Source organism: Oncorhynchus clarkii, chromosome 2 (genome assembly GCF_045791955.1).
Source record: "Oncorhynchus clarkii lewisi isolate Uvic-CL-2024 chromosome 2, UVic_Ocla_1.0, whole genome shotgun sequence".
NCBI classification, from domain to species: Eukaryota; Metazoa; Chordata; class Actinopteri; order Salmoniformes; family Salmonidae; genus Oncorhynchus; species Oncorhynchus clarkii.
In genome coordinates this window covers 21,754,265-21,898,443 of record NC_092148.1, presented here as the reverse complement: position 1 = coordinate 21,898,443, position 144,179 = coordinate 21,754,265, and the positions used below count along the sequence as shown (strand labels likewise).

The 144,179-nt window shown below is 43.7% G+C and overlaps 3 protein-coding genes across 8 annotated transcripts in view; 1 reads left to right on the top strand and 2 right to left on the bottom strand.

The window, feature by feature from the left end:
* LOC139424372 (triple functional domain protein-like) overlaps nt 1-48,928 on the bottom strand; it is a 143,003-nt gene extending 94,075 nt beyond the window's left edge. Inside the window, exons 1-2 of one of the 3 annotated variants that reach the window (XM_071176162.1) lie at nt 48,741-48,928; nt 30,574-30,630 (exon numbers count right to left, since the gene is read on the bottom strand). In XM_071176162.1, the coding sequence (XP_071032263.1) occupies nt 30,574-30,630; nt 48,741-48,810 (127 nt within the window). In that variant the 5' untranslated portion in view covers nt 48,811-48,928. Of the gene's footprint in view, nt 1-5,100; nt 5,369-30,573; nt 30,631-48,740 lie in introns of those variants that run through there. The other 2 variants (XM_071176128.1, XM_071176138.1) reach the window with 2 other exon arrangements.
* A 1,739-nt stretch (nt 48,929-50,667) lies between these two features.
* Nucleotides 50,668-114,446, top strand: LOC139380288 (dynein axonemal heavy chain 5-like). Its single transcript, XM_071122861.1, has 79 exons — nt 50,668-50,769; nt 55,849-55,983; nt 56,204-56,288; nt 56,480-56,637; nt 57,081-57,299; nt 57,748-57,885; nt 58,085-58,261; nt 58,521-58,634; nt 60,113-60,220; nt 60,509-60,631; nt 60,894-61,109; nt 61,669-61,695; nt 62,321-62,428; nt 62,536-62,621; nt 62,739-63,060; nt 63,949-64,155; nt 64,436-64,607; nt 64,903-65,048; nt 65,418-65,583; nt 65,791-66,045; nt 66,213-66,409; nt 66,810-67,046; nt 67,265-67,466; nt 68,015-68,250; nt 69,008-69,226; nt 74,360-74,422; nt 74,678-74,916; nt 75,049-75,289; nt 75,496-75,695; nt 76,232-76,385; nt 76,575-76,738; nt 80,779-80,935; nt 82,453-82,665; nt 83,105-83,329; nt 83,570-83,742; nt 83,947-84,125; nt 84,575-84,762; nt 85,032-85,226; nt 85,687-85,821; nt 86,146-86,253; nt 86,977-87,130; nt 87,250-87,396; nt 88,132-88,373; nt 89,711-89,887; nt 90,263-90,467; nt 92,899-93,041; nt 95,534-95,668; nt 95,925-96,047; nt 96,216-96,429; nt 96,775-96,998; nt 97,868-98,066; nt 98,486-98,658; nt 99,113-99,243; nt 99,607-99,760; nt 99,900-100,167; nt 100,306-100,537; nt 100,870-100,984; nt 102,312-102,488; nt 103,575-103,778; nt 104,014-104,193; nt 104,349-104,486; nt 104,562-104,697; nt 105,556-105,872; nt 106,075-106,230; nt 106,671-106,853; nt 107,516-107,759; nt 108,230-108,344; nt 108,621-108,811; nt 108,949-109,070; nt 109,310-109,459; nt 109,657-109,902; nt 110,331-110,550; nt 111,635-111,840; nt 111,976-112,179; nt 112,455-112,670; nt 113,037-113,249; nt 113,344-113,496; nt 113,667-113,898; nt 114,162-114,446. Exons 1-79 carry the CDS (start codon nt 50,668-50,670, stop codon nt 114,311-114,313), a joined length of 13,980 nt encoding a protein of 4,659 aa, XP_070978962.1. The 3' UTR covers nt 114,314-114,446.
* Nucleotides 114,447-120,619: 6,173 nt separating this feature from the next.
* Nucleotides 120,620-144,179, bottom strand: part of LOC139424350 (nectin-2-like) — a 64,233-nt gene continuing 40,673 nt past the window's right edge. For 2 of the 4 annotated variants that reach the window (XM_071176116.1, XM_071176106.1), the window contains 4 exons: nt 123,550-123,682; nt 123,398-123,467; nt 122,703-122,789; nt 120,620-121,970 (listed from right to left, as the gene is read on the bottom strand). In XM_071176116.1, coding sequence (XP_071032217.1) covers nt 121,746-121,970; nt 122,703-122,789; nt 123,398-123,467; nt 123,550-123,682 — 515 coding nt within the window. In that variant the 3' untranslated portion in view covers nt 120,620-121,745. Of the gene's footprint in view, nt 121,971-122,702; nt 122,790-123,397; nt 123,468-123,549; nt 123,683-139,484 lie in introns of those variants that run through there. The other 2 variants (XM_071176101.1, XM_071176093.1) reach the window with 1 other exon arrangement.

The following is a 144,179-nucleotide window of genomic DNA, read 5'->3' as shown; positions in this document are numbered from 1 at the left end:
AATCCAGAGGAAGTGTGGGTGTTTCTCTTCACCCTGCAGCTCCAGTCACAGAGGCCCCAGACACTCTAATCTCATTTGGATGGAGAGGGAAACTTTGCCTGTATGCTGTGTGCTTTGGCCTGGCTCTGCTCTGCGCAGCACCGACACCCTTTTTCTGGGGGTTTAAGTATAGCATTTCCTCTGAGTAAACGATGTGCCACTTTCTTTTGCCAGTTTTTGAGACCCTAAATAACCAGAAGGCAGAACAGAAACAGGACACAGTCCTGAGTGACCAGGTCTCTCAACGCTACAGAATGTGTCACTGCTGTTCTCTGATCCGGTTCTGCCGTCAGTACATAACAGACCTGGGTTGAACATTATATTTTATTTATTTTATATTATATTTTAGGTGTGTTTTATTGAGCTTACCAGACACGCTGGGTGGGCACTGGGCAGGGTTTGGATTTATGGTGAAATCTTAGGTACATAAACTCATACATTCTTAAATCCAGGTGTCTATGTTGTGCTTTTTGAATATTGTTGGACAAGTCAAAGATGATTAAGACCAATTACATGGTGCTGTTGATATGTTGTATTCCATCTCTCCAGTGTGACAACCTACACTATAATAACAACAGTCTCCTGTTCCATTAGTACCAGGGGGAGCGATGAGACCAAACAACTACAGAGCTGTACGACCTTCACAGTCAGTTGGAAGAGACCCAGCCTTTCCCAGTTCAACAGTTTCACAATCTCTTTCATTGTGCTGTTGCAGCTTCTTTAAAACAATGTTACTAAATGAAAAACACTAGGCTAGGCTTCTTCAATACTGTGTTGTACTACGTAGCTGTGTTCTTACCGTTTTTTATTAAAACACCACTCTGCCATATAAAACATCATTGTAATCAGTATGTTAATGTCTTTTCCATGCATCACCCCAAAAAGCCTATAAACTAGTGAAATGACCCTTTTCTCCCTTCCTGCTTTTAAAGGTAGCACTGTGGCCATTGTCGACTGATCCCTCTCTTACACAGACACTTCCAATACTGTCCTCGCCTCGTTTATTTTACGGCTCCCTCTCCTTCTATTGACCGTGGCATTGTTAACTCTACCATTGGCCTCTCCATGGGCAACCCTCTCTATGTTGTGTGTTCACCCTTTGATCCATCCCTCTATATCTCTTCTATGAGCCTGGTTCACAAATCACAAGTGCAATCCAAAGACAAAGTGTAATGGTGAACACTAAGCTATAGTCTACAGGTTAACACTTGGCCTGTACAGGACAGAGAACGTAGCATGTGTCCATTCTCCATTCTATACAGGGCAAGGCCACCTTACATTTGTTCTCCCATCTTCTCTAGTATCCCACCTCCACCTGACAACAAGCCCTCACAGAGGAGTGTTATGATGAGACAGAGACATGCCAAGGTGATATGGGACAGACAGGAGACCATTCCCTATATAGTGCACTACTTTTGACCAGGGATGTAGCCCATTGGGATGTAGCCCAGGGCTGTAATGAGAAGCCCCTGGAAAAAGAAGTGACAGGTTGAGATGGTGGAGATTTACAGTCGACCCTGATCTCATTCCGTAGCTCTCTCTCAGCCATCTTCATGACAAATGGCCTTCATTTTCTCCTTTCCCCTCGGAGGGTAGAGCCAGGAGCGCCACAGATTCTTCTGCATTTATTATCTCACCACTGGTCACAGGTGCATCCCAAATGGCACCTCCAATTCCAATACAGTTCACTATATAGGGCTCTGGTCAAAAGTAGTGCACTATGTAGGGAATAGGGTGCCATTTGGGATGCAGTTACAGTCTCCAGGCTGGACAATAAACCACAATGAGATTTTTCTGAGTAAACAAGCAATTCCCCCCATTTTTACTCACACCGGTCTGTGTCTTCTGTGATCAAAAAGAGAGTCAGTGCATGGGCTTGCTTAGCCAGAGTCCACATTGAAGTCTTGATGGCCATTGTTCAATTCACTGTTTTCAGATAGATATAGTGAGCCCCAAATGACACCCTATTCCCTATATAAGGAACTAGTTTTGATCAGAGCCCGGCGTGGTAGTAGTTCACTATATATGGAATAGGGTGCCATTTGGTACAGAGACATAGCCTATAGCTAATACATAAGGAAACTACAGCATAGGGGCTCTGGCAGATTAGGTGGCTGGAGCCACAGAGCTTCATAAGTCAAGGACACTCTACCCTCTTCTCCTGTTCTCTGAAAGCTGATAGCACCTAATGCTGCAGAGGGAATCTGAACAGCAAACCACACAACTAGAGACTAATGTCCCTTAGCAATACAGTAATGTACAGAAATAGACAAACACAAACCATTCACGCAAATTACATTGTATTTACCAAAACAGGAGAATCAACCTGCTTCCCTAATCATGCACCAAGACAGACACAGAGAGCAACAACAAGGCGAATACTAGTATCTGAGGTGACCACTGTAATGTTACCTGACAGTTGGATGAGGGTACTCCCTGCCATACTGCCAGCTGTGGTTATCCATCACCGCAATTATCACAGGTACCACGTGAACTCCTGATTTGACCTTTCTCTGCCTAACAAAGGAGCTAGTGAAATCCTAGGCCGTAGAGAAATCATAGGTGGCAGCCGACCATGCCTGTTGGTCTGGGTAGGCAGGCCCTGTATGTCAGGAAGAAAATCAGACAACCTGCCTCTCGGCCTCCCGGGAACCAAGTGTTACCTCGAAGGCAATGCCAGGTCTTTTACCAATTAGAGCTTTTCTTTCTTGTCCCCCGCTGCCCCCCAAATAAGATTTACTGACGAGGAGTGTTGCTTTGAATTAAGCAGTTCTGCCTCACTCTCGACTCCATGGAAAAAAGTTAAGCCGTACCAAACAGTTGTCGTACATGGATTTGCGGTGGAATAGGCTTTATTGATGATTGCTTTTAATCCCCTCTCTAATTCCTGGACCCCTACCCAGCAAAATGCAGCCATTTTAATCCCACTTACAACAAGGGCTGGGCGGTATACCTATTTTAACTATATACCGGTGTTGATACAGGAACCGGTATGGGTTTTACTTTACCTTCTATAATGATATTTCAACATTTGTTTTGTTAAATGTGATATGCAACTCCAACGCATGTAATGTCCTTTTTTATGGTTTACTCAGTTTGCTACATGAGTCATCTCTCGCTCCCGCTCCTCCTGCTGAATGCTGCTTCCCACACGCCCCGTCACTCATGGAGAGAACACTTTCTTGCCGTTCATTCTGCAGTATACATGGTCAGATGCAAACATATGTTGGTGACAACGATGCTGCTTTCTGCAAGCGTTCTATAATTACACTATTAGTTTGTGTATCATACTGTCTGCTAGTATTTATTTTATTATCAAGTTCTAGCTAAAATAAATTGTGTTGGCTGCTAATGCTAATCGCTGGCTACCTAGCTTGCTAAATGTACTAAGTCAGAGCAAACTTTGGTAGCTAATACAGCCTGGTACTAGTACTGATGTAGGCCTAGATAAACATGTTGTTTGTGCAACAGCATCTTCCAAAAAAGAGAGGAATAGGCTAAGCTAGCATGTAGCTAGCTAGCTAGCTACATGAGGTAAGAAAACATGTATTGTAACATCTAATTAGGGTACCCTGGAAACACTGACCAACACTTTGGTTCCTACCCTGTTGATAATTCCTCCCTGGCTTATTCCTGCGTTGTCATGTCAAAGAATGTATTCAAGGTGCTGCCCACTATATTCCAACTATAGAATTAGATTAATCGTTCTATTTCCATGATTCTAACAGTTCACCATTTAACTAGGCCGAGATGTTTTCCCATATTATGCAGCTCTGTGGGGCACAGTATGGAAATTATAACTAAAGTGCTGGAAATACAGAAATTGTTTGAAGTTGTATTGAACAGTACAAAACATTCAGAATGGAGAAAGACCCATTGAAATGACTTATAATTTGTGTTTCCACCCTAGGGTCATGAACTATACATAAAACACATTTAGAACTTTTATTATTAAAAAAACATAAAATACAGTCAATGCTGTCAAAAATGTGAAAAATATCATTGTATGATATTTTGGCCATATAGCCCAGCACTACTACTACAACCAATTTCCCTCTAATCTTTTGGGACACTGAGCACATTTTTGGTATTGTGAGCAGAAACTTGAACGTTGTGACACTTTTGTGTAACTTCCAGCGCGCATTTGTAGTGAACACTGAGGCTGTACCTTTACAGTTTTAGACAGTGGTCAACAGGCTATTGTGGCTATTTGAGCATAATGTAGGCCTACCAACAAAACCAATGGAGCAAATCCCATAACATTGTCACATGAAAATAACTTTAGATTTCTATGATATAGCCTACAGTAACCAATATGTGCTGTTCAATGCAGGCCTACATTGCATGAGACTTTTAAACACGTTTTTACATTATGAAGGGCTTGACATTAATTTATGATTTTTCACTTGATCTGTAACACCATGGGCCAAATAGGTGACTGTATATTGACATTGCATTGTATTGTATTGTGTTATATGATGTAATATGTAAAGTAATTATTATTACCATACAGAGAATTAGATAATGTAGGCTACCCCTCCGCCTATTGGCTTATTTGCATAGTCAAGCCTGTCTCAAAATACAACACTGCCCTTTTAATTAAGACATAATCTTTTTACCTGACTGGCTTTTCAAAGATATGACCAGAACCAAGAACTCATTGATACCCCTATTATAGCCAGTATCTTTAGTCAATCAGAGAGGGGCTGTCCAGCAGGGAGATTACCATGTAGCTAGGTTTAAAGCTTTCTGTTTCTCTTAATAGGGGCGAAAGCAGAAGTAACTTGGAGGTGGTTTATTTAGCCTTGGCTCACTAAGGCAAATGATCTGTAAAAGGACTTTACTTACAGCCAATAACACACAAAGACAGACCACCTGAATGACGTAACGTGGCACTAACACAGAAAGCATATAACATAGGTCAATCAAATTGAATCACATTTATTTAGAAAACCCTTCTTGCATCAGGAGTTGTCACAAGGTGCTTATACAGAAGCCCAGCCTACAACCCCAAAGAGCAAGCAATGCAGATGAAAGCGAAGGGTATTCATTTTGACATACCATTCTCTTCAGAAGTTTGACTTTGGTCCGTTAGCGCCAGTCTCCCCTGCGGTCTCCCCTGCTGTCTCCCCCTGTCCCTCAGAAAGCCCATGTAGAGGAAGCGAAATAGAACTGTGAGTCCTGCCATTACCAGATCAGATCTGAGATCTCTCTACCAACTGGAGATGACTAAAACCAGTAAAGTGAAGTTGGCTCCCAGTCTAGTAGCTGACTGCCTGGAAACTCCACTTAGGAACAACAAGGCTCTTCTCTGAGGCCTGTCCAGGGTGGTCGGTCGGTCTGTGGTCAGGCACGTATCTCACTAAGCCATCAGGAATAAATAACTGGGGAGGCAAAACAGTCCTCCAAAACAGGGGGAGTCAGCTGTCTGTCAGAGAGAGAGAGAGAGAGAGAGAGAGAGAGAGAGAAAGACAGACAGAGAGAGAGGGGGGGGGGAAGAGGGAGAGAGAGAGAAAGAAAGAGGAAGGGGGTAGGGGGCAAATACTGGCAGTAGTGGTGGGGAGTGAGGTGGCATGACAAAGATGGGTTGTGGTGGTGAGGTTGGTGCCCACAGCTGCAAAGACATGGCAGCAGCAGCTGTGCCCTCCCGTTCTTAACCCCACCCCACCCCAACCCCCCCACCCACCTTTAACCCACCGATCCATTTCACCAACCCCCACCCCCAAATGCCAACACACCTCTGCAGTATCCAGAGAGACGCTCCTAGTATCCTGAGTTAGTCAGGTGACCAGGGTGTAAACAGCCTCCATTGTTTAATTATAACCTCTATTATACCACCGTGGGATTTAGCCTGGCTGCCCTATTCCACTGAGGCGAATCAAACCAGATCATGCCCAGCTCCTCTCACTGCCCCCCTCTCCCCTCACAACAGAGAGCCGAACACAGAGCCAGGAGAGAGAGAGAGGGGGAGAGAGAAAGAGAGGAAAGGAGAGAAAGGGAGAGGGAAGAGAGAGGGAGAGAGTGAAGAGAAAGGGAGAGAAAGAACACACATCGATAGAGAGAGAGAGTGTATAAGGCCTTCACATTGTCACAGTGCTGCAAACTGGGCAGCACAGCACAGCAGCTGAGGCCAAACGATGGAGGTCAGACAATGGAACAAGTGCAGAACTCAGTGCGCTCTGAGAAGCCTATTCATTAGGACATTCTATGAAATGCAGCTTCGATTGTGAGGCGGTAACAAAAGCAACTCAATAAACCAATCGGAATTAAATAACACTCGACAACCAAGCACAGGGGAGAGAAAGGAGATTTCTTTGTGGACGGTTTCCAGACAAATGCAATGACTCTGTAAGAGACATGGTCCTCTGGCTCCAGTGGTCAATAGACAATGTGCCTTTTAAACGGTCAGCCGCTGGTGCTCTCCTGATGTATTACACTAACAAATACACAACAACAGACTATTTCAACAGCTTATTTCTAAGAGTCAATGTGCACCATGTAGTAGATACAAAAGGAGAGGATGCATGCTTTTAAAAACGGTTATGCAGTAAGCAATATTATATATACCTGTATACCCCGGTAATGTCACATCCTAACCTTAGCGCATCGTATAGTTAGCCTTGTTAGTGTGTATCTGAGTGGGGAACATGGGTTGTAGAAGTTTGCGTTGTGGCCCTGGTGGCCTATCTAATGTCTAATGATGTGTGAGCCGGTCTGTGCTGTTGTGACCATCCCTGTCAACTCAGCTGCTCTGAGGGAATGAGCAGTTGTCAGGCCAGAGACAGATGGGAGGAAAGATGGTAGACGTCACAACTGTACACATGCCCGCGCTATGTATGGACCCAGCCTAAATTCTTCACCACATTCTACAAGTAGGGGCATTAACAGCTAACTTCTGCAGCGGTCTCCAGCAGGAAGACCTGGGAGAGTTGATTGTTGGTACAGCATTGCACAGTGCCAGTTAGCTAATGAGCTACATTCATCTGCAGTCCCTTATGCAGGGCAGTGTATGCATCTTTTTTTTTACCTTTATTTAACTAGGCAAGTCAGTTAAGAACAAATTCTTATTTACAATGACAGCCTACACCGGCCAAACCCGAACGACGCTGGGCCAATTGTGCGCCGCCCTATGGGACTCCCAATCACGGCCGGTTGTGATACAGCCTGGATTCGAACCAGGGTGTCTGTAGTGACACCTCTAGCACTGAGATGCAGCGCCTTAGACCGCTGTGCCACTCAGGAGCCGAGCATCTGATCTGCTCCGTGTTCTTTTTATGCTTGCTGCACTACATGTTTTTGGTGTGAGCCAACCTATTGTCTTTTGAGGCACCAGCCTTTGAAAGGAACCAATAAAGTTTTGTGTGGTGTTCCCCGAGGTGAACTTAAGGAGGAGGAGAGGGAGGAGGAAGAAGAGAGGAGGAGGAGTAGGGAGCGGTAAGAGAGGAGGAGGGAGAGGGAGGAAAAGGAGGGGAAGGTGAAGTAAAAGTTATTTATTTTCCCTTTTGTACTTTATTAATTATTTGCACATCATTACAACACAGTATATAAACAACAAAATACATTTGGAATGTCTTTATTCTTTTAGAACTTTTGTAAATTTGTATTGCTCATTTCACTTTTGTTTATTATCTATTTCACTTGCTTTGACAACGTAAACATATGTTTGTCACATTCTGACCTTTATTTCCTTTGTTTTGTCATTATTTAGTATGGTCAGGGCATGAGTTGGGGTGGGCAGTCTATGTTTGTTTTTCTATGATTTTGGGATTTCTATGTTTCGGCCTAGTATGGTTCTCAATCAGAGGCAGGTGTCATTAGTTGTCTCTGATTGAGAATCATACTTAGGTAGCCTGGGTTTCACTGTTGTTTGGTGGGTGATTGTTTCCTGTGTTTCAGTGTTTGTGCCACATGGGACTGTTTCGGTTTGTTCACATTTATTGTTTTTGTATTTTGTGTTCATGTTGAGTTTTTCTTATTAAAACATGGACACTTACCACGCCGCATCTTGGTCCGATCCTTGCTACACCTCCTCAGAAGAGGAGGAGGAAAACCTTTACAATGTTTCCCATGCTAATAAAGCCCCTTGAATTGAATTTGACATTGAAGTAAGAGGAGTAATTTCCCACTGGACACAGATGTCCGTACACTACTAAATAGTATCTACTTTTGCCCAGGGTTCAATGATGAAAGTATTGAACCACAAAAAAACCCTTGGGATTCCCAGAACCCAACCCACATCAGCCATTGTGTAATAAAACACTGGCTATCAGGGCAGATAGATGAATGCATACACAGTTGTTGTGGACTGACTGGTCTTGGTGAGCTACTGTCTGTCTGTCTGTCTGCTGCTCCTCTGTTATATGAGTAGAATGTTAACAACACACACAGGTTGTTTTTCTGGATGAAAAAGGGGCATAGGTGTGGCAGGGGCGTGGCAATGGGCACAGCTGAATTTCCAACACCCTCCATCTTGGAAGTGTAGAGACATTTTATAATTTTTAAGGCAATTTGCTGCAATTCAAACATTTCTCCATGGAGCTGAGGGAATTTGTTGCAGTTTTAAAGCAAATTTGCTGCAATTCTATGCATTTTTCAATGGAGCTGAGCGAAAATTGTTGCAGTTTTAATTAAAGGGTATTTCCTGCAATTCTAAGCACTTTACAATGGCTAATGCCGTGTGTGTTCTTATGCTCAAACATAACAAAATCAAAAATGTTAAATTCATTCTATTATATTTTCTACATACTTTATATCTGATTTTACTCTTAAGTTTTTCCATCCAAACTGTTTATTACATTTCTTACACTGTTTGGACTTGTTGCCCAATTTAACACTTAGGTTGCCCACCCAAGGATTACAATGGCAGAAAAATCCCTACACACACACACACACCCCCCTTGGGGTTCAGTCAGCCAATCGGAGCGGTGATAGCCCTTGTTGCCGTCTCAGGAGTGAAGGCTTCATCTGACCTGGGTTAAACTGCTGGCTGCAGGATTGTTATCCAACATGTAGGCTACGATCTCTAGCACCCTCCAATCATTGGTGACGATAGGAGGGGTGGTAGGTGGGAGCTTAAGGAGGTAACATTACTCAGCCAAGAAGACAGCACAGATGAGCTCATTTAAACATGGAGGTTGCTAGTTTGACCAGGGCTCTGGTCAAAGCTGTGCACTATATAGGGAATAGGGTGCCATTTGGGACCCAGTACTAGTCTCTGATGGGATTATTGGCAGCAGCTTTGTTACATTGAAACTAAAGCCTGGCTCACATCCTCTCACATTACCTTTTCATTTCACTATGTTTTTAAAATGTATTTTATTTTATTTCACCTTTATTTAACCAGGTTTTTGCAGATGCCGACTGGTGTTTTTATAAAGGTTTGGAAGGTTTCTCTGTTAGGCAGGTAGTATTTTAGCCAAGTATCTCTACTGCTGTCAATGTTGTAATCCTCTTCAGTCACGACATTGGGATATCTTCTGGTCTGTGTTCACATCAAGGATACATCCCAAACGGCACTCTATTCCTTATATAGTGCAATACTATTGAAAAGGGTCATTTGGGCTATGTAGGGAATAGGGTGCCATTGGGATGCAGTCAAGGTCTATTCTAATTCAGGATCAAAGACCGGTCCCACCACTCCACTGCTCATCACTATGAAACACCCACAGACACGACTTCACATACAGTGCCTTGCGAAAGTATTCGGCCCCCTTGAACTCTGCGACCTTTTGCCACATTTCAGGCTTCAAACATAAAGATATAAAACTGTATTTTTTTGTGAAGAATCAACAACAAGTGGGACACAATCATAAAGTGGAACGACATTTATTGGATATTTCAAACTTTTTTAACAAATCAAAAACTGAAAAATTGGGCGTGCAAAATTATTCAGCCCCCTTAAGTTAATACTTTGTAGCGCCACCTTTTGCTGCGATTACAGCTGTAAGTCGCTTGGGGTATGTCTCTATCAGTTTTGCACATCGAGAGACTGAAATTGTTTCCCATTCCTCCTCGCAAAACAGCTTGAGCTCAGTGAGGTTGGATGGAGAGCATTTGTGAACAGCAGTTTTCAGTTCTTTCCACAGATTCTCGATTGGATTCAGGTCTGGACTTTGACTTGGCCATTCTTATTTTTGAACCATTCCATTGTAGATTTTGCTTTATGTTTTGGATCATTGTCTTGTTGGAAGACAAATCTCCGTCCCAGTCTCAGGTCTTTTGCAGACTCCATCAGGTTTTCTTCCAGAATGGTCCTGTATTTGGCTCCATCCATCTTCCCATCAATTTGAACCATCTTCCCTGTCCCTGCTGAAGAAAAGCAGGCCCAAACCATGATGCTGCCACCACCATATTTGACAGTGGGGATGGTGTGTTCAGGGTGATGAGCTGTGTTGCTTTTACGCCAAACATAACGTCTTGCATTGTTGCCAAAAAGTTCAACTTTGGTTTCATCTGACCAGAGCACCTTCTTCCACATGTTTGGTGTGTCTCCCAGGTGGCTTGTGGCAAACTTTAAACAACACTTTTTATGGATATCTTTAAGAAATGGCTTTCTTCTTGCCACTCTTCCATAAAGGCCAGATTTGTGCAATATACGACTGATTGTTGTCCTATGGACAGAGTCTCCCACCTCAGCTGTAGATCTCTGCAGTTCATCCAGAGTGATCATGGGCCTCTTGGCTGCATCTCTGATCAGTCTTCTCCTTGTATGAGCTGAAAGTTTAGAGGGACGGCCAGGACTTGGTAGATTTGCAGTGGTCTGATACTCCTTCCATTTCAATATTATCGCTTGCACAGTGTTCCTTGGGATGTTTAAAGCTTGGGAAATCTTTTGTATCCAAATCCGGCTTTAAACTTCTTCAAAACAGTATCTCGGACCTGCCTGGTGTGTTCCTTGTTCTTCATGATGCTCTCTGCGCTTTTAACGGACCTCTGAGACTATCACAGTGCAGGTGCATTTATACAGAGACTTGATTACACACAGGTGGATTGTATTTATCATCATTAGTCATTTAGGTCAACATTGGATCATTCAGAGATCCTCACTGAACTTCTGGAGAGAGTTTCCTGCACTGAAAGTAAAGGGGCTGAATAATTTTGCACGCCCAATTTTTCAGTTTTTGATTTGTTAAAAAAGTTTGAAATATCCAATAAATGTCGTTCCACTTCATGATTGTGTCCCACTTGTTGTTGATTCTTCACAAAAAAATATGGTTTTATATCTTTATGTTTGAAGCCTGAAATGTGGCAAAAGGTCGCAAAGTTCAAGGGGGCCGAATACTTTCGCAAGGCACTGTATTCATGCCTAAATTTAATTATATGACATTGGGCCAGTTACCTCTCACCCACCTTATTACAAGATCCTGCACATTATAAATATGGTACTGGAACTGACTTTAAAAATATATTTCCTGTATATGGTATGCTTAATTACTTACTTTATTGTGTATTTCATATTTCCTATTGTGTTTTTTTCAAGTAATACATTGTTATTGATTATTGCATTGTTGGGTTTTGAGTTTGCAAGAAAGGCATTTCATTGTACTTGTGCATGTGACATTAAAACATGACACTTGAAACTTGAGACCAACTGGGTTCAAATAGTACCCCAAATAGTTTTATCGGTCTCTTTCTGTCAATATAATCATTTGACTAGACAATCCATGTCAGATAAAGTGCATGAGTCTAAACAGGGTCAACTTCCGTGCTAGTTCCTGCCCGAACAATGGAAATAAACTGCTCAACACGGGTCACATCCCAAATGGTCCCCTTTTCCATATACAGTGCACTAGTTTTGACCAGAGCCATATGGGGTATTGGGTCACGTCCCAAATGGTCCCCTTTTCCATATATATTGCATTAGTTTTGACCAGAGCCCTATGGGGTATTGCACTATATAAGGAATAGAGTGCCGTTTGGGATGTATCCTTGATGTGAACACAGACCAGGAGATATCCCAATGTCATGACTGAGGAGGATTACAACATTGACAGCAGTAGAGATGCTTGGCTAAAACACTATCTGCCTAACAGAGAAACCTTCCAAACCTCACAATAAAAACGGCAGTCTGCATCTGCAAAATACTGACACCAGCTAAACATAGTGAAATAAAAAGATAATGTGAGCCAGGCATTTAGTATCTCTGTAACAAAGCTGCTGCCAATACTCCCATCAGAGACTAGTACTGGGTCTCAAATGGCACCCTATTCCCAGAGCCCTGGTCAACAGTAGTGCACTATGTAGGGAATAGGGTGCCATTTGGGATGCAACCAATGTCAATTCTAATGCAGAATCAATGACCGGTCCCAGCACCCCACTGCTCATCACTATGAAACACCCACAGACACATCTTCCATATTCATGTCTTCATTGAATTACATGACATGGAGTCACCCCTCACCCACCTTATTACCAGACCAGCTGGGTTCAAATAGTATCTGTTTTCTTTCAAATTCCTCTTTGAGTGACTGCCTGGGGTGCCAGATGGGCGTGGTTTGCCCTTTTGGGACTATTTAATTTATTCCGTTGAGCCAGAATAGCTTAATAAAGTGTAGCTTAAGTATTTGAAAGAAAACATCTTTAATTATTTGTAACTTTTTTTCTTATTCAAATTTTTTATTTTATTTTTTTAACTGCCTTGTGGGTTAGGGTTTGTAAGTAAGCATTTCACTGTAATACCTGTTGTATTCGGCGCATGTGACAATTACAATTCAATTTGAAATCATACTTGGACCAAACTACCCGAGGGGAATGAATGAGAAAGCTCTGCAGGTGTTACTACATAGGGACAGTTGATATATGACAGACCATTGAGACATACAGCAGGTAATAGACCCCTAAAGGTAACCCTATCCCAGACAATGTTTACAGCAGGGTGAGGACTCTCCCTTGGGCAAACTTATTTCAGGCTCGGTAGAACACTAGGCTAAAGAGCAGGCCTGAGTCGACCTAACAAGGCCTGTCAAGCCATTCATACACCACCACACATACAATAAAAAGATCCCAGATGCATCCTAAATAGGAGCGTTTTCCCTTTATAGTGCACTACTTTTGACCAGAGCCCTATGGGGAATAGGGCACCATTTGGGATGCATCCTGTCTCTCTTATCAGCTGCAAACCAAGCAAATGACCTGGGATAGCAGCTAGCTAGCATACCAGAGGAACAGCTTGAATTCCTGTATTCTAGAAGTAAACAAGACAGTTTTACAATGTCAATGGAATGATGAATTCTCAAAAACAACAGATAACAGTTTTGTCAGCCTCTTTATGTCAATATAATCATTTGACTAGACAATCCATGTCAGATAAAGTGCATGGGTCTAAACAGGATCAACTTCCATGCTAGTTCCTGCCCGAACAATGGAAATAAAGCGCTCAACATGAGTTGTGTCCCAAATGGTGCCCTTTTCCCTATACAGTGCACTAGTTTTGACCAGGGCCCATGTAGTGCATTAGTTTTGATCAGAGCCCATGGGCCCAGGTCAAAAGTAGTGCACTATATAGGTAATAGGTAATAGGGTGCCATTTGGGATGTAACCATGAAGAAGAGGAAAGACATCTAGCTAGAAGGAGAGTGTGTGTTCAATCCAAACACCTGCAGGGCTGTGAGTCTGTTAAAATCGTGCTGGTTCCTGTTTACAAGCTGTGGAGTCACAGCTTGCTCCCACAGGAACAACCATGGAGGCCTTTCAATGGTCTACTAGTCTACACACACACACACACACACACACACACACACACACACACACACACACACACACACACATACATGAGAGATGGACAAATAGGCGGTAATAGCTGGCTTTTGGACAGTATTGTTTTTTAAAGCCATATAAATAAAACTGCTGCAGGCCAATTGAAAAAAAATCTCATTGTAAAATAATGCTTTTTAGCCTATTCACTGACGGAAATACCAGTCTATGTATATACATTTGACCGGTCATGCTTATCGGTCTATAGGTTCATTTGCATAATCTAGAAATAGCCACAAGATGGTTTTTGAATACCGTCAATACCGTTGAAACTATTTCATTGATGTTTGTTTTTATAAATGGGAATATTTGTATCTACATTTAAGTAAATACCTGCAGTCAACTTGGGCAATGAGTTAGGAAATAAAGAAGATTGCGTTCTTCATTTCGCCTGTCACATAATGTTTCATTATGAAGTAGAGGTTGACCGATTAATCGGCATGGCCGATTAATTAGGGCCAATTTCAAGTTTTCATAACAATCGGTAATCAGCCTTTTTGGACGCTGATTACATTGCAATCTACGAGGAAACTGCGTGACAGGCTGACCACCTGTTACGCGAGTGCAGCATCAAACGGACCATGTGGCTGCAAGGAGCCAAGGTAAGTCGCTAGCTAGCATTAAACATATCTTATAAAAAACAATCAGTCTTCACATAGTCACTAATTAACTACACATGGTAGATGATATTACTAGGTTAACTAGCTTGTCCTGCGTTGCATATAATCAAAGTGGTGCCTGTTAATTTACCATCGAATCACAGCCTACTTCAACTTCGCCAAACGAATGATGATTTAACAAAAGCGCATTCGTGAAAAAAGCACAATCGTTGCACGAGTGTACCTAACCATAAACATCAATGCCTTCCTTTAAATCAATACACAGAAGTATATATTTTTTAAACCTGCTTATTTAGTTAAAAGAAATGCATGTTAGCAGGCAATATTTACTAGGGAAATTGTGTCACTTCTCTTGCGTTCAGTGCAAGCAGAGTCAGGGTATATGCAACAGTTTGGACTGCCTGGCTCATTGTGAACTGTGTGAAGACCATTTCTTCCAAACAAAGACCGTAATTCATTTGCCATAATTTTACATAATTATGACATAACATTGAAGGTTGTGCAATGTAACAGGAATATTTAGACTTAGGGATGCCACCCGTTAGATAAAATACAGAACGTTTCCGTATTTCACTGAAAGAATAAACGTTTTGTTTTCGAAATGATAGTTTCCAGAATTGACCATATTAATGACCAAAGGCTTGTATTTCTGTGTGTTTATTATAATTAAGTCTATGATTTGATATTTGATAGAGCAGTCTGACTGAGAGGTGGTAGGCAGCAGCAGGCTCGTAAGCATTCATAAAAAGAGCACTTTACTGCGTTTGCCAGCAGCTCTTAGCAATGCTTGAGGCACAGTGCTGTTTATGACTTCAAGCCTATGAACTCCCAAGATTAGGCTGGCAATACTAACGTGCCTATAAGAACATCCAATAGTCAAAGGTATATGATGTTTTTGCATTATTTCAACCAAATTGAACATGTTTCAGTATTATTTGAGACTAAATTGATTTTATTCATGTATTATAATAAGTTAAAATAAAAGTGTTCATTGTTCATTCAGTATTGTTGTAATTGTCATTATTACAAATATATATAAAAATCGACGATTAATCCCAATCGGATTTTTTTGGTCCTCCAATAATCGGTATCAGCGTTGAAAAATCATAATCGGTCGATCTCTATTATGAAGCTTACCAGTACTAGTCCCCAGTCATGTGGTGTTTGTTTACAAGCACACAACAAGAGACCAGAGCCTTGTGAGTCACTCACTGTTGGCCAGCCATGTGATCTAGTTATAGTATGGAATTCACAACTAAAATATATGTTCTAACTATTAAGTTAACTGTTTAAACATTTGTGAAATGTTCTGCAGTTGTGCATTTGGTGTTTTAATTAAGTAGCTAGTTAGCCATCTAGCTAAGTGGTTAGCTTCTTCCAAAATCATGTTTTGCTTGGTAACACAGAGAATCCCTGAATCCTGAATCCTGAATAAAAAATAATATTTATTTTGTGCATGCAGCAAACTGTGAGTAGCATTTTTTAGCTACTTGTATAACTTTATTTGCTGGGATGTCTGTCCTGCAAATACTTTAGGCCAGAGACTATAAAATGTTCACAATGCACTTGTTAGCATCTAGTTAGCATTCTCTATGGGATTGTAAATGTACTTTTTATTTAATATCACCCCTTGTGTTCAGTGCCGGTATTACCAAATATCCCGGTTTGCACAAGGTCAGTATGAAGGTATAACAATCTGGATACCGCCCAAGCCTAAGGGTGTCTATTTTCGTTACTCGTTATGTTTATCACACACACACACACACACACACACACACACACACACACACACACACACACACACACAGCATGCAGATACAAAGCCTATGAGCAGAAATCTGTCAGACAGCGTGAGAGCTGCTGCTACAGCTTCTTATACGCTTATTAGTTGCTGCTGGAGTGAAGCATGTGCTTTTATAAGCCCAGTCATTTCGGAACAATCCTAAATGAGATTGCGTGTTAAAAAACAATTTTGATGGCCACGAAAAAAAAAGCTATTATTTTTATTTCTCAACTGGTAATTGAAGCACACTTCCCATTCGCCATTCAAGTGCATAATGGCAACGGTAGGCAGGCTTCAGCGCATCACACACCCCTTTGCAATGAGCTGGAGGCAGTAACATGTGCATTTTCAAAACATATACGTCAATGTTTGAAACCTGAACGTTTTACCTCATATTATGAGGCATGTCTTACATTGCTTCAAAGTAAGATCCGACCATAGAAACGTGGAGGCAATTATTTTATAAAGACTTATGCCGTGAAATCAGTAGCCTATTTCTCTCATGTTTGATTGGTTTTCAAATCAACTTTCTTTCATTGTCTAGCAGTTAAATTAAAATGTCAAATGTCCAGCACCACATTTTCCTAACGAAAACCCTGACACACACACATACAGAAACAAACACAAACACGCAGCTTCTAGCATAAAACAACAACGCCTGTTACTGCCAAATCTTGTTATTTACCAGTACATGTTATAGAGGCATTTTCTTTCACAGATGCAATCAGTGCTGTTGTTGATCCTTGTCCAGTCAGCACAGTGAGATAGTGATGGATATGGGATCTTGTGTTACAGTGTGTGTGTTCTGTATGTCCCTGCGTGTGTGTGTTGTGCACCCAGTGGTGCATACACCAGCCTTAGTGTTTATGAGCTCATGATATCCCCAGGCAGTGCAAAGACAGCCCCTGCCCTCTCCAGCTCTATCACTGAACAGGCTTTCACTACACTTCTCCCTGTCAAAAACAAAACTGCCAGTCCTCTGAACACACAGACTGGACACCAGAGTACATCTCATATGTTTTCCTCTGGATGGAGGGTCACATCATGTGTCCCAACACCGTTGTTGTAGAGCTGGAAAGTCAAACACTCCTTTTGTAAACAGTAGCCTTCCAACAACAGCCTCTATCTGGTGGTATATCAGATAGGAAAACAGCAAATACGGAACACAGCCAGCTAGAGCCACACTATTAGCCATCTGTATGTACTAGTGAGCCTCCTCTTGACTGAGAGTGTGGACATATTTAAAGCACCACAAAATTAGCAAAAGATTGCACAGCTATTCAGATCATTGCCAATTAGATTTTCTTTCTGGGTTCTGCTGCAGATCCTATCCCAAGGATTAATCTGCCAGCTGTTTATTTTGGTTGAGCTGAGAGCGCGCCACTATCTTAAACATTGAAAAACAGGCCATGCAGTGGGAAAGAAGCTGCAGTTCCTAATTGTGGATGTTCTGCTGCTCTTATTTGGCTAATTGTAGGTCTTTCGGAGTTAGGTTTCCATTCAAAAACAGCGCATAACCACATCTGAATGTGTACTCTGACTCCACCCCATCTTTGAATGGAAATAAGACTACAGTACCATAGGGTGGAAAAAGCCTCTCCTTCTCAGTCACAGTGCTAGACAGCCAAGCATGTAAACATTGAACTAAGAAGCTAAATGCAGTATAAGATCGTGCCTCATTCTTTCCCCAGCGTTTACTAACATATTCAAACTGTCCTCTTCAATATGGCTGCCTGTCACCAACATCCGTGTAACCAGGGCAAAGAGATCTCAAAAATGCACATCATGTGAATAATGTGTTTATGTGAGACAGAAAGAATCACTGTCCACATTACCATTTTATAACCGTGTTAAAACCGGGTCAAAAGTAGTGCACTATATAGTGAATAGGGTGCCATTTCAGATGCAGCCCAGCGCCTGGTTCCTGCAGTCTGTGATCCCTCCCTCCCAGTCCAGCAGGTGTCAGTACACACTGCCCAGTCAGTCACAGTGAGGGCACAGGCACACCAGGGAGGGAGGGATCCAGCCCCAAATCCTCCATCCGGTCTCCACTGCCCCCAGGGGGGAGAAAGGAAAATAGGGCACAGCTTAGATGAGAGGTCACCTTCCGTTGATTCTTAATGTTATTATAGCTAGTGAACTAATGTTACAACATACTCAGTGGTATGGTAAAGGACTGCAATTCCAATTCATATTCATTATACTGGTGTTTTCTCTTCCTTACTTACTTGGCTTAAACCTCCAGCATGGCTCTCCACGTGGCTTGAATAAAGAGGGTTTATTCATTAGACCTACACCTAACCTTCCACACACTGTCATTTCTTTATAATAGAGATTAGATGCTACTTGATGCTACACCTGCCAGTCTGTCTGTTTAGAGACTAGCGAAGAGCTGAACCAATCCAAGGCTTTCCGTAGAGGAGCAAGGTATTCATAGGGCAACATTTTTATTTCAATGGGGATTCTACATTGAGCATGCTTTTTAGTCAAGGAAAGCACATAGAACCTAGCCGAAAACACCCCCAAGTAGAAAATTCATTTATATATATATATATATATATATATATATATATATATATATATATATAAAAAATATTTAACCTTTATTTAACTAGGCAAGTCAGTTAAGAATGAAAACGTATTTACAAGGATGGCCTACCAAAAGGCAAAAGGCCTCCTGCGGGGACGGGGCCTGGGATTAAAAATACAAATATAGGACAAAACACACATCACGACAAGAGAGACACCACAACACTACATAAAGAGAGACCTAAGACAATAACATAACATGGCAGCAACACATGACAACACAGCATGGTAGCAAAGCCACACGACAACAACATGGTAACAACACAACATGGTAGCAGCACAAAATATGGTACAAACATTATTGGGCACAGACAACAGCACAAAAGGCAAGAAGGTAGAGACAACAATACATCACGCGAAGCAGCCACAACTGTCAGTAAGAGTGTCCGTGGCTGAGTCTTTGAATGAAGAAATTTAAATAAAACAGTCCAGTTTGAGTGTTTGTTGCAGCTCGTTTCACTCGCTAGCTGCAGTGACCTGAAAAGACGAGCGACCCAGGGATGTGTGTGCTTTGGGTACCTTTAACAGAATGTGACTGTCAGAACGGGTGTTGTATGTGGAGGATGAGGGCTGCAGTAGGCATCTCAGATAGGGGGGAGTGAGGCCTAAGAGGGTTTTATAAATAAGCATCAACCAGCGGGTCTTATGATGGGTATTCAGAGATTACCAGTTACAGAGGAGTATAGAGTGCAGTGATGTGTCCTATAAGGAGCATTGGAGTCAAATCTGATGGCCGAATAGTAAAGAACATCTTGCCGCTCGAGAGCACCCTTACCGATCTATAAATTACGTCTCCGTGATCTATCATGGGTAGGATGGTCATCTCAATCAGGGTTAGTTTGGCATCTGGGGTGAAAGAGGAGCACTTACGATAGAGGAAACCAAGTCTAGATTTAACTTTAGCCTGCAGCTTTGATATGTGCTGAGAGAAGGACAGTTTACCGTCTAGCCATACTCCCAAGTACTTTTATGAGGTGACTATCTCAAGCTCTAAACCCTCAGAGGTAGTAATCACACCGGTGGGGAGAGGGGCATTCTTCTTACATGACCTTTGTTTTGGAGGTGTTCAGAACAAGGTTAAGGGCAGAGAAAGCTTGTTGGACAATAAGAAAGCTTTGTTTTAGAGCTTTAACACAAAATCCAGGGAGGGGCCAGCTGAGTTTAAGACCGTATCATCTGCATATAAATGGATGAGAGATCTTCCTACTGCCTGAGCTATGTTGTTGATGTAAATTGAGAAGAGTGTGGGGCCTAGGATCGAGCCTTGGGGTACTCCCTTGGTGACAGGCAGTGGCTGAGACAGCAGATGTTCTGACTTTATACACTGCACTCTGTGAGAGAGGTAATTAGCAAACCAGGCCAAAGACCCCTCAGAGACACCAATACTCCTTAGCCGGCTCACAAGAATGAAATGGTCTACCTTATCAAAAGCTTTGGCCGTCAATATAAATAGCAGCACAACATTCCTTTCAATCAAGGGCAATGGTGACATCATTTAGGACCTTTAAGGTTGCAGTGACACATCCATAACCTGAACGGAAACCAGGTTGCAATCCAGAGAGAATACTATAGACATCAAGAAAGCCAGTCAGTTGATTATTGTTTTTCCAACACTTTTGATAAACAGTGCAAAATAGAAATTGGCCTATAACAGTTAGGATCAGCTTGCATCCCCAGCATTCCTATGTTCTACCTACCAACCTTTTCTCTATAGTCATCACTGTGTTAGAGACACATACATACGACAGCCTCTTGAAATATTAAACGTTTTAATGCCAGTGCACTTTTTCTCAACACAAATGTCCATCCTACTTCATTCCTTTCCACTCAGGCCTGGCTACATTGCAGAGATCTGAAACAATCAATATTTTTTTTTAAATCTAATTGACAACATAATGGTGCAGGCCTGTGTGTATCTCCTGTTGGAATAGTCATTACAATTATATTAAAGATCCGTCAGTTACAAATTCAACCATGACTATAAATATTCTTACAATCTGTTGAGTCAGACACCCACTCCTTCGCCCTCAGATTGAGGCAGAAGGACGTTCACAGTCTGGGTATTTTATCTGGGCCAAACTCAAAACTCCTTCCAAGCCTCTTTATACAGACTAGTTCTGCATAATGGGCTGTGGTGTCCACACCAGATGAGAGCCTTGTGTCGTAGCTAGCTGCCAGGCTGCCTTTGGATTACCTTAGCCAAGATAATGGTAATAGTGATGGCATGGTACTGGAGCAGGTCCAAGTCGACAGTCAGAGATTATGAACTCCTCAGACGAGCTGAGCTCTTTCTGTTCAGTTACGCTGTCCTGCCCTTTGGACAGGCTCAGTCTACAGCTTTCGCTCCCCCAGAGGAACAAACAAGCCACATCACACCAAATCCCCACAGCACGGTGAGATAAATAAAGCATAACAACTCTTACCCCCCCACCCCCCCACCCTAAAAAAAGACATAGCCTAAGTAACACATCTACGACAATAAACAACAGCTTTGCCCTCATCATTTTTTTTTTGTTGAAAATAGTCCAAAATAGTTTCTTAGTCATTCAACACATGACCACCCGCTTTTCTCTCAGCTCGGTGACCTAATTTGCCACTAGAGGATGAAATGAAAGGACCAATTATCTACAGGGATCTCTGAAAGGAGAGGAGAGCAGTGGAGGACAAACAGTATCAAGTGTCAGGATGAAAGAAAGACTCCCAACACATGAAGGAGAACATGAAGACTGACCAGACAAAGCCATGTTACAAACTAAATGACATAGGTCATGTTCAGTAGTGCATACTGTCGCAAAACATTTTTAAATGGAAAACTAAAATAAGTGTTTCTTATTGGATAAGTTCAGGTAGTCGTTCCCCTGATTCCCTCTGTTTTAAAAATGTTCTCCATACTGGAAAGTGACACAATCATATTAGCCTCATGATAACTGAGATAATCCCATTCTGATGAGCACAGTCATAATCAGCCAATTGTAAAAATGACTGTTACAAGGGCAGCAAGCACAACTAAACAGATGAACCATAGAAAAATACATGCCAAAAATAAATGACAATTACAGAAATAAATAGCTTTTTGTTCTGTCCTGATTCAGCACTGACTGTCTCCATAAATAGGCCATTGTTTGGTGAAGAAAGAAGAGAGCCTCACTAGCCATGAAACCATCAGGGATGAGAATATCATTCCACAAGGTAGCTACTTACAGAGTCCTGTGGAGAGAATCTGCATGTCTCTTCCCTTCTCACACTATTCAGCTCATGAACAAGCCAGGAGGCAGCAGAGAGGAGCGGCTCTCACTAGAATAGCTTTAGCTCCATGAACCAGGGACCAGTGAGGACCAGGGACCAGTGAGGACCAGTGAGGACCAGGGACCAGTGAGGACCAGGGACCAGTGAAGACCAGGGAGGACCAGTGAGGACCAGTGAGGACCAGTGAGGACCAGGGAGGACCGAGGATCAGTGAGGACCAGTGAGGACCAGTGAGGACCAGGGACCAGTGAGGACCAGGGACCAGTGAGGACCAGGGACCAGTGAGGACCAGTGAGGACCAGGGACCAGTGAGGACCAGTGAGGACCAGGGACCAGTGAGGACCAGTGAGGACCAGTGAGGATCAGGGACCAGTGAGGACCAGTGAGGACCAGTGAGGACCAGTGAGGACCAGGGACCATTGAGGACCAGGGACCAGTGAGGACCAGTGAGGACCAGTGAGGACCAGGGACCAGTGAGGACCAGGGACCAGTGAGGACCAGTGAGAACCAGGGACCAGTGAGGACCAGTGAGGACCAGTGAGGACCAGGGACCAGTGAGGACCAGTGAGGACCAGTGAGGAAGGATGGTGCTTGCTATCTGCTATCTCTGTGTTCTCCCCAGTGCTCTGTATGAGCATGTCAACAGGCCCCTGTGCTAAGAGCTTTGGAATAGAACCAGCCAAACCCCATTCAGCTTCCTTTACATTACAGTCAGTGCAATACCACCACCTCTACCCAACCCAATCTCTGGACCATGAAAGCTATCTCTGCCTCCCTATTGGTTGGTGTGGGGGAGGAGGGCCCTTCCAGAGGCTGAAGATGGGAGTGTAGAGAGGACTAGAACCTCTCTCTCACATGCATCAGTGCTCTCTAGCAACAGAACCGGCAGTGCTCTCTCTGAGGTTGTGTCCCGTCTCTAGTCTGTCCTCCGAGGTGTGTGTGTGTGTGTGCATGAATGTGTGTGTGTGTGTGAGAGGGGCTGTGTCTCCCCCTGAGGGCACTGCCTGCTGTCAGGCTGTGTTTTGTCATTCTCTAGGCAGGCTGAGTGCTGCTGCCTGTGAACTGACTGACTCTGGGAGGGACATTCGGGCCATGGACACAGCAGCAGAGGTCTGGACAGGTGGCTTAAACACCAGAAATGACCGCCAGACACTCTGTGTCCCAAATGGCATGCTATTCCTTTTATAGTGCATTACTACACTCACTCTCTCTCGACTACAAAGTACTGTGAAAGGTGTGTTATGTTGTAACTTGTAACAACTGTAAACCAGTACAGTAAACCAGTACATTAACTTTAGCTAGATCCAGCTTTCCTGAAACAATGTTCCTTTTGGCAGCGCACCACATTAACTCATCTACAGTAATTCATTCATGCTGACCACATTGCACTAAAGAGTCAAATCCACAGGTAACAAGCTTATCCAGAGGAAGTGGTAACCTAGTAACATGGATGTGTTTTGGGTAAATTAATAATACCCAGGTTGAGGTTGCTGTGGCTGGAACGAGGTGTGATGATGTGTTGCCTTTCCTAACACCCAGGGTTAGCCTGGTGAAACCAGGCTGAAACCGTGGATAATGCATTGTTCAGTCTGGTTGAACCAGGCTAACACAGAGAAAGTGAGAAAATGAGCAGAGGCTCAGCGGCAGGGTGTATTAATAGGCGACCTGGATCACTAGCATGCTGCCTCTCTGTCGCCCTGCTAGGACGCTGAGTCTCTGAGTCTGATCTGAGACCAGTCAGTGTTTGTCTTCATCAACTCATCAACATACCAGGACTACAGTCTCAATCTGCAATAATGGACGTTTGAACCACAGCAAGGCCTGTGTTGTCTCGGTCTAAAAAGGCTGTTGGTTTCTTGCAAGTCATTTGATTACTTATATTATTATATATATAAGGCTCAGTGCAGTCAAAGACTCAGTGCAATCAAAGACTTTTCCTGTCTTTTATATATATTTCCACACTATGAGGTTGGAATAATACTGTGATAGAAAAAATATATATAATAATGCCATTTTATTGTAATAGCTATTCGAAAAGACCGCCTGATATTTCAGGCAGGATGGAGTTATGGCATGCCTGGTGACATCACCGGGCGGTCAGTTAGTTAATAGACTGCTGCGTCGAGGATGCCTATTCCTTTATGACATTAGGTGACGCCTAATGCTGTCCGTAATATGGATGTGACCTTTCTAAATCCATTAGCTCGATGAGAAGGTAGTAAATGATTGTGCTTTCACTGTCAGTTTTGATTTGCAGTTTCGCTGCTGTAGCTAAATGCTGTAACAGGCTCCGCTAGCTGTCGCTGACTGGGTCTTTCTCAATATTTGCCACATGGGCTTTTATTCGCATTCTAATGCTGCAGATTATCCTTCGTGCTGTTCGAACCACACAGTGTGGTTGGTCCACCCGTTGGATCTCGCTGTCTGAATAATAAACATGGACATGGCCTGCAGACTGGCGCAGTGGTCTAAGGCAGTGCTAGCTGTGCCACTAGAGATTCTGGGTTCGAGTCCAGGTTCTGTCCGTATCGGACACGACCGGGAGACCCATGGGGCGGCGCACAATTGGCCCAGCGTCGTCCGGGTTAGGGGAGGGTTTGGCCTGTGGCGGGCCAGGCCAGGGCACGCTGACATGGTTGCCAGGTGCACGGTGTTTCCTCCGACACATTGGTGCGGCTGGCTTCCGGGTTAAGTGAGCATTGTGTCAAGAAGCAGTGTGGTTTGGTTGGGTTGTGTTTCGAAGGACGCATGGCTCTTGACCTTTGTCTCTCCTGAGACCGTACGGGAGTTGCAGCGATAAGACAAGACTGTAACTACCAATTGGAGAGATAAAAAACAAGGTAAAATAATAATGGACATGGCTGCTAGGGTTGGCTCAAACAGTCTGACAGATCCTGATTCCCGCCAGCCCCCCAAGCCTTGGTCTGTTTTAACCAGAGAAGGAAGTGGTTTCTGGAGCTCATTTGATATTCTGTTATACTCCGCTCCATAGAGAGAGGCCAGGGTAGGGAGGAACTAAGGGAGGGGAGCTGGGTTGAGGTGGTGACACTTCAGCTTTCATTACTGCTCATGAATTATTTCCATGTCCCTTGTGTATGAAGACGCACGGAGGCAATTAAGGAGTGGGAACGGAGAAACTCAAGCAAGCAACTGCTCACAGGAAGGGGCCCGGAAGCGGAAGAGGAGGCAAGGAGGAAGGAGGAGAGTAGAGGCATGTTAACTTAACAATTAGCATTAAGACTGGTTGTAATGGAGTAAAGAGCACTGTTACAGTAGGTGGGCTGTGGGATTGGGTTTGTTGTGTTGTGCTGAAGGCAGGAGAGACAGGGGGACAGGGGGGCAGGCAGACAGGGTGGGACAGGGGAGCAGGGTCGAGGCATCATACAGGTTGTCACCGCCTCCTACTGTTAGGGGCCAGGGGGTGTAGAGGCGTAGGGAATGGCAGCATGGGGTGTATGACATGGAGACAGCTGTGCAGGGTCATGTAGTCAGGGGAGTAAGGGAGAGTAAATGAGAGCAGTGAGCAGACTCTAACAGGATCATCATGAGGTGCTGGGCTTATAATGGTACAGCTTGGATCCTCACAGCAATGGTAGAGTTTCATCAACAGCATCATCTTCAGCTAAGGATGACAGCAGATGAGATTAAAACAGATGATAAAATACTAAAAAGAGGAGACAGAAAGATATATATATATATATAGAGAGAGAGAGGGAGATATATAAAGTCAGAAGTTTACATACACCTTAGCCAAATACATTTAAACTCAGTTTTTCACAAATCCTGACATTTAATCAGAGTAAAACTTCCCTGTCTTATGTCAGTTAGGATAACCACTTTATTTTAAGAATGTAAAATGTCAGAATAATAGTAGAGAGAATGATTTATTTCAGCTTTAACTTATTTCATGACATTCCCAGTGGGTCAGAAATTTACATACACTCAATTAGTATTTGGTAGCATTGCCTTTAAATTGTTTAACTTGGGTCAAACGTTTTGGGTAGCCTTCCACAAGATTCCCACAATAAATTGGGTGAATTTTGGCCCATTCCTCCTGACAGAGCTGATGCAACTGAGTCAGGTTTGTAGGCCTCCTTATCCGCACACTCTTTTTCAGTTCTGCTCACACATTTTCTATAGGATTGAGGTCTGGGCTTTGTGACGGCCACAACAATACCTTGACTTTGTTGTCCTTAAGCCATTTTGCCACAACTTTGGAAGCATGCTTGGGGTCATTGTCCATTTGGAAGACCCATTTGCGACCAAGCTTTAACTTCCTGACATGTCCTGAGATGTTGCGTATCCACATCATTTTTCTCCCTCATGATGCCATCTATTTTGTGAAGTGCACCAGTTCCTCCTGCAGCAAAGCACCCCCACAACATGATGCTGTCACCCCCATGCTTCACAGTTGGGATGGTGTTCTTCAGATTGCAAGCCTCCCCCTTTTTCCTCCAAACATAACGATGGTCATTGTGGCCAAACAGTTCTATTTTTGTTTCATCAGACAAGAGGACATTTCTCAAAAAGTACGATCTTTGTCCCCATGTGCAGTTGCAAACCATAGTCTGACTTTTTTATTTTGGAGCAGTGGCTTCTTCCTTGCTGAGGGGCCTTTCAGGTGACATCGATATAGGACTCGTTTTACTGTGGATATAGATACTTTTGTACCTGTTTCCTCCAGGGTCTTCACAAGGTCCTTTGCTGTTGTTCTGGGATTGATTTGCACATTTCGCACCAAAGTACGTTCATCTCTAGGACACAGAAGGCGTCACCTTCCTGAGAGGTATGACGGCTGCGTGGTCCCATGGTGTTTATACTTGCATACAATTGTTTGTACAGATGAACGTGGTACCTTCAGGCTTTTGGAAATAGTTCCCAAGGCTGAACCAGACTTGTGGAGGTCTACAATTTTTTTCTGAGGTCTTGGCTGATTTCTTCTGATTTTCCCAGGATGTTAAGCAAAGAGAGTTTGAAGGTAGACTGAGTTTGAACGTAGACCTTGAAATACATCCACAGGTACACCTCCAATTGACTCAGATCCTATATATATATATATATATATATATATATATATATATATATAGAGAGAGAGAGAGAGAGAGAGAGAGAGAGAGAGAGAGAGAGAGAGAGAGCGATATACAGGGTATATATATATATATATATATATAATCTTTGCACTAGTAATAGAAATGCTTTTCTGTTCAGAATAGATGTACTCTATAATTGAAAATGGTGTTGTGAGCTTACATGCTATGCAGCCCAGGCAGGACCTCAGCACTGTTCTCATAGACATATGGGGCACATGACCAACAGGCCTGCAGGCGGAGGGTGGGACTAAGTCAATTACTGGGTAACACTACTTCCCTCTTCCCTCCCCCACCACCACATCACTCTACCACTGTCTGTAGCATGCAGCCCTCCCTGGAGAACGAACACTGCTGACAGCTAGGGCCTTTCAGGGATATATGGAGAATTATATAGGGCAATATACAGTATAGTGTGATATATATCATTATTATACAGTGCAATATTGCACTGGTCATGTTAATGTCTTCACAACACTGGTGGCTCAAGAGGCAATACCAAGGTACCTATTGAGATGGGATGATAATCTGCTAAGGGTCTTCTATTGTGCTATTTATCAATAGGAGTCATCCCGAGTGGCGCAGCGGTCAAAGGCACTGCATTTCAGTGCAAGAGGTGTCGCTACAGTCCCTGGTTCGAATCCAGGCTGTGTCACATCCGGCTGTGATTGGGAGTCCCATAGGGCGGCGCACAATTGTGTAAGTAAAAGATCTTATGCGCCTTTTGCAGCATGTCTTGCCGAGTGTGGTGACACTGACAAACTGTCGTCCAGGACATTTATCTGGATGCAACAGAGAACCAAGCTGTACTGCTGCTGTATAAAATCACACATTTATGGAAATAGGGTTCTCCACCTGCTGTACATCGCTCCCTGCCGCGTAGCAGAGAACAGTGAAAACACCCTGGACTCATTCTGTGTGTAAACACGAGACTTAATGGTCCTCAAAGGGATTTCCTGGAATTGCTCTTAGAATAAAGATGTCAGCCAGAGACGTGTCTCTGTTCTTACATTAGGGAATCCTAAAGTCCTGCTAGGCCATCTGAGATGCATTTGGCTGTATATATGTTTAATGACAATAGACCATGGGCAAATGGTTCACAGAGTAAATGTCTATTGTTGCTACTCACTTCCTACTGTATGATCGTATTCATCTCATTAATACAGTCTGAGGGAGTGTGTGAGCGAGAGCCTCTCCTCTCCTCCTGCTTTCAACAGACATGAAAGGAGTGCTCTCATGTTTTAATGCATGGCCTATCCTAGCCCTCCTAGCGAAGTCCTCCTAGATGAGCCCTCCTAGCCCAACCCTCCTAGCACAGCTGTCCTAGCCCAGCCCTCCTAGTCCAGCGCTTCTAGCCCAGACCTCCTTGCCCAGCTCAGCCCTCCTAACCCAGCCCTCCTATCCCAGCCATCCTATCCTATGCCTCCTATCCTAGCCCTCCTAGCCCAGACCTCCTAGCCTATCCCAGTCCTCCCAGTCCTCCCAGCCCTCCCATCCCAACCCTGTCACCATAGCAAGTCTGATCTCTACTGACAGCACAGGCAGAGGTTTGGCAGCGGCCAAAGACAGGCCCTCCTCTGGAGAGCAGATATTTGTGTGTGTGTGTGCCTCTGTCTCTCCCACAGGAACACAGAACAGAACAGAGCAGAACTGCTCTTACTAATCCTGATCCACAGCGAGCCCCAATTAAGGGAGAGACAGTTCTGTGTTCTGCTGGGAGATTATAGTAAGGTGTAGCCTATACACTTCAATCACACACAATCTTACACTTTCTGTTCTGCTAAGATCTTCCACAAAAATTGCATTGCTATCAGTACGAAAGGCAGGCAAAGAATGATCATAATGCTTGCCTGAAAGATATACTGATATTCTGTATTAGACTGATACAAGTATATCAATATGGAAAGAGAATTGTAATTTGTTCACAAGAACATGACACCTAGCGCACATGGTTGATTTTTGGCCACCAGCAGAAGGTAAGCTAAAATAATCATGACATAACATAGCCTACTTCTCCTACCAACGTAGCATTCAAAATATCCAAAGGGAATTTTCAGCAGATAGAAGAATGTTTGGTCAACTTTATTGAATAATTCACACATAAACCATTTTCCCCTCTAGCCAACACAGACCATCTTTAGTAACAGCAGAGTCAGCATATATCTTCATCGAAACTCATTGTTATCCCTATATAATTAACTTGGCAGCTGAAACACCTGCAAATTAATGTGCAGCATCGAACAGGTTCATCATAGTAGATGCAAATGTGTTAAATATTTCACTTCACCAAACAGAATGTGGAAAACAGAATGTGCTACCGATCAGTAACCAGTCCGTCTAGGTGTGAAGTTTGGACGATGTGTGTTTTTAAACACAGGCCTTCTGAACAGAAAGAACTCAGAGACCGTGATGGCATTCAGTTAATAAGCAGGTGACAGTCTGGTTGACCACGTGCCAACTAGTCAAGTGCGGTGAAGTGTAGCCATGTCTGTGTGTGTGTGTCTGCGTGTGTCACCTTGTGTCACCTAGTTAGAGAAATAAGCAGGTCAGTGACCAGTTAGCCATGAAGAATGTCACGGGTGAAAACTCTATACTACATCAACCTTCAAGACTCCATATAGAGCCTAATAGGAAATGAGTACACACAAGAAAGCATCCATGATGAAAGAAATACACTGGTAGTGTCACGTCCTGACCTTAGTTCCTTTTTTTATGTCTCTATTTTAGGTTGGTCAGGGCGTGAGCTGGGGTGAGCATTCTATGTTTTGTTCTATGTTTGTATTTCTATTTGTTTGGCCTGGTATGGTTCCCAATCAGAGGCAGCTGTCAATCGTTGTTTCTGATTGAGAACCATACTTACGCAGCCTGGTTTCGCCCTTGAGTTGTGGGTAGTTGTTTTCTGTCTCTGTACCAGACAGGACTGTTTCGTTTGGGCCGTTTTTTTGTTATTTTAGTGTTCAGTGTAATTAAAGTGTTCAGTGTAATTAAAAGATCATGAACACGTACAACGCTGCACCTTGGTCCTCTCCTTCTTCCACCTACGACGATCGTTACAGGTAGGCTCTGATGGCAGTGATGAGGAAGTGATGAGGACCTTCAGTTAAACCAGACCCTCTGTACTTAACTTTCACTCTCAATCAGCTGGGGTGCACTAAGAGCAGGTCACTGGCAACAGCAGCCATGTAATATACTATATATAATAGCTGTGTATGTACAGTATACCCATGTACCCAAGCAGAGAAATAAGGGGAGCTCAAATGAGAGGTCATTCCATCTCTCTCTCTCTCATAACAAGATATGATAGGATCGGTTTCTGTTTCTTCCCCAAACCTGACCACAAACAGGCATAAACAGATATCTGAGAGGGTATCCCAAACCAAGATGCCAAGTCATACACGTAGCACAATTATACAATACATTCCACAGACAAAGCAAAAGAATGAAGTAAATAAATTACCTGCTTGTTGACTGGGTCCATCCAGTTTGGGCTCACATTTTGAAAGAGGGAGAGAATCTAGAAAAATGAAGATGTAAAAAGAATAGTCAGCGAATGAACGTAGTGGCCTGGCTTTGAGAAACTCTTTTGACCTTGAGCATGTGATTATTGCCTGCAGATGAGAGGACAAGGAAGAGCTGCTTTGATCCCAGTATCTGGCTAGTCAAAGACATGAAACAGCATGAAACATGGGCTGTGTCACAACTGGCACCGTATTCCCAATACAACAGTAGTGCATTATACAGGGAATAGGGTACCATTTGGGACGCAAACAGAATTGAACATGAAGCCACCAAATGACTTACAGCTGACAAACTGGTACAGGAATGAATCATGACATAGAATCCCTGAGCGGGAATCTGCAGATCTTTCTACCGCCACCCGCCTGAAAAAAATGATATCTTTGAATCCGGAATGCTGGATAATTCATCTGGAGTCATTAAAGTTAAACACAGTCTGTCATCGTCTGCTCTGATTTTTACAGTGGCACATTACAGTGGGTTAAGTGAGGCTTTCCCTTCATTCTGACAGACTGACTCACTTCTACGTCTATGGCAGTACTGTGGTGTTGTGGGCTGTTGGCAGTACAGCCCTGTTTTCTTTCTGGGTCATTCATCTATCAGTGGCACGGGATAGCTCCAGCTTAGCTCCACTTTGCCTGCTTCTCAAAAGACAAACCAGCATATGCTGCTGCTAGGGATTAAATGGGCGGCGAACTGCAGTGGCTGTTAGATGTTAACAGCATTGTGGATTTTATGTTAGGCTATACTAAGGTCACAATTAAAGTGTCTCTGAGACATGTGAAGGGGAATTCACATGATGATGATCCGACTGAAACCTCCCCCATCCACCCCCCAAAAAAGTTGCCTTTCTTGAACTAACACTTATTTATTAAATGTACTTACTATGACTGTGATTATGTGGTTGTCTCACTATCTTCAGGTGAATGCACTAACTGTAAGTCACTCTGGATAAGAGCGTCTGCTGAATGACTGAAATGTAAAAATTGTAATGTAAATATAGACTAGAGGGTCCCCTGCTGTAAGACGAAGCCTTAGGCTTTGTAACTGGCATCCTCATTGTATCTCTGGTATCCTACTCTTGCCTATTCACCTAGGGGTTTTCTAACATGGAAATGGCTTTGAGTTACAGTCAGTTACATGTCTAACTATCCAGGGTATGACATCTAAAAGTGGACCAAAACGATGTCTCTCATACAAACAAACACCAACTTGAACGGGGTGAATGAGATGTGGATTTTAGTTGAGTTTTTATACAAATCTGAGCAATGGCGCGTGATCTATTTAAACCAGGCGACCACTGGCAGAGTGCAGCACGAGGAGGATCTAAACATGTTAGTGTCTTCAAAGGGGAGAGGATGTTTCGCTCCGTGTGGAGTTCCTGTTTGACAAGCTGTGCACAGCTGTTCACTGGAGACAAGCACAGGGAGGGCACACAGCTGCAACCACACCACACCAAACATCCCCTAGCTCAATCCCACTATGGGCCATGCTGCTTTGATTCCCAAACTGAGCCCTGTCTATGTGTGTGTGTGTGTGTGTGTGTGTGTGTGTGTGTGTGTGTGTGTGTGTGTGTGTGTGTGTGTGTGTGTGTGTGCGTGTGTGTGTGTGCCGCAACCTCATTAAAAAGAGGAAAGGCATGTTCTCAAAACATAAAGGCTTTTAATAGTATATGATTTTTAATATGCCGTCCTACATGAACGACGGGAAGGATCAAATGCGCTTGTGTGTGTGTGTGTCTGAGTTTATTATTACCATCAGAGAGAAGAGGAGTGTTAATACATAAGCTAAGAAACACATAAAACCCTGCTGCTCTGTTTGATATAACAGCTAGTCTCTGAGAGGGGCACAGACAGGAAGGCAGGCCAGCAGACAGACACCTAGGAGGCCAGGGTTCTGAGATGAGATGAGACCCTGATTCCAGACGCCGCCTTACTGCTGGGAAGGAGGGGGCTGCTGGGTGTGTGTGTCTGGTAGGGTGTGGGTGGCTGAGGTTTTCTGATGGATAGGAAATCCTCTCTTATCAGATGAGGGATTTCAAGGAGACACACAGGCAGGCTCAGCCCACAACCACTCTTCTTCTTCATGGCCCACAATCCCTTTTCTTTCCTTCCTTCCTGGCCCCCAGGCAACGTGGGTGGCAGGCTGAGGCTGCTGTGATTGATACCTCTATATTCCTGACTGAATTAAGCCATCCCTTAGGCTAGTTATCGACTTCACAATGCATTCTCAATTCCTACTTATTGACATTGACGGTTATCTGTATGCAAATCGGGACTATTTAAATGGGAAATGAATGTTATTAAAGGGATAGTTCACCCAAATTACATATTGGTTTCCTTACCCTGTAAGCAATGAATTTAAGCTCTGCAAGCATTAGTGTTTTATTTTATTTGATTAGGATCTCTTTTAATCCTCACTTGGACTAATCTTCCATGAGTCCTTAAACATTAAAATACCATTTACAATGCAATCACATTTAACACACTGTAATAAACAACAGACATAATACACTGCCATATTGACCAGATAAATAATCTAACAGTCTTAAAAGATTGGTTCCATAGTCCTGCACAACCTTGCAATTTATTATGTTTAAGAGGTTCTAAGTATTGTATGAATTTATAAATTGAAAGGTGTCTGGTTTGCTAGATGAATTATTCAATTTCTTTATTACTCTGAATCGAAATGTTATTTTGCCTATTTCTCTTCTCTGCCGAGATAAGACATCGATGGGGGACAATCTATTTCTTGTAATGTGGTGTACTGTGTCAAATAAAATAAGCATGTGTTTTTCAATTATCTTGTTGATTGATGACCACCCAAGACCATTGTACATGACTACAAGAGAAGTATCATATCTCCACCATAAAACTATCCTTGTTGCTTTGTTCTGTGCAATCTGCATCCTCCTAATCTCACTTTCTGATGAATTTCCCCAGACCACAGAACAGTAGTTCACCTGACTCCCAATTCATGCTTGGGTTGTTTGCTTAAGAATCTTTCCCGGTAAATACTTCGCTATTCTTCTGATCATGCAGGCAGTTTTAATGATTTTCTTTAGATTTCTTCCACACAACTAGCATAGGCCTACAGATCATGATCTATACTACAGAATTGTGCACCGATTGCTGCTTTGAGTGAGATGTGGCCTTATCTAGTTCTGTGGGTCAGTAAAAAACCTAGTATCTCTAACTAATCTATACTATAAATGCCATGGAGCTCATAAGACACTCAGCAGGCTGCTTTATAAACAGCTCTACAATAAACAAATCCATAACAGTCAAGCAGCACTAAAACATCTGCTCTCCATTGTGAGCATACAGTGGACTCGCTGAAGAGAGGAGGAGGGAAACCAAACCACCGAAGTGAGTCTGGGCAAATCAGAACAGCTCCAGTCAAAAGCTCTTCTTTTTCCAATTATGAGGAGGATGGGATGATGGAGGCTGTGCTGAGGCTGTTTCATGGTGCAATGCCACTCTGGGCTGATTGCTTCTACTCCACTAGAAGCAACTGCCAATTACTTTGCGATAGAACGCAAGAGGATTCTTTCTGACTGTAGAATATGTATAAAAGCAAGCCATGATGGCCTACTCCACCCTGACTTTAGCCTTCACTACTCTATCATTTGCAGAGGTGGTTTTTCTGTCCTTCTTTTTGTTCGCTCTCTTTCTCTCTCTCGCTCCCTCTCTCTCTCTCCCCCTCTCTCCCCTTCTCCCTCTCTCATGATGTGAATTGATTCTGGAGCATCTGATCCCTACTACACTACACCATTATTGTGACACAGCTAAGAAGACTTTAGTTGGGTCAAGTCTGTTTCTCAGCAGCAGCCAGTAGACATTTTATTACATAACACTTAGGTTTCCACTTCGATAAGCATGATCACACTGGGTGATAACGCTGGATTACAGGCAGTAAAACAATTTGGCTCACATTACTGGCCATTACAGGCCCGTCTAATTAGGCCTAGTCATAATCTCATTTTTCATTCCTAAACGGACAAAGACATTTCGAATTTTCTTTGTCCAACAGTTGATGGTAAATAAATGATAACTGTGACCTTTCTATGGCATAATATCACCACTAGAAAGCAAGTCATGTTTAAATGGAATGGGGACATAAGACATTTTTTACTTTTATGTATTATTTATTTATTTGCATACGTATATACATATATACACATACACACTCTTTTTATTTTAATATACCTTTATTATTCCCCGCAAACCCTACCATCTCTCCCCCAATTGGAGAAAACCAATGAACAATAACACTTAGGCTTCTACCTTCAGTTTATACATACTATACACAATTTACGTATTTTACAATAGTTATATTTTGTTTGTTTTTAGTCCGCCCTCTATTTCTAATGTCCATCCAGTTTGATTTCTATTTGTAACTGCTATTTCAAAAAAATTCTGAACCTATATACAATTTACAGACCCCGTATGTTTTACATTAGTCCCACCCTTCAGCTCCATTCAACCCCTCCCATCTATCTCTTAACACCATCCATTTTGGATTTCTATTTGCCATATATTTTTCAACTGTGCTGTGATGCTTCACAAAAGTACTGAACCTTTCTATTCTTATAGCGTCTACAGATTGTAAATTAAAGAAACATTTTTGCTAAAATAATTATTATATTATTGATTGATTGACTATGACTTTTCAAATCACCCAGTGTTACTATCTACAGCTTTAGTTCTAGGTAAATGTTGCAATTCTTCAGCCATTCCTGGACCTGTGACCAAAAACGAGCTACATATTGACAGTACCAAAATAAATGATCTAATGGCTCTGCCTTCTCGCATCAGAATCTGCAGAGCTGGGAAGATTGTATCCCCCATATAAACAGTGGGGCAAAAAAGTATTTAGTCAGCCACCAATTGTGCAAGTTCTCCCACTTAAAAAGATGAGAGGCCTGTAATTTTCATCATAGGTACACTTCAACTATGACAGACAAAATGAGGAAAAAAAATCCAGAAAATCACATTGTAGGATTTTTAATGAATGTATTTCCAAATGATGGTGGAAAATAAGTATTTGGTCACCTACAAACAAGCAAGATTTCTGTCTCTCACAGACCTGTAACAACTTCTTTAAGAGGCTCCTCTGTCCTTACCTGTACTAATGGCACCTGTTTGAACTTGTTATCAGTATAAAAGACACCTGTCCACAACCTCAAACAGAGGTTTACAAATTATACCTTTGTCAAACATTTTATCAAAAAATATATATTTTTTAAAATAAATTTGTATATTTGAGTTTAACCACAATGTTTGTTGTATTATTTGTTCTGTTATTATTTGTATTCTTTGTTTCAGGTGGATTGAACTGAAATTGCAACCAACTTTCTAAGGCTTATTCAAAAAATACAGATATTTTGGAGATTATTTCATTTTCAAATAACCAAAAGTGAACAGTTGTAATCTGAATAAAGGGAAAAGGCAGGTAAATAGACAGGTATTTTCCTTTCCATGGTAGCAAGATATTATCTATTTTGCTAAATTTCTATAAAAATGCATTGGAGTGAGATCATTTCTTTCTTTCGGGATTTGTATACCGAGTATGTCCACATCTCCGTCAGACCATTGTATTGGTAAACTACACGGTAATGTAAAAGTTAAATTTTTTGGTGATCCAATACATAATATAGTAAGTACACTTATCTTAATTTGGTTTTAATCCAGGGAGGTTAGCAAAAGTATCTAGATCCTCTATGAGAATGTGGAGGGATTCTAATTGTAGTTTCAAAAGCAAACATGAAACATCAGTTTACAATGGCATCTTTGTTTTTAAGCCACGGATTTCTAAACACTTAATATTATTGTTAGATCTAATTTTAACAGCTAACATTTCGATGGCACTAATAGATATGTTGATAGTGGACAACCTTGTTTTACTCCTCTTGACAGTTTAAAACTTTCTGAGATGTAGCCATTATTTACTATTTTACACCTAGGGTTACTATACATAATTTTAACCCATTGTCACGCCCTGACCTTAGAGCTGTTTTATTGCTCTATTTGGTTAGGTCAGGGTGTGATGTGGGGTGGGCATTCTATATTTTGTTTTTCTATGATTTTGTATTTCTATGTTTTGGCCGGGTATGGTTCTCAATCAGGGACAGCTTTCTATCGTTGTCTCTGATTGGGAACCATACTTAGACAGCCCTTTTTCCCACCTGTTTTGTGGGAAGTAAACTTTGTTTGTGGCACATAGCCCTTAAGCTTCACGGTTGTTTTGTACTGTTTTTGTCGGCATCATCCTAAATAAAAGGAATATGTACGCTCACCACGCTGCGCTTTGGTCTAGTTCTTTCGACGGCCGTGACACCCAATTAATAAGAGATTCTCAAAAATTGAAATATTCTAGGCATTTATATATAAACTTCATTCGTACTTTATCAAAAGCCTTTTAAAAAATTGCTATGAAAACCAGGTCTGGTTTCCCCGATATTTCATAGTATTCTATTGTTTCCAGTGCTTGTCTTATATTATCTTCAATGTATCGTCCGTGTAGAAAATGTGTATGATTAGGCTGAATAATATCTGACAATAACTTTTTAATTCTATGTCCCAAGCATTTAGCTAGAATATTTGCCTCACAACACTGAAGTGTAAGATTATTATTATATACCACTTAGATCCTGTTTCAGTAATGAAATCAGACCTTCTTGTTGCGTGTCCGATAATCTACTGTTTACATAGGAGTGGTTAAAACATGCTAATAATGCTCCTCTGAGTATATCAAACAAGGTTTGGTATACTTCCGCTGGTATGCCATCCAGCCCTGGAGTTTGGTATACTTCCACTGGTATGCCATCCAGCCCTGGAGTTTGGTATACTTCCACTGGTATGCCATCCAGCCCTGGAGTTTGGTATACTTCCACTGGTATGCCATCCAGCCCTGGAGTTTTCCCAGCCTTAAAGGTTTTAATTGTATCAATAAATTCATCCTCTGTAATTTGGCTTTCACACGAGTCTTTCTGTACAAATGTTCATTTTACATTATTAATAGGAAAAAATCCATACAATTAGCTATAGTTAGTGGAGATGGAGGAGACTGAAACGAAAACATATTCTTAAAGTACTTTACTTCCTCTTTCAAAATATATTTCGGTGAATCATGCGTGACTCCACTTGTAACAAGTTTCAATAAAAAAATTTTGTACCACTTCAATGTTGAAGATTGAAAAATAATTTGGTGCATTTTTTCCCCATATTCCATCCAGTTTGCTTTAAAAAAAATTATATATTACATTGGATCTTTCTTGAATAAGTTCCTCCATTTCTTTTTGTTTTTCCTCTATCTTATTATGTGCATCTGTTACAGTTTTTATTGCTATCTAACTGTACTGTTAGTCCTTCAATTTCCTTTGTTAATATGGACTCTTTTGATCTAGATTGCTTTTGTTTTATAGATGAGTACTGAATTGCATGTTCTCTAAAGGCACATTTAAAAGTGCCCCATACAATAAGGGGATCTGCTGTACCAATGTTACATCGGAAAAAGTAAGTTATAAATTCTTCTGACCTAGTTACAGTGGCTTGCGACAGTATTCACCCAACCCTTGGCATTTTACCTATTTTGTTGCCTTACAACCTGGAATTAAAATGGATTTTGGGTTTTTTTTTGTATTATTTGATTTACACAACATGCACTTTGAAGATGAAAAATATTTTTTATTGTGAAACAAACAAAATAAGACCAAAAAATGAGAACTTGAGCATGCATAACTATTCACCCCCCCCCTCCCGCCCCAAAGTCAGTACTTTGTAGAGCCACCTTTTGCAGCAATTACAGCTGCAAGTCTCTTGGGGTATGTCTCTATAAGCTTGGCACATCAAGCCACTGGGATTTTTGCCCATTCTTCAAGTCAAAACTGCTCCTGCTCCTTCAAATTGGATGGGTTCCGCTGGTGTACAGCAATCTTTAAGTCATACCACAGATTCTCAATTGGATTGAAGTCTGGGCTTCGACTAGGCCATTCCAAGACATTTAAATGTTTCCTCTTAAACCACTCGAGTGTTGCTTTAGCAGTATGCTTAGGGTCATTGTCCTGCTGGAATGTGAACCTCCAACCCAGTCTCAAATCTCTGGAAGACTGAAACAGGTTTCCCTCAAGAACTTCCCTGTATATAGCACCATCCATCATTCCTTCAATTCTGACCAGTTTCCCAGTCCCTGCTGATGAAAAACATCCCCACAGCATGATGCTGCCACCACCATGCTTCACTGTGGGGATGTTATTCTCTGTGTGTTGAGAGGTGTTGGGTTTGCGCCAAACATAGCATTTTCCTTGATGGCCAAAAAGCTCAATTTTAGTCTCATCTGACCAGAGTACCTTCTTCCATTGGTTCGGGGAGTCTCCCACGTGCCTTTTGGCAAACACCAATTGTGTTTGCTTGTTTTTTTTCTTTAAGCAATTGCTTTTTTCTGACCACTCTTCTGTAAAGCCCAGCTCTGTGGAGTGTACGGCTTAAAGTGTTCCTATGGACAGATACTCCAATCTCCGCTGTGGAGCTTTGCAGCTCTTTCAGGGTTATCTTTGATGCCTCTCTGATTAATTCTCACCTTGCCTGGTCCGTGGGTTTTGGTGGGCGGCCCTCTCTTGGCAGGTTTGTTGTGGTGCCATATTCTTTCAATTTTTTAATAATGGATTTAATGGTGCTCTGTGGGATGTTCAAAGTTTCTGATATTTTTTTATAACACAACCCTAATCTGTATTTCTCCACAACTTTGTCCCTGTTCCTGACCTTGGTCTTCATAGTGCCGCTTGCTTGGTGGTGCCCCTTACTTAGTGGTGGTGCAGACTCTGGGGCCTTTCAGAACAGGTGTGTGTATATATACTGAGATCATGTGACACTTAGATTTACATAATTAGTTATTTAACTAATTATGTGACTTTTGAAGGTAGTTGGGTGCACCAGATCTTATTTAGGGGCTTCATAGCAAAGGGATGTGAATACATATGAACACACCACTTTTCACTTTTTTTCATTTCACTTCACCAATTTTGACTATTTTGTGTATGTCCATTACAAGAAATCCAAATAAAAATCCATTTAAATGACAGGTTGTAATGCAACAAAATAGGAAAAATCCCAAGGGGGGGTGAATACTTTTGCAAGGCACTGTATAAACAAGTTATCGTCCAGTAGGCTTTGATTAAATTTCCAATATCCTCGCCCACGTGGAAATTGTGTAAGAGTAATATATATAGCAATTATGTGATGATCCGACCGGATTCTGTCCCCTATCAACACCTTTTAAACTTTTGATGCCATAGAGGATGACATAAGAAAGTAATTAATTACGACTTGCTTGATTAAGTCTCCGCCATATATATCTCACTAGGTCAGGGTATTTAAGCCTCCATATATCCAGTAATTCCAATATATCCATGACATTCATGATTTTCTTAAGTGCCTGAGGGTGATAGTTTGTAGTGTGATTTCCTTTCCGGTCCATAGAGGTATTTAAGACCATATTAAAATCTCCCACCATAATAATAGAGTCTAGTGTTGCTTGTAGAGTTGATAAATTCTTATATATATTTTCAAATAAGCTTGGCTCATCATTACTTGGACCGTATAGGTTAATAAGCCATTTCTGTTTATTGTCCAATAACATATTTAAAATAATCCTTCTACCTTGATGATCTGTTAGGACAATTTGCACATTTGGATCAAAATTACTGTTAATTAATTTCATCACCCCTATTGAATTTCTTTGCCCATGGGAGAAATATATCCCCCCCCCCCCCCCCCCCAGTCCTTTTCCCACAAAACTTCATATAAAATTGTTGAATGGGTTTCCTGTAAACAATAGATATTATATTCATTCTCTTTTAGCCAGGTAAATACTGATCGTCTTTTCTTATTATCTGCAAAGCCATTACAATTATAACTGGCTATACTTATTTCCCCACATAATGAGACACAAGTTTCAATTCTATTTATCAAAATATATGTTTGTAAACGTACTATTAAAAAGAAACATGATGATTGAGTGTGATTGAGTCACCCACAGAAGAGAAGCAGATCAACCGCCAAATGCATTTCCATACCCCTCACCTCGATTTGTATTATATATAGCCATTATACAGTGGGGAGAACAAGTATTTGATACACTGCCGATTTTGCAGGTTTTCCTACTTAGAAAGCATGTAGAGGTCTGTAATTTTTATCATAGGTACACTTCATCTGTGAGAGACGGAATCTAAAACAATTAATTTGCATTTTATTGCATGACATAAGTATTTGATCACCTACCAACCAGTAAGAATTCCGGCTCTCACAGACCTGTTAGTTTTTCTTTAAGAAGCCCTCCTGTTCTCCACTCATTACCTGTATTAACTGCACCTGTTTGAACTCGTTACCTGTATAAAAGACACCTGTCCACACACTCAATCAAACAGACTCCAACCTCTCCACAATGACCAAGACCAGAGCACTGTGTAAAGTGAGCACTGTGTAAAAATTGTAGACCTGCACAAGGCTGGGATGGGCTACAGTACAATAGGCAAGCAGCTTGGTAAGAAGTCAACAACTGTTGGCGCAATTATTAGAAAATGGAAGTTCAAGATGACAGTCAATCACCCTCGGTCTGGGGCTCCATGCAAGATCTCACCTCGTGGGGCATCAATGATCATGAGGAATGTGAGGGATCAGCCCAGAACTACACGGCAGGACCTGGTCAATGACCTGAAGAGAGCTGGGACCACAGTTTCAAAGAAAACCATTAGTAACACACTACGCCGTCATGGATTAAAATCCTGCAGCGCACGCAAGGTCCCCTTGCTCAAGCCAGCGCATGTCCAGGCCCGTCTGAAGTTTGCCAATGACCATCTGGATGATCCAGAGGAGGAAAGGGAGAAGGTCATGTGGTCTGATGAGACAAAATAGAGATTTTTGGTCTAAACTCCACTCGCCGTGTTTGGAGGAAGAAGAAGGATGAGTACAACCCCAATAACACCATCCGAACCGTGAAGCATGGAGGTGGAAACATCATTCTTTGGGGATGCTTTTCTGCAAAGGGGACAGGATGACTGCACCGTATTGAGGGGAGGATGGATGGGGCCGTGTATCGCAAGATCTTGCCCAACAACCTTCTTCCCTCAGTAAGAGCATTGAAGATGGGTCGTGGCTGGGTCTTCCAGCATGACAACGACCCGAAACACACAGCCAGGGCAACTAAGGAGTGGCTCCGTAAGAAGCATCTCAAGGTCCTGGAGTGGCCTAGCCAGTCTCCAGACCTGAAACCAATAGAAAATCTTTGGAGGGAGCTGAAAGTCCGTATTACCCAGCGACAGCCCCGAAACCTGAAGGATCTGGAGAAGGTCTGTATGGAGGAGTGGCCCAAAATCCCTGCTGCAGTGTGTGCAAACCTGGTCAAGAACTACAGGAAACTTATGATCTCTGTAATTGCAAACAAAGGTTTCTGTACCAAATATTAAGTTCTGCTTTTCTGATGTATCAAATACTTATGTCCTGCAATAAAATGCAAATTAATTACTTAAAAATCATACAATGTGATTTTCTAGATTTTTTTTTAGATTCTCTCTCACAGTTGAAGTGTACCTATGATTAAAAAAATACAGACCTCTACATGCTTTGTAAGTAGGAAAACCTGCAAAATCGGCAGTGTATCAAATACTTGTTCTCCCCACTGTATATATATACTTTAAAAATCCTGTTTATCTTATTTTCCATAATTAGCTATTAATATTTGTAGTAATGTAGGCAATTTATGCAATGGATTTTACCTCTCGCCATTACAAAAATTACATTATGGCAAGCAATTATTATATTAGCAAACAATTATTGTGAATCATCCTATATTGTCCCTAACATCTTTTACTCCCTCGCAACAGTTGTGGGATACACACACACACACACTCAAACACACTCAACCCCTTTCCCCCACAACAACCATAGACTCAGATTCTCAACAGTTGCACCATCCCAGAGCCCAACTCAAGAAAGGTCTTGATTTATGAATGCATATACAGTTACAGCTGTGTGAGAAACCCTGTAAAACTGAGCAAAAACAATGGGCAGAAATGGAGAGATTTTATGAACTATTGTCACATCCTAGATGATGGAGGTCAGATATACCCCCTTCTCCTGACACACCCACAACATGGTCCCCTGTAGTGACCATATTCCCAAGCATCTCCGTGCAGTCAGACGTTTGATTTTGTGCCACCAGTAGACATTTTATTACATAACACTTAGGTTTCCACTTCGATAAGCATGATCACACTGGGTGATAACGCTGGATCACAGGCAGTACAACAATTTGGCTCACATTACTGGCCATTACAGGCCAGTCTAATTAGGCCTAGTCATAATCTCATTTTTCATTCCTAAACGGACAAAGAAATTTAGAATTTTCATGTCCAACAGTTGATGGTAAATAGATAACTGTAACCTTTCTATGGTATAATATCACCACTAGAAAGCAAGTCATGTTTAAATGGAATGGGGACATAAGAAATTAGTAAAGGGGCTGTCATGACGTTGGCCTGGGGAGAAGGTTTATGACAGTCATAAATACCTCTTCCCCCCTTTTCCTCTCTCTACCCTACTGAGGTTACATTTGCAAAACCCTTGGTTAACACCCTCTGGGAACATCAGTGGGTGGGGGGAAATGAACTATATTCTGGTAATCCGAACAATTGAACATCTGCGGTGGTACTTAATGAATATGATGTCAGTTCGTTGTCATCTGAGACATTCTCATCAATGATCAGATGACATAAACTCTAGAGTGGAAAGTCTACACATCAGAGTTATCGGATTCACATGGAATTGTTGTTCAATTTAAATGTTTGAATATTAAATTATTTGTGATGGGATGAAAGGTGATTTTAGCTTCTAAAATGTGAGATGTGGGTTTTCATAAGTTAGGGCTCTGCTCAATCAGTGGCCCGCCCTGTGAAGGGACATGGGCTATAAAACTTTTCAAACAAGTCCTCCTCTCCCTTCCTATATACACCCTTGACGACAATAGAACATCCTGTTCTGGGGATGTAGGACGACAGTCCTATGTCAGAATGGTTCAGATAATAATTACAGAACGAAGCCAACATCAGCGTGCGCTTTGGTTGCAAATGGTATGAAATTTGAACTCTTATTCACTACAGAAGTGATACCTCCTAGCCGTTGAGTTAGCAACCACAGCTGCAAACGCAGGTTAGGAAGGAACAGACAGAGTATCCCGACTACCACACAATGACGTTACTACAACGTATCCAAATTGGCAACACGGCCTTCCATCTACCACCAACCTACCGAAACGCAGCTCAGAGTAAATATTTGTTGCATTTTCCTTTTCCAAATGGGCGGTAATTTAGAATACATAAGATACTGTATTTACGATAGCACAGCTTCCCCCTGTGTCCCCCAGTCTTCCCGCTCCTTCACTAAACCTAGCCCCTTTTCTTTTGTGTAACAAGCTGTCATATCTGTTCCGCCCGCTAGGGACGTTTTTCTTTATGACGTAATTTGTAATCAAGTTATGATTAATTGTGTGTATGTGTAATTCTCTGTGATTAGTTAGGTATTTAGTAAATAAATAATTAAACCCAATTTTGTATTGCTGATTCAACTTGTTAGCCAGGGTTTGTGCAGATAAAATAATTTACAACTTTCAGTTGAGACTGAATTGAGGTGACGATTGATATTGACTGCTACTGATGTAAAATATTACTAGGTCTTTACGAGTTTATTTGGAAGATAACAGCTCTATAAATATTATTTGGTGGTGCCCGACTCTCTAGTTAATTACATTTACTTGATTAGCTCAATCAGGCGATATTAATTACAGAGAAATTATTTTATAGAATAGCATGTCATATCACTTAATCCGGCATAGCCAAAGACACGACAGGGCTTTTCTAAAGATCCAATCAAATGAAAGTAATTGGTAAACCTCAGCCTGCTCTGAGCTGGATAGTGGAACAATCATGTACACAGAAAATATCCTGATTTATACCGTTGCCAATGTGACGGCCGTCCTCTCACAAGAACAACCCCACTGTGTAATATGGTAAATGGTCAAAGCAAGGCAGCTATGTGGTGGAAAATGGCGCATGACTACGGTATTTGATACAGGACAAAAATAGAAGGTACTTTGACATAGTAAACACTATATCTTTGTTGGAACCATAGGTCTCATTATACCACTGGTGTTATGATGGATGACTAGTATATTATTACCTTGTAAATCAGAACTCAGTGGTGCCTGATTGAGCTACAGCGTACTCATTTGTAAGCATGGCATGATGCTGTGTCATAAAAGTTAGTCACACCTCATACATTTTTCGTCTTGTTCCTAAAAAGCAAGAAAAATAAGCATAATTCAATTACACAATTCATTCAGTCTGCAATCCTTAAAAAGCCACTGAAAATGACCTCCTGATTTGGGTCATTGAAAGCTAATGGGCAATGCCACTCTACACTATGAATAGCCAGCGAGCAGCTCTGCATTACAACAGCTTACTGTACAGTGAGGGACAGGATGATCCCTGTTAGAGTCAACTCACATCAAACAGGCCAAGACAACCTTATGCCTTCCCAAAGCTCTGTATACTACACTCAGTGCCAATGTAATAACTTGGTAAATAGTTAATACATAGTGTTAATATACACTGAGTGTATAAAACATTAGGAACACATTCCTAAAATTGAGTTGCACCCCTCCCCTTTGCCCTCAGAACAGACTAACTTTGTCGGGGCATGGACTCTACAAGGTGTTGAAAGCGTTCCCACATGGATGCTGGTCCATGTTGACTACAACTATTCCCACAGTTGTGTCAAATTGGCTGGACGTCCTTTGGGAGGTGGACCATTCTTGATACACACGGGAAACGGTTGAGCGTGAAAAACCCAGCAGCTTTGCAGTACTTGACCCTCAAAGCGGTGCGCCTGGCACCTACTACCATACACCGTTCAAAGGCACTTCAATCCTTTGTCTTTCCCATTCACCGTCTTAATGACACACATACCCAATCAATGTCTCAATTGTCTCAAGGCTTAAAAATCCATCTTCAACCTGTCTCCTCCCTTTTATCTACACTGATTGAAGTGGATATAACAAGTGACATCAATAAGGGATTATAGCCTCCACCTGGATTCATCTGGTCAGTCTATGTCAGTCTATGAGCAGGTGTTCCTAATATTTTGTACACTCAGTGTAGAGTGAATATAAGCATACAGTGCAATAGTTTTGAATTCCATGGGACATAGACTTAAAGCTTTATGTGGGCTGACATCATAGGCATGCATGCTACTGAGCTGCTGTAATGAGCCTCATCGTCAAGTGGACTAAAAGTTATGACAATCTCACTGATTAGCTCACAAGAGGATGACTCAGTATAAAATGTTTGTGGGAATGACATAATAACGTCCATCTGTCTAACTCATCACAAAATAAGGACAAGGAATAATAGACGACTATGACTAGCACAACATCTCCATGACTACCACAACAACTCCAAACAGAAATATGTCTCCATAAACTGAAAAGAATACTGTTTTGATAGTTGACTTCCCTAAATCATCGAGCTATGACTTATATGATGCATATCGTCTTCCAATACAGACTGTCTAGTATATCATCGCGTTAGATACTCTTCAAAGGGTGAAAACTAAAATTAGCCCAGTCTCTTCTTAAATGACATATAACAACTTCAGCCAGGCCGTTTAGAACAGCCATACGAGTCAAAAAAGACACGCTATTCATACCCTGGTCAAAACTAGTGCACTATATAGGGAATAGGGTGCCATTTGGGACACATCCAAAGTCCTACTCAAGACTAACTAGGGCATCATAGTGGGTGCACCCAGAGCTCCCCAAACCAAAGAAATCTGTTTCAGTTCAACAAGAAAGAGCAACTTTGTGCCAAGAGTTCAACGCTCTACAAGGCAGCAGCAATTAGGAAGCCTGCTGGAGAGGTTACAGAAAGTGGGGTGGCCTTTTCTGTCCGTTTCCCTGTGGCTTCAGGATGAATAGTGTTGTAGGATACTGACAGGCCAAACAACATATCCATGGTTGCATCCCAAATGGCACCCTATTATAGTGAACATATTCCCTATTCCCTAAATAGTACCTCAAATGCATAGGGCTCTGGTCAAAAGTAGTGGACTACATGGAATAGCTTTTGGGACTCAGCCAACATATTCCTTGCTCCTATCTATCGTATGCTTGGACACAGTTATTGGTCATGTTTGCTCTGTGTTTCACTGGCCTCTCTCTTACACCATCATAACTAGCTTTCACAGCTTTAGCACCTACACAATATGTGTGAAATGTGAAAGTCTAAATGCATCACCATGCAAAACACTTACTAGCTTCAACACTGCACAAAATACAACCTAATTACCCGATACAGCAAGCCAAGCTTAGTCCTTACAGAACAATAATAGTAAAAATGGGCTACACAAACCTCAAAGCATCTAGACAGAGACCATTTACAGGCAAATGTTGTTCATGCACATCATTCAGGTTCATGTTGCTATTGTTAACTCCCAGGACATGGTCTATAACAGCTACAGCAGAAAACACTGGCCACATACCAACAGTAGACTGCAACAATATAATACAATCCATTATAGCATTCCAAGCTGTCTTAAAGAGACACCGAGAGGAAATATTTGTGGTAACTATGGGAGAAAGGAACATAGGCAGATGTATATATTTCTACCTTGTTAGATATGACCATCAGCCTATAGTTCGAGGTCCCTTGACTCCATTAATGTTGGGACATTCCTTTGCCAAACCCAATTCCTAACATTGTCTTTAGACAGCTCTTTCTTAACTTCCTTTACCTCCATACTCCAGTGACCTAAAAGCTCAAGTCAATGCTATGCAACATGCATTCACTAAAGAATAGAATAGATTATATAAATCATTAGGCTATATCACTCGTCTTTCCAATAGACTCAGTCCCTTCTTCACTTCAGCTTGACCCTGTCTGTCCCTCTCAAACTTCTGTCTGTGTGTCATCCATGGGGATGGTGGGAAACAGATTTCTTGACCAAGATGCACCAGACTAGATGCTACAGAAACAGCTGAGCGCAAACGAACAGCTGCTCTGACTGTGGATCATCTGAGGTGGTCTCATCATGGTCCAAGGACGTTCCCAAGGCACCTATATGCACTTTTTTTTTACTTTCCAAAATGTTCATTCCTTTAGAATTACATTCTTACCCCAATTAATGTGGGGGGAAATGATGGCAGTGTGTGGTGTGGACCACTTCTGGGATTGAATAGGTTTGGCCTACTAGGCAAAAAAAAAAAAAATACATTGTTAGGTCATTAAATTGACTAGAGAGGAAAAAAATATTAGAATGTATACCAGCAATAAACTCAATGGTATTAGATATGTTAAAGTAAATAACCCTAATAACACAATAATCTGAATATTTTGTAAGGATACATTTTCTAGGGATTCGTTTATTGCCCTGATGGACTAATGGGTGTCTAAATAAACTAAACAGCAATAGAAAAACGTTATAGTCTATTCTTGGTTAGTCCATAACACATTGTATGAGAGTAAACAGGAAGATGTTTCCGTAGGCTACGTAGGCCTGGCCTAAAACTCAGTTATGTTCCAGATAGGTTGTGCAGCCTCTTCACCTGGGCGGCATCATAGACTACAGTTTGTTTACATGATAGGCTATCACAATCAATAGGATGTGGTTCTGACTAACAAGCAGCTCACTGCCAAAGGTTCATTGGCCACGACGCAGGGTACAGAAAAATTGAAATATGTTTTCTACACACATCTCGGGATAGGGAAACATTTATTACATTTCATTTCTAGATTATAAACCACCCAAGAAACATATGTTTTTTTTTACATTGAAGTGTGCGTAATTTACTATAATCTGAGGTTCACTCTGTTATCATATTGGAATAAAAGCAGAGAGGATGACAGGGAGCCTGTTTGGGAGGATAATAATCGTATCTCTCTAACGCATCCACCCACCAATGGCTGAATTTGTTGATCAGTTTAGCATCTATACGGGAACAATGTAGATGGCATTATCAATACAGTGGGCTACCGGAGGTTCTCGCCCCTCTTTCACTTACCGGACTTGAAAAACGCTGCTATGTCGGCCGCATCTTTAGCAGCCTCATCTATTCCATCTCCAGAGCTCATGGCTGGAATATCGATATGGAAAAATAATCTCCAAATAATTGACTTCCTCTAGATTTTCCGAGAAAATTGAAATGGAACACCATTGAAATTATATTCTACTGTAACACGCACGCAATCTTTTCTCTCTTCAATAGGCAAGAGACCTCCATCTTGGCGAGAATGAAAATTCTTATTACCGATCGGCGGCGCTCCAGAGCCTGAGCACAGAGGCAGAGGGGGAAGTCCGTTGATAAAGGGGAGGTCTTGTATGGGGTCTCTGGCCCTGCTGGAATATCCCTGAAATTGAGGCATTGTGCGCCACAAATGGGATGAAAGGGGATCCAAATCATAAAGGCTACTTGGTGTAGCATGGGTGCCAGTCTGTTTGTGCTCTCTTGCCAACTCCTTACGGATTTGTCATTGTCAAACATGTTTTGTTTGACAATGACAATGGAATTGGCAAAAGCACAAACAGATCTGGGACCAGGCTACACTTGGCCACCAGACATGATATAATATAGACATATACCTTTCATAGGCTATGGTAGCCAACAGGAAAACATAGCTATGAGATAGGCTAGGAATAACATGTTTTTATCACAAAAACACTTCCTACACTGGGAATAATCAAGACATTTCGACTGTTTAGCCTACCTGATGATGACTGGTGTTATTTTCCATTAAAGATTGTATAGAACTACCTACAATAATGATTGATAGACGTCTGCTATAAAATATCTAGATGGTTCATTCTGCGATCAAACACTGCCTCCCACTGGTTTAAAAAAGTATAAGGTACCTTTTATACATGCATTGTGTCCTCTTCATACTGTTGGCATACAGATTGGCTTATGTCGTGATGCACAAATTCTGCAGTTTAGAAAGCCGCTAGTAAAAATCAAGTAAAGAAGATTATTATAGTGTCCATTTTGAAATGCATTGTCTCCGCTCCTCTCATGGCCTACATTACATGGTGTCATCGAGCCATCTTGAAAATATCTATAACGTCTCAATTCATGGCCCCCTACTCATATTCCACACAATGTTGGCGTGCGGCTGGGAATAATCATGAATTACATAGACGCATGTTTGAAAGACAAATGCTTGTATATGTCTGTATGCTCTCCATACTTGTGCATCCCACCTGTGTGACCCATTCCCTCTAGTGTAACGTTAGAAATGAAAGCGAATATACAAATACAGAAAGACGACAAACTGTAGACTAGCAGCCTTCACAAGAACATGTGTTGGCCAAAAAAAGGCGTCCTACAAACGTACGATTTTTCTCAATGATCTAATGAGAAGTTTATTTGCGGCCCCATGAGTGGACCGTGACAAATCATGTGGATTTGTGGTGTTTCTACCCAAACTATTTATATGGTCAACACCCAGCTAGCACAGTTGATTTGGGCCGATTCCTCAATGCTAGCTGTGCATGGTGCAGCCTGCAGGGAAGTATTTGTAGCTGCCCCCATCAGAAAAAAAATGTCCGTGCTATCCGGAATCCTTGGGACGTCCATACCCCATTGAAGTAGACATTCAAAGGGGTTAAGGTACGGGTTAAGGTTGGGGTTAGCATTAGGTAATAATTATGGTTAATGTTAGGGTATGGGTTCAGGTTAGGGTTTAGGATATGGAAGTTCCAAGGATGCTGAATAGCAAATTCAGCAAAAATCATTTCCTTGATCCTACGTAACCAAGGAAACAGCTAACACCATTTAATTGGTGGGAAAGTGTTATCTGAGAACTGCAGCGTGAGCCCCTCGAGCCAGCCCGGGACACCAAGGACCAAAATATAGGAATTCCACGTGACATGGAAAACGTGCAACTGTTTCCAGAATTCTGATACTGTATTCACACTTCAAAGACATATTCGTGATGGTGTGGAAACAACATGTCTCTCAGCTCGCGTTCTGCGAAGTCCAACTAGAGAACAGGTCCCAACCCGCAGTCCCCGTGGAGTCAATAAAGGAAATGAAGGTTTGGTGATGGTATTATCAGCTATTTCGCTTGTGTAGATGTGATTGTAATGTATATGAGTTGGACTGTATATCTTTGTATTTGTCTGGTGGTGTTGGCAAGGTAGCCAATAGCTTGCATCGTGTTGTGGACCTGTTTCCGTATCCCTGCCAATAAAATGATGGCAATTTCTGGTAATGAAGAGCATGCATATGTAGACTCAAGAGCTCACAATAATTTAAGCATGGCTAATGGCTGTATCCAGGCATTCTGCTTTGAGTCGTGCATAAGAACAGCCCTTAGCCGTGGTATATTGGCTATATACCACAGCTCCTCTGGCCTTATTGCTATTATAAATTGGATACCAACGTAATTAGAACAGTACAAATAAAAATAGTGTCATACCTGTGGTATGTCTGTCAGCCAATCAGCATTCAGGACTCAAACTTTATAATTTGCATTATAAACTGGGTGGTTCGAGCCCTGAATGCTGATTGGCTGACAGCTGTGGTATGTGATACCATATACCACGGGTATGACAAAACATGTATTTTTACTGCTCTAATTACGTTGGTAACCAGTTTATAAGCAATAAGGCACCTTAGGGGTTTGTGATATATGGCCAATATACCACGACATAGGGCAGCGCACAATTGGCCAAGCGTCGTCCAGGGTGTGGCCAGGGTAGGCCGTCATTGTAAATAAGAATTTGTTCTTAACTGACTTGCCTAGTTAAATCAAGTTTAAATGTAGAAATATATATTTTAAAAAATGTTATGGGGACATTTTGTGGATATTATGGTGATGTTATGGGGATATTTTGTGATGTTATGGTAATGATATGGGGACATTTTGTGGATGTTATGGTAATGTTATGGGGACATGTTGTGCATGTTATGATGCTTCTCTTAGATCCCTCTCTGAGCTCTCACCAGATCATACATAATTCAGTGGGGACTACAAATGAGATGTCTCACTTTAGAAATCAGCCATGCCTTAGTGAAATACGAATTATCTAACTGCTTTTTAAATGCAAAGATGCACAAGTATCAAACGCTCTCTCACCCCATATGAGGGCAGCTTCGTCTGTGATCGTCCTCGGTCAATATTGTGTAATCTAATGGAATTTAATATTGAGGACCACTTTGGAAACAAGCGTTATAATGAATAGTTTCAAGTGATATCCTCTGGGTCCACACTGTACATTTTGTTGTATATGTCTGTTACCCAAAATAAATTCAATTCAATAGGCTGGTGTGTTTGTTTCTTGGTGTATGTTGTTCTCTTTGGACAGGCAGTAGCCAAATGCTGGTTGCCCTTTTGAATTTGAAGTTTGGGTGGATTGTTTTGTCATTCAACATTTCTCCACACTTGTTGGTCCCCTAATTTTTGAAGGATTGGCTATGTCATATTAATCATCAGCTCCTGGCACTTTCATCTCACTCCACTTTTCACCACTTTACATTAGTGTTATTCCTTTCTAGTTTCAGTACAACATGCGTACAACATGTATACTGGTGAATGGCTTTTATTAAGAAGTCATTGTGTTCCTTGGTTGGATTGAACTAGGCCTAACCCGAGTTCCACAACATAGGTCGAGGCCTAGTATTGTGTATTGGTCTTTAACACCATCCATTCTCTGTTGGTCAATCCCTTTCTCATGTAATTGGACCACAGGGCTCTTTTATACCTGTCCAGGTGAGACATGTCTGTCACTGTCTGTAAGAGTAGCATCTACTGTATAACAATGACCCATTCAGCCCCCAGCCCCATTGTTGACGTTGGTAAGGCGATAGCACTGCTTTTGATCATTACCTAGCCGGAAGGTGGTCACGCAATACTACACTATCTAGTTAGCAAGCTTCTGTCTGAAGAGAAAACAATATTATAATTTCAGACAGTAACCTTTGGGCTGGAAAATAAGTTGCTGGTCACTGGCAGTGCTTGTTCTGCAGTTCATGCACTGGAATTCTTGTCTGTGTTCTCATGAATAGTAATTCATGTCAATTAAGAGGGTGGATTCCTTGAATAGGTTGCTGTGTTGAGAGTGGCGATGCTTCACTTTAAACCTGACTATCAAAACAAGGTAAGCTACACAGTTCTGTTACATGACGTTACTTAGGCTACACCCTGGTCCCAATCTGTGACCAAATCATGCATTTCATCATGAATGCTTTCAATTGTATTTATCTTAAATACAATAACAGTCTTCTGGACTGTTTACCAGACCATTGTGTAGATAGAGGTTCAGCCTGTAGGCTATGTTGCCCAACTATAAATTATCAATCAGAGGTATGGATTTTACAGTACTGGGGATTCATAAGAATACAGAGGTGGGTAGTAACACACTACAAGTAACACGTTACAGTACTTGAGTAGTTTTCTATTAGGAATGTGTACTGTACTTTTACTTGAGTAAATCCTGAAGGGAAGAACATACTTTTAAAAAACGTTTTCAAATGTATCAAAACTGTGTGAATATCACTGTCTTATTGCTTTTGTTAGGTTTATATTGGCTGCAAAAGGCTCTATTTCTTGTTTGCCTATCTTTATATTTAGTTAGTTAATTGAAAACATGTCACAAGTATCATAATTCAATGTAAAACCGTATACATTTGTATTTAGGTTATTGCTTTTCGATCAATTTACTCAACAAAATAAGCTACTGTAAGAACATGGAATGATAGAATGAAAAATAGGCAGATGTGTAGGCTCCTTAACAGCTTCTACCCCCAAGCCTTATCTTCTCGACAGCACTCACTAATCTCTATCTGGAGCTACAGTTGAAGTCTGAAGTTTACATACACCTTAGCCAATGTACTTGGCTAAGGTGTATGTAAACTTCCGACTTCAACTGTTAATCTCAGTTTTTCACAATTCCTAACATTTAATCAGAGTAAAAAGTCCCTGTCTTAGGTCAGTTAGGATCACCACTTTATTTTGAGAATGTGAAATGTCAGAATAATAGTAGAGAGAATGGTTTACTCCAGCTTGTATTTCTTTCACCACATTCCCAGTGGGTCAGAAGTTTACATACACTCAATTAGTATTTGGTAGCATTGCCTTTAAATTGTTTAACTTGGGTCAAGCGTTTCGAGTAGCCTTCCACAAGCTTGCCACAATAAGTGGGAAGCTGTTAGTCCTTTTCTTTCTGAAGTATTTCTTGATTTGTTTGGTCAGGATATTTTCATTCAAGCCATTCAGTTCTTATCTGAGCTGAAAGCTTGCAGGCAGTTGAGGCTGCCATTGTGTACGCTTGGTGCTTGGTGCTTGGTGCTTTATGCTCGGTGTGCTGTAGCTCTTCTCTGTAGGCTGAAGCCTGAGGTGGCTGCTTGCTCATCATGAAAGTCTTGGACTGGAATCACTGCCAGCTCAGGGAGCAGGTGTGATGTGTGTGTCGCCCAGCAACCCTTGTCTTGGCTAGCTTATATAAGCATGTATTTCCTCCAGTGGTTCTGTTCAGGCAGTGTGGTGAATCAGTATTGTACTGGCTGGCCTGCGTTGCACATGCTTCGTCTATTGGCACCCTTTTCCCTACATCGTGCACTACTTTTGACCAGAGACCAAGAAGTGCACCATATAGGGAGTAGGGTTGCATTTAGGATGTAGTCTGGGGCTAGTGTTTGTCCAATAGGTCAATAGCTGTGTTTGGTCTTTCGTGTCCAGGCTTGTTGACTGCTGGGTGCTGCCTCTGATCTGATGCATGCTGTAAATCTTTATCCATCTTCTTCCGCTATCTTATTCCACAGCCTTCTCCTACTCCCACCAGATACCTGGATGAAACTCATGTGGAGCTATCTTTTAATTGGACTAATCCATTGGGGTTATAAAATAAGCCATAGTAAATGTGACTCAGACTTTGCCTTAACGTCTTTAAAGTGCAATAGAGATACACCAGTGAGCCGGCTTGGCATGAATAACTCAACAGTCTGAATGTGACCACACTTTATCCATGGCATCAAATGCATTCTTAGGGGAAAATGTATAGTGTTTTCCAAATAGTAACATGCCAGTGTAGATATAAAGAAATGCAGGAAAAGCTTAAGTGTGCTTAGTATTCTTGGTCTGCCGGTAAATGGTCTAGCCAGTAGCTATAAAATGCTTCATTGTTAAGTTGCAATGTGCTGAACCCAAAGGGCCTATATCTCAAATTAGACCCTTACAAGTACAAGGTAGCTTAACCTAGAGCGAAACACTTCTCCAGACAACACAGGCTAAATTCCAGACTGTCAATGGGGAAAATAAAACCAGAGTTTGAAAGCGTCTGCAACCGGCCCACAAAATACAACACAAAGTCGGCTTAATTTATTGGTTTGCCTTTTTCCTGCCGTTACCTAGCAGCACCACCAAGCAACTCATTGTAGTAGATTTTGCTATCTCTATTCTCTGTCTTCTTTAACATGAGGCCCCCAGCCACTGGGCTGTCCAGGGTAGTGTTATAGCCTAGCCAGAGTGGGATGTTAAGGTTCTATCTGTGCTGTTTGTGCTACTGTCTGGACGTTTCACTGTATATAACCTGTGGATAGCTAGTGGGTAGGAGTGGTATAGAAGACAGAGAAAGAGGCATAGCTAAAAAGTCTACAGTATATGGAAAATGTTTTTATCAGAGATCACAGTTCAAGAAATTTCCATGAAGGAATAGGCTATCACTTTCATTTTCACTTCTTTGTGTGGGGTTTTGCTGTTTTTTCATTTTTTTCATGGATTTTACTGTTAATAACAAAGCTACAGTATATATTGAAGATTTTTTTCTGATATTTCTTCAATGGAGTCTGCAAGTATCCTGAATTTTGCTGTCTTGGCTGACATGTGAAAGTGATTGTCATTCTGTGAACCTTTTGAACAATGGCTGACTCAAAGTCTAGAAGGAGCAAAAGGGAGCCTCAATCCTATCTCATATCTAACAGCGAGATTGTTGCATTCAAAGTATGTGTGAATGACTCTGTTGTATCCATTCATTATGATTTGAATTACTTGAATTGTTTCCGGGCTGAAATATTAATCAGAATTTGGTTCCGCCTCTTGTCGAAGCAATCCGTCCAGTTTGAGTCTGTACTGGGGTTGACTTGATGATGCCTCTCTCTGTCTCTCTGTTTGCAGCAAAAGCTGAAAGAGGAGCGTGAGGCTAAGAGAGCTCAGCTGGATGGCAGACATGACTACATCCTCAGCATCGTGGCTTCCTGCCTGGGCCTGGAGAAGGCTGACGTGGAGGATGCCATTCTGGAGGGAACTCAGGTAGGGCATAACACTTCATCACCGCTCCACCTCCGTCAATCCCCTGTACTGTGGTCCCTTGTGACAGACTGTTGAGTAGCTGGCCACTGCTTGCGGATGCAACATTTGTTTCTACATATCAAGAATACCTGTATTGTAATAACTTGTGCAAAAGCGATTGAATCAAGTAAATGTAAATTAATTGTGGGAACGGTGATTGTGATGAACCTGTCTCCCATAGATTGAGCGCATGGAGCAGTTCTTTGTGGCTGAGGGACTTCCTCATATCATGTTCTACTATCAGGATGTGGAGCCAGCTGAAGCAGGTGAGATGATTGGCCATGAAGGGAAATAATAGGGGAATATAATAATAGCAGAGTAATAACACAGTTAATAGTAGAGTTACAGCTCAAAGAGGTTGAATCTTGCGAACAGTTGCATTCATGTATCTTACCCTTCTTCCTGTCATAAAGATGATATAGTGGGTATTGGGTAACTGCTTTGTTTGTCTCCCTAGCAGCAGCATCAGCAGCAGCAGCTGTCTTGGCCCCCAACCGGAGTAAGAAGGCCAAGGTGTTTGTCACTGAGGGCAAAGATGTGGCTCTGACTGGTGTCTGTGTGTTCTTCACAAGAGCCAACCCCTCCAAGGCTATCACCTCTGAGAATGTGCACAGGGTGAGTCTCCACCTTACTATCTTACCAACACAAGGCTCTCCAACCCTGTTCCTGGCGAGCTACCGTCCTTTAGGTTTTCACTCCAACCCTAATCTAGCACACCTGAATCTAATAGTTAGCTGGTTGATGGCCTGAATTAGGTTAGTTACAACTGGGGATGGATTGAAAACCTACTGGAGGGTAGCTTTCCAGGAACTGGGTTGGAGAACCCTGATCCAACACATAGTTGGCATTATACGTTTTATCAATATTTAGATGTCTAAGGGCTTAAACAATGTTCGTATAACAATGCTCTTATCATTCATAACAATATTTACCCTTGCATTCAGGCAAACAATATTAGTAACAGTATGACACGTCAGCCTAATCTTTGCTTCTAAAATGGTGTCATCCCCTGGCCTACTGTGTGGTCATGTCTATCTAAAGTTCTCTGGCCCTGGTAGGAGGTGAATTTCAACATGCTGGACACCACAGAGGTAGGCCTGCTTAAAAGTGTGGAGCAGCTGCTGTCTGAGATCTTCATACCCAGCCTGAAGAAGATGGACCATGGCTGGGGAGAGCTGGCCAGCCCACAGGCCCAGTCAGTTAAACAGAACTTCATCAGCTCACTGGACAGCTTTGTGTCTGTGCTGGCCGGGGCGCAGGAGAGCCTGCAGGAGAAGGTAGGTGACGTGCAAGCTCAAACGACCTGGCTTCAAATACTATTTCAAATATCTTAATTACTTTCACATGCATTTCAAAGTACTTATTCAGATGTGTTTTATTTGAAAAGACAAGTAGTTGAATATTGGAATGTATTTGGAAAACTCAAATACACTGACTCAAATACACTCCCATGTATTTAACCCAGGTATTTGAAAATTGTATGTGAAATCAGTATTTTCAAATACTTTCAAAAAGTATGCTATTTATAGGGAAAAAAATGAAAATACTTTCAATATATGTAGTTTATTCAGGCCACATTATTTGAAAATACTCAAATATGCAGAAAATAAGTATTTAAATAACAAATAATCAAATACACACACATGCTTATCAAAACAAACAAATGTAATTTTGCAATTACAAATATATGGATATACAATTGATATCATTAATCGTTTCATTTAGGTGAATCTAAAAGTGTGTGACGAATTTGACCTGAAGACACTGAAAGGCCCGTCTGACTACATTGCTGTGGCTAACAGCGCAGAGGCAACAGAGAAGATAGAGGCCTGTATGAAAGTGTGGATCAAACAGATTGAACAGGTAAAATAGATTGAACCTCAATAGCACACCTTTGTCCTCCATGGACCTATTTAATTGTGGGTGGAGGTGTGTGTTCAATATAGTAAATACAATACAACTTTATTTATCCACTCAGGGGAAATTACATCAAGATCCACCACATCTAATACAATTGACAGATATTGCATTCCCCAATCAGCAGTGATTGTGTTGTATCCAGGTGCTGGCGGAGAGTGACCAGCTGAGGAAGGAGGCAGATGACCTGGGGCCGCGGGCCGAGCTGGACCACTGGAAGAAACGCATGTCCCGCTTCAACTACCTCCTGGACCAGCTGAAGAGCCCCGATGTCAAGGCGGTCCTGGGCGTTCTCATGATGGCCAAGTCAAAACTCATCAAGGTGAGCAAGCTGTTACACCCTGTCCTCCGTAACACAGGAGTAGATGTTAAAGGCCTGCTAATAAAATGTTAAAATCTCAATTTCGATTTTTGCTACGTGAGACTCGTTCGTGGGAGTCAGTCACATTAAAACATTAAAATAAAGCACTCCTATATGCTTAGTGTACATGGCTCTCATATCTGAATTCAGTTGGTGTTTCCTGTATAACTGTAGCAGAATAGGTACAGTGCATGTTTGATGACTGTATCTGTCCCACCAGTCCTGGCGAGAGCTGGACACCAGGATCACTGACTCCGCCAACGAGGCCAAGGACAATGTGAAGTACCTCTACACTCTGGAGAAGTTCTGTGACCCGCTCTACAACAGTGACCCTGTGAGAGACTAATATTGTATACAGTTTTCAATATCTTCCTCTAAGATTTACTAACTACAGATTTAAATAGTTTTCCAGTTTCCCGGACACAGATAATGCCTAATCCTGGACTAAGAAGCACTCTCAATTAAAAACCCTGTAGTCCAGGACTAGGTTTAATCTGCGAAACCGGTCTACTATGTACAGTTGAAGTCAGAAGTTTACATTCACTTAGGTTGGAGTTATTAAAACTCGTTTTCAACCACTCCACAAATTTCTTGTTAACAAACTATAGTTTTGGCAAGTCGGTTATGACATCTACTTTGTGCATGAAACAAGTAATTTTTCCAACAATTGTTTACAGACAGATTATTTCACTTATAATTCACTGAATCACAATTCCAGTGGGTCAGAAGTTTACATACACTAAGTTGACTGTGCCTTTAAACAGCTTGGAAAATTCCATAAAATGATGTCATGGCTTTAGAAGCTTCTGATTGGCTAATTTACATCATTTGAGTAAATTGGATGTGTACCTGTGGATGTATTTCAATGCCTACCTTCAAACTCAGTGTCTCTTTGCTTGACATCATGGGAAAATCCAAAGATATCAGCCAAGACATCAGAAAAATAATTGTAGCCCTCCACAAGTCTGATTCATTCTTGGGAGCAATTTCTTGGGAGCAAACGCCTGACGGTACCACGTTCATCTGTACAAACAATAGTACGCAAGTATAAACACCATGGGACCACGCCACTGTCATACCGCTCAGGAAGGAGACACGTTCTGTCTCCTAAAGATGAACGTACTTTGTTGTGAAAAGTGCAAATCAATCCCAGAACAACAGCAAAGGACCTTGTGAAGATGCTGGAGGAAACAGGTACAAAATAATCTATATCCACAGTAAAACGAGTCCTATATCGACATAACCTGAAAGGCCACTCAGCAAGGAAGAAGCCACTGCTCCAAAACCACGATAAAAAAGACAGACTATGGTTTGCAACTGCACATAGGGACAAAGATTGTACTTTTTGGAGAAATGTCCTCTGGTCTGATGAAACAAAAATAGAGCTGTTTGGCCACAATGACCATTGTTATGTTTGGAGGAAAAAGGGTGATGCTTGCAAGCCGAAGCTTGTGGAAGGCTACCCGAAACGTTTGTCCCAAGTTAAACAATTTAAAGGCAATGCTACCAAATACTAATTGAGTGTATGTAAACTTCTGACCCACTGGGAATGTGATGAAATAAATATAATCTGAAATAAATCATTGCCTCTACTATTATTCTGACATGTCACATTCTTAAAATAAAGTGGTGATCCTAACTGACCTAAGACAGGGAATTTTTACTCTGATTAAATGTCAGGAATTGTGAAAAACTGAGTTTAAATGTATTTGGCTAAGGTGTATGTAAACTTCCAACTTCAACTGTATATCGATCTTAATGGATTTGAAAACTCATCATTGTATGATTGTATTGTATGCTAAATGAACGCAGGTGTCGATGGTAGAGGCCATTCCAGGCCTGATCAACGTCATCCGGATGATCCACAGGATTTCTCGCTACTACAACACCTCAGAGAAGATCACCTCCCTGTTTGTCAAGGTCATTATTGCTATGATACTGTATTTAACCACCAAGAAGACTAGGTGACTGTAAATCTCCTAAAAGCTGGCAAATGTATTACATTTCCTCATTAGAAGGGTTTTGAAATGAATATGGCCAATTCTTCTTTGATGTTCATGGTGCATTTGGCCTCACCACCTGGTCTCATGTTAGCTGAAGTGCTGTCTACTTTCCTTCCAAGCCTGTTAACCAGTCATCCCATCGAGGTTGCTTATTAGAGAGGCACGCAAAATGTATCCTTTTTTATTCTGTATCTCCATGTCTTAGGTTACCAACCAGATGATTACAGCATGTAAGACTTACATCACCAACAACGGGTCTGCGTCCATATGGGACCAGCCTCAGGGTGTTGTAGCTGAGAAACTGAAAGCTGCTATCCACCTAAACCAGGTACTGCTTTCATATACCAAGTACTTGTTCAACACACTTTAACCAGATCATTTCAAATACTGTGTTAAATCAAGGTACAAAGAAATGTCAGTTTTGAAAGTACAGGCCCTTTAGAGCTTTAATCTATAAATAATGTATTATCTCTAGTGTAATACCGTCACATCCTTTACACACTTCTCACAAATGAACTATTTAACAGTATAACTTCCTTTCCATGCTCCTCCAATTACTTTTCATCTGGATCCCATCTATCTCATTATAGGAGTACCAGAAGTGCTTCCACAAGACCAAGAAGAAGCTGGAGCAGAGTCCCTCCGAGAGGCAGTTTGATTTCAGTGAGATGTACATCTTTGGGAAGTTTGAGACGTTCCAACGACGCCTCTACAAGATCCTCAACATGTTCAGCACCATCACTACCTACTCAGCCCTACAGGACTCCAAGATAGAAGGCCTGGAAACTATGGCAACCACGTTTCAGGTGCACAGTCTGGAGATTAGAGTACTTTGTAGACGTTACCCTTTTAGACATAACTTTTTAAATCATTTTTGTAAATCAATTACATTTTTAGACGTTACCTTTTAGACGTTACCTTTTAGACGTTACCTTTTAGATGTTACCTTTTTAGATGTTGCCTTTTTTACACGTTACCTTTTTACACGTTACTTTTTTACATGTTCACTTTTTACACGTTACCTTTTTACACATTGCCTTTTTACATGTTCACTTTTTACACGTTACCTTTTTAGATGTTCACTTTTTACACGCTACCTTTTTACACGTTACCTTTTTGCATCTTAACTTTTTACACGTTACCTTTTTAGATGTTACCCTTTTTACATGTTACCTTTTTAGATGTTACCCTTTTTACATGTTACCTTTTTACACGTTACCTTTTTACATCTGAACTTTTTACTCGTTACCTTTTTAGATGTTACCCTTTTTACATGTTACCTTTTTACACTTTACATTTTTAGATGTTTTTCCTTGCAACTGTAGTAATGTTAGTTCTGCTCTTTCTATTGCTTCCGCTGGACAGACTGCAGAAATGCAGGGGACATGGGAGGTAACTTTTGCCACATCGTTTTTTTTGTCCTTGTTTTTGTCCGTCAGTGCATGCCTTATCATCAACTCTATCAAGCATATAGCCAACTAAACTCCTGACTGTAATGATCAGGAGCCATTTCACAAAGTAAAAAGTCATATTTGTTACTCATCACAAAACGTGTCCTCAATTTATTGGATTGCGTTGAACAGCATTAGTTTTAATGAGCAGAAGCTGATCCATTAATTACTTAGTCCTGATGGCCTTTTGTGAAGATTGACAGTTTGTTCACAGGAGCCAGGATATACATATTTCATGGTAAGCTGCTCATTGGAGAAATTACTGCTATTTTATACACTGCTGTTCATCCCTGCCATTGTAGATGGAGGATCTTTAAATAGGGATGGTGTCCAGCCAGAAGCTGCATGTCAATCATCATTCTACATTTTATATTATGTGGCCTACTACTCTGATTAAAATTAAATTAAACCCAACAGTCTCACAACATTCAACGGAAACGTTGTTGACAGTCTTTTGGCTTTGGTTGGAATGAATACAGACACAATAAATGATCAAAAGCCTCTAGAGCTTTGGAAAGAATAAAAAATAATGAATGAAAAATAACCTATCTGCCTTTTATTTTCAGAGCATTGTATTGAGCATAAAGAAAAAGCAATACAGTTTCCTTGATCAGAGAAGAACAGACTTTGATCAGGACTATGATGAGTTTTGTAAAAATACCGCTGCCTTGCATGTAAGTCCACATTTAATAGCAAACTTACCGGTAAATCATAACAAAACACTTCTGATTAATCTCATAATTTACTTGCACAATTGTTTGTTGTGTTCATTTGCTTTCAGAATCAGCTGAAGACCTTCATGGATAACACATTCGATAACATTCAAAACACAGAGAGGGCTTTGAATGTACTGAAGAAATGTGAAAGGTACCGTTATTTCAATCCACCTCTATTTCAAACTAACCTTTAATTCATTTCAGTCCATTTAACAGCCATTTCATTCATTCTTCATTTGATATCAAAATCTCCCCTTACATCACTAAGACTGGGCATCCCAGACCTGGGCATCGATGAGAAGTACCAGCAGATCCTTCAGAACTATGGGAGAGACATAGAGATGGTGTCCCGTAACTACACCAAGCAGAAGATGGATCCCCCCATTGGCCGGGACCTGCCCCCGGTAGCCGGTAAGATCCTGTGGGCCCGCCAGCTGTACCGGAGGATCCAGGAACCCATGGATCTGTTTCAGGAATCCCCTGGGGTGCTGGCTACACCCGAGGCCAAACGCATCATCAGGAACTACAACAGGGTGGCCAGGGTGCTGCTAGAGTTTGAGATGCTCTACCACAGTGGATGGATGAAGCAGGTGAGACAGGGCCCCTCCTGGTTGTCTTATTTATTGTGATCTTAAAGGCTCCATAAATCAGCATTCCTACTCTGAGACTCTTGATACGGTCTCTGGTGTACTGGCAGGACCAATACTCCAGAAGCATAGCAGCGTTAACTGTTACTGTTATTAATGCTTATCTGTACCTTATCTGTAGCCTGGTCCCAGATCTGTGCTGTCGTAGTAGGCAAGACTGATATTACTTTTGATTGACTTGTTGATTTCCCACAGACATACTGTAGATGACTCATATGACTCATACGCTCTCTTGCTCTCTCTCTCCGTCTCTCTCTCTCGCGCGCTCTCTCGCTTGCTCTCTCCCTCTCTCTGGTCTCTCTCACTCTCTCTCACTCACTCTCTCACACTCATGCTGTCTCTCTCCATTTCTCTCTCTCTCTTTCCCTCTACATCTCTCTCTGTCACGACTTCAGTCCCTCTCCTTGTTCGGGCGGTGTTCGGCGGTCGGCGTCACCGACCTTCTAGCCATCACGGATCCATTTTTTCATTTTCCATTGGTTTTGTCTTGTCTTCCTTCACACCTGGTTCCAATCCCATCAATTACATGTTGTGTATTTAACCCTCTGTTTCCCCTCATGTCCTTGTCGGAGATTGTTTGATTGTATGTTTGTGTATTATGTGTTGGTGTGTTGGGTTTTGTACCCACTTTTTATTATTTTGTAATTTTGGTTTTTGAGTTTTGTGAAGCACTGATTAAACAACTCTGTTTATACCAAGTTCAATTCTCCTGCGCCTGACTTCCCTGCCACCAACACGCACCCATTACACTCTCTCTCTCTCTCTCTCTTTCTTTCTCTCTTTCTCTCTCTTTCTCTCTCTTTCTCTATCTCACTCTTTCCCACTCCCCAGATCGAGGAGGTCAGACTGGGCCTCCAGGCCTCTTTGCTGGTCAAATGTCCCGATATGGGGGACCTGTTTGTCAACTTTGACCCTCAGATCCTGACTCAGATTAGGGAGACAGACTGCATGACCAGGATGAGGCTGGAGATTCCTCCCTTTGCAGCCATCTTACAGCAGAAACAAGATGCCCTCAAGAAGAACTACAACAAGCTGCAGGTACTCTATGTTTTCCTTGATGCCTTTTGATCAACTGACACATATTGAGCATGATACTGTATCCTGTATCTTTAAAAAGCTTTACATACACTCAACGTCAGTAATACAAGGGCTGTCATTTCAATTCATTTTGAATTGAGTAGAAAGTCCTATGGGCTGGTATTTAGTCAGGAGAATCTTAATGCGATGATTAGAAGACATTATAAGGGTGAAGACATTATAACGGCAGGTATTAAGTAGTGTTATTACTAATTTCTCTGTTTCTGACGCCCATCCACAGCTGGTTCTGACAGAGAACGCCAGGGTCCGGGCTAAGATCCAGAGTGCCTTTGGGCAACTGGTGATGCCTCATATTGCTAAGGTAGACGAAGCTATTCTGCCAGGCCTGACCTCCCTCAACTGGACCTCACTGAACATCGAGAAATACCTCAGCCGCATCAACAGTGCTCTCAGTATGTAACCATGTCCAATCTAACCTTGTCAGCACTGTACTGTGCTCTGTCATAGCACCATACTATAAAACAGGAGAACAATCTCACCACAATAACCAGAACAGTAAGTACACCGAAACCTTGACGTCATTTGATCGCAGCTAATTGTGCCTGATCAACTCATGTCAAATATCCCATTGGAAAAAGTTATCTGCTGTCCCAGTGGGCAAAGCTGATTGTAACTGCTGTTTCCTTGTGACCCCCGGTGACACCGTGGTGCTGTGCATGACCTCTGACTTGTAACCTGTGTGTCCAGCGGACCTGGAGCTGCTAATGGACAGAGTGAATGACCTGGTGGCGTTCAGGATAGACGCTGTGCTGCAGGAGATGAGTGGAGCCACACTGTGGGTTCTGCCCCTGGAGGAACCTTTCAGCTGTGAAGAGTTCATTCAGACCACCAGGGTAAACAAAGATTCCCTCTGTATTACTCATGTGTTATACACATACATGCTTGTTAGGCATAATAATTGCATCATCAGCAGCCTGTAATGGTAACACAGTCACCCATCGTCAGTGATAACAACATTGACCAGACAAAACAGTATATTTAGTTCAGTACTAGTTCAGTAGAAACACAGTCTTTATGCATATAGGACCAGGGGTAAGCAACCCTGGTCCTGGAGTGTTGCAGGTACTTCATGTATTTGATTTAACCGACCTGGTTGGGGTGCCTAGTTGGAACAAAATCCTGCAGTACCTGCAGCACTCCAGGAACAGGGTTGTCTACCCCTGATATAGGCTAATGTACTTTCTTCTGTTATGTCATGGTAGGAGCTGTGTATAAAGGGAGCTCAGAGTCTCCATGCCAAGAGTTCCCTGGTGGAGGAGGCAACCAACGAACTCATCAACATGCTGCTGGAGTTTGAACTGAACAAGGAGGGGGAGGAGGAACTGCTAGAGGAGAGCAGGACTAATATGGACCTAGTGGAGAGTGAAGGTACTGTAACCTACAGTTTTAACTGTGATAATCATGATGCCGCAAAACGCAAACGGAGAGTGATAACAGGGTCAGCAAAATACAAGGGAAAGCAAAATGGTTGTTCAGGTGCACAAAGACTGACTGTTACAGACTGAAAATGAGAATGTGTGCGTGCGTGCCTGTGTACATGCAGGTGTATTCACGTCTGTTCATGCCTCTTCCCAGGGGAGGAGGGTAAGTCAGAGGGTCGCATCAACCTGCTGTCTCGTAACACCACGGCAGCGAGCACCACAGGCCCCCCGTCTCCCCTGGTGAAGAGGAGGAAGAAGAAAGACCTGCTGGAGGTGATGGAGGAGGAGGCTGAAGAGCTTCTGTCCCACTTCAACCACCGTAACGTGGACGCCCTGCTGAGGCTCACACGCAACACCCTGGAGACCCTCCGCAAACGCCTCCACGCCTCCTCACTACTGCACTTCCTGAGTAAGTTCCATCAATCTAATGTATTTATAAAGCCCCTTTTACATTAGCAGTTGTCACAAAGTGCCACCCTTTGAGCTCAACCCTATCGATGTTGGAGTAAGGTGGGGCCGTCATGAGGGTTTCCCATTCCATTTCTCACTACTTCAATATCGGCCCACCACCCACAGCAGAGAGTGATTCCCCCAGCCGTCTGAAGGGCAGTGGTCAGCAGCCTATCTTCAGGACCAGTGTGACCCTGTCCATACCCAACATCGCCATGGTCCCAGCCCTGGATGAGGTCCAGCAGGCTCTGAACCGGGCTGTGGAGAGTGTGGTCAGTGTCAGTAAAGGAGTCGGCCAGTGGAGCAAGGAAAGGATCTCCAAGGTGGGCTTGTCGTGGCTTAAAGCTTCAATATCAAATACTTTCCGGGTAACAATTAAGTACCTTACAGTGATTGTTTTCAATTAAAAGGGAAAAAATTGCTTCGTAGCAAAGAGCTATTTCTCAAGCAATAATTTGGTAGGACTGTCTGAGTGTGGTCTGAGTGGGGAGGGGAAAACTGAAACTAGCTGTTATCGTCAGGCCAAAACTTCATCCCACCAAAACTGGCTGAAATGTCAGGCAGTCTTTTCAAACAGCTCGTACAATTATCATTTTCATATTATTCCAACATCATAGTGTGGAATTATATATAAAACACTTTCAAATCAAATCATGAGATTAAGGTTTTAGTTTTTCTTAAAACAAAGACCAAACATGAATTATTCTGTTCATGCCAACACAGAGGAAGATGAGTGAGAGAGGCATGGCTGCTCTGAGACAGGACAAGAGTGACAGTGAGTCAGAGGATGGAGAGACCACCTACAGGAGCCTGGCTGATGGCAGTACCTCAGACATCTCCGCCTCTGTGATCCAAGCTATACCTTTCCAGGCCAGGAACTACTACAAGAGTGTGTCTGAGAACAAGGAGATCATCAAGCTGGTGTCTGTGCTCAGCACCTCCATCAACTCTACCAAGAAGGTACATACAGGTGTACACACAAAATAAAAATAAAAAGTCTGTTTCTCCTGTTTTCCTAACATTCTGACCTTAGTGTGTCAAATTCTAACTATTTTGTGTTTGATACTGACACCTATCCCCTAAGATGTTGATGTGAAAAGGAGATCTAAATCAAATCAGTTAAATTCAAACTTTATTGAAAGTGCATTTAAGCTGGCTGTTGTGTTGTTGTTAACCAGGAGGTGGTGAATGCTCTGGAACGCTTCAGTCGTTACCACCACATCTGGAGGAAGGAGCGAGAGGACACCATCCAGAAGTTCAGCCAGGGCAGCCCTCTGCTGTCTGAGTTTGAGTCTCAGATCCTCTACTACAAAGACCTGGAGCTGGAGATCAACGCTGAGCCTGAGTACATCACTGTGGGAGCTCTGGCCCTCTATACAGGTAGAGTACATCACTGTGGGAGCTCTGGCCCTCTATACAGGTAGAGTACATCACTGTGGGAGCTCTGGCCCTCTGTACAGGTAGAGTACATCACTGTGGGAGCTCTGGCCCTCTATACAGGTAGAGTACATCCCTGTGGGAGCTCTTGCCAACTACATAGGTAGAATACGTCACTGTAGGAGAACTGGCCCTCTATACAGGTAGAGTACATCACTGTGGGAGCTCTTGCTAACTACATAGGTAGAATATGTCACTGTAGGAGAACTGGCCCTCTATACAGGTACATAGCCGTGGGAATATATATATATATATATAGGTAACTGTAGACTGACCTGTATCTCTCTACAACTTTCTCCCCGTTATGTGAAATTTTGGGCTAATTCAAAGCAATTGGCTGATAATCCCCTGCATTAACCTCACAAGACAACTCTGCCAAATATAACTGCACATGTTCTTAGTAGAATTTCGCAATACTGTTATTTCATTTTTTCAACACTGCATGAATATCTGACTATTATCAGACTAATATCTGATTTGTTGTTGAACAGCTGACCTGAAGATGGCCCTGACTGCGGAGACTAAGAGCTGGATGGTGGACTATGGCCTGCACTGTAACAGGAAGTACCGGACAGATATGGAGAACATCTTCACGTTAGTGGCTGAGGCGGCAAAGAAACTGAACCGACCAATCAAAGACTTGGATGACATCCGCATCGCCATGGCATCGCTGAAGGAGATCAGAGAGCAGCAGATCTCCATTGACTTCCATGTGGGACCCATAGAGGTAGGGAACACAAATGCACACTTCTTTCAGAGAGACAGTGGTGGAAAGAGTACCCAATTGTCATATTTGAGTAAAAGTATAGCTACCTTAATAGAAAGTAACTTAAGTAAAATTGAAAGTGAGCCAGTAAAATAGTACCTGGGTAAAAGTCTAAAAGTATTTGGTTTTAAATATACTTAAGTATCAAAAGTAAATGTATAAATAATAAACATTTCTTATATTAAGCAAAGCAGACAGCACCATTTTCTTGTTTTTCCAATGTATGTATTGCCAGAGGCACACTCCAACACTCAGACATTATTTACAAAATGTACTTTTGGTTGTCAGGGAAAATGTATGGAGTAAAAAGTACTATATTTTCTTTAGGAATGTAGTGAAGCAAAAGTAAAAGTAGTCAAAAATATGAATAGTAAAGTACAGATACCCAGAAAAACTACTTAAGTAGTACTTTAAAGTATTTTACTTAAGTACTTTACACCACTGCAGAGAGATACTGTATGAATAATTCACTGAGACTATTTGCAATGTCCACTTTCATTCAGTAGGAGGCAAATCTTAATTCCCACCTATGTCAAATTTCTACTTAGTCTATGGGCATTGGTATCAATGGGTGATAATTCAACTTAGGTGGAAGTTAGGATTTGCCCATAGTTTGATTAAGTCCTTGAAGTCTGTATTTGGTTGTGTGAAGACACTGGAGATCTGTGTTGTACCATGTGTCTGTTCAGTGCTGTGCCTTCTCCTTTCCCTTTCCTAGGAGTCCTATGCCATGCTCCATAAGTACGGCCTGGTAGTGGCGAAGGAGGAGGCAGAGAAGGTGGACACGCTGCGCTACACCTGGGAGAAGCTGCTAGCCCGCAGCACAGAGGTCCAGAATGAGCTGGTGTCCCTGCAGCCCAACTTCAGAGGAGGGCTCATAGACAACGTGCAGACGTTTGTGGAGGACTGTGGACACTTCTATCAGGACTATGACAAGGTTCAGACACGTCTCACAGCTATACCTACACCTAACACCAAGACTGTCTAGGTCTTACTCACAGCTACACCTAACACCAAGGCTGTCTAAGTCCTACTCACAGCTATACCTAACACCAAGGCTGTCTAAGTCCTACTCACAGCTATACCTAACACCAAGGCTGTCTAAGTCCTACTCACAGCTATACCTAACACCAATACTGTCTAGGTCTTACTCACAGCTACACCTAACACCAATACTGTCTAGGTCTTAATCACAGCTACACCTAACACCAAGGCTGTCTAAGTCCTACTCACAGCTATACCTAACACCAAGGCTGTCTAAGTCCTACTCACAGCTATACCTAACACCAAGGCTGTCTAAGTCCTACTCACAGCTATACCTAACACCAAGGCTGTCTAGGTCTTACTCACAGCTACACCTAACACCAATACTGTCTAGGTCTTACTCACAGCTACACCTAACACCAATACTGTCTAGGTCTTACTCACAGCTACACCTAACATCTAGGCTGTCTAGGTCTTACTCACAGCTACACGTAACACCAAGGCTGTCTAGGTCTTACTCACAGCTACACCTAACACCAAGGCTGTCTAAGTCCTACTCACAGCTATACCTAACACCAAGGCTGTCTAAGTCCTACTCACAGCTATACCTAACACCAAGGCTGTCTAGGTCTTACTCACAGCTACACCTAACATCTAGGCTGTCTAGGTCTTACTCACAGCTACACCTAACACCAAGGCTGTCTAAGTCCTACTCACAGCTATACCTAACACCAAGGCTGTCTAAGTCCTACTCACAGCTATACCTAACACCAAGGCTGTCTAAGTCCTACTCACAGCTATACCTAACACCAAGGCTGTCTAAGTCCTACTCACAGCTATACCTAACACCAAGGCTGTCTAAGTCCTACTCACAGCTATACCTAACACCAAGGCTGTCTAAGTCCTACTCACAGCTATACCTAACACCAAGGCTGTCTAAGTCCTACTCACAGCTATACCTAACACCAAGGCTGTCTAGGTCTTACTCACAGCTACACCTAACACCAATACTGTCTAGGTCTTACTCACAGCTACACCTAACACCAAGGCTGTCTAGGTCTTACTCACAGCTACACCTAACACCTAGGCTGTCTAAGTCCTACTCACAGCTATACCTAACACCAAGGCTGTCCAAGTCCTACTCACAGCTATACCTAACACCAAGGCTGTCTAAGTCCTACTCACAGCTATACCTAACACCAAGGCTGTCTAGGTCTTACTCACAGCTACACCTAACACCAATACTGTCTAGGTCTTACTCACAGCTACACCTAACACCAATACTGTCTAGGTCTTACTCACAGCTACACCTAACACCTAGGCTGTCTAGGTCTTACTCACAGCTACACCTAACATCTAGGCTGTCTAGGTCTTACTCACAGCTACACGTAACACCAAGGCTGTCTAGGTCTTACTCACAGCTACACCTAACACCAATATTGTCTAGGTCTTACTCACAGCTACACCTAACACCAATACTGTCTAGGTCTTACTCACAGCTACACCTAACACCTAGGCTGTCTAGGTCTTACTCACAGCTACACCTAACACCAAGGCTGTCTAGGTCTTACTCACAGCTACACGTAACACCAAGGCTGTCTAGGCCTTACTCACAGCTACACCTAACACCAAAGCTGTCTAAGTCTTAATCACAGCTACACCTAACACCAAGGCTGTCTAAGTCCTACTCACAGCTATACCTAACACCAAGGCTGTCTAAGTCCTACTCACAGCTATACCTAACACCAAGGCTGTCTAAGTCCTACTCACAGCTATACCTAACACCAATACTGTCTAGGTCTTACTCACAGCTACACCTAACACCAATACTGTCTAGGTCTTAATCACAGCTACACCTAACACCAAGGCTGTCTAAGTCCTACTCACAGCTATACCTAACACCAAGGCTGTCTAAGTCCTACTCACAGCTATACCTAACACCAAGGCTGTCTAAGTCCTACTCACAGCTATACCTAACACCAAGGCTGTCTAGGTCTTACTCACAGCTACACCTAACACCAATACTGTCTAGGTCTTACTCACAGCTACACCTAACACCAATACTGTCTAGGTCTTACTCACAGCTACACCTAACATCTAGGCTGTCTAGGTCTTACTCACAGCTACACGTAACACCAAGGCTGTCTAGGTCTTACTCACAGCTATACCTAACACCAAGGCTGTCTAAGTCCTACTCACAGCTATACCTAACACCAAGGCTGTCTAAGTCCTACTCACAGCTATACCTAACACCAAGGCTGTCTAAGTCCTACTCACAGCTATACCTAACACCAAGGCTGTCTAGGTCTTACTCACAGCTACACCTAACACCAATACTGTCTAGGTCTTACTCACAGCTACACCTAACACCAAGGCTGTCTAGGTCTTACTCACAGCTACACCTAACACCTAGGCTGTCTAAGTCCTACTCACAGCTATACCTAACACCAAGGCTGTCCAAGTCCTACTCACAGCTATACCTAACACCAAGGCTGTCTAAGTCCTACTCACAGCTATACCTAACACCAAGGCTGTCTAGGTCTTACTCACAGCTACACCTAACACCAATACTGTCTAGGTCTTACTCACAGCTACACCTAACACCAATACTGTCTAGGTCTTACTCACAGCTACACCTAACACCTAGGCTGTCTAGGTCTTACTCACAGCTACACCTAACATCTAGGCTGTCTAGGTCTTACTCACAGCTACACGTAACACCAAGGCTGTCTAGGTCTTACTCACAGCTACACCTAACACCAATATTGTCTAGGTCTTACTCACAGCTACACCTAACACCAATACTGTCTAGGTCTTACTCACAGCTACACCTAACACCTAGGCTGTCTAGGTCTTACTCACAGCTACACCTAACACCAAGGCTGTCTAGGTCTTACTCACAGCTACACGTAACACCAAGGCTGTCTAGGCCTTACTCACAGCTACACCTAACACCAAAGCTGTCTAAGTCTTAATCACAGCTACACCTAACACCAAGGCTGTCTAAGTCCTACTCACAGCTATACCTAACACCAAGGCTGTCTAAGTCCTACTCACAGCTATACCTAACACCAAGGCTGTCTAAGTCCTACTCACAGCTATACCTAACACCAATACTGTCTAGGTCTTACTCACAGCTACACCTAACACCAATACTGTCTAGGTCTTAATCACAGCTACACCTAACACCAAGGCTGTCTAAGTCCTACTCACAGCTATACCTAACACCAAGGCTGTCTAAGTCCTACTCACAGCTATACCTAACACCAAGGCTGTCTAAGTCCTACTCACAGCTATACCTAACACCAAGGCTGTCTAGGTCTTACTCACAGCTACACCTAACACCAATACTGTCTAGGTCTTACTCACAGCTACACCTAACACCAATACTGTCTAGGTCTTACTCACAGCTACACCTAACATCTAGGCTGTCTAGGTCTTACTCACAGCTACACGTAACACCAAGGCTGTCTAGGTCTTACTCACAGCTACACCTAACACCAAGGCTGTCTAAGTCCTACTCACAGCTATACCTAACACCAAGGCTGTCTAAGTCCTACTCACAGCTATACCTAACACCAAGGCTGTCTAGGTCTTACTCACAGCTACACCTAACATCTAGGCTGTCTAGGTCTTACTCACAGCTACACCTAACACCAAGGCTAAGTCCTACTCACAGCTATACCTAACACCAAGGCTGTCTAAGTCCTACTCACAGCTATACCTAACACCAAGGCTGTCTAAGTCCTACTCACAGCTATACCTAACACCAAGGCTGTCTAAGTCCTACTCACAGCTATACCTAACACCAAGGCTGTCTAAGTCCTACTCACAGCTATACCTAACACCAAGGCTGTCTAGGTCTTACTCACAGCTACACCTAACACCTAGGCTGTCTAAGTCCTACTCACAGCTATACCTAACACCAAGGCTGTCCAAGTCCTACTCACAGCTATACCTAACACCAAGGCTGTCTAAGTCCTACTCACAGCTATACCTAACACCAAGGCTGTCTAGGTCTTACTCACAGCTACACCTAACACCAATACTGTCTAGGTCTTACTCACAGCTACACCTAACACCAATACTGTCTAGGTCTTACTCACAGCTACACCTAACACCAATACTGTCTAGGTCTTACTCACAGCTACACCTAACACCTAGGCTGTCTAAGTCCTACTCACAGCTATACCTAACACCAAGGCTGTCCAAGTCCTACTCACAGCTATACCTAACACCAAGGCTGTCTAAGTCCTACTCACAGCTATACCTAACACCAAGGCTGTCTAGGTCTTACTCACAGCTACACCTAACACCAATACTGTCTAGGTCTTACTCACAGCTACACCTAACACCAATACTGTCTAGGTCTTACTCACAGCTACACCTAACACCTAGGCTGTCTAGGTCTTACTCACAGCTACACCTAACATCTAGGCTGTCTAGGTCTTACTCACAGCTACACGTAACACCAAGGCTGTCTAGGCCTTACTCACAGCTACACCTAACACCAAAGCTGTCTAGGTCTTAATCACAGCTACACGTAACACCAAGGCTGTCTAGGTCTTAATCACAGCTACACCTAACACCAAGGCTGTCTAGGTCTTACTCACAGCTACACGTAACACCAAGGCTGTCTAGGCCTTACTCACAGCTACACCTAACACCAAAGCTGTCTAGGTCTTAATCACAGCTACACGTAACACCAAGGCTGTCTAGGTCTTAATCACAGCTACACCTAACACCAAGGCTGTTTAGGTCTTACTCACAGCTACACCTAACACCAAAGCTGTCTAGGTCTTAATCACAGCTACACGTAACACCAAGGCTGTCTAGGTCTTAATCACAGCTACACCTAACACCAAGGCTGTCTAGGTCTTACTCACAGCTACACCTAACACCAAGGCTGTCTAGGTCTTACTCACAGCTACACCTAACACCAAGGCTGTCTAGGTCTTAATCACAGCTACACGTAACACCAAGGCTGTCTGGGTCTTAGACATTTTTATTTCTATTACAGTTAACTTGGCACGCTCTAACTAAGACTGCTAGCTAATTGCTGACGCAGGCTGTCTTTCATTCCCAGGACGGTCCCATGGTTGTCGGACTGGCTCCCCAAGACGCTAGTGACAGTCTCATCATGTTTCAGGTGAGTACAGTGTGTATCTTCAAGAGAGGAATCTACAGTATATACCTCTCTGCAGCACTTCATTAAAGTTGATACATTCACAGAGGTTTTCATTCACATGTTCTATGTCTTATTTTTTTTATGTATTACTTATTTCTACCATATTTAACATGGCCAACAACATGCATGATTGTATTATTGTGTGTTGCATGGTTTTGGAAATGATATATGTGACCATTCATGCACTTTACTGTACTTTTCATTTGGTTTGGTCAGAATCGCTTTGACAACCTGTTCCGTAAGTACATCACCTACACTGGTGGAGAGGAGCTGTTTGGCCTGCCTGTGACCCAACACCCTCAGCTGCTGGAGATCAGGAGACAGCTCACCCTCCTCCAGAAGCTCTATGGACTCTACAACAGTGTCATCGACACCGTCAACGGCTACTATGACATCCTCTGGGCCGACATCCACATAGACAGGATCAATGACGAACTTCTTGACTTCCAGACGCGGTAAGGAAACCAAACTACAACCCAGACCATGAGAGACATTTACACAGAACTCACTGATGAATAATCTCATTGAAGATTTACATTTCCAAAAGGAAGTTAGATGTTCGTGTTTTTTCACCCTCCCATTTCCAGTTGTCGCAAGCTGCCCCGTGCACTGAAAGAGTGGAAGGCATTCCTTGACCTGAAGAAAAGTATAGATGAGTTCAACGAGTGTTGTCCCCTACTAGAACTGATGACCAATAAGGCCATGATGACGCGTCACTGGAAGAGAATCGCCGAGGTGACAGGACACAGCTTCGAGGTGGAGACGGACACTTTCAAGCTGCGCAACATCATGGAAGCTCCGCTCCTCAAATGCAAAGAGGAAATTGAGGTGATTATGGATTTTTGTTGTTGCTGAAACCCGGGAAGGAACCAGGTAATTGATTCTCTATAGCCGTACAACTACCGGTACTCCATAACTATTCTGTACTGTAAATTGAGGCCAGAAAAAAAGGTTGTTTGACCGCAATGGAACAAGTTGATTAATTAAACAAAGGTAAAATAAAGATAAATGTTGTTTGAACTCCCGCTGGGCAGGATATTTGCATCAGTGCGGTGAAGGAGAGGGACATTGAGCAGAAGCTGAAGCAGGTGATTGCTGAGTGGGACAACAAGACGTTCACCTTCGCCAACTTCAAGACGCGAGGGGAGCTGCTGCTGAGGGGCGACAGCACCGCTGAGATCATTACTAACATGGAGGACAGCCTCATGGTGCTGGGATCACTCATGAGCAACAGGTTAGACTAGAGACCTACTGGAGGCACAAATGACTTAGCCTGGAAATCTAGACTGATTTCTGCTTCATGCTTGTTAACAATAGTGAAATTTAGCCTAATTCAGTCTTGATTTTGAGGCAACAAATGACCTGGGGGTTCGGAGTGATATATGATTTCTTCTCAATTTTTTATCATATTTCAGTACAGGAGTTTGGTGGGACCTTAATTGGGGAGAACGGGCTCATGGTAATGACTGGAGCGGAATCTGTGGAATAGTATCAAACACATGGTTCACAGGTGTTTGATGCCATTCCATTTGCTCCGTTCCGGCAATTATTATGAGCCCCCTCAGCAGCCTTCACTGTATTTCAGCATCCAGTTGACTTGTCATCTAGAGTTCAGCAGTTGTGGTGTTTGTGTTTAGACAGTTGTGTTTAGACTGGGGGTGCTATGTATAAATCCCTGTAAGGTTTCAGCTGCATTATACAGACTTTTAGTGTTGTTTGTGTACTGTAGTAGTCAATGCTTGACTTAGATGATGACTTGGTGTTCCACAGGTACAACACGCCATTCAAGCCCCAGATCCAGAAATGGGTTCAGAACCTTTCCAATACCACTGACATCATAGAGAACTGGATGACTGTCCAGAACCTGTGGATCTACCTCGAGGCTGTGTTCGTGGGAGGGGACATAGCCAAACAACTACCCAAGGTAAGAACCAATACATTGACTTTTCATCTGAAAACACATCTTTAACCTTATGCTATTAGCGATGGGGTTCCACAATTTCTTGAACTTTTACAGTGCCCTGGTTTTTCAGAAATCACTTATTGGGGGAAAACCCAGGAACTTTTTGCAAACTTAGGAATGACAATCTAGTCTGAATCATCTGAATGACAGGAGGCGAAACGCTTCTCCAACATCGACAAGTCCTGGGTGAAGATCATGACGCGGGTCCATGAGATGCCCAACGTGGTGCAGTCATGTGTGGGGGACGAGACCATGGGACAGCTGTTGCCTCACCTGCTGGAACAACTGGAGATCTGTCAGAAGTCTCTCACTGGGTAAGTCTGTCTGGAGGTCTGCCAGAAGTCTCTGGGTAAGTCTGTCTGGAGGTCTGTCATAAGTCTCTGGGTAAGTCTGCCTGGAGATCTGTCATAAGTCTATGGGTAAGTCTGCCTGGAGATCTGTTAGACTTACCTAGTGAGAGACTTCTATCTGAATGTCTATCAGGCATTTCTCACTAGGTAAGTCTGTCTGGAGGTCTGCCAAAAGTCTCTGGGTAAGTCTACCTGGAGGTCTGTCAGAAGTCTCTGGGTAAGTCTGTCTGGAGGTCTGTCTGAAGTCTCTGGGTGAGTCTGTCTGGAGGTCTGTCAGAAGTCTCTGGGTAAGTCTGCCTGGAGGTCTGTCAGAAGTCTCTGGGTAAGTCTGTCTGGAGGTCTGTCATAAGTCTCTGGGTAAGTCTGCCTGGAGATCTGTCGTAAGTCTCTGGGTAAGTCTGTCTGGAGGTCTGTCATAAGTCTCTGGGTAAGTCTGCCTGGAGATCTGTCATAAGTCTATGGGTAAGTCTGCCTGGAGATCTGTTAGACTTACCTAGTGAGATACTTCTATCTGAATGTCTATCAGGCATTTCTCACTAGGTAAGTCTGTCTGGAGGTCTGCCAAAAGTCTCTGGGTAAGTCTACCTGGAGGTCTGTCAGAAGTCTCTGGGTCAGTCTGTCTGAAGTCTCTGGGTGAGTCTGTCTGGAGGTCTGTCAGAAGTCTCTTGGTAAGTCTGCCTGGAGGTCTGTCAGAAGTCTCTGGGTAAGTCTGCCTGGAGGTCTGTCAGAAGTCTCTGGGTAAGTCTGTCTGGAGGTCTGCCAGAAGTCTCTGGGTAAGTCTGTCTGGAGGTCTGTCAGAAGTCTCTGGGTAAGTCTGTCTGGAGGTCTGCCAGAAGTCTCTGGGTAAGTCTGTCTGGAGGTCTGTCATAAGTCTCTGGGTAAGTCTGCCTGGAGATCTGTCAGAAGTCTCTGGGTAAGTCTGTCTGGAGGTCTGTCAGAAGTCTCTGGGTAAGTCTGTCTGGAGGTCTGTCAGAAGTCTCTGGGTAAGTCTGTCTGGAGGTCTGTCAGAAGTCTCTGGGTAAGTCTGTCTGGAGGTCTGTCAGAGGTCTCTGGGTAAGTCTGTCTGGAGGTCTGTCAGAAGTCTCTGGGTAAGTCTGTCTGGAGGTCTGCCAGAAGTCTCTTGGTAAGTCTGCCTGGAGGTCTGTCAGAAGTCTCTGGGTAAGTCTGCCTGGAGGTCTGTCAGAAGTCTCTGGGTAAGTCTGTCTGGAGGTCTGTCAGAAGTCTCTGGGTAAGTCTGTCTGGAGGTCTGCCAGAAGTCTCTGGGTAAGTCTGTCTGGAGGTCTGTCATAAGTCTCTGGGTAAGTCTGCCTGGAGATCTGTCATAAGTCTATGGGTAAGTCTGCCTGGAGATCTGTTAGACTTACCTAGTGAGAGACTTCTATCTGAATGTCTATCAGGCATTTCTCACTAGGTAAGTCTGTCTGGAGGTCTGCCAAAAGTCTCTGGGTAAGTCTACCTGGAGGTCTGTCAGAAGTCTCTGGGTAAGTCTGTCTGGAGGTCTGTCTGAAGTCTCTGGGTGAGTCTGTCTGGAGGTCTGTCAGAAGTCTCTGGGTAAGTCTGCCTGGAGATCTGTCAGAAGTCTCTGGGTAAGTCTGTCTGGAGGTCTGTCAGAAGTCTCTGGGTAAGTCTGTCTGGAGGTCTGTCAGAGGTCTCTGGGTAAGTCTGCCTGGAGATCTGTTAGAAGTCTCTCACTGGGTAAGTCTATCTGGAGGTCTGCCAGAAGTCTCTTGGTAAGTCTGCCTGGAGGTCTGTCAGAAGTCTCTGGGTAAGTCTGCCTGGAGGTCTGTCAGAAGTCTCTGGGTAAGTCTGTCTGGAGGTCTGTCAGAAGTCTCTGGGTAAGTCTGTCTGGAGGTCTGCCAGAAGTCTCTGGGTAAGTCTGCCTGGAGATCTGTTAGAAGTCTCTCACTGGGTAAGTCTATCTGGAGGTCTGCCAGAAGTCTCTTGGTAAGTCTGCCTGGATGTATGTCAGAAGTCTCTGGGTAAGTCTGCCTGGAGGTCTGTTAGAAGTCTCTGGGTAAGTCTGCCTGGAGGTCTGTCAGAAGTCTCTGGGTAAGTCTGTCTGGAGGTCTGTCAGAAGTCTCTGGGTAAGTATGTCAGAAGTCCCTGGGTAAGTCTGCCTGGAGGTCTGTCAGAAGTCTCTGGGTAAGTCTGCCTGGAGGTCTGTCAGAAGTCTCTGGGTAAGTCTGTCTGGAGGTCTGTCAGAGGTCTCTGGGTAAGTCTGCCTGGAGATCTGTTAGAAGTCTCTCACTGGGTAAGTCTATCTGGAGGTCTGCCAGAAGTCTCTTGGTAAGTCTGCCTGGAGGTCTGTCAGAAGTCTCTGGGTAAGTCTGCCTGGAGGTCTGTCAGAAGTCTCTGGGTAAGTCTGTCTGGAGGTCTGTCAGAAGTCTCTGGGTAAGTCTGCCTGGAGGTCTGCCAGAAGTCTCTGGGTAAGTCTGCCTGGAGATCTGTTAGAAGTCTCTCACTGGGTAAGTCTATCTGGAGGTCTGCCAGAAGTCTCTTGGTAAGTCTGCCTGGATGTATGTCAGAAGTCTCTGGGTAAGTCTGCCTGGAGGTCTGTCAGAAGTCTCTGGGTAAGTCTGCCTAGAGGTCTGTCAGAAGTCTCTGGGTAAGTCTGTCTGGAGGTCTGTCAGAAGTCTCTGGGTAAGTATGTCAGAAGTCCCTGGGTAAGTCTGCCTGGAGGTCTGTCAGAAGTCTCTGGGTAAGTCTGCCTGGAGGTCTGTCAGAAGTCTCTGGGTAAGTCTGCCTGGACGTCTGTCAGAGGTCTCTGGGTAAGTCTGCCTGGAGGTATGTCAGAAGTATCTTGGTAAGTCTGCCTGGAGGTCTGTCAGAAGTCTCTGGGTAAGTCTGCCTGGAGGTCTGTCAGAAGTATCTGGGTAAGTCTGCCTGGAGGTCTGTCAGAAGTCTCTGGGTAAGTCTGTCTGGAGGTCTGTCAGAAGTCTCTTGGTAAGTCTGCCTGGAGGTCTGCCAGAAGTCTCTGGGTAAGTCTGCCTGGAGATCTGTTAGAAGTCTCTCACTGGATAAGTCTATCTGGAGGTCTGCCAGAAGTCTCTTGGTAAGTCTGCCTGGAGGTCTGTCAGAAGTCTCTGGGTAAGTCTGCCTGGAGGTCTGTAAGTCTGGGTAAGTCTGTCTGGAGGTCTGTCAGAAGTCTCTGGGTAAGTCTGTCTGGAAGTCTGCCAGAAGGTCTGGAGGTCTGTCAGAAGTCTCTGGGTAAGTCTGTCTGGAGGTCTGTCAGAAGTCTCTGGGTAAGTCTGTCTGGAAGTCTGCCAGAAGTCTCTGGGTAAGTCTGCCTGGAGATCTGTTAGAAGTCTCTCACTGGGTAAGTCTATCTGGAGGTCTGCCAGAAGTCTCTTGGTAAGTCTGCCTGGAGGTCTGTCAGAAGTCTCTGGGTAAGTCTGCCTGGAGGTCTGTCAGAAGTCTCTGGGTAAGTCTACCTGGAGGTCTGTCAGAAGTCTCTGGGTAAGTCTGTCTGGAGGTCTGTCAGAAGTCTCTGGGTAAGTATGTCAGAAGTCTCTGGGTAAGTCTGCCTGGAGGTCTGTCAGAAGTCTCTGGGTAAGTCTGCCTGGAGGTCTGTCAGAAGTCTCTGGGTAAGTCTGCCTGGAGGTCTGTCAGAGGTCTCTGGGTAAGTCTGCCTGGAGGTCTGTCAGAGGTCTCTGGGTAAGTCTGCCTGGAGGTCTGTCAGACGTCTCTGGATAAGTCTGCCTGGAGGTCTGTCAGAAGTCTCTTGGTAAGTCTGTCTGGAGGTCTATAAGAAGTCTCTCACTGGGTAGGCCTATACTTATACTTTGAATTTGTTTTAAATAGTTTAATTGAAAGTATTAATGTACCAGTATGACACCTTCCAAGTTTTCCTACGTTGTACATTGGTAACTTGATGATGTGTACTAAACTAGTAATATTTTCAAACCTTTTTTTTTTAGGGGTAGCTTTAATCTTGCAGATAGATTGTAGCCTCTGGCTATCCAGTTTTCAACCCTTGGTTGTGTGTGTGATTGTGTGACTGACAGGTACTTGGAGAAGAAGCGTCTGCTCTTCCCTCGGTTCTTCTTTGTGTCTGACCCGGCCCTGCTGGAGATACTGGGCCAAGCCTCGGACTCCCACACCATCCAGGCCCACCTGCTCAACGTCTTTGACAACATTAAATGTGTCCGCTTCCATGACAAGGTACAGTAACGCACAGACATGAGGGAAATAAGTATTTGACCCCTCTGCAAAACATGACTTAGTACTTGGTGGCAAAACCCTTGTTGGCAATCAGAGGTCAGACGTTTCTTGTAGTTGGCCACCAGGTTTGTACACATCTCAGGAGGGATTTTGTCCCACCCCTCTTTGCAGATCTTCTCCAAGTCATTAAGGTTTCGAGGCTGACGTTCGGCAACTCGAACCTTCAGCTCCCTCCACAGAATTTCTATGGGATTAAGGTCTGGAGACTGGCTAGGCCACTCCAGGACCTTAATGTGCTTCTTCTTGAGCCACTCCATTGTTGCCTTGGCCGTGTGTTTTGGGTCATTGTCATGCTGGAATGCCCATCCACGACCTGTTTTCAATGCCCTGGCTGAGGGAAGGAGGTTCTCACCCAAGATTTGACAGTACATGGCCCCGTCCATAGTCCCCTTGATGCGGTGAAGTTGTCCTGTCCCCTTAGCAGAAAAACACCCACAAAGCATAATGTTTCCACCTCCATGTTTGACGGTGGGGATGGTGTTCTTGGGGTGATAGGCAGCATTCCTCCTCCAAACACGGCGAGTTGAGTTGATGCCAAAGAGCTCCATTTTGGTCTCATCTGAGCACAACAATTTCACCCAGTTGGCAAACTTCAGACGGGCATGTATATGTGCTTTCTTGAGCAGGGGGACCTTGCGGGCGCTGCAGAATTTCAATCCTTCACGGCGTAGTGTGTTACCAATTGATCATTGACAAGATCCTCCCATGTAGTTCTGAGCTGATTCCTCAACGTTCTCACGATCATTGCAACTCCACGAGGTGAGATCTTGCATGGAGCCCCAGGCAGAGGGAGATTGATAGTTATTTTGTGTTTCTTCCATTTGCGAATAATCGCACCAACTGTTGTCACCTTCTCACCAAGCTGCTTGGCAATGGTCTTGTAGCCCATTACAGCCTCGTGTAGGTCTACAATCTTGTCCCTGACATCCTTGGAGAGCTCTTTGGTCTTGGCCATGGTGGAGGGTTCGGAATCTGATTGAATGATTGCTTCTGTGGACAGGTGTCTTTTATACAGGTAACAAACTGAGATTAGGAGAACCCTTTAAGAGTGTGCTCCTAATCTCAGCTCGTTACCTGTATAAAGACACCTGGGAGCCAGAAATCTTTTTGATTGAGAGGGGGTCAAATACTTATTTCCCTCATTAAAATGCAAATAAATGTATAACATTTTTGACATGCGTTTTTATGGATTTTTCTGTTGTTATTCTGTCTCTCACTGTTCAAATAAACCTACCATTAAAATTATAGACTGATCATTTCTTTGTCAGTGGGCAAACGGACAAAATCAGCAGAGGATCAAATACTTTTTTCCCTCACTGTAATTTCTTTCAACAACTATCCCCGTCAGGCCTCCTGATCAATTGACTTATTTGACTATTAGTAGTATCTGTTCTTCTGCAATAGTAACTAACCCGGATTCAGCAACATCAATAGTATCTGCTCTTCTGTCTCCACAGATGTACGACCGGATCCTGGCCATCTCGTCCAGGGAGGGGGAGACGGTAGAGCTGGATTGGCCGGTGACTGCTGAGGGGAACGTGGAGGTCTGGCTCAACGCCCTGCTGAAGGAATCCCAGAGGTCTCTTCACCTGGTCATCAGACAGGCTGTCCTGGCCATCCAGGACTCAGGCTTCCAACTCATTGAGTTCCTGGACACTTTCCCTGCTCAGGTGGGGAGACATGGGATACATCCTAAATGCCACCCTATTACATAGTCCACTACTTTTAACCCAGACCCTGTTCAAAAGTAGTGCACTATATAGGCTGCCATTTGTGACACAGTCCTGGTCTTGGAGTTATCATTCATTCTCTTTTATAATGTGATAGATGACCTTAACTTTGACCTTGGAGCAATGGCCTTGTAGTAAGACTTTCCCACATCGATGTTCCATTACTCAATACCTGATCAGGGATTCCTGTTCTTCTGACATTAGCCTCCATTATTGTATAACTGAAACTGATCTACACACTAGCCACATTCCATACATTCCTGATGTTATACATTGTCCTGATTACAGCCCTGATTGATAGGAAGCCAGGAAAGATGACTTTACATTCTCTCATTGATGTCCTATCATGATGTCCTCTCTTCCTGACTCCATCAACCAGGTTGGTCTGCTGGGAGTCCAGATGATCTGGACCAGAAACTCAGAGGAGGCCCTGACCAACGCCCGCTACGACCGTAAGATCATGCCCAAGACCAACCAGTTCTTCCTGGAGCTTCTCAACACCCTGATAGACATGACCACTAAAGACCTGGCCTCAATGGAGAGGGCCAAGTATGAGACACTCATAACCATCCATGTTCACCAGAGGGACATCTTTGATGACCTGGTGAGTGGCCTGGAATCACAAACTGAATCAGAGGCTAAAATAGTACTTCAACCCCAAAGGTACCTTTTGGCAAACTGTTCCACCAAATATTTTCTGATTAGGTCATGGTAGAGTCGGGGGAATATCAATTTGAGTTTCCCCTGGTATTCAAATCACATTTGACAATTGGGGTTTTATGAATTTCTGAGACTTTAGCAAATGCTTTGTTTCCAGAATGGTTTCCCCCTGCTCTCCCCTCAGTGTCGCCTGCATATCAAAAGCCCTACAGACTTTGAGTGGCTGAAGCAGTGTCGTTTCTACTTCAATGAGGACTCTGACAAGATGATCATCAACATGACTGACGTAGGCTTCATCTATCAGAATGAGTTCCTGGGCTGCACTGACAGACTGGTCATCACCCCTCTCACTGACAGGTAGGAACTAACTATTCATCACCCCTCTGACTGACAGGTAGTGACTAACTAATCTTCACATCTCTTACTGACAGGTAGTGACTAACTGCCAGTACCATGGTCCAGCCTAACTTTTTAGTGCCCACAAGTGTATGGTGTATCACATTGAATATCTTTGGGTGATTATCCTGGATGTACCTTTTCCTTGGTGTGTGTTTGTTCCAGGTGCTACATCACACTGGCCCAGGCTCTGGGGATGAGTATGGGAGGAGCCCCGGCCGGCCCTGCAGGGACGGGGAAGACTGAGACCACTAAAGACATGGGCCGCTGCCTGGGGAAGTACGTGGTGGTCTTCAACTGCTCCGACCAGATGGACTTCAGAGGACTGGGGAGGATCTTTAAAGGTAGGAGCTTCATCTCTTATTGCCTGGTCCCAAATACATTTGTGCTCTCTTGTCAACTCCTGTGCCATTTGCATGGCAATGACCATAGGAGTTGGATATCCAGTACAAACAAAATGTATATGATTTGTGGCGATTATAGGCTATATAAGATGTCACTCATATTACTGTGAAGAGAATGATGATCTCAACCTGAACCTAATGAACAGTGTAATGTTGTGTGTCTGATTTGCAGGTCAGGCTCTTGGGGTTGTTTTGAATGAGGAGTTTAATGTGAAGAGTGATGTGTTGTGTTGATTGACAGGTCAGGCTCTTGGGGTTGTTTTGAATGAGGAGTTTAATGTGAAGAGTGATGTGTAATGTTGTGTTGATTGATAGGTCAGGCTCTTGGGGTTGTTTTGAATGAGGAGTTTAATGTGAAGAGTGATGTGTAAAGTTGTGTTGATTGACAGGTCTAGCCCAGTCGGGCTCCTGGGGCTGTTTTGATGAGTTCAACCGTATTGACCTATCAGTGCTCTCCGTGGCGGCCCAGCAGATCGCCATCGTGCTTACCTGCAAGAAGGAGCGCCGCAAGAACTTCATCTTCACCGACGGAGACAACGTGGAAATGAATCCCGAATTCGGCATCTTCCTGACTATGGTTATTATTATTCTTAGCCGTCTATAAACTACTCCCTGTAGAAACCCCTTCACAAACGCTTTGCCAAGTAGAGCTTCATTTAAAGTGCCTCTGAAAGGAATAGTGAATTCTTGTCTTAAAGAAGATTAACTGAAACTAGTCCAAATCAGACAAGGTTTATTATTACTTAGAGGATGTTAGTCATAGACTTTGTTTAGCTTTTTATTCTTAACAGCCTCACCTGGTTAAATTTAGATTTGATTATTAAATGTTTTTGCCCCCCCCATCAGAACCCGGGCTACGCAGGTCGTCAGGAGCTTCCAGAGAACCTGAAGATCAACTTCCGCTCGGTGGCCATGATGGTCCCAGACCGTCAGATCATCATCCGGGTCAAGCTGGCCAGCTGTGGCTTCATAGACAACATAGAGCTAGCCAGGAAGTTCTTCACTCTCTACAAACTGTGTGAGGAGCAACTCTCCAAGCAGGTCAGCTGTGAAATGAAATGTAACTACTGTAGGTATTTCAATGAGAGCTGAACATGCAACGCTATACATTTTAGTAGTTCCATATGAGTAAACAATCAAGTTAAGTGAAAGGTTATTTAAAGGTGTATCATCAAAGTATCAAATCCCTTTACAGGGAATTGACATACCACATGTCAGGTGGATGGATTATCTTGCCACAGACAAATGGTCACTAACAGGGATGTAAACACATTTGTGCACAAATGTGAGAGAAATGCATGTTTTCTTTGGTCTATGAACAATTTCTGGGATCTTTTATTTCAGCTCAGGAAACATAGAACCAACACTTTACATGTTGCGTTCATATTTTTTGTTCAGTATAAAAACAACTTAACTGTCCATGTATGTGTTGATTATAATCTTTGTGTAGTTCATAGTTTGATTTCCATACAGTCCATGTTGGGTTCACTCTGTTTTTAAGGTGCATTATGACTTTGGACTGCGAAACATTTTGTCAGTTCTGCGAATACTGGGGGCGGTGAAACGAGCAAACCCCAATGACACAGAATCTACCATCGTCATGAGGGTTCTCAGAGATATGAACCTGTCCAAGCTGGTGAGTACAGTCAGTCAGATATACAGGACATTCTCCTCGAAATCAATTGCTGTTCTCCTCAAAATCAACTGCCATTTTAGAAAAGGCATTTTTTTTAAGCAGCATTAAGTGTTACAGATTGTTATTTTTTTCATATACTATTCTGTAATACATGAATAATGATTTCATCTTCAGTGAGGTGTAACATAACAGAAGTGGCATCGTGGTTAACGTCACTGACATAATACTATATGTGTATGACATAATACTGACTTCACTGACATAATACTATATGTGTGTGACATAATACTGACTTCACTGACATAATACTATATGTGTTGACAGATAGATGAAGACGAGCCGTTGTTCCTCAGCCTGATAGAGGACCTCTTCCCTGGGATCCAGCTGGATAAAGCAGGCTTCTCAGAGCTGGAGACAGCTATCGACAAACAGGTGAGAGAACATTTTATATAACATAATCCCTTTACATTAAGTTTGAAAATTCTCCCTGTTACTCTGAAGTCTATCAACTATAAAAAATAATTGACCCAATAAATTACTGGGAGTTTATATATGGAGTGTGCGACTCTCTTTTATTTTGATAGTTTAAGGTTTATTCGCCGTTAGTCAGCACCTCCACACTAAATAATTTTGCACACCCAGCTCATGTTTTTGACTCTGAAGCCTATCTACATGTAGTTTCTCATAACCCTCCTCCTTACACTGGTTCTCTCCTGTCCTCACCACCCATCTCTTCTCCGTTTCCCTACAGTACATTTGACATTTGAGTAATTTAGCAGACGCTCTCATCCAGAGCGACTTACATGAGCAATGCCTTGTTCAAGGGCACATCAACATGTTTTTTTACCTCGTCACCTCAGGGATTCGAACCAGCGAACTTTTGGTTACTGGCCCAACGCTCTTACGCGCAAGGCTACATGCCTCCCCCACAGTATAATACCGAGTTTAAGGGATGAATCTGTCTTGGTATTAGCCTTAATACCATAGTAGCATAAAATCTTTTTTCGATTTAAATGTGAGGTAAGGATTTATTTGTATTAACATGAAGAGTTCACCTCACTGTCTTCCATTGTTCTCTATACTGTAGGTGGAGGAGTCCGGTCTCATAACATGAAGAGTTCACCTCACTCTCTTCCATTGTTCTCTATACTGTAGGTGGCAGAGGCAGGTTTGATCAGCCACCCTCCATGGAAGCTGAAGGTGATTCAGCTGTTTGAGACCCAGAGGGTCCGCCATGGCATGATGGCCCTGGGGCCCAGCGGAGCAGGAAAAACCACCTGCATTCACACCCTGATGAGAGCCATGACAGGTGAGAAACATCCCCATCAAAACACTGGACTTATTTTACCTTATTTACTTCCCCATGGCAGTCATACTTAACTAAAAGTTGTGTTAAGTGAATGTGTGTGTGTGTGTTTGCACCCACAGACTGCGGCCAGCCACACAGAGAGATGCGTATGAACCCCAAAGCGATCACCGCCCCTCAGATGTTTGGCCGTCTAGATGTAGCTACCAATGACTGGACTGACGGCATCTTCTCTACCCTGTGGAGGAAGACCCTGAGAGCCAAGAAAGGTGGCATATTTTTATATATTGTGTGTTTTTGTTCTGCCTTGTTATTGTGAGTAATACATTGTTATTGATTATTATTGCATTGTTGGGTTTTGAGTTTGCGAGAAAGGCATTTCACTGTGCTTGTGCATGTGACATTAGAAGGACTTATACGGTCCTTGCTTTACTCATGTATTTTTTTATTTAACTAGGCAAGTCGGTTAAGAACAAATTCTTATTTACAATGACGGCCTACCAAAAGGCAAAGGGCCTCCTGCGGGACAGGGGCTGGGATGTAAAAAAAAAATATATATATAAATATATATGAGAAAACACACATCACGACAAGCGAGACACCACTACATAAAGAAACCTAAGACAACAACATAGCATGGTAGCAACACAACATCCCTGCAGCACAACATGGTAGCAGCACAAAACATGGTACAAACATTATTCGGCGTAGACAACAGCACAAAGGGCAAGAAGGTAGAGGCAACATGCAAGTTTACTCAAGCATTAGACATGTTAGAGCATGAACCCACATACAGTGCATACCGTATAGTCTCTATGAAATTCTTGTAGAACAAAGGGGCAGACCATTTCCATGTTTTTCAATATTCTCATATCTTTCTATTAATTTCCCTATCATTTCCCTATAGTTTTACTAAAAGTGATATTCTAATATGCTCTGACCTCCATAGTTGATTTTGATTAGTTAAATAAGCAGACTGGTTCTAATGTCTCTCTCCTCTGCAGGGGAGCACATCTGGATAGTACTAGATGGACCAGTAGATGCTATCTGGATAGAGAACCTCAACTCTGTACTGGATGACAACAGGACTCTGACCCTGGCCAATGGAGACAGGATCCCCATGGCCCCCAACTGCAAGATCGTGTTTGAGCCCCACAACATCGACAACGCCTCGCCTGCCACCGTGTCTCGTAACGGAATGGTGTTCATGAGCTCTTCTGTGCTCAACTGGAGCCCCATTCTGGAGGTGGGCACAGGAACCTTTTTTCTCACTCTTTATCAGTGGATACAAATGTGTGTGTGTGCGTACATCCATTAGCGAGGCTACGTACAGACACCTGTTAGTCAGGCTGATTGAGGTAGTATGTACATGTAGATATGGTTAAAGTGACTATGCATATATGATGAACAGAGAGTAGCAGTAGCGTAAAAGAGGGGATGGCGGGTTGTGGGTGGTGGGACACAATGCAGATATCCCGGTTAGCCAATGTGCGGGAGCACTGGTTGGTCGGCCCAATTGAGGTAGTATGTACATGAATGTATAGTTAAAGTGACTATGCCTATATGATGAACAGAGAGGAGCAGCAGCGTAAAAGAGGGGTTGGGGGGGGAACACAATGCAAATAGTCCGGGTAGCCATTTGATTACCTGTTCAGGAGTCTTATGGCTTGGGGGTAAAAACTGTTGAGAAGCCTTTTTGTCCTAGACTTGGCACTCCGGTACCGCTTGCCATGCGGTAGTAGAGAAAAACATTTTTTAGGGCCTTCCTCTGACACCGCCTGGTGTAGAGGTCCTGGATGGCAGGCAGCTTAGCTCCAGTGATGTACTGGGCCATACGCACTACCCTCTGTAGTGCCTTGCGGTCGGAGGCCGAGCAATTGCCATACCAGGCAGTGATGCTGGTATGTTGCAGCTGTAGAACCTTTTGAGGATCTCAGGACCCATGCCAAATCTTTTTAGTTTCCTGAGGGGGAATAGGCATTGTCGTGCCCTCTTCACGACCATCTTGGTGTGTTTGGACCATTTTAGTTTGTTGGTGATGTGGACACCAAGGAACTTGAAACTCTCAACCTGCTCCACTACAGCCCCGTCGATGAGAATGGGGGCGTGCTCGGTCCTCCTTTTCCTGTAGTCCACAATCATCTCCTTAGTCTTGGTTATGTTGAGGGATATCTTTGTCTGTGTGTGTATATTTGTGTATGTGTGTATCTTTGTCTGTGTATGTATCTTTGTCTATGTGTGTATGTGTGCATGTGTGCATCTTTGTCTGTGTGTGTATCTTTGTCTGTGTGTGAATATTTGTCTGTGTGTGTATATTTGTGTATCTTTGTCTGTGTGTGTATCTTTGTGTATATCTTTGTCTGTGTGTGTGTGTATGTGTGTATATTTGTGTATATCTTTGTGTGTGTATATTTGTGTATATTTGTGTATGTGTGTATCTTTGTCTGTGTATGTGTGCATATTTGTGTATATCTTTGTCTGTGTGTGTGTATATTTGTGTATATCTTTGTTTGTGTGTGTGTATATTTGTGTATGTGTGTATCTTTGTCTACATGTATACATGTGTGTTTTGTCCCCATGCAGGGCTGGCTGAAGAAGCGTTCCCGTCAGGAGGGAGAGGTGCTGAGAGAGCTGTTCTCCTCTTCCTTCCCAGAGCTCTACCGGTTCACTGTTCGCTGTCTGGAGTGCAAGATTGACATGCTGGAGGCCTTCGTCATCATGCAGAGCATCAACATGCTGCAGGGCCTCATCCCCGCCAAGGTAGACACCCGGAAACCTCCATATTCCAACCATATTAAAAACCCTGCAGAAAGGGGATAATATCCGTACATCACTGAGCTCTATGAATACTGTTGGAGTGAATTGCCCCACATTCCTCATAGAGACAAATTGGAATGTTCTAATGCCTAACTGATTTCATTAATCCTGTCATTGTGTTTCCTTAAGCACTCTTTTCAATTACTGTTGGACTGTAACTCTCTGGACTCTGCATCTATGTGAGGGTGGATTTCCATTTCCCTTTACTGTAGGTGACTGATTAATTTGAGTACCAAGTAGGAAATATAGTAGATCTAATGATGTAGAAGGGTTTTGGTACAGTATGTTGTGTTGATAGTGACTGTTGTTGTGGTCCAGGAGCAGTGTGGGGAGGTGTCCAGGCAGCATGTGGAGCGTCTCTATGTGTTTGCTCTCATGTGGAGCATCGGAGCTTTACTGGAGCTGGAAGACAGGAGGAAGATGGAGAGCTGGCTCCGTGGCAACGACAACATCCATCTGGACCTCCCAGACATACCATCAGACAGCGAGGACACCATGTTCGACTACCACGTCACTACAGGCGGTGAGGGGTTCATGTTCAGTAGACAGACTCCAAAAACTCAACACACACTCAGTCCTCTTTTTACTGTTATGGAAGACACAGTGAACAAAAAAATGAACACAACATGTAAAGTGTTTCATGAGCTGAAATAAAAGATCCCAAAATGTTCCATATGCACAAAAAGCTTAAGTTTACATGTCTGTTAGGGAGCATTTCTCCTTTGCCAAGATAATCCATCCACCTGACAGGTGTGGCATATCAAGAAGATGATTTAACAGCATGATCCTTACACAGGTGCACCTTGTGCTGTGGACAATAAAAGGCCACTCTAAAATGTACAGTTTTATCACACAACACAATGCCACCGATGTCTCAAGTTTTGAGGGAGCGTGGAATTGGCATGATGACTGCAGGAATTTCAGAGCTGTTGCCTGAGAATGTAATGTTCATACCATACTGTACCATAATGTCATTTTCGAGAATTTGGCAGTACGTCCAACCGGCCTCGCAACCGCATACCACGTGTAACCACGTCAGCCCAGGACCTCCTCATCCGGCTTCTTCACCTGCGGGATCGTCTGAGACCAGCCACTCGGACAGCTGATGAAGAATTTCTGCACAAACTGTCAGTAATTGTCTCAGGGAAGCTCATCTGTGTGCTCGCCGTCCTCACCAGGGTCTTGACATGACTGAAGTTCGGCGTCGTAACCGACTTCAAATGCTCTCCTTCGGTGGCCACTGGTATGCTGGAGAAGTGTGCTCTTCACTGATGAATCCCGGTTTCAACTGTACCGGGCAGATGGCGTCGTGTGGGCGAGCGGTTTGCTGATGTCAACGTTGTGAACAGAGTGCCCCATTGTGGCGGTGGGCTTATAGTATGGACAGGCATAAGCTACGGACAATGAACACAATTGCATTTTATCAATGACAATTTGAATCCACAGAGATACTGTGACGATATCCTGAGGCCCATTGTCATACCATTCATACGCTGCCATCACCTCATGTTTCCGCATGATAATGCACGGCCCCATGTCGCAAGGATCTGTACACAATTCCTTGAAAGGGAAAACGTCCCAGTTCTTCCATGGCCTGCGTACTCACAATGTCAACCATTGAGCACGTTTGGGATGCTCTGGATCAATGTGTACAACAGCGTGTTCCAGTTCCTGCCAATATCCAGCAACTTTGCACAGCAATTGAAAATGAGTGGGACAACATTCCACAGGCCACAATCGACAGCCTGATCGACTCTATGCGAATGAGATATGTCGCGCAGCATCTGCTCACACCAGATACGGACTGGTTTTCTGATCCACACCCCTCCTTTTTCTTTTAAGATATCTGTCACCAACATATGTATATCTGTATTCCCAGTCATGTGAAATCCATAGATTAGTTCATTAATCTATTTCAAATTACTGATTTCCTTATATGATCTGCAACTCAGGAAAATCTTTGAAATTGTTGCATCTTGTGTTTGTTTTTGTTCAGTGTAGATCATAAGATCATATTGGTCTTTCACAGTGCTCTTGCTCAATTATAAATATCACCTCATTGAGAGATGAGAGATCTCTCATTAAACCATCACTATGCGTTAAATTCACCTGCACAGCTGATGTTAGTGTTACCTTAGTCCTGCTTGCTACCAGTCTTTCATGATATGTTCACCCTCCGGTGGGTATTATCATCAGAAAAACGTTGTCCTTTTTGAACAGAATAAGGGTCATTTATCTATTTGACAGTCATTCTTTACAACTGAACTAAAGTATTTCCATCTGAAGACATCATGGATGGTGAAAATTCCATCTGAAGACATCGTGGATGGTGAAAATTCCATCTGAAGACATCGTGGATGGTGAAAATTCCATCTGAAGACATCGTGGATGGTGAAAATTCCATCTGAAGACATCGTGGATGGTGAAAATTCCATCTGAAGACATCGTGGATGGTGAAAATTCCATCTGAAGACATCGTGGATGGTGAAAATTCCATCTGAAGACATCGTGGATGGTGAAAATTCCATCTGAAGACATCGTGGATGGTGAAAATTCCATCTGAAGACATCGTGGATGGTGAAAATTCCATCTGAAGACATCGTGGATGGTGAAAATTCCATCTGAAGACATCGTGGATGGTGAAAATTCCATCTGAAGACATCGTGGATGGTGAAAATTCCATCTGAAGACATTATGGATGGTGAAAATTCCATCTGAAGACATCGTGGATGGTGAAAATTCCATCTGAAGACATTATGGATGGTGAAAATTCCATCTGAAGACATCGTGGATGGTGAAAATTCCATCTGAAGACATTATGGATGGTGAAAATTCCATCTGAAGACATCGTGGATGGTGAAAATTCCATCTGAAGACATTATGGATGGTGTTCATGATGCTCGTATTATTTGTTTTTCAATGACTTATTCTTGTATGTCCTCCTGTGTGTGCAGGTCAGTGGGTCCACTGGAACACACGGGTAGAGGAGTACATCTACCCGTCAGACCTCACCCCAGAGTACGGATCCATCCTGGTCCCCAACGTAGACAATGTCCGCACTGACTTCCTCATCCAGACCATCGCCAAACAGGGCAAGGTGGGTGTCCATATTCACAAAGGAGTAGTAGTGCTGATCTAGGATCAAGTCCCCTTTGTACACTATATATAAAAAAGTATGTGGACACCCCTTCAAATTTCAGCCACACCCATTGTTGACAGGTCTATAAAATTGAGCACACATCCATGAAATCTCCATAGACAAACATTGGTAGTAAAATGGCCTTACGGCTGAGCTCAGTGACACTTCAACGTGGCACCGCCATAGCATGCCACCTTTCCAACAAGTCAGTTCGTCAAATTTCTGCCCTGGTCAACTGTAAGTGCTGTTATTGTGAAGTGGAAACGTCATGGAGCAACAACGGCTCAGCCACGAAGTGGTAGGCCCCACAAGCTCACAGAACTGGACCTCCGCGTGTTGAAGCGTGTAGCTCGTAAAGATCGTCTGTCCTCTGTTGCAACACTCACTACCGAGTTCCAAACTGCCTCTGGAAGCAATGTCAGCACAATAACTGTTCGTCGGGAACTTCATGAAATGGTATTCCAAGGCCGAGCAGCCAAACACAAGACAAGCATCGGCTGGAGTGGTGTAAAGCTCGCCGCCAGTGGACGTACGCTAATCCGGGTTTGGCCGAATGCATAGTGCCAACTGTAAAGTTTGGTGGAGGAGGAATTATGGTCTGAGGCTGTTTTTCATGGTTCGGGCTCAGCCCCTTAGTTCCAGTGAAGGGAAAACGCTACAGCATACAATGACATTCTAGACAATTCTGTGCTTCCAACTTTGTGGCAAAAGTTTGGGGAAGGCTCTTTCCTGTTTCAGCATGACAATGCCCTCGTGCACAAAGCAACCATACAGAAATGGTTTGTTGAGATCGGTGTTGAACTTGACTGGGCTACATGGAGTCCTGACCTCAACCCCATCGATCACCTTCGGGATGAATTGGAATGCCAGGCCAAATCGCCCAACATCACTAATGCTCTTGTAGCTGAAGTCACTGCAGTAATGTTCCAACATCTAGTGGAAAGCCTTCCCAGAAGAGTGGAGGCTGTTATAGCAGCAAAGGGGGGACCAACTCCATATTAATGCCAATGGTTTTGGAATGAAATGTTCAATGAGCAGGTGTCCACATACTTTTGGTAATGTAGTGTATATACAGTGCATTCAGAAAGTATTCAGACCCCTTACCTTTTTCCACATTTTGTTACGTTACAGCCTTATTATAAAATGTATTACATTTATTGTTTTCCTCATCAATCTACACACAATACCCCATAATGACAAAGCGAAAAGAGGTTTTTAGATTTTTTTTACCAACGTATTAAAACAATAAAACAGAAATACCTTATTTACATAAGTATTCAGACCTTTTGCTATGAGACTCAAAATTGAGCTCAAGTGCATCTTGTTTCCATTTATCATCCTTGAGATTTTTCTACAAGTTGATTGGAGTCCACCTGTGGTAAATTCAATTGATTGGACATGATTTGGAAAGGCAAACATCTGTTTATATAAGGTCCCGCAAAAACCAAGCCATGAGGTCGAAGGAATTGTCCGTAGAGCTCAGAGACAGGATTGTGTCAAGGCACAGGTCTGGGGAAGGGTACCAAAAAATGCATTGAAGGTCCCCAAGAACACAGTGGCCTCCATCATTCTTAAATGGAAAAGAGCTTCCAAGAGCTGGCCACCCGGCCAAACTGAGGAATCAGGGGAGAAGGCCCTTGGTCAGGGAGGTGACCAAGAACCCGATGGTCACTGACAGAGCTCCAGAGTTCCTCTGTGGAGATGGGAGAATCTTCCAGAAGGACAACCATCTCTGCAGCACTCCACCAGTCAGGCCTTTATGGTAGAGTGGCCAGACGGAAGCCACTCTTCAGTAAAAGGCACATGACAGCCCGCTTGGAGTTTGCCAAAAGGCATCTAAAGGACTCTCAGAACACGAGAAAAAGATTTTCTGGTCTGATAAAACCAAGATTGACCTCTGGCACCATCTCTACGGTGATGCATGGTGCTTGCCGCATCATGCTGTTGGGATGTTTTTCACCGGCAGGGACTGGGAGACCAGTCAGGATCGAGCTTGAGAGGATCCACGGAGAAGAATGGGAGAAACTCCCCAAATACAGATGTGCCAAGCTTGTAGCGTCATACCCAAAAAGACTCAAGACTGTAATCGCTGCCAAAGGTACAAAGTACTGAGTAAAGAGTCTGAATACTTATGTAAATTTTATATTTCAGTTTTCATTTTTAATACATTTGCACACAAAAAAAACTGTTTTGCTTTGTTTTTATGGGGTATTGGGTCCATTTTAGAATAAGACTGTAACGTAACAAAATGTGGAACAAGTGAAGGGGTCTAAATACTTTCCGAATTTACTGTATATTCTTATTATAATCTAAAATGATCCTATATCAGCAATCCTGTTCTGAGTGGACACGTATTGTTCATTTGGCTTGTATGTGGAGGATAAATTACCCCCTAGCCATGTGATCTTGGTCAGATCCTCAAGAGTAATCCCTTCCTCGTTTTGTCGCAGGCTGTGTTGTTGATCGGAGAGCAAGGCACAGCCAAGACCGTCATCATCAAGGGATACATGTCAAAGTACGACCCCGAAACTCACATGGCCAAGAGTCTCAACTTCTCCTCCGCCACAACTCCACTCATGTTCCAGGTATTACACCTCCAAAACAACACCACACACTTCCTGCTCTTTCCTCTAACTTTTCAACTTTTAGATGGGTAGGACTTTCTAAGATCAGTTGTGAATGAATGAAAATGTTTTCCAGTCACTTGTCAGAAAGTTTATCTACTACTTCAGGTCTATGCAACATTTATTTACAGTAACATTACTTCAAATGTGTGTTTTGTTCCTTTAATTCACTGTCTGTAAAGATGAAACACTCAACCCAATCTTTCTTTCTTTCCAGCGGACTGTGGAAAGCTTTGTGGACAAGCGGGTGGGCACCACCTACGGCGCTCCTGCAGGGAAGAAGATGTCCGTCTTTGTGGACGACATCAACATGCCAGTCATCAACGAATGGGGAGATCAGGTCGGACTCATACTCAGCACTCGTTAAATCACCATAGCGAAAGCCCCAAAATTATAATTTTCCCATTTGTTAGCCTGGAAAACCTTACCATATGAAATTGCAATCCGAGAGTGTACAGCTTATTCTGCCTTTTTACCTAATTTCCTAATTTGACTCACCCCGTTTTAGGTCACCAATGAGATAGTCCGCCAGCTGATGGAACAGAACGGGTTCTTCAATCTGGAGAAGCCGGGGGAGTTCACCAATATAGTGGACATCCAGTTCCTGGCAGCGATGATCCACCCAGGGGGAGGCCGCAACGACATCCCACAGAGACTGAAGAGGCAGTTCTCCATCTTCAACTGCACCCTGCCCTCCAACACATCCATCGACAAGATATTTGGTGGGTTTGGCTCCTTTAAAAACTCTGGAATTGCATCTGTGTGGAGACTCTGTGGTTTATCTTCTTGATCAGTGTGAGTTTCCCTCTCCCCCTTTAGCATATTTAAAAAAGAAAATGTATGAATACCCTGTAATTTGAGTTACCAATACTACTTCTCATCCATTGACACTGGGCTTGTTTTCATTTTGACTCTATTAGATATCTATATATACATATATAATTACACCATTATATATATATATCTCAATAAAAACACTATTTTCTTTAACTTATTTACCTCAATGCTTCGCCCACCTTCATGTCGTCAACCCCTTTTCCCCTCACCTCATTTATTTCCCTGACCAGGAGTCATTGGGACAGGGCACTACTGTGCCTGGCGAGGCTTCACAGAAGAGGTGCGTGGAACTGTGGCCAAGCTGGTGCCGCTGACCCGTCGGCTGTGGCAAATGACCAAGGTCAAGATGCTGCCCACTCCGGCCAAGTTCCACTACATCTTCAACCTCAGAGACTTGTCCAGAGTCTGGCAGGGCATGCTCAACCCAACCGCTGAGTTGGTCAACTCTCTCACTGTGAGTCCATTAAAACTTCTAAAGAGAATTTGCGGTGACACTTTATTTGGATAGTCCATCTGTAGATGCGCTACAGACTATCAACTAACCCTAAACTTAACCCTTACCCTAACCCTTATTCTAAACTTAACCCTTACCCTAACCCTTATTCTAAACTTAACCCTTACCCTAACCCTTATTCTAAACTTAACCCTTACCCTAACCCTTATTCTAAACTTAACCCTTACCCTAACCCTTATTCTAAACCTAACCCTTACCCTAACCCTTATTCTAAACTTAACCCTTACCCTAACCCTTATTCTAAACTTAACCCTTACCCTAACCCTTATTCTAAACCTAACCCTTACCCTAACCCTTATTCTAAACCTAACCCTTATTCTAACCCTAAACTTAACCCTTACCCTAACCCTTATTCTAAACCTAACCCTTACCCTAACCCTAAACTTAACCCTTACCCTAACCCTTATTCTAAACTTAACCCTTACCCTAACCCTTATTCTAAACTTAACCCTTACCCTAACCCTTATTCTAAACCTAACCCTTACTGTAACCTTAGCAAGCAGCTGCTTATCAACAAATGGTTTGTTGATAGAATGACATGCTCTACAGATGGACTATCTGGACTATTCAAATAAAGTGTGACTGAATTTCCTCTTGAAATACATTAACATAAAAAAATCAATCAGTCAATCCAATACAACTAGAGGAATACATATCAAAAGGTTTCTCACTGGATCCAAAGGTCTGAATGAACTTCTGTCCTAAGTTACAGTAAGATTCTAGACATTTAATCAGCAGTCGTTCTGTGAATGTAGAGTTAACATTTCCATGAGATAACGTTTGTTTTATTTGGACCCTGTATGCTGTAGGTGTTGCTTCAGCTGTGGAAGCATGAGTGTAAGCGTGTGATCGCGGACCGGTTCACCATGGCAGAAGATGTAGCCTGGTTCGACAGGGCCCTGGCCAAGCTAGTAGAGGTGGAGCTAGGAGAGGAAGAGAGGGCTGTGGTCGACTTCGGAGTAGACGGCTACTTTGTTGACTTCCTAAGAGATGCTCCTGAAGCTACAGGTATAGCCAGAGCACCAGATACTGTATAGCCCCTTCACATACATACACTGTATCTATCCCATGTTCCTGCATTTACAGTTTCTGAACCCATATTGTCTATATTAAATATGTGCTGTATTTTTCTACCTTGTACTAAGGATTCAAACAGTACATTCTAAGATGGTGTGTTTAGCTGTATTATTATGTTGTAGACACTGCAGTTTAAAAAGGCAGGTTATGTGAATAAATACAGTAATTATATTATAATGATATTACATGAGTATATACAATAATACATAGAAAATAAATGTTTTATTTAAATTCAAAGTGCTTCAATATTGCCAAACCAAGAAAAACTAGCTGCGTGCTACATTAGCAGAGAGTTGGATCATTTGAATGAATAATCTGGCATAGACAATGACTCTCATTTTTTCCACCAGGTGAGGAGCCAGAGGATACAGACTTTGAGATGCCCAAGGTGTACGAGCCCATCGAGTCGCTTGAGAGCCTGATGGACAGGCTCAACATGTTCCTTGGCCAGTACAACGAGAGCATCAGAGGAGCTGGCATGGACATGGTGTTCTTCAGAGATGCTATGATGCACCTTGTCAAGGTAGAGGGAAACTGTCATTATGTTCACCTATAGGTGTTTATGAGCAATTATTACCACCTTTGTCTTGCATTATAGTGCATTGTGTATAGATCATAAGGTATTATAAACATGCTTATATCACATTACAAAGAGGGTCTTCATAAAAAGTATTACTAAACATTCACATTGGAAGCGTTTCAAAGGCTTAGCTATCTTAAAGTCAGTCACCACTGAGTGTACACATCAAATCTCTTGATATAAGAACAGAAAAGGAAGGTATCTCTCCCTCTATCTTTTTTTTTATTTAACTAGGCAAGTCAGTTAAGAACAAATTCTTATTTTCAATGACGGTCTAGGAACAGTGGGTTAACTGATTTGTACCTTGTCAGCTCGGGGATTTGAACTTGCAACTTTCCGGGTACTAGTCCAACGCTCTAACCACTAGGCTACCCTGGCGCCCCATGTCTTTCTGTAGATCTCCAGGATCATCCGCACCCCCAGAGGGAATGCCCTTCTGGTAGGAGTGGGGGGATCAGGCAAGCAGAGCCTGACTAAACTGGCTTCCTTCATCGCCGGATACAAGACCTTTCAGATCACACTAACACGGTACAGACACACCCTCCAATGTCTTTACTACATACTTCCTACTTCATACTAAGTAGTTTGCTAGGAAGGTTATTGGAACAGACACACGGTCTCATACAGTCCCTTTGTAACTGTAACAGGCGTTTATAATGTATTGAACGTGGTCATGCAGTTCTGTTGTCCTCCCGTAGATGGTAGCTTTGCTTGCATTACTGCAAGTGCACAGTAACTCTCTGCCAATTTGTCTTTCCTCGATTCCTCACGTCCCCTATCCTTGCCTCCTTCTCTAAACGCATTGGAGGAGTGGAGGAAATACTCATTGTGAAAAATATGTATTTTTACACCTTCACTATGACCTGTAACATCCCTGTGTTCTGTCCTCAGTTCGTACAACACTGCTAACCTGATGGAGGATCTGAAGGGTCTGTACAGGACAGCAGGCCAGCAGGGAAAAGGCATCAGCTTCATCTTCACTGATAACGAGATCAAGGACGAGTCTTTCCTGGAGTACATGAATAATGTGTTATCATCAGGGGAGGTCAGCACATTGATCACATGAACACACGTAAAACATTAGAGAATTTTCAAGAAGTTGTGTCAATCTGTGTTTGAGAAAAAAATATTGCACTCCATTAGAACTTGGATAGCTGTTGTTATATATTGTGCTGATTTCTCAGGTGTCAAACTTGTTTGCTCGAGACGAAATTGACGAGATCATCAGTGACCTCATACCAGTCATGAAAAGAGAGTTTCCTCGGCGACCACCGACCAATGACATTCTCCATGACTACTTTATGAGCAGGGTCAGACAGAACCTACACGTGGTTCTCTGCTTCTCTCCTGTTGGGGAAAAGTTCCGGAACAGAGCCCTGAAGTTCCCTGCCCTCATCTCCGGCTGCACCATGGACTGGTTCAGCCGCTGGCCCAAAGATGCTCTGATCGCAGGTGTGTATGTGTGTGTCCGCTGGTGTCCATTTGTGGGTAAGCATGTGTTTTCGTCTCTGTATCCGCACACACAGTATAAATGTATACTGCACACTTTGGAGATTGAAGCAAATCACTATTAATCTGTTTACTCTCCAGTGTCAGAGCACTTCCTGTCCACCTATGACATCGACTGTTCGACCGTGGTGAAGGGGGATGTGGTGCAGTGTATGGGCTCCTTCCAGGACGGCGTGGCAGAGAAGTGTGTGGATTACTTCCAGAGGTACCGCCGCGCCACGCACGTCACTCCCAAGTCCTACCTCTCCTTCATCCAGGGATACAAGACCATCTACAAGGAGAAGCACTCTGAGGTGCAGACGCTGGCACACAGGTAATTACAGTACTCTCTTAATGCTCTTCGTTCCTATGTGGAACATGCGGCTTCACAGTACACCATGGTCGAAAGAAATTGTAGATGTTTTTCACAGCATTTCACAGCATCGTAATGCTGTGGGTCTATCACATGATTTAATATAATACTAGTATTATATAGTATTCTATATGCCAATATATGGTGTACACTGTGCTATATCACTCTCTTACTATTCTGCCTTTTAGTCATTATTTTACTCATTAATATGTGTTCAAGAAAGATTAAACCGAACTTACCTGGTATACTTGTATAATACAATGATTGCTGATCCCATTCTGTTTCCCCATCAGAATGAACACAGGTCTTCAGAAGCTGAAGGAGGCCTCTGTGTCTGTAGCATTACTCAGCAATGAGCTGGAGGTCAAAGAGAAGGAGCTGCAAATCGCCAACGAGAAGGCAGACATGGTGTGTGTGTATGTTTGGTGTATGCTACTCCTCTATCTCTTGTTTCCCAGCAACAGACTTACCAAATACCAAAACCAGAACTTTGAAGTGTACATACACTGAACAAAAATGTATACGCAACATTCAAAGGTTTTACTAAGCTACAGTTCATATAAGGAAAGGAGTCAATTTGGAGGACATTGGTCGCCAGGCCCACCCACTGGGAGCCAGACCCAGTCAAATCAGTTTTTCCCAACAGGATATAACCCCACCCACTTTGCCAAAGTACAGCCCCCACACCACTAGAGGGATATCTTCAACCACCAACTTACCATCCTGAGACAAGCCGATTATAGCCCACAAAGATCTCCGCCACGGCAGAACCCAATTAAGGGGCGCCAACCCAGACATGAAGACCACGTCAGTGACTCAACTCACTCAAGTGACGCACCCCTCCTAGGGACGGCATGGAAGAGCACCAGTAAGCCAGTGACTCAGCCCCTGTACTAGAGTTAGAGGCAGAGAATCCCAGTGGAGAGAGGGGAACCAGCCAGGCAGAGACAGCAAGGGTGGTTTGTTGCTCCAGTGCCTTTCCGTTCACCTTCACACTCCTGGGCCAGACTGCACTCAATCATAGGACCTACTGAAGAGAGGAGTCTTCAATAAAGACTTAAAGGTTGAGACCGAGTCTGCGTCTCTCACATGGGTAGGCAGACCATTCCATAAAAATGAAGCTCTATAGGAGAAAGCCCTGCCTCCAGCTGTTTGCTTAGAAATTCTAGGGACAATTAAGAGGACTGCGTCTTGTGACCGTAGCGTACGTGTAGGTATGTACGGCAGGACCAAATCGGAAAAATAGGTAGAAGCAAGCCCATGTAATGCTTTGTAGGTTAGCAGTAAAACCTTGAAATCAGCCCTTGCCAGGAAGCCAGTGTAGGGAGGCTAGCAATGGAGTAATATGATAACATTTTTGGTTCTAGTCAGGATTCTAGCAGCCGTATTTAGCACTAACTGAAGTTTATTTAGTGCTTTGTCTGGGTAGACGGAAAGTAGAGCTTTTTATTGTCCCCCGCACAAGGTGCACCTGTTTGATCATTCTGTTTAATCAGCTTCTTGATATGCCACACATGTCAGGTGGATGGATTAACTTGGCAAAGGAGAAATGCTCACTAACATAGATTTAAACATTTGTGCTCAAAATTTGAGAGAAATGATAAAATATATTTGTATTTTATTTCAGGTCATAAAACATGGGACCAACACTCTTCAAATTGCATATTAACTTTTGCTTTATGCGAAAGATGCACCTCACTTCCTGTCGCTCTTGTGATGGTTTGTTGTGTCTCAGGTGTTGAAGGTGGTGACAGTGAAGGCCCAGGCAGCAGAGAAGGTCAAGGTGGAGGTCCAGAAGGTCAAGGATAAAGCTCAGGCCATAGTGGACAGCATCTCTGCTGACAAGGCCTTCGCTGAGGAGAAGCTGGAGGCTGCCAAGCCAGCCCTGGAGGAGGCTGAGGGTGCACTACAGGTCTGTTGGGAGGGGGGATGGGAGGGGCCTGGGGGGTGTGAGTGGGTGACAAGGGGGTTCGTCTGAGAAGCATCAGACCCAGGCATGGCTTCAAGTTCAGATTTCCAATTGTGTTTAGTGTGTCCCTCTCTGGCCATGGATGCATTTGGTTAAGCTGGAGTTTACACTTTTGAGACAATTCCATTGGTTCCATTGTACCCCAAAATAACGGAATCAGTTTTGACAAATGTATTTGACCCAAGTCTTGTCCTTCAACATCAGGGGTGGGAAACATACAAGCCCATTCATAGTCGCCCAGGGGAGGTTGGAATAAAAACTTGTTTTATGATTATCTTGGGTTAAAAAACACTCCAGGCTACTCTTGAATGTCAAACTATATAGAAAGTATGTAAAAAATATAATGGACCTATATGTTTTAAAATAACTGCCCTTTTTTCTATGCCGCAAATTGCCCTCTGCTGAATTGTGAAATCCTGACGTGGCCCTCGAGCTGAAATGATTGCCCACCCCGGCTCAATGTGGTAGTTCTCTCAGGTGAAAATATTTAATGAGGGCCTCCCGGGTGACATGTGCTACCAGAGACTCTGGGTTCGCGCCCAGGCTCTGTCGTAACCGGCCGCGACCGGGAGGTCCGTGGGGCGACGCACAATTGGCCTAGCGTCGTCCGGTTTAGGGAGGATTTGGCCGGTAGGGAAATCCTTGTCTCATCGCGCACCAGCGACTCCTGTGGCGGGCCGGGCGCAGTGCGCGCTAACCAAGGTTGCCAGGTGCACGGTGTTTCCTCCGACACATTGGTGCGGCTGGCTTCTGGGTTGGATGGCGCTGTGTTAAGAAGAAGTGAGGCTTGGTTGGGTTGTGTATCGGAGGACGCATGACTTTTAACCTTCGTCTCACCCGAGCCTTGTGAAATCCTGACATGAGAGTTGTAGCGATGAGACAAGATAGTAGCTACTACAACAATTGGATACCACGAAATTGGGGAGAAAAAGGGCTACACATTTTTTTTTTAAATACAACAAAAAAATATTTTATGAACGCTCCCTCAGTTACTCATGTAGTTGTATTCCTTCCTCATGTATTCATCAGACCATCAAGCCGTCGGACATTGCCACGGTGCGGACCCTGGGTCGGCCTCCCCACCTCATCATGAGGATCATGGACTGTGTTCTGCTGCTGTTCCAGAGGAGGGTGAACACGGTGAAGATCGACCCGGAGAAGAACTGCACCATGCCCTCCTGGCAGGAGTCCCTCAAACTCATGACTGCTGGGAACTTCCTGGGCAGTCTGCAGGTAGGAAACAGATGGCCAGCATCTAAGTAATATTACTTAGATAAGCAAATAAAGTAGTACAGTGTGCAGGTACAATGTCTGCATCCTGTAATATTACTACACTGTGCATTTCTACAGTAACATACTACACTATAGACACTGCACTACAGGCACATATGACCAGGAAATCAACTTCAGTGGTGATGCAATGGCAGCTCGCTTTGAGATCTCCAGCTCTGTTGTCTTTCTCTAACAGCAATTCCCCAAAGACAGTATCAATGAGGAGATGGTGGAGCTATTGCTGCCCTACTTCGACATGCCAGACTACACCCTGGAGACGGCCAAGCGTGTGTGTGGAAACGTGGCTGGTCTGGCCTCCTGGACCAAAGCCATGGCCTCCTTCTTCTCCATCAACAAGGAGGTGCTCCCGTTAAAGGTGAGCCTAACCCAGGTGGTGTTGTGTAACACCACCCGCCTCTCTGATAACCTTTGACATGTGTCCCACAAACTTGCTAATTGATTTCTTGTTTCCAGTACATTTTGTTGTCCCTGAGTGTCCAGTTAATATTTGATACTGTACTTACCTCTTAGGCTAACCTGGCAGTGCAGCAGAACCGGCTGGCCATAGCCAACATAGACCTGCAGGCGGCCCAGGCAGAGCTGGATGACAAGCAGGCAGAGCTGGATGTGGTCCAAGCAGAGTATGAGAAGGCCATGATGGAGAAACAGGTACTGAACACCTCTTATCTCAATGCCTTAGATGAAATAATAAATACAAATATACTCTCTGCCTCTCTCTCTCAGACTCTGTTGGAGGATGCTGAACGCTGCAGACACAAGATGCAGACGGCCTCTAGCCTCATCAATGGTCTGGCTGGAGAGAAGGAGCGCTGGACAGAGCAGAGCAAAGGGTTTGCCGCCCAGACCAAGCGCCTTGTAGGTGGGTTCATTCAACCCTTTTTTTCTCCGCCTTTTTTAAAATAACAGGGCTAACTTTCACAAAAGCTTCGTATGACCTATTGTCCATTGCCTACAATTCTCAACATCTTATTTTTGGGGGGAGATGCTGTTAGAGTTGCGTAAATTCGAATCTGGTATCAGGATAAATATAACAATGAGTCACCGATTGTATACTATGTATTTTTTATTAGCTAAGTAATAAATGGCAAATGCAACTTTCGTATATACGGGCTCACTGTAATACCACGCAGGGCAGAACAGAGAACTGACAAGATGTATGTAAAGTATGTACAGTATTCTTTATACTGTGATAGACAGTTCGAACCCGTCTGTTGGCCTATCACAGTAGAGGCTGGGCGTGGTTTAAACTTGCTCAGCCTATTGCAGGCGCTCAGGTGGGTCCCCGCCTCTTGGCGCCTCTGTTGATAGATGTTGCTGTGAAGAACATCCATGCGCTCATGCTCCATACCGTTATCTCGCACCTGGCTCCTGTTATCTAACAAAAGCCCGCTTGTTCTGCAACCCCACTCTCTGAACGTGCCCCCCCCCCAACTTATTGCACAGTTCCTGTCTTCTGTATTTTTCCATCATGAGAAATGCCCATGGCCCTGAAGCTTTTAACAATGTTTCAAGTCAGCTATGTTGCATAACACATACATACATCCACACAAGCCAACAGCAGATAATATTCAATCATATATATGGTAATGGCTATAATGTAAAACACAGGATCCAACAATGCTCCGTTTGCTTCTGTACCATATTTTTCAATGCGTATTAGTATTTTATCTGTAGTGAAGGCGTGAACCAACCTATGTGTGCTTACTTCTTGGCTCAGGTGACGTCTTATTGGCCACAGCCTTTCTGTCCTACTCCGGCCCCTTCAACCAGGAGTTCCGGAACCTTCTCCTGACCGACTGGCAGAGGGAGATGAAGACCAGACACATTCCGTTCGGGAACAACCTCAACCTGACCGAGATGCTGATCGACGCACCTACGGTCAGCGAGTGGAACCTTCAGGGCCTGCCCAACGATGACCTATCCATCCAGAACGGGATCATCATCACCAAGGCCTCACGCTTCCCTCTCCTCATAGACCCTCAGACCCAGGGCAAGATCTGGATAAAAAAGAAAGAATCCAGGAATGAGCTGCAGGTTGGACTGCATTCATTTTCACACTATTCTCTCCCATCACTATGCCCTCCCATTGTCCAGCCAAATAGATTTAGTATGTTTCCGAACAGCGGTTACACTAGCCTTAGGCCTAACTAACCTTTGGATATGTCAGCTCTTCCTTATTGGTAAAAAAACTATGTGTATTACTGTGTCAGTAATGAGACGTTTCTGTGGTTCCCAGATCACCTCCCTGAACCACAAGTACTTCAGGAACCACCTGGAGGACAGCCTGTCTCTGGGGCGCCCACTACTGATCGAGGACGTAGGGGAGGAGCTGGACCCTGCACTTGACAACGTACTGGAGAAAAACTTCATCAAGACGGGCTCCACTTATAAGGTATGTACTATTATCCTAACCACATTATCAATCATCACATTATCAAATGAAACACATTATCGTTATGGGGTTATTATCTCTGGGGCTATTCATGACTGTCTTTCTCCCTTCATGACTGTCTTTCTCTCTTCATGACTGTCTTTCTCTCTTCATGACTGTCTTTCTCTCTTCATGACTGTCTTTCTCCCTTCATGACTGTCTTTCTCTCTTCATGACTGTCTTTCTCTCTTCATGACTGTCTTTCTCCCTTCATGACTGTCTTTCTCTCTTCATGACTGTCTTTCTCCCTTCATGACTGTCTTTCTCTCTTCATGACTGTCTTTCTCTCTTCATGACTGTCTTTCTCTCTTCATGACTGTCTTTCTCTCTTCATGACTGTCTTTCTCTCTTCATGACTGTCTTTCTCCCTTCATGACTGTCTTTCTCTCTTCCTGCACCAGGTGAAAGTGGGAGACAAGGAGGTGGATGTGATGAGGGGGTTCCGTCTTTATGTGACCACTAAGCTCCCCAACCCTGCGTACACCCCAGAGATCAGCGCCCGCACCTCCATCATAGACTTCACTGTCACCATGAGGGGTCTGGAGGACCAGCTGCTGGGACGGGTCATCCTCACTGAGAAACAGGTCAGGAACCACGTCCAACCAAGTGCTTATGAAATCATGGACAAAAACATTTGAATGTATCAATAAAAGGTCATTTTGTTGTAGTTGTTTAATAGTGAGCCTTTATTAGAATTGTACATAATGACTGTGACCACCCATTTTGAAATGTACTGAATCAAATGAACACAGAGAGCATGAACCCAGACAGGTCTGTATGCAGAGAAATGTTAAAAGAACTGAAAAATGACCCTCAAAATCAGTGTCTGTCTGAATGGTGTGCCTGTTTCTCTTGCTGACCGGTCTGAATTCTCATGTTCTGAACTGTGACTGACCGGTGTTTCTGCCTGTTGGAGAAGGAGCGTACAGACCTGCTGGAGGATGTGACTGCCAATGTAACAGTATAGACTTTACGTCCGTCCCCTCGCCCAGACCTGGGCGCGAACCAGGGACGCTCTGCACACACAACAGTCACCCTCGAAGCATCATTACCCATCGCTCCACAAAAGCCGCGGCCCTTGCAGAGCAAGGGGAACCACTACTTCAGGGTCTCAGAGCGAGTGACGTCACCGATTGAAACGCTACCAGCGCGCACCACTGCTAACTAGCTAGCCATTTCGCATCGGCTACACCAACAAGAACATTATTGTCTGAACAGTGCTCTTATCTATCCCTGTTATATCTAGGAGTTGGAGAAGGAGCGCACAGACCTGCTGGAAGATGTAACAGCCAACAAGAGGAAGATGAAAGAGCTGGAGGACAACCTGCTGTATCGTCTGACCTCTACCCAGGGTTCCCTGGTGGATGACGAGAGCCTCATCATCGTCCTGGGCAACACCAAGCGCACCGCCGAGGACGTCATACAGAAACTACAGATCTCAGCCGAGACCGAGATCCAGATCAACACCGCTAGAGAGGAGTACAGACCTGGTGAGTTGGTTGTATTGCGGTTAGGGTAGAGTTATTCTCGGTACAGACCTGGTGAGTTGGTTGTACTGCGGTTAGGGTAGAGTTATTCTCGGTACAGACCTGGTGAGTTGGTTGTACTGCGGTTAGGGTAGAGTTATTCTCGGTACAGACCTGGTGAGTTGGTTGTACTGCGGTTAGGGTAGAGTTATTCTCGGTACAGACCTGGTGAGTTGGGTGGGTTGTACTGTACCGGTTTGTTTTAGGGTAAGGATCAAAACATTTTGGGATCTTTATTGATTGGCTGACCAACCAATCACAGTGCTCTGCTGGATGGCAACTGGCACTAACCACCTTGTGTTGACTGTTCTTCAGGAGCAATCTGTTCCTCACACTTTTCCAGTGGCAAGTTTGTTTGAGCTGGATGTATGATAATATAAAATGAGCGTTTTCTGTCACTCACTGTCAGCCTGTGTGTTATTGTGCTGTTACAGTGGCCACCAGAGGCAGCATCCTGTACTTCCTCATCACTGAGATGTCCATGGTTAACGTCATGTACCAAACGTCACTACGACAGTTCTTGGGAATCTTTGACCTTTCTCTGGCCAGGTACAGTAGTAATACACTTTGTCTCATACTGAATAACATATATTTGTATTAATGTATTTCAATTGAATTGTTGGTCCTCAGATGTGGTTCAGTCATTTTATGTAAACATTGAATGATTAGTGAATTGATAAGTTACACTGGGGGATATGTGGTTTTGCATAACCTTTTGTGTAGTTGTAGGAGTCGTCTGATTCTTCAAGTATAATATCTGAAACCATAGCAACAGTTATATTTTAATATTAACATAATAACCATCACACTATGCCTTCTGAACAGATCAACCAAAAGTCAAATTACCAGCAATCGAATAGCGAACATCATTGAGCACATGACCTTTGAGGTGCACAAGTACGCAGCCAGGGGTCTGTATGAGGAGCACAAATTCCTGTTTACCCTCCTGCTGACGCTGAAGATCGACATGCAGAGTAACCGTGTGAAACACGCAGAGTTCCTCACCCTCATTAAAGGTGTGGAACAAACTCCGTCCTCCAATTAATTCCACCAATCTGTAGTCCACAGTTACTGAAATGTTGAATAGCAAAATGTTGTTTATTGCTCACAGACCATTGGCTTGGAAAGAACATCCTCTGTCTGTCCTATGCAGGAGGTGCCTCTCTGGATCTGAAGGCTTGCCCCCATAAGCCGGCCAAGTGGATCTTAGACATAACTTGGCTCAATCTGGTGGAGCTCAGTAAACTGTGGCAGTTCTCGAATATCCTTAATCAGGTGTGTTCCCCATGCGGTGCCTACTTACACTGCTACTTCATGATGTCCCACTCTTAAAATACCCTCCCTCAATAAGTCTGTTTCATGGCCCCCTAAATAAGTCTGTTTCATGGCCCCCTCACCCTGGTAAACCCCTCATTGTAGTGCTCCTCTGATTACAGTGCTCCTTTTACTCCTCTAAGCTCTGTCACATATGGCATTGAACTAGTCATTGTATTGAGCTGTGTGTGTCTATCCAGATCTGTTGTAATGAGAAGCAGTGGAAGGCATGGTTTGATAAGGAGACCCCTGAGGAGGAGGTGATCCCTAATGCCTATGACCAGAACCTGGACTGTTTCCACCGCCTGCTGCTCATACGCTCCTGGTGCCCAGACAGGACCATCGCACAGGTATACCGGTAACTCTCATTGAATGATTAAGTAATTAATCAATCAATCAATCCAAGACATAATACTTTATGAAATGTCTACGCTTGTTGGTATTTTCATCAAAGCTTTGGACTGAGTTTTAGAGTATTTCTACTGCATATTTCTTGAATCTAATAGCAGGTGACTTTTTAACTAATGCTTTACCTGTTATCCTCCAGGCCCGTAAGTACATAATGGACTCGATGGGGGAGAAGTATGCAGAGGGAGGGATCCTGGACCTAGAGAAGACGTGGGAGGAGTCAGACCCCCGGACCCCGCTCATCTGCTTCCTGTCCATGGGCTCAGACCCCACCGACTCCATCATCATCCTGGGGAAGAGGCTGAAGATAGAGACGCGCTATGTCTCCATGGGCCAGGGACAGGAGGTCCACGCACGCAAGCTGCTCCAGCAGACCATGGCCAACGTGAGTCCTGAACACAGCATTACAGTACACACTGACTGGACTCCTAACAGTCAAGTTATAATTATCCTCGTCTCCAGGCTATTGCGCTTTGTGAGGAAGTCTGGGGAGCGAAACTAACTTATTAGGAATTAGCGTTCTGCCATGAATTGGGGTCCATGTCATCTCATTTGTAATCAAATTGGGAATTCAAATTGCGATAGGGATGGAATATGAATTGAAATTGAACCATGGTGTTAATGAAAATGGATGTGATTGATTTAGACTGTATTAAACTGTATTCAAAATGAAATGGACTAACACCACATGCATCTCCCTCACATTATTAATTGAATTACGTAAGGACATAATAATAATAATGAATCACTCTCCCAATATGGACAATTAACTATGTATTATATTAATTTGTATTTTATCCCGAATACACACAGGGTGGCTGGGCCTTGCTCCAGAACTGCCACCTGGGCCTGGACTTCATGGATGAGCTGATGGATACTGTGACAGAGACAGATGCCGTCCATGAGACCTTCCGCCTGTGGATTACTACAGAGGTCCATAAACACTTCCCCATCACACTGCTGCAGATGTCCAACAAGTTCACTAATGAGCCTCCACAGGGACTGAAGGCAGGGCTGAAGAGGACTTATGGAGGTGGGTCACACCACGGTTCACACATACATATGCATGCATGTGTACGCACCTACACAAACACACACATTCACCCCCGTTTCTTCCGGTTAACCCTAAAACCACAACCCTACCCTTAACACTTAACCTAGCTTCATGTCCATATCCTGGTTCAACCCTAGCCTCAACCACAACCCTACCCTTAACACTTAACCTAGCTTCATGTCCATATCCTGATTCAACCCTAGCCTCAACCACAACCCTAGCCTTAACACTTAACCTAGCTTCATGTCCATATCCTGGTTCAACCCTAGCCTAAACCACAACCCTACCCTTAACACTTAACCTAGCTTCATGTCCATATCCTGGTTCAACCCTAGCCTAAACCACAACCCTACCCTTAACACTAAACCTAGCTTCATGTCCATATCCTGATTCAACCCTAGCCTCAACCACAACCCTACCCTTAACACTTAACCTAGCTTCATGTCCAAATCATGGTTCAACCCTAGCCTCAACCACAACCCTACCCTTAACACTTAACCTAGCTTCATGTCCATATCCTGGTTCAACCCTAGCCTTAACCACAACCCTACCCTTAACACTTGACCTAGCTTCATGTCCATATCCTGATTCAACCCTAGCCTCAACCACAACCCTACCCTTAACACTTAACCTAGCTTCATGTCCATATCCTGGTTCAACCCTAGCCTCAACCACAACCCTACCCTTAACACTTAACCTAGCTTCATGTCCATATCCTGGTTCAACCCTAGCCTCAACCACAACCCAAATCCCAGCATCATGTCCACATCCCAGTTCAACCCTAACCCTAGATTCACTTCCACATCCCAGTTCAACCCTAACCCTAGATTCACGTCCACATCCCAGTTCATCCCTAACCCTAGATTCACGTCCACATCCCAGTTAAACTCTAACCCTAGATTCACGTCCACATCCCAGTTCAACCTTAGCCTTAATCCTAACCCTAGATTCACGTCCACATCCCAGTTCAACCTTAGCCTTAATCCTAACCCTAGATTCACGTCCACATCCCAGTTCAACCTTAGCCTTAATCCTAACCCTAGCTTCTTGTTTGTTGCCCCAGGCATTAACCAGGACCTGCTGGATGTCAGTAACATGGTCCAGTGGAGGCCCATGCTGTATGGGGTGGTGTTCCTCCACTCTACGGTCCAGGAGAGGCGTAAATACGGCCCCCTGGGCTGGAATATTCCCTACGAGTTCAACCAGGCTGACTTCAACGCCACCGTGCAGTTTGTTCAGAACCACCTGGACGACATGGACATCAAGAAGGTAGGTGCAGAGACGAGAAGCTCCTGCTGTAACTAAGTAAAGCTCTATCTTTACTTCTACTGTTAGTACTGCTACCTGTCTTCCTATGTAAGATGTGTCTGTTCCTGTGTTGATGGTAGTCTGACGTCTCCCCAGGGTGTATCCTGGAATACAGTGCGCTACATGATCGGGGAGATCCAGTATGGCGGTAGGGTAACAGACGACTATGACAAGCGTCTGCTCAACACCTTCGCCAAGGTCTGGTTCAGTGAAAACATGTTTGGACCTGACTTCTATTTCTACAAAGGCTACAGCATTCCCAAGTGTACCAACGTGGACCAATATCTGACATACATTCAGGTCAGTCCATTTTTCACATTCAGTCTCTCCTGCAGTTTACAATGCTGTGTAACATTATATTGAATTAATGTAGTCAGTACTGCATGAAGATGTGTGCTGTATACATTATGTGCGGCATTGAGACATTTGGTAACACTTCCCATTAATACCTTGTTCATAATGCATTATAAGCACTTATAACACCTTATGAAATATCCACAATGCATTCCACGGTTTACTGTAGTTTGGTAATGCACAGACATGCAGACTCTAATCCTATGTATTTTCCCCTGCAGGGCCTACCGGCTTACGACACACCAGAGGTGTTTGGCCTGCACCCCAATGCTGACATAACGTATCAGAGCAAGCTGGCCAAAGACGTCCTGGACACCATCCTGTCCATTCAGCCTAAGGACAGCTCCAGTGGCGGAGGGGAGACCAGGGAGGCCATTGTGGCCAGGCTGGCTGACGACATGCTGGAGAAACTACCTCCAGACTACGTACCGTTTGAAGTGAGTAGCACTGGTCTGGAGTTAGCTAACCCTACTGGAAATAATCACCCATGATTAATACAGTGCTGGCCATTAAAAATATTATTTCCCATAATACCTTGCTGCAGCAAGGTAGATCGTTAAAAAACACTCGCAGGATGACGCCAACTCATCTAACAATAACCCATGCAATAAAATTAATTTCATTAATATAACCCATAGTGCAGTGAGATGCACTTTGAAGGTAATGTTTTCACTGCAATACAGGTTTACTTTTTAATGTTCAGAACTGTGTTATGCATTTGCATTCCAGTATGTTAAGAATCAAATCAAATCAACGTTTATTTAAAGTGTAATTTCACAAGAACATGTTTTCAATATATCCAGGTGAGAGAGAGGCTACAGAAGATGGGTCTGCTCCAGCCCATGAACATCTTCCTGCGTCAGGAGATAGACCGCATGCAGAGGGTCATCGTGCTGGTCAGGAACACGCTGACCAACCTCAAACTGGCCATCGACGGCACCATCATCATGAGTGAGAACCTACGGGACGCGCTGGACTGCATGTATGACGCACGCATCCCCTCACGTTGGAAGAAGGTATGTTTATTACTGCCTCTGAGTACACATTTATTCCGTTTTCTACGCATGTATTCCATGTTCGATTTTCTACTTCTGTATTCCTGTGTTCTAGGCATCATGGGCCTCCAGCACTCTAGGGTTCTGGTTTACTGAGTTGCTGGATAGGAACCGTCAGTTTCAGGCGTGGATCTTTGAAGGACGGCCCAACTGTTTCTGGATGACAGGGTTCTTTAACCCACAGGGCTTCCTGACTGCCATGAGACAGGTACAGACGGCACATTCACACATTCTAATGCAATCACAATTGAACATACTTACTTACTTGGCTAGGCCCCTGAGGTTATATATAGAGGTTGCACACACTACACAGTCATAGTTGATCATGAAGCTACAAAGACAAAGCCAGTCTATGTTACTCTGTTTTTGTGTGTGTAGGAGATCACTCGTGCAAACAAGGGCTGGGCCCTAGATCGTATGGTGCTGTGCAACGAGGTGACCAAGTGGATGAAGGATGACATCACCCAGCCGCCCTCTGAGGGGGTGTATGTGTACGGCCTCTATCTGGAGGGGGCGGGCTGGGACAGGAGGAACTGCAAACTCATCGACTCTAAACCCAAAGTGTTGTTTGAGATGATGCCTGTAGTCAGGATGTATGCTGAAAACAATGGTGAGTGCTGTAGTCAGTAGTTACTGTAACTTCCTGGAGACTCATTGAACAGTATCTCATTTAGCTGCGCCTTGTTTTCATCTATACGTTACATGTTGAATATGTCAGTGGGAATAATATTTCACTTTTAGGTCAATAACAATGTGGTCTTTAATGGTTACAGAATTTCAGACCTACTGAATGGACAACATGCAGTGAAAAAGAAACTCATGTGATCATTGTGTATAAGTAATGGATGTTTATCGTTGCTGTGGTCATTTCAGGTGTCAAGGATGCCCGGTTATACTCCTGTCCCATATATAAGAAGCCTGTAAGGATGGACCTGAATTACATTGCTGCTGTGGAACTGAGGACTGCTGCACCGCCTGAGTACTGGATACTACGTGGTGTGGCACTGCTGTGTGAAGTCAAATAACCCACTTCTATATTGTATAATAAGCCTAAATCTTGAAGTGGAGTGTTTCAGTGGTTAAAGGGGCAATCTGCAGTTCAAACAACAACAAAGTTGACACCCCATCATTGTTTTGTTAAACAGCTGAGGGATGTGGCTGGAGAAATGGAACCTTTAAGGATTAAATGAGGGAAGTGTCTTCATTTAGATTATGGTGGTAAGTTTCCGTAATAACAAAGTTGCACCTATCACTGGGCTGCAGGAATAATAGAAAAATAAAGTCTATACCCCCAAGTATTGAACGTCTGAACTATTTTGGGTGTGTGTTTACTTATTTATTTTACGTGAAGGAATAATTCTAAATGTCCTTATTTTTGTTACTAGACTAATATACATTGGTAGACGTTGTATTGCTGCATCTTTGTACTGTACCTGTTAAGAAAATGTTCATATTTCAGTCATTATAGATTTAGAATTCTGAGACAGAACATAAATTATAAATGTAACATAACATGAATATAAAAACACAACAAAAGCAGTATAAAAAAAGAGAAATCAGAAAGGAACAATAGAGGAGCACTAGAGAAGAAAAGAGGAAGGGCCCCAGGGTTGGGATCAATCCCATTTCAATTCCAGTCAATTCAGGATGGATGCTGAAATTCCAATTATTTTCAATGCTTTTCAATTAGGAACATTTTGAATTGGAGTTTGGTTTACTTTCTGAATTGACTGGAATTAAAATGTAATTGACCCCAACCCTGAAAGCAACACAAAAACATCTTCCAACTCACATGTACATCCTAAAACATATCCAGTGACCAATAGCACTGATGTGAAAACTGAAAACACACCTCAAACATGTTAACTTATTACAAGCGCACATAGTAAGATGTTGAAACATAGTTTAAGAGGATGAATTCATTCATAACCTCATGTAAGATGGTTTCTTACACTGAAAGTAGTCTATGAGCTAGGATAAACACAGTTGCCCCATCACTCCTATTGGTTTTTATCTAGCGGTGGTTAAAGTTAGCTGAAATGTGTGTAGTGGCTGTTTAAAGAAATACGAGACATGGATTACAGTTTTTCCTGGCTCATAGACTAATTACAGGGTAATGAACCATCTAACGTTGTAAAATACCGACATGATCCTTTAAATGGGTCCCAAAACACATCTAGTGAAAACTAGCACATGTAAACACATAAAATATCAAATTATTTTAGCTGTCTTCCCAACTGTCCTGCAGTCAGATCAGTGAGTCACACATCAACCAGAGAGAAAGGAAGAGGAAGGACAGAGGGGTCTGGTTGCAGTCTCTTGCTCCCCTCCTGCCCCACCCCATCCCTCTGTGGTCCTCTTCTCTCCCCTGTTGGACTCATCCTCCTGAATACTGTCCTCCCCCCAAAATCCTTCTCTTCCTGAATGCTCTTTCCACCTGCCGCCTTTGGCACAGATGTATCAGTGCACGCCTCACCTCTTGGTTACGGATGGTATAGACGACAGGGTTGGTGCACCATGAGTAACACAAACAATGTGTTGAGACAAGTGAAGGGGCAGAGTTTGCTCGTGTAGTTGCAGACCGGTAAGACCGTAGATTATTGGCACCAGCTGCAGTAGAAACATACAGAGGTCGACGGTTACAGTTCTACTTGCACGGTGGTTGTCTTGTTGGAGGGCCACAACAGCCCTGCGTGCCTCATTGTACATACCCCCAAAACAGAGGCAAGTAATTCAGATTGAAAGAGTTGGGGTGATGATGGGAGGGCCATGGAACAGTGCCTCTTGCACAGGACTAAAGCTCACACATGCTCTCACAATTCTAGGCTTACATAGCAGCCCTGCAGTGGCTCTATTAAATGCACCATGTGTGTGTCCCATGTTGAGCTGGACCAGTGATTATTACCAACAGTGGCACTCAGTACCCAGACTAGCCCCAAGGCAAGCCACACATGCCTGGATGTCATTATGCTCAGGTAGTGGATGCTGTAGCAAATAAACACACATCTTTCTATTTCCATGAGGGCCAGAGTCATCTGAACGCTCCAAAGGATGGTAAACATAATACTAAAATGTTCCATTCACAGTATGTTGGAGCAGAAGAGAGTGCAAGACAATGAATGCTGCAATGAAGCTATGCAAAAGACCACATATCAGCTGAAAATGTAACAAAGTGTGGAACGGTGTCACCAATCCAATGAGTAGGTTCATCACCAGAGAAGAGAAAAATAACGATAAAAAAACAGAAAAAAATATATTTTCCCTGAAGCGATGTGCTGGAAAAAAACAGGCAAACGAATCCATCATGTCTTGCTCCTCTTGAAATGTTGTCCTGTTCAGAAGGTGAGGTTTAGAGGGAGCATTCAGTACTGTTTTGTTACCATCAAAGCCCCATATACTTACTACCCACCACTGCAACCTATATGTTCTCGTTGGCTGGTCCTCGCTACATATTTGTCACCAAACCCACTGGCTCCAGGTCATCTATAAGTCTTTGCTAGGTAAAGCTCTGCCTTATCTCAGCTCACTGGTCACCATAGCAACACCCACCCATAGCACACGCTCCAGAAGGTATATTGCACTGGTCACCCCCAAAGCCAACACCTGCTTTGGCCGCCTTTCCTTCCAGTTCTCTGCTGCCAATGACTGGAACAAATTGCAAAAATCACTGAAGTTGGAGACTTATATCTCCCTCACTAACTTTAAGCTTCTGCTGTCAGAGCTGTTTACCGATCGTTGTAGCTGTACACAGCCCATTTGTAAATAGCCCATCCAACCAACCAACTACCTACCTCATCCCCATATTTGTCTTTCTGCTCTTGTTCACACAAGTATTTCTCCTTGCACATCCTCATCTGCACATATATCACTCCAGTGTAAATTGCTACATTTTAATTACTTCGCCACTATTGGCCTATTTATTGCCTCACCTCCTTATTTAATTTACACACACTGTATACAGATTTTTCTATTGTGTTATTGACTGTACGATTGTTTCTCCCATGTGTAACTCTTGTGTTGTTTTTGTCGCACTCCTTTGCTTTATCTTGGCCAGGTCGCAGTTGTAAATTAGAACTTGTTCTCAACTGGCCTACCTGGTTAAATAAAGGTGAAATGAATAAATATCTAAAAACTTTAACTTTGTTGAAGCCATGGTGCTGATCAGATACAGTAGTACTAGTAGCAGAAGCAGTCCCTGGATCTAGGAGGGATAGCTCAGAGCGTTGTCTCTTCTATCTACACTCCACAGACTCATCAAGTGTCTCCTCTACATTTTATGTATTTTATATACGGTGTATGCAGCGGTGTGGTTGAAGGATACTTATAACCAGTCTAAACACTTACCAAAGGTCGCCTACTAAGAGTAGGCTGGAGGTAAACATTTTTGTGGTGTATTTTTAGTGTAGGTCATTTACAACTGCAGTGGAATAGAGAAAAGTGATAGCGCTATACAGTATAATGGGCAGTGGTGGAAAAAGTCATACTTGAGTCAAAGTAAAGATAACTTAATAGAAAATGACTCAAGTAAAAGTCACACAGTAAAATTCAACTTGAGTAAAATTCTTAAAGTATTTGGTTTAAAATATACTTAAGTATCAAAAATAAAAGTATAAATCATTTCAAATTCCTTATATTAAGCAAACCAGACGGCACCGTTTTCTTTTTCTTTTATTTCCGGAAAGCCAGGAACACTCCAACACTCAGACATCCTTTACAACCAAAGCATGTGTGTTTAGTGAGTCCGCCAGATCAGAGGCAGTAGGGATGACCAGTGATGTTCAGTTGATTAGTGCGTGAATTTGACTATTTTCGCATCCTGCGAAGCATTCAAAATGTAATGAGTACTTTTGGGTGTCAAGGAAAATGTATGGAATAAAAAGTAAGGAATCTAGTGAAGCAAAAGTAGTTAAAAATATATATAGTAAAGTAACTTAAGTAGTACTTTAAAGTATTTTTACTTTAATACTTTACACCACTGATAATGGGCCCCTGGGGCTATCAGAAAATTGCTTTGAAACCATGTCATGAACAGTATGCCTAACAGTATTTTGCCTAATGAACTTGATGGAAGAATAGTCAGGGGGACACTTGAAAATGTTCCAGACAGTAATTGGCCTAATGAATGTGATGGGGTTTGTGACACCTTAACTGTTACAACAAGTGGTCCAAACCTCTTGACAAGGTCACTATAGGTCACTATTGTTGGGTTAAGGTCATTAACCCCTTCCTTTGAGAGAGCGTGTCCCCAGGCTTCTCTATACCAAGTCCCTCACGTGTACACACCTCCAAACCCCCTCAATACAATTCTAAGATTTGAATCTGTAACCAAATGATTGTAATAATGTTAAGCATATTAATTCATATTAATGGTTGCTTGCTACCCAAATCTTTGAACCTTAGGTTCACTTGAGTAGTACCTTGAGTAGAAAAGGAACATTTTCTAAAGAAAATGTGTGTGCTTGCTATAGTCTACAATAGTGAATAGGAGCGAACGCGAATCTCACACACAGAGTATCCATCCATGAGTGTTCTGGTCTCCCTGCATGGACCTATAGTAGAGACATCTACTACAGAGGTACTTGCTTAGGTCACAACATATGAGCTGTTTGAGCAATATGGCAGAACTCTCATGTCCTGTGGCTGGATCCCTCAATACAAGCTCTGAAAAACATTGTCACATTGGCTGCCACCCAGAGGCATAGAGACCTACAAAGATAAACTGTGGGAAAAGTGTTGCTTCTGTTCGACTCAGGCTGTTGCCACAGTAACAGCGGAGCTTATCAACAACAGGCGATGTTTTGTTTTAGCAAAGATATTAACGATAGCTAGCAAGCAGGCTATCAAATGAATATTAGCTAGCTGATGAGATCAAATGGCTGACAAACGTGGTTTGGAGAAACTGGACTTTGGTGCATTAAGCATCGAGCAACAGCAGCAACTCCGACAATTTAAGGTTAGTTAGCTAGCTAACGCTTTACTACTGTAGGTAGCTTCATGAGTGCTCCTTGGCTTCTCCAACAACATTTAGTTAGCTAGTTCTACCGATATAATTAGGAATTAAAATACAATAGGATTTCTTGTTCTATCACTAACTGCATTATTTTTGCATTCATCCAGCTAATAGTTAGCTAGCAGAAATTCCTTGGGTAAAGATAGGCTCAGCAATGACAAACATCTCGTGGGGTAACTAAATCTGCTATTGACCACCTGGCTTTTCCCAATATCATGAGGCATGGGAAAGAGTAGAATGGACAGTAAAGTTAAGGGAATTCACCATTATATTTATCCTGGGACAAGCAAAGCCAACAATGTATATTAGAGAGCGCATCCAGAGGTGGAGGCCTTAATAAGCGACTTTTTAAGGTTTGTTAATTGGCTGGCACTGACTGACGGTATATTATCAGACATATTATTCTCCATCTCAATTAGGGCTCTCAAGCTCCAGACATCAATAACGAATATAATTATATTTCATATTTAGCGACAGTAATGAAGTCTAACTGACCGATTGCTTGGGTACCTGTTTATTTATTTTTTTACACACAGATGTATTTCTCAAAAGACCCACAGACATTCGAGAGTATGCAGCAGGTGGGTTCAATCAACAACACAAACTGACACGTAAAACCAATATACAGACAGGGACAGTCCTCTACTTAGAACTACCAATAATTAACATATTTTCTCTCTTTCAGATTACTTCACCGACCCAAACCTTGGTTTGATCATTGGCTCCAAACTGCAGAGCGATCCTGCCGACACAGGCACAGACTGAATCCTTACCGGATTGTTTGGCAGTTCAACTGTTATTGAAGTGTAAAGCTGTAACAGGCCTCTTTCTCTGTATTGACTAGTTATGTGTCAAAGTAACAATATAGAAATATAAAACATTATATAAAGTGGGTATGTACTGGCACCCAGGCAGATGTTCTTACTGAGCATCATTACAACAGGTTAGTTACAGGGCTACAGAAGGATGTTTTATACCGCTGGTTGATTGGAAAATATAGATTTCTAGGCCTATAGGGTGGAGTGGACAGCCTCTTTACAGGAGTTCTCAGGGAAAAGTCTAAATGGGATCATTGGGACGTCCCAACTCTGACGTTAAGCCATCGATGTTGAAATATAAAATGGTTAAGGTTACCGATGTCCCAAGGATTCCGGATAGCACTAACCTTTTTCACAAGCCTCAAGAGTTCCCCCTTCCCCTCTTATGTACTTCCACTAACTCCCCAACTCATCAGATGAAACAAAAAACATTAAGCAAGATGAGACAATGTGACCGCAGCAATACTGACCATAACTTTAGAAAGATCTGACCACACTGGATACACAGTTTAAATGTTTAATGAATTAAAAATCATCAAGTAACCAGCGCATCAGGCTTTGCTTTATTAAAAACATACACAGCGCAGTAAAAACAGGTCAATTCCATCTGTTACAAAGCATGACAAAATCATTCAGAATTCTGTTTGATTCACATTTTATAATCTGACACGCTACAAAATAGGCACATCTGGTTTAACAATTAAGTGATTGTATAGAGAAGAAGACCCTGAAATTGTATAAAAACCTAGACCCTGACAATATTGGACATTTCAACAGCAGGCCTACGTAATACATTCTGTAACCAACATACTGTGGTAGAGCATGTGAATAGAGCTTTTAAATCCTGAGCAAACAGGCACAAATCATCAATGTTTAGACACGTCAATGTTAAAAGGTAACAGAGATTTCCTTTTTATATATACAAGATTGTCAGTAACTTACATTGTTAGATTTTTGTTCAGGCAATTGATTATCCCTCTCTTATGGCTTGTATTGGGCTCCAGGAATCCAGAATTGTATCTTAGACACAGATCTAGGATCAGATTACATTATGTAAAACCTTAAACATAATCCTTAGGTAGTAAAACACACAACTGACCTTACACCAGTGTCTATAGGCAACATCATCCTACTGCCTTTAGCTCAGAGTAATGTACCAGTCTCCTGACCCCAGAGCCCATCTACATTCCAAAGGTCAGTGTTGCGTTATCCCCTAATGGTAATGGTTAAGATTCAAAGAGGGTAAGCTGGCCCTGGATCTGTGCCTATTAAACAATCTCACACACTTACTGTACACATGGGACTTTAACCACAACATTCAAAGGAGTTTCAACCAACCGAGATAAAAGTTAGTGTTCTTTTATGTTGTTCTTACTTACACAGCATTTTAACGGTAAAGCAGATCCCCCTTTTAAAAACATGATTCCCGTTATTAGAACCCACTATATACACTCACTTTAGTTCACAATGTAAAATTCTAGATTGGAGATACTGATTGAACGGCAATGACTACAACCATCACACACCGCAGCTATCCCACAGACACACACATCCAGTGTCCGATGTTCTTCACGTACAAACAGGTTTAGTCCCACACACACTTCCAATGTCTCCCGTCTCCCAATGTCTTCACACAAACATGGCCTGGGACACAAAGCTCTCTCCACGAGTCGCTCCGGCGGCAGGGGGGTGGTCCTCCTCATTGTCATGGTAATCATTGGGCTTGTACTGGTTGGGGGCGTACAGGTGCGGGACTTCGTTCAGCCTGGGTTCATCCCAGCCAGAAGGGGCGCCAGCGTAGCGCAACTCCTCCGCATCACAATTGTATTCCTCATCACTGCACGCATCCAGGTCCTGGTGGGAAAGATCAAATCTTAATAATCATGTAAAAATAAGGAGAACCAATGCAGTCTTCATAGTATTCTAGTGACCCTTGCATTAGCGAACAAACTGTGACAGAGCAACACCTTTTGAGAGTCTTGAACCCAGGTCTTCTAGCCCATGGGCAAACTTGCTAACCACTGTTCCAATAGGGTTAAATCACAGGGGGAAAATTGTAACTAGCATACCAAGGCAATGGTTACTACAGTATTAAAAACACATGTTTCTATCTATAGCATGTTCAGTGTAACAGCTTCTATCCACATAGCAACCCTGCATACCCTTCAGTTTCCTACACGTTCTCATGTTTGTGTTCTGGTAAATAGGGCAATCATGTTGAGTAACTGATTAATTAATGATCATAAGTAGATGTTAAATGATTGATTTATTTTGATTTCATGAATCCTTTACGAGGATGTATTATAAATGATATAGATAATGAACTAAGAGTTGGGTTGAGGCACTTTATAAGCCAAAGCTACAGAGCTTAATGTATCTTGATAGTCTACAATGGCTTCCTCTCCTGGTCTCCATTCACTCCATCTTTACTGATAGGAAAACACAGGCCAGATGGAAGCATTATCAAGGAGGCCAGCTGTGAATTTTCTTTCACCCGTCCAGGTCTTTCATGTCTGAAGATTGAGGAAAGGTGCCAGGAGAGAAGGACTATTGAGAGATGCACCCCATGTATGGCTGTATTCTTACTGTGCTGGGCTCGGCATCCTGCGGAGCGTAGTACAGGTGGTCCACGGATCCGTCCTTTCTCTCCACAGGGTCTCGACTGGTGTTCAGCTGCAGATGTGCATGCACACACACAGGATTATTCTCATGTACTCTGAGTTTGGGTAAAACTAGGTCCAAGAGGCTTCTAAACAGTTATACCCAAGCCATAAGACTCCTGAACATCTAGTCAAATAGCTACCCAGACTATTTGCAGTGAACCCCCCCCTCATTACACCACTGCTACTCTCCGTTAACATCTATGCATAGTCACTTTAATAACTAACTACATACTACCTCAACTAACCGGTCCCCCCGCACATTGACTCTGTACCGGTACCCCCCTGTATATAGTCTCGCTATTGTTATTTTACTGCTGTTCTTTAAGTACTTGTTACTTTTATCTCTTATCCGCATTTTTTTTAACTGCATTGGTGGTTAGCGGCTCGTAAGTAAGTATTTCACTGTAAGATTGACTGTTGTATTCGGCACATGTGACTAGTAAAATTTGATTTGATTTTGATTTTAAAACCTATTTCAGATGGAGGGTTTTTCCTAATCAGCATAATCTTTTTAGCATTTAACAATGTTGCTAAAAACATGTTGTGGTGTTGTAAAATACAAATTATGGGGCCATAACAGCAAGTCTAAAACTGTTATGGCTGGCCAGCATCCCTCACCGTATCAGAAGAGCTGCTGGTGGTGGTCTGCTGCTTGTTAGGGGGAGGGGGCTTGTACTTGGGTGGACCACTGAAAAAGAGAGAAAGGAGGGAATCAAAACAAACAGTTAGGATGATCACTTTGTATGAGTGACAGACACACAAACACTCACTCTCCATTGTGCTGGTTGCGTTTTTTGCGGACCAAGACCACAACACTGCCGATAATGGCCAGCAGCAGAACCACCCCAATGAGCCCTCCTATAACACCGCTTGTAGTGGGACCCTTCACTGGCAGTCGAGTACCTGCAGAGAGAGAGAGACAGGGAGAGTAGGAGAGATGAGAAAATAAAGTAGATGAGAGAAAAGTGAGATAGGAAGGAAGACAAATAATAGAAGGGAGGTAAAAGGGGATAAGTACAAAGAGGGAGAGAAAAGAGAGAACATTAACAAGAGTAGTGATAACATTCACATGCTGGAGTCGCCCCAAATGCACAGGAATAACCCTACATTACACAACATTGTTTCATTTGTGGTGAAAGGTTCTGAAAGCGGAATTCTAAATGTAATCCCCAAGTAATGAAGTATGTCTAGCTACAGTCTATAGGGTGTGTGCGTGTGAGACAGAGGTGCAAACAAAGTGTGTGCATGGATGAGAGGTATAGAGAAAGTGTGTACGTGTGTGTGAGAGCAAGCCGAGATGCAGAGAAAGTGTGTCTCTGCCTTTACAGAAGGTCTACATTAGTGTAGACTACAGTCACGTGGGGAGGCAGACAATCAGACATAATGACTGTAGTACCTTCCTCTAATGAACCATGACCACAAGTACCAATTCTAACAATAAGATAGGAATACATACACACACGGTGTGACCCCATCCCCTTATCCTCCCCATCATTGCCCAGGGGATTATGCTAATGAGGGAGTGTTAAAGGGCAATAAGGAGCTCAGCTAATTGGAGAAGAGTTACACAGGGAAAGTAATTGGTTGGCCCTTGATTGAATGTTAGGCTTATAATTATGACTGTGGTACTGATGATCTTATAGCAACGCTCTAATGTAAACAATGGAGCATCCAATGACCTTTACACATGTAAATAGCAGTTGTTTTCAATTAGACCACAACATGTAAATAAAATAAAAACGCTTTGGTTTCCCAGTAAAACTATGAAAAATAAAGGTCAAATAAAAATGGACAGTTAACTAGGCAAGTCAGTTCAGAACAAATTCTTATTAACAATGACGGCCTAGGAACAGTGGGTCAACTGCCTGTTCAGGGGCAGAACGACAGATTTTAAACTTGTCAGCTCAGGGATTTGATCCACCAACCTTTCGGTTACTGGCCCAACACTCTAACCACTAGGCTACCTGTCGCCCCAATAATGAATGATCATTTCTTAAAATGATCTCAGAGTAGTTCCCCCTGACATGTATGAAGTCATTATTGTTCAGAACATGGCATGTTTAATAGGTCTTATGTGACAAAGCTTTACACCATAGCAGTAGCCCAGTTATAGGACTCAGAAGGGAGTGTTACTAGGTGATTTTGGTGTAATACAGCCTGTTGTCCACATGGCGGTGCTGTGTCTCCATAACAGGCTCTGAAGTAGTAATAATCTTCATTACCTCTGCTTTGTTCCGTCCTCTCTGCTCTTCATCACTCCCATGATCGTCGACTATGTATTTATTTACTATGTCTTTATTCTATTATACTGAGCCGTTTATGTTCATATTCTTATATTTTATTTGTTGTTGCATTGTCAAGAAGGAACGTGCAAGTAACAATTTAGTTGAACAGTATATACACCATGTGTATCCTGTACATACGACTAATAAAACCTGAAACTTTTCCTCCCTCTCCAAAGTGATTTCCTCCCCTCATCTCCTTTTTACTGATAGGGAATAAACTAGGCCGATGACAGCTTTATCTGGTAAGCATTCTTTATTTATTAGGGTACTTTCTTTTCAGATCAGTTCAGATAAATGAGGAAGCCACTTTAGAGTATTGAGATGTAGCCGCTGTCTGAGTGACTCCAGCAGTGGTGAATAGAGATCATGCCCTCTCTATCTGTGGTGGATGCCAGCCATGTCTCGCTCTAACAAAATCTCCCAGACGGCCCGAGCATGCCCGCTGTGTCTCTCAGCTGGCGCCGCGCTCCGCTGCCCTCCGACAAGGACAGGCTGGGCTCCGTAAATTTAGCCAAACGGGTGCGGGCACACACACACTGAGCAGAGTCCAGCTGGCAGAGCCATCTTGTATACTATCCAATATCCCTGTCACTCACACCAACATTTATACACACCCACAATTCTCTGTGGTGTGCTGAATGCCCCATACCCTCCCACTCACTCACACCCCCATACCCTCCCACTCACTCACACCCCCATATCCTCCCACTCACTCACTCACACCCCCATACCCCCCCACTCACTCACTCACACCCCCATACGCTCCCACTCAACTCACTCACACCCCCATACCCTCCCACTCACTCACACACACCCCCATACGCTCCCACTCAACTCACTCACACCCCCATACCCTCCCACTCAACTCACGCACACCCCCATACCCTCCCACTCAACTCACTCACACCCCCATACCCTCCCACTCACACCCCCATACCCTCCCACTCAACTCACTCACACCCCCATACCCTCCCACTCAACTCACTCACACCCCCATACCCTCCCACTAAACTCACTCACTCACACCCCCATACCCTCCCACTCACTCACTCACTCACACCCCCATACCCTCCCACTCAACTCACTCACACCCCCACCCCCATACCCTCCCACTCAACTCACTCACACCCCCATACCCTCCCACTCAACTCACTCACACCCCCATACCCTCCCACTCAACTCACTCACACCCCCATACCCTCCCACTCAACTCACTCACACCCCCATACCCTCCCACTCAACTCACTCACACCCCCATACCCTCCCACTCAACTCACTCACACCCCCATACCCTCCCACTCACTCACACCCCCATACCCTCCCACTCACTCACACCCCCATACCCTCCCACTCAACTCACTCACACCCCCATACCCTCCCACTCACTCACTCACACCCCCATACCCTCCCACTCAACTCACTCAACTCACTCACACCCCCATACCCTCCCAATGAACTCACTCACACCCCCATATCCTCCCACTCACTCACTCACACCCCCATACCCTCCCACTCAACTCACTCACACCCCCATACCCTCCCACTCAACTCACTCACACCCCCATACCCTCCCACTCAACTCACTCACACCCCCATATCCTCCCACTCACTCACTCACACCCCCATATCCTCCCACTCACTCACTCACACCCCCATACCCTCCCACTCAACTCACTCACACCCCCATACCCTCCCACTCAACTCACTCACACCCCCATACCCTCCCACAGATTGAGACAGGGTTTATCCACTCTTGGTGTATTCTCAAGGATTCTACCAGTATTCTCAATGTGAGGTATGGTCTAAAATACTGCTAATAGTTTTAAAATATAAAAAAAATACTGCCAATGTTCTACAACACTAGAGCACTGCTGCATAAGATAGCTGGTGCATAATTAAGCAGCCTCTAGATGATTGCTGGGGGATTTTCCAGGCTGAGAGACTGGCTGACCAGGAAACAGAGTAACATCTCGCTCTGCCTGCCTGCTTACCTCTCTCGGTGATACCAGTCTGTCTCTCCCAACTGGGATTAAGGTTAACATGCTTCCCCAGTCAACCATACAGGCCCATATGACTCATGTGACCTCGGGCTGGCTGACCTGGCCTAGCTGCACTATGCTGCACTTATCCCTGCCTCTCCCTTCTCCCATCCTGCTATTCTCTACTGCTGCCTTCGTTTGGGAAACGCTCGTTTAGCTCTCCTTAATATGGCAGCCCAAATCTGTAGCGTCTCCAGCTCTGCATCTTTAATCTCCTAACGAGCAGAGATAAGCCTGTTTTATTACCCTGCCTGCCCTCACACACACACACGCCTGTGTGCCATCTCTGCTCCCAGAGCTATATATTTATTATACCTCAGCTATAAAAGTAATTGACCCAAACAGATTAAAGGGTCATTCATTGGCCAAACAATCCTACTGTTGCTGATCATAAAATCTACCTGTATTGTATTTTTGTTGACTAAAGTTTGAGCATCAACGTACACATGAGACAAACACGGTTCCATTGACCCCAGATGATGGGGTTACAGATTAGGTCTAGACGGATTGATCAGCACTGATAGAGATAAAGATGAGCTAAAGAAAGAGCTGAAGTAATCCCATTGCTCAGTCAGTCAGGGAGAGGAGAAGTCTAGCCCTTAGATCCTAAAGGCTTAACAGTGTTACATTACCAACATCCATTCAGCCCAACACACACACACCTCGCTCCCTAGCGACCCTGTATCCTGGTAACCAGGCGCCGCATACATAATCACACATATTGGAGGTGTGTGTGGGAGGGAGAGAAGGACAGGGACATACAGTGATAGAGGAGAGAAGAGAGGATGAATGGGAGAGACGGGGTGATGGAGAGGAATTCCGATCACTTTGGAAACTGCCTCTTCAAGTATGCTAGTCTTATATTACTGCTGCTAACAATAAACACACAAAACACAATATCACTACCATCAACACTACTACAGTAGTACTATGTGGACTGCTAGTACTATAGTCTCCTGCTGTTGGCTGCTGCCTGCCTGGGGCTGTACTGAAGCTGTAGTCTGTCAGACAGGCCCAGTATTCATCTAGGGTGATTCCAGAGCTGGCCCCATGCATTTACACTGTCTGGGATTAAACGTATGTCAGGGACACCAAGCCTGTGTGTGTGTGTGACAGCAGGAAAGACCGTGTGTATGCATACAATTGCGTGTGGGTGTGTGAGTGTTTGACGTTGATTTCCCCCTCTCTCTGCAGGGAAACAGTGTGCTCCCTGCCATGGTGCATTAAGGCACCGACAGGCACCCTGGGAGAAGGCAGGGTCTCTCTCTCCCACCCTCATACCCTCTCTCTCTGACAAGGTCGAGGCTCCCCTCTCGCTGTCGCTGCGTCAATATTTACAGTCCACTTCACACTGGAACAGAGGTGGCTGGGTCAAGCCAGCATGGAGCAGGCCTGCTGCATTACCCAAATGTAGCTTTCCAGTCCAGCTGAGAAGGTTTAATAGGGGTAGGAATAGGCAGGCTGTAGTAGTCCAAAAGGCAACACACCAAATAGCTGTTCATCCCAGCAACAGAGAGAACATACACAGGTTGCAGCTGGCAGATCCATAACAAGACATGCACACACACACACACACAGTCCAGTCCGGGTAACTAGGAGTTGTACTGTAAGAACCCAGGTCACCTCAGTTAGCTAGTGTGTCATAATGTGAACTGTCCCTAACCTCCCCCTCCTTCCCTGGGGCCTGGTCTGTCACCCATTGGTCCGTTTACCTGCCCTGTGACCTTCCGGCTGGGAGAACATCCACTTCATTAACTACTGGAGCACTACTCCGCCATGCACAGAGGGATCCCAGCCCAGAGCGCAGCCTTCTACTGAGAGGGGATTGAGGTGAGACAAACTAACATTTCCACTACGGTTTCCTCTACTAACAATGTGCTGGTCTCAGGTTAGGCTGTGTTAGGTCAAAGCAATAGAGGAGGATGCCTTGATAGATTTTAATATCACTTATAGCTATATCTGTTCAATGTCAGTAGAGATGGAGGAAAGAGAGGAGATGACTTCAGGCTACTGAGATGTATCCTCTCGGCCACAGCAGGCGGCTAATTGGGGGGCCGTCTCCAGTAGACTACCTCGAATAAGAGACTGAATAACAGAACGGGGAGCCGTAATGGCCCCGCTTTCCAGTTGCATTCTCTCCCCCTTTCAGGCGATGCCCCTCAAGAGAATCTGCACAGCCAGAATGGCACAGGCCCGGCTCTAGCTCTGCATTTGGATTTAAACTCTCATTAAGACAATTCTCCTCTGCCATGATGAACTATTGGGCATATAAACAATGGAATAGAATAGGCAACAAGGGTAAGATTTTGCATGTCGAAAAAAAGGACTTATCATTATGCGGCGAGCTACAGTGACTAGGTTAAGTTTGTTGTTGATTATGCAGGGTTACAGCGCAAGTAACATACACATTCAAGTATGCACTCGTTATTTGCATGGACATCTAATGGGCCTGTGGGCATATGGGTGTGGAATCACAATGCAAACCAGAACCACAGTTATATATAGTTCCCTGGGAGGTATTCTAGGTTGTGGGAGCCTTGTGCTGATCATACATGGAAGTCACAGGAGGTTGGTGGCACCTTCATTGGGGAGGACAGGCTTGTGGTAATGACTGGCGCGGCACCAGTGGAATGGTACCAAATACATCAAACACATTGTTTGATGTCATTCCAATTGCTCCGTTCTGGCTGTTATGAGCCTCCTCAGCAGCCTCCTGTGATGGAAGTCATTACCACCTACTATGGTGTTGCTATAGATGTGTGTTCTTCACAGTGTCTGTCCTTAACACCAACATTACACATAGAACACTACAAAAGCATGCACACAGTGTGTTACAAAAACACAATCATACAGGATGACAGACACACACAATGCATGCATATGGATGCTAATATTCACATTTACACCCCCACCCCCACGTCACAGATGAAGAATATCAAACTGCTGTACATGCATCAAAAGGCCTTACCGACAATATCCTCCAGACAGACAACCCCATGAGCACATAATGATCCTTCCTACAGCATCTAACACACTGCATCAAGTCTGTCTCTCTCAGATAATCACTTTTATGTCACAATTCATCCCAATCTCAATATACAGTTAGCTATATCATGCTCCTCCATCTCTCCCACCTCTCAGTGCGTGTGTGTGTGTGTGTGTGTGTGGTGTCAGAGATAGACAGTTCAATAGCAACAGCAAAGTATAAAGTGAGTGAGTGGACATAAATACATAGCAGTGGGCGAGGAGCACAGTGTGTGAGGTAATCAATAGGTAGCAGTGAAGGACACTTGATGCAGTGTAGATCACCAGGCCAGCCCTGCGTGAAAGACATGACACAAACACTGGTTGCACGCCATAATGACACTCAACATGACAGTCAACACAATACAGAAAGACACACATACACAGAGTGTACAAAACACCCGCTCTTTCCATGACTGACTGACCAGCTGAAATCTATGGTCACTTATTGATGTCACCTATTAAATCCGCTTCAAATCAGAGTAGTTGAAGTGGAGGAGACCGATTAAAGAAGGACTTCAAAGCCTCGAGACATGTGTCATTCAGAGGGTGAATGAGCAAGACAAAATATTAAAGTACCTTTGAACGGAGTACGGTAGTGGGTGCCAGGTGAACAGGTTTAAGTGTGTCAACCTGCAACGCCACTGGTTGTTTTTCACATTATGATCATTTTACTGTCGACGCTAGTCAGTGTTTGTGAGTGCATGCCAGTCCATTTAAGTGTTCACCAGAGCACACTAAGTCATTGTGTGTGTGTGTGTGTCGACAGTAACACACTACACTCCTTATTGTAAATGCTTATGTATACACACACACACACACACACACACACACACACACACACACACACACACCAGTCATTGAGAGCTGTGTTGAGGGGAGTTATATCAGTGTTCCCTAAAGAGCCTCTTATACTGGTCCACACTACACTAGCCCTTAAACACCCAGCACAGCACAGGGCTCTACATATTTAATACAGAGCTCAGAAGAGTGGAAGAAGAGGGAGAGAGGATTGATTTCTTGGCAGCTTTACACCAGCCCAATCCTCCTGAAGTAGTGTGTGTGTACGCTTCTGCACAAGTGTGTGTCAGACTGCGTTAGACACGGCGAGAGGAGAGGGAACACACACACGGAGAGACAGGAGTGTGTGTGGGGAAGAAAGGTACCTGTGTAACAACACAGAGTCAGACGGATGGAACAGAGCTGATGTGAGTGTTTTTGATCTGCTGCTATGGGAATGGAGGCTACTCATTGTGAAGGATGAGGCAGAAATAGCAGTTATTACACACCTAGATGGGCAGTGACTTCCTTTCTACTCCAACTGTCTTCGCCTGGGCCGGTATTCTGTCTGTTCTCAACATCTCACAAAGCTCACCTTTCTTTTGGTCTGTGTACCAGGGTTGGGGCAACTTCCATTTCAATTCAATCATTGAAAAGTTTCCATTTACTTTCTATGAGAAGTTTGCAGTTCTTGAATTTCAGTTCACTTCCTGGATTGACTGCATTGAAACTGAATTGATCCCAACCCTGCTGTGTACACAGTAGCAGTCACTTGAACAGGAGCAGATATTGGCATTGTTCTCTGTGTAATCTATCAATGGCTTGTTGATGTTCAACACTTCCTGCAGGCGACACACACACGGCAATATCAGATAGATGTGCGTCTACTCGAGGTGACACATAACCATCTTTCTTCTAGACACAGACACACCTGTTAGACTTGTATCAGGTCCCTCTTGTCTCTGCTCTATCAGCTCAACTGGAGGTGAACAACACACACCGGTCTCTGAGACACCTGTATCAGGACCATCAGTGTTTCCTCTAGATGACAGAGCTGTCGAGCAGGTGACAGAGCTGTCGAGCAGGTGACAGAGCTGTCGAGCAGGTGACAGAGCTGTCGAGCAGGTGACAGAGCTGTCGAGCAGGTGACAGCTGTCGAGCAGGTGACAGAGCTGTCGAGCAGGTGACAGAGCTGTCGAGCAGGTGACAGAGCTGTCGAGCAGGTGACAGAGCTGTCGAGCAGGTGACAGAGCGGTCTAGCAAAGGGGTGGGCAACTCCAGTCCTCGAGGGCCTGATTGGTGTCACACTTTTTCTCCATCCCTAGCAAACACAGCTGATTAATCAAATTGCATTCTAAAACTGAAGATCCTGATTAGGTGATTATTGGAGTCAGGTGTGTTAGCTGGAGCTGGGACAAAACTGTGACACCAATCAGGCCCTCAAGGACTGGAGTTGCCCACCCCTGGTAGCAGGTGATAGAACTCTCTAGCAGGTGACAGAGCTGACTCTAGCAGGTGACAAATGTCTAGCAGGTGACAGAAATGTCTAGATCAATGTCTAGATCAACCACACACCAGTCAGACCATTAAGCAATATTAGGCTGGTTGACTTAGCATACATGCCATAGACAACAGTGTCCACTGTCACAAATGAAATGCCACCAACCCGTTTGGCAGAAAGACACTCTCCCTTCACCCTCTGCTATATGACACCAAGGAATGTTCACCTGCACCGAAACCCATCATCTCATTATCTTCACTCACTCCAACTCATTTGTTCACTTTTCAATACACAACAATAAACCTTCAGCTCCTTTCAAAAGCGACTGTCATCATATCAGACTTCACACAAGTCCAATGCCTGAAAGAAAAGGGTGACTGAAATATTAATTCCAAAACGTCTGGCGGATTAAAAATATGAATTAAATAAAACCCTGGGGGGTAAAGTCTTTCAGAATACGTAATGATAGATAAGGTTAAATGAGTCCAATTATTCATCTATCGGACTACAGATCTAAAGCCGTCAATCCATTATATAGTGGAAGAACATCTCTAGTGACCAGTAACTTGGGTAAATGCATTCTGTGTGTGTGTGACATGTCTTGGCTGTGACATGCTCTCCCCACCGCCTGCAGAAGCGTGTGTGTGTGTGTGTGTGTGTGTGTGTGTGTGTGTGTGTGTGTACAAGCTTGTGTGTAACATGCCTATGCTGTATGGATCATTAATATTATTCATAAGGCTGAATGTCAACATGGATGAATCATTTTGCTGTAAAATGTCACCAAACACCAGTGTGTGTGTGTGTGTGTGTGTGTGTGTGTGTGTGTGTGTGTGTGTGTGTGTGTGTGTGTGTCTCGCAGCTTCACTGCTGGACGTGGTGACAGGCTAGCATTACCACCACAAATAGACAGGAGGGATGGAGTGAAGAGGGAGAGAACAGAGGGTGGATAGGGAGAGGAGGGGGGAGTCAGTGAAGGAGACCGGGGCAATAGGGGACAGGGGACACAGGGTGGACAGGACAGCCAGAGCTATAGGGGACAGGCATGGAGACTTAGCCTCAGAGACAGGCTATAGGCCTGGTTATTGTACAGCACCTCAAGTTGCAGAGAGCCCAGTGAAACTAGTCTCTGTGGATGTTACAACTCCCTGACAAAGACACACAACTCCGTGACAAAGACACACAACTCCCTGACAAAGACACACAACTCCCTGACAAAGACACACAACTCCCTGACAAAGTAACACAACTCCCTGACAAAGTAACACAACTCCCTGACAAAGTAACACAATTCCCTGACAAAGTAACACAACTCCCTGACAAAGTAACACAACTCCCTGACAAAGTAACACAACTCCCTGACAAAGTAACACAACTCCGTGACAAAGTAACACAACTCCCTGACAAAGTAACACAACTCCGTGACAAAGTAACACAACTCCCTGACAAAGTAACACAACTCCCTGACAAAGTAACACAACTCCCTGACAAAGTAACACAACTCCCTGACAAAGTAACACAACTCCGTGACAAAGTAACACAACTCCCTGACAAAGTAACACAACTCCCTGACAAAGTAACACAACTCCGTGACAAAGTAACACAACTCCCTGACAAAGTAACACAACTCCCTGACAAAGTAACACAACTCCGTGACAAAGCTCCAGCAGCAGTTACATAAAGGAGCTTTTCTTGTTGCATTTTAAAAAGTCCTCCTCCATCCCATCATGCCTGTGACCTTTAAGGTTGAGAGAGCGTACTGAGGAATGGGGCTATACACTACAGACAGGCTCAGGGCCCATGGATGAAGGACAAGGAAGGAGAGAAGGAATGATGGAGGCAGTGTCATCTCCTCTCCCTCTGGCTCTTACAGCTGTTCTCTCTTTTTCCCTCTCGCTTTTTCACCTCCATTGCTTTTCAACAGCACTCATCTCTCACCGATCACCCACTTGTGCCCCTTCTCCCTCCCTCCCTCCCATCGTTCTCCTACAAATCACACCCTACAGAAGGCAACCCAATGCATTGTTCCACAGACACACTATGAACAGTGATTGACTAGGGAAGAGGAGAGCTGAGAGAGACTGATATAAAAGAGATATTACCACCCCGGGACAGCAGCAGCGTAGAGGGCCCTAAGCAGGATAAACGACCACAGACAAACCAGGCCACAGACGTGATAGGCTACGCATGCAGAGAAAACCTCAGACACTAGACTGACCATGTAGCACAGGAACGGAACTAGAAATGGAACAGCTCCATACATCACATGGTATGTGTCCCAAATCACAACCTATTCCCTATGTAGTGCACTACGTTTGACCAGAGCCCATTTCTGGTGTAAAGTAGTGCACTACATAGGGAATTTGGGACACACTACATAGGGATCCATTTTGGTCACATCCTTGGTGTGGGCCTATGGAGGATAAAGGACAGGAGAAAGGCTCATAGACAGGCCCTGTAATACAGAGATAAATTGTAGAATAGAGGCATGGTGCTACAGATGATAGAAGACTAGAGACTCCCAGAACAGACACACGCTAAAGTACAGCTAAAACAATATACTGCTGCTACGCCCAAGGAGCCATAGGTGGTAAAAGATGAGAGCTCTAATATTGCTGTGTGTGTGTGTGTGTGTGTCTAAGGTCTCAGGCTGCTCATTTCTCTCGTATGTCACACACACTGCTCTCGTGTCAGACACTCCTCTGCACATGGACATGAATCAGGCCTCTCCATGGAGCCGACCCACAGCACCATATTTGTGGCCCTGTCACTGTGCCCCTGTCACTGTGGCCCTGTCACTGTGCACCTGTCACTGTGGCCCTGCAGTGTTTTAAGAGCAGGGCTCAGCAGACAGGTAGATACACCCCACAGTTCAATAACTTCAGCTCCCGTCTGTTCTGCCCTCTAGACAACGTCTGGCTTGCAACAGAGAAGCACAATAAGTGGAAAGGGGAAGGAACTCCTTTCCTCACAGAATAGATTGTGATCTGATTGGCTGCAGGTAACACTGGGGGGTTGTCAGTCTCCTGTGGTAACCAGATCAGAGAAACAGGGAGACAGATATAAGGGGAGGAAGAGAGACGGTATCTCTGAGCAGTGAGACGAGGAGCGGGGTGGGTTGTCAGATTCTCATTATTCATCTCACTTCGTTATTATGAGAGTGACAGAGGGAGAAAGGTCAAAGGAAGGAGGGACAGAATAGAAGAGGTGAGAGTGACCGAGAGATAGATGGAGAAGACGGATGTCTGATAAAGAGAAGGACAAAAAGGTGTTTAGATGGAGAGACGGATGAATGGAAGAGATAATACAGAGTGTGTGTGTAGAAGTGTCAAGAGAAGTTGCCTCACACACAGACATAGCCGTGTGAAGTTGTCACAGTACTTCCCACAACCTGACTCTATTTGATGTCAGACAAAGGACAGAAATAGACTTCACTCCTACAGAGAGAGAGAGACCACACAGTCACTGAACAAATCACTCTGGACTGCCTCAGAGAGAAGAGACACAATCTCTATCCCGTGTGAGAGACGCACTCTGACCAGTTGATTCACTCTAGACCTGACAGTCCAATAAAAATGTCATACGACTTATCCTGACCAACCTAGAGCCAGAGTATTTCTGTTTCTGCTCTTCTCTTGATTGGTGTGTGTGTGTGAGCACGATTGAGAGCCTGTTGAGACGGTGAATTAAGCAACCAGTGCATCTGATCTGCAGAGCGCCCCGAGCCAAACACACACGCACCTATTCTTAAGAGCGGAGCAAGAGTAACCATTCTTATATGGATAGAGATCTGACTCAGACAGACTGTAGGTCAGTGCTGCCAGCTAACCAGAACCCTGTAAAATGGTCAATTCTGTTATTCTTTTGTTATTCTGTGTGCTTCAGGGAGGTTTAGTTCCAGGTACATGGGGGCTTGACGTGCGCGCACACACACACACACACACGTCTCTTTCATCTGCGGCTGCAGTCTGTTTTTGCAGGTGGTGGTTGAGGTCACTGCACCACTGAGTGGGACATACTGAGAGAACACACACACACACACACACACACACACACACACACAGATCTCACAGAATCTAAACTAACACAGCTGCACTAACCCCATGCCCCCACTCTTCTAATCCTACTCCCCCATTCCTCTCCTCATCCCAAATCAACCCACACTACACTGAAACCCATCCCTCTACAACAACCTCCCCCGTTCCTCTCCTCAGCCCAAATCAACCCACTCCTAAACCTACACTACACTGAAACCCATCCCTCTACAACCCCCCCACTTCTCCTCCACAGTCCTCCTCCCAAACACCCTTCATCACCTCCCCTACACTATACTAGAACCAATCACCCTACAACAACCCCCCCCCCACTTCTCCTCCACAGTCCTCCTCCCAAACACCCTTCATCACCTCCCCTACACTAGACTGAAACCCATCACCCAACAAGAACCCCCCCACTTCTCCACAGTCCTCATCCCAAACACGCTCTGTCATGTGGAAGGTGCATTCAACTGGATCTACATTATCCATCTACCCCCCCTCTACTCCCACCCCAACCCAGTCAGATACCCCCTCTGCTCTGGTGGCAGTGGGCCAACCATGCACCACCCCTGGAAGCCCTGCTACCCACAATCCCTTGCCTACCGTCAGCTCAAGCCCGGTCAGCATCAGGAGAGGAAGCGTAATCTCCTTGGGACCCTAGGGGATACAGGGGCACCCACCCCCCCCCCCCCCCCACACACACAAGGTCAGGGGTTGAGTGTGTGTGAGTGTGTGTGCGCACAAAATGTAGCTTAATAAAACCCTGAGAAGAGTCAACATTATGACTTCCTGAAAAAAGGTTAACAATACCATTTCCTGTGTCTGTTATGCTAAAGAGTAGTCTCAGTAATCTCAAGAGTTCCAGTGTGTTCTGCTTTAGTGTACGTGACATTGACACAACAACAGAGTAACAGTGTGGAATGCAGACAGTCAGGTACCCAGGCTAGGCCAGGAGAAGCCATGCAAACAGCAGGGAGTAGAAGATCAAATACAGCACATGGAGAAAGTGCTCTGTAAGATGTCAAATATTGTCATTGGTGTGCAACACCCGGCTCATATACAGGATTTGATAAAAAATTTATTAAATAAAAATAAACTGCAATTGTTTTTAAAACTATGAATACACTATAAATCTGTGGCTCTGGATTGGAGAAAGTCAAACAGAATCTACACAAAGCATGTGATGAGGCCAAAAGGAGTTTCCTTTCACATTAAAAAAAAAGGTCAGAACCAGACTGGCTACTCATTTTGGTCATTGAAGAGATGCCCTCATGGGTCAGCCCATCAATACATCCTACTGTGATCCATTCATCAGGTCAGCTATCACACTATGGAATCGTTGAGTCAGGCCTGGAGCCTAAGGGTGAGAGGTTAAACGGAGACAGATGGCAGTAGGCTAGGTTCTATCCATCCATCTGCAGACTAGAACAGGTTTAAGTGTGTGTTAAGGCTGTGTGTTAATCTAGACACTACTCTATGGACTGGACAGTAGCTCAGACAAGCCATGGACAGTATATACTTTGAATACTGCAGAGTCAACAGGCATACATGCAGATACGCATACATATGAGTACCCACTCAGATGTCCACACACGTCTCCTCAGTTGAATACCACCACACACACGGCACCCCCCTCAGGCCATCATACCAGACACGGAAACAAACTGCCCCACTTTGCTGGTGTCTAAACACAAACATGCCGTTATAGTACACGCTGCCGTGAACAAACACAGAAACACATACGATTATTCCTAACCAAGTCCGACAGACACACAAAAACAATGTCTGCCTCATCCTCTCGTCACAGGGAGCCAGAACAGGGCCACCATGACAGTGCCCCAGGCATCACTACAACATAACTACAGCGGATTGGCACTGGACTGGTACAGCACTACGTTAGAACAGGGATTGGACAACACAGAGCTTGGACCCGCAGTGTCAGTTTGGCTTCACATCTAGGTTGTGGTTTCTGGTTGAACAGCCAGGTTTTGGTTTAAGGGGTCACTGCTCTTAAACTAGAGGGACGTTCAAATATTTGTGTCGAGCGCAACACAGTGTGCTTGTACTCCTCTCAGGCGTTTTAAGTGATGCCACCATTTCCGCTCTGTTGTGAAAGGAAGTCTTTAGCATTCAGCCAGGAGCCCAGAGAAGAGAGTGAGAGAGTCGCCTTTTCATTTTGCCAGCCTCAAACTCAAAAGCAATTAGTGGAGCCAGATGGCTGTCTGGACTCTAAATAGTTTGAGCATCGACGGAAAAACCCCATAGACGACACACACACAGACCTGTGTCAAAGCGTCGAGACACAGGGAAGATACGGACCTAAAGAACCAAATTGGTTCTAGCTGAGACTACAGGGCAGAAAAACATTGAAACCTTCACACAATGAATCCATTTAGACTTCTTCTCTGCACTGTATTACTGTGGGGAGTGAAGGTCACACGGTTTTACAGTGATAAAATTATGGGCACATGAAAGCACGCGCCTCCTCCTACTTTCTTTACCAAACCAGTCTGGTTGAGTCAGAGGGTTCAAAAGAACACAGCCCTTGAGAGCTGGTCAAATTACTTAGTTTCAGCCAGCATGCACATTCCCCAACTGATAACAAACCCTCCCTCTATGTGGTAATACCAAAGCAACACCACATTTCTAAGCCATTACACACAGTCTCTGTACGTTTCCTTGGCGCTCCCACTCTGTCCAAACTACCCGTTACCACGGCAGCGGGTTCACCTTAGTCAACCAGATGACATATGCAAATCAAACAAACAGGGGGAGGGGCTTGGGTGTGCTCTCCCTCGCTACCCTTCTCATGTTGATTCCCATAGCCTAGATACTGTATGTTATCAGCACTGAATATGAACAATGAACAGTTTTATGACAACCGAAACGAGACAAACAGCAAGACTCACCTCAGCACCCTCCAGGGTGTGCTAACATGTAACACGAGCTATCAGAGGACATTGATAATAAATATACCCAGATACCTACATTCAATTACTATTTATTTTCCTTCTATGTACATAATACACAGCAACAAGGTCATCGTTTCAAAAATCAAGAAAACTTTAATTGCAACCAAATACAAAAAAAACAACAAAATAGAAAGACATGACAAATAGTGACAAATTCTAAAAGGTTTCTTAAAAAAAAAAAAAACTAGTTCAGAGAGCGGTGAATAAAAAGCACATTTTGTGGTAAGATTGTTTCGAGTGCACTGTACAACATGGTGCCGGGTAAAAGCACATGAAGCCTGTTGTGGCGTAGTAGTCACAGCAAACCAGTGGAGAAATAAAGCAGTCCAAACGCATTCATGATAAAGCACTGCAATAAGAGAGAAAAAGATAAGGACTTGTAAAATAAGCATTGATACAGAAGAGAATAAATCCTTCATGCTTGGCGCTGAGAAATAGAACACGTGACACCATAAATGAGTCATTCTTTATTTTTCTTTCCGCTAGATACTGTATTTATATATTTATACTATGTACATGTCAGGGGGGAGCGATCGAGACGACAAGGAAGTTAAGGCTTGGATTAGTCATCAGTGTTTAGAGCCAGAGAAGGACAATGTGGATTATCAACAACTACTAAATAACAACCTACAACCAAGCTGTGTTAGCTCCAGGTCAGGATCATTACGTCAACTCTAAAAGTATTTTTATTTTAAAACCTTTGTGCCAGGCAGTACAAGCAGAGGTCAAGAGAAGTAGATTCCCAGAAAACATTTACTTTTAAAAAAATTGGCCAATTGGGTATTCATTTTATGAAAGCTTTAAAAACACAGCCCTCACAGAGAGAGAGTAACAGTACAGATGATTCTCAGAAAGTGTTCTGAGAACACATGTTACTTAAATCCCTGACAGTGGGCAAGAGGAGTGTGTGTGTGGCTCTCTCTCAGTCTCTGGAGAACAGAAGGGTCTGTGAATGTTCTGACAGAGTTTGAACCACTAAGTGTTTGTGTACGTTTCCTACTAGTTCCCCCTTTCTGTGTGTGTGTGTGTGTGTGTGTGTGTGTGTGTGTGTGTGTGTGAGAGAGAATCAGGCTGCAGGGGACAGTGTACAGTAATGTCTCCTCTAACTCCCAATGCTAAGAGACAGAGGGGGCAAGAAATGGACATTCGGGTTACACACCGTGGCACTGACAGATGTCCCAAAGCCTCTGTGCCACACACACAGCGCTGACTCAGAAACCACACAGATCACTGCCTATGTAGGAGCTAGTCTATCTGATAAATAGTATGTGTGTTTATGGGTGAAGGGGCAGGTATCTTAAGTATGTTGATTGAGTTTAGTGAACCTGCCAATCCAGTTATTTCAGTTATCATCCTGGCTGAAAAACTAAAATGTTTACATGTATTTCAACTATTGTTCTTGAGATGAACTAGATTCACAAGTATTTAATAACTGAAGACGTACATCTTATACCTTTTCATTGAAGGGTTGTCTATTCAAGCAGTTACATTCGGAGTACAGTATTATTGCCTCTGACTGAACTTTGACCGTGGCCAAACCAGGAAGTGAGTTCCACATGACACCATTGACTATACAGCAGTTATTTACACTCTGATCAATATCCACATTTTTTCCACAGGAGTTCGACAAGAAAAATAAAGATCCGTACATATATAGTATACAGATACCTCACACCAAAACATATATACAACTCTCTCCCTTCCCTCCCTCCTCCTTCACATCACAAACTGAAGGACATTATCTATATTTCTCCAAAGACACACTTGATCACCTTCATACAAATATAACTAGTGGGCATATCCTGTTTTGGTGTTACATACAAGTGCAGACTGGAGATACGTGTTTCTTAGTGGTCATTATAAGTAGTTCACTACAGGCCTCTACGCTGACCTTTTTTAGGAGCACGTGTGTGGCTAAGTTGAAACATGTAGGCGCACACAAAGAAATTTAGGAGCACAGTGAAAAATATTTGAGGTAATAAAGCTAGAATTCTAAAATTGTCTAGGTGCCAAACTAAAAATGACATGTCGCAAAGCAAAACACTTAGGCGCATATGAAGTAAAACGGCTGCACTGTAGAGCCCTGCATGTGTACTGTATCTATAATGTTTATGTAAGCCAGAGTTTTGGCCTATACCAAGGACTGACAGACTTAAGCTATAGTGTTATCAAGTGCTGATGGTTAGGCGATTCGCAGTGGGTCAGTATCTATCCCTTCCTCCCAGTCTCCCCCCTCTCCGTTCCGGTCTCTCCCCCACACCAAGGTCAACCTCCACCATAACAGTTAGCGTCATCCTGGAACACTACTACACGTTGCTCTCTCACCAGAGTGTGTTTCTCTGTGACCTCATGACCTTTGGCTGGCCGTGACCCAGAAACAGACCCAGGCTTAATGGGCCAATCAGGCGCCTCGCCTGGTCAGGGCAGCCAAGGAAACCCCACTGATTAACCAGGGAACACGATGAATCACAGGGGAGTCATGAGATAGGAGTTGTTAAGGGGCTGATTCAGAGGGGATTCAGATCTGGGGTATTGAGGGTAGGAAAGTAAGGCTCTTCAGGAAGACAGCTGGTCATAGCCTTCCAGTGGTCGTCTGTTTGCCTCTAGTGATGTATAATAGTTGTACATGGTGATATTGGCTTGAACAGCCCTCGACTGTCTTGTTAGAAAGACAAATTAGTCACTAAACTATCAGGCTGCGGTCTGTCTGAATCATGAAGGATTATACCCAGACCTCTGCTAGTCAATGTAGGTCCTATAACAGGTCATTCACCCCCCTGTGTATGCACAGAATCAATCAATTCACTTGACTTAATTTGTATCTTAATTGTCTAGATGCAAATATGCCATCATGTATTTGGATTTCTATATAACCTGACTAATCAACCTATGAAAGCTGAGATGTACAGTGAGCAGGGCATGACTCCACCATGGCTTTCTGAGTCAGGTCAGGCAGGAGGAAGGGGGTACAGTAAGGGGGGTGTTTGACACGTAGGGAGGCATGAAATACTCCCTCTGCTCTCCCTGTATCCCTGACCTCCACACAGCCCTGTGTAAATCACCCACACACACAGGGTAGAGAGAGGTGATGGAGAAAGACTGCGTCATAACATCCAAGCGGTGGTAATTTGGTGTGCATGTGGGCTAAGCTGAACGGTGACTTCATGGCTCATTAGCAATCAAACTCTTCGTGTCAGGAAGAGAGGGATCAAAAAGAGGAGAGGGAGAACAGCCCTGCTGTTTCAGAGCCTTCCTTTTTTCTCCCTTTATCAATTCATCCTCTCTCCCAGTCTCTCCAGAGATGAGAACAGCTGTAAATTCCCATTTCATGCACTCTTCATCTAAATTTTTATTTTACCTTAGGCAAGTCAGTTAAGAACAAATTCTTATTTTCAATGACGGCCTAGGAACAGTGGGTTAACTGCCTGTTCAGGGGCAGAACGACAGATTGTCAGCTCGGGGATTTGAACTTGCAACCTTTCGGTTACTAGTCCAACGCTCTAACCACTAGGCTACCCTGCCGCCCCAGGCTACCTCCTTCAGTAAGTTGTTGGTCATTTCAGAATGTCCCAAACTAAATTCTGCACATACTTCCAGTTGATGGCACAATAGCAGAGAGAATGAGGAGGCCTACTGCAACATACAGACACGAGAGAGAGTCTGACATTCAAACTTCCCCTTCCCCAGTACTGTCACATACAGCAGAAACAAGGCTACTGTAGCTGGAACAAACGTTGTCCCAGAGGAGACGAGAATAGCAGGGAGCAGGTATCATGACACCCCTTACATTGCTACTGTGCGTTTAGTGGAGATAAGAGTGAATATTTTAGTGAGGAGTTTCTAACGTGGGAACGGCTGCATGGAGATGCCATTACCCACAAGTCCCTACCGCAATGTGTCTCTCTGGAGGCTTCAATCTCCAAGGTCCCTAAGCTAAGGAAAGGAGGAACACAACAGACAGAGCAGCAATGTGAGGAAGATAGTTTTAGGATTTCTTTCATTTGTTTTGGTAGATAGATCCCAAGTGATCCACTTTTCATATTGGGACCAGAGAAAAAGATTTGTCTTATCAATACACCAGTCCTCCATCTTGTTTCTGTACATTCCCTCCCTCAGCCACTTCATTCAGTTCATCTTGCTCCCTCTATGGGCTGCATTGTTGGTCGTCGTTAATATATTTCAAATGATCCAACAGAGGAGAACCCAACACCACCGACTCCTCTAGAAGGAGGACATGTTCATTCATCCTTTCCTTCTTCCATCCCGCTTTCCCTTCCTCTTCCTCTGCCCGTTCTCTCTACACGTACACGGCAGTCCGTGAGATGACCGACCCGTCGCGCTGAGACTCCATGTCGTCGTCAAGGTAACCGCCCATGATTCCGTCCTGGTCATGTGTTGGGCGGAGCTGCAGGATGGGCCCGCCCCTTCCAAAGTGGTCGTAACTCTCCTCGTCATCCTCCAGTTGGTCAAACTTTCTCCGCTCTGCCTCGTCCAGCTCGCCGCTCAGCAGGATGTCCTGCGCCGTGGCAACCCCCCCCTCACCATGCCTCCCCAGGTGTAGCGGCACGTGGTGATTGGCCTTTTCAGTCAGGCCATCATGGGCGGAGCCCTCCTTGTAGACGTAGATGGGGCTGTTGTTGCCGCCCGCCCCGTTGCCCCCGGCGCCAGCACCCGTCCCGTTCTTGCTCCCCTTCTTGCCGCCACCGAAGACGCGCGACTTTATGTCGTAGGAGCTGTGGTTTGGGTTGCCGCGGTAACCCTGCTG

Excerpts from the sequence above, each read along its gene's own strand:
- LOC139380288 (XM_071122861.1), top strand. The coding sequence starts at position 50,668 with ATGGTGTGGAAACAACATGTCTCTCAGCTCGCGTTCTGCGAAGTCCAA. Across the intron at positions 61,696-62,320 it reads AAATGCAGGGGACATGGGAG|AGCATTGTATTGAGCATAAA; the intron begins GTAACTTTTGCC and ends TTTTATTTTCAG. Across the intron at positions 109,071-109,309 it reads TCTCGAATATCCTTAATCAG|ATCTGTTGTAATGAGAAGCA; the intron begins GTGTGTTCCCCA and ends GTGTCTATCCAG.